Source organism: Chanodichthys erythropterus, chromosome 10 (assembly GCF_024489055.1).
Source record: "Chanodichthys erythropterus isolate Z2021 chromosome 10, ASM2448905v1, whole genome shotgun sequence".
Taxonomy (NCBI): domain Eukaryota; kingdom Metazoa; phylum Chordata; class Actinopteri; order Cypriniformes; family Xenocyprididae; genus Chanodichthys; species Chanodichthys erythropterus.
The window spans coordinates 22052067-22173962 of record NC_090230.1 but is presented as its reverse complement, the minus strand read 5'-3'; the positions used below and the strand labels follow the sequence as shown (position 1 = coordinate 22173962).

General features: G+C 36.7%; 7 protein-coding genes across 7 annotated transcripts; 4 read left to right on the top strand and 3 right to left on the bottom strand.

The window, feature by feature from the left end:
• Window positions 1-7779: 7779 nt before the first annotated feature.
• Window positions 7780-20216, bottom strand: LOC137029258 (carcinoembryonic antigen-related cell adhesion molecule 1-like). The gene is made up of 7 exons (XM_067398832.1): window positions 19896-20216; window positions 18568-18906; window positions 17977-18273; window positions 10834-11178; window positions 10430-10534; window positions 10272-10300; window positions 7780-9583 (listed from the first exon to the last, which is right to left on the bottom strand). Exons 1-7 carry the CDS (start codon window positions 19936-19938, stop codon window positions 9500-9502), a joined length of 1242 nt encoding a protein of 413 aa, XP_067254933.1. The 5' UTR covers window positions 19939-20216; the 3' UTR covers window positions 7780-9499.
• A 3439-nt stretch (window positions 20217-23655) lies between these two features.
• On the bottom strand, window positions 23656-30772 carry LOC137029257 (junctional adhesion molecule C-like). Its single transcript, XM_067398831.1, has 5 exons — window positions 30696-30772; window positions 29823-30152; window positions 26559-26915; window positions 26230-26301; window positions 23656-25164 (listed from the first exon to the last, which is right to left on the bottom strand). The coding sequence occupies exons 1-5, from the start codon at window positions 30736-30738 to the stop codon at window positions 25055-25057; spliced, it is 912 nt and encodes a 303-aa protein (XP_067254932.1). The 5' UTR covers window positions 30739-30772; the 3' UTR covers window positions 23656-25054.
• Window positions 30773-32965: 2193 nt separating this feature from the next.
• Window positions 32966-41446, top strand: LOC137028178 (CD48 antigen-like). Its single transcript, XM_067396948.1, has 8 exons — window positions 32966-32992; window positions 33308-33372; window positions 34519-34565; window positions 36392-36709; window positions 37396-37686; window positions 37762-37875; window positions 38003-38067; window positions 41335-41446. Exons 1-8 carry the CDS (start codon window positions 32966-32968, stop codon window positions 41380-41382), a joined length of 975 nt encoding a protein of 324 aa, XP_067253049.1. The 3' UTR covers window positions 41383-41446.
• Window positions 41447-45465: 4019 nt separating this feature from the next.
• Window positions 45466-52336, top strand: LOC137028177 (natural killer cell receptor 2B4-like). Its single transcript, XM_067396947.1, has 5 exons — window positions 45466-45484; window positions 46939-47265; window positions 47753-48046; window positions 48149-48253; window positions 52233-52336. Exons 1-5 carry the CDS (start codon window positions 45466-45468, stop codon window positions 52334-52336), a joined length of 849 nt encoding a protein of 282 aa, XP_067253048.1.
• Window positions 52337-54134: 1798 nt separating this feature from the next.
• Window positions 54135-63027, bottom strand: LOC137029256 (carcinoembryonic antigen-related cell adhesion molecule 3-like). The gene is made up of 8 exons (XM_067398829.1): window positions 62986-63027; window positions 59715-59751; window positions 59151-59474; window positions 58127-58462; window positions 57554-57874; window positions 56326-56466; window positions 56213-56241; window positions 54135-55705 (listed from the first exon to the last, which is right to left on the bottom strand). The coding sequence occupies exons 1-8, from the start codon at window positions 63016-63018 to the stop codon at window positions 55646-55648; spliced, it is 1281 nt and encodes a 426-aa protein (XP_067254930.1). The 5' UTR covers window positions 63019-63027; the 3' UTR covers window positions 54135-55645.
• A 5043-nt stretch (window positions 63028-68070) lies between these two features.
• On the top strand, window positions 68071-76977 carry LOC137027933 (nuclear factor 7, brain-like). Its single transcript, XM_067396565.1, has 6 exons — window positions 68071-68625; window positions 68714-68809; window positions 71246-71476; window positions 71619-71641; window positions 71740-71855; window positions 74903-76977. Exons 1-6 carry the CDS (start codon window positions 68230-68232, stop codon window positions 75418-75420), a joined length of 1380 nt encoding a protein of 459 aa, XP_067252666.1. The 5' UTR covers window positions 68071-68229; the 3' UTR covers window positions 75421-76977.
• A 28162-nt stretch (window positions 76978-105139) lies between these two features.
• On the top strand, window positions 105140-108839 carry LOC137028176 (uncharacterized). Its single transcript, XM_067396946.1, has 3 exons — window positions 105140-105822; window positions 106211-106294; window positions 106488-108839. Exons 1-3 carry the CDS (start codon window positions 105140-105142, stop codon window positions 108595-108597), a joined length of 2877 nt encoding a protein of 958 aa, XP_067253047.1. The 3' UTR covers window positions 108598-108839.
• The last annotated feature ends 13057 nt before the right edge of the window (window positions 108840-121896 follow it).

Here is a 121896-nt window from a genome sequence, read left to right as displayed (position 1 = left end):
TATTATTTGATTTTATTTTAACTTATTTATTATTAATAATATTTTAGTTTTACTTATTTAACTGTTCTGTTCTCATGTCATGTATGTGTATATGTATATACCAAGTGCTCCTGAAAAATACCACAACAAATACCTTGTGTGTTTGCACACACTTGGTGAATAAAGCTCATTCTGATTCTGATATGATTGTTGTGATGCCATTGCTTTTCTTTCTGTTTGTCAGACACAGTTTCTCATCATGGTTTATTGTTTCTGTAGATTAGAGACTCGTAGAGTCGTTTATAGCAGCAGGACAGGAAGAAGCTCTTCACCTCCACCTATAAACATGCACATAGCCATTCTCTCTCACAAACACGTTTGTCCACCCAACAGATCAAACCACGTCTCTGAAGAACACCAACCGCAGCATCTTTCAGTTTGACTCAGAAGATGAACCTCAGTAAACTGGTACTGTGAGATCAGACACGGTTTTAACTTTGTACTTTTTCCATACACTAAAAATGAGAGCTGAATAAATACACATCCATTTTAAACTCTTACACTCCATTTCACTGTACCATGTTCATCATATATTTTCATCCAATATTCACACATCATTCTTCTAATGATGATCATCATTCTCTCTAACTTTTAAATATTAAACATAATCAAGCAACTAAATTTCAAAGACAATCAAAATGTTCCACTACTAAAAACCTAGTTTTTTTTTTTTTTTTTTACATATAGTCTTAATAAGACTATGTAAAGCATATAAGATGTGTACAGAGCGGTTGTGCTTGTGCACTATAGGAGGGTCAAACTCTGTTGGGGGAGGATTCACATGCTAGATTAACAGTTCTGTTACATATGTTTGAATCAGTTTGATTATTATCCACGGATAGTATTTCACTGAACAACTGAAAATGTTTCTCATGCTTGTTTTGTTCTGTTTGGGCTGCTGCCGTCTAATTGGTAAGTTATTATATATTTGTGTGGTGTTATTTTTACTAAATTAGTCAAATTAGATTATTTTCATCTGCTGTAATTCTTTTGTTGTTTTAGATATATCAATTCCAATTATTAATCAACTACAAATGTCATGGAAATTCAATAATAAAAAGGTATTGACCATCAGCATAATTAAACCTGTACTCTCAAGCTGTATCATGTAACATTACACATTTATTTTGCTCTACAGAAGATCATTTTAAAACACACTTAAGATTGATTTATTTTTTGTTTTTACCTTTAATTTTGTTTAACATCTGTGCTGTTGTTCATTAGTTCACCTTTAAAGATTAAAAACGGATTTCAAGACATTAATGTGACAAAATATCTTCATGTTCTCCAGGTGTGTTTGGTGATTCAGTGTCAGTGATGGAGGGAGATTCTGTCACTTTATACACTGATCTTACTGAAATACATGAAGATGAAGATTTACTGTGGAAATATGGAGCTGAAAACTCTCTGATAGCTGAAATCAGTAGAGCTGCGGGAATCTTCTCCACATATAACGGTTCTGATGGGAGATTCAGAGACAGACTGAAGCTGGACGATCAAACTGGATCTCTGACCATCACAAACATCACAACTGAACATGCTGGAGATTATCAACTACTAATAAGTGGAGCGAAACGATCCTCAAAAACATTCAGTTTTTCTGTCTATGGTGAGTAGAGACGTCATTCATAATTTGTTATCTATTTATATATTGAAATGTTTAATCATGTCATAGTTTGAGATGACAGACACATTCACTGCTAGTTATCACACTTAACACTCACTAAACACATTGAACTGAAAATAAGATTATTTAGATTTAACCATATTTCTCTTCTTTCTTGATTTTCAGCTCGTCTGCCTGTTCCTGTCATCAGAAGAGACTGTTCATCATCATCATCATCATCATCATCAAATTGTTCATTGGTGTGTTCAGCTGTGAATGTGAGTCATGTGACTCTCTCCTGGTACAAAGGAAACAGTTTATTGTCCAGCATCAGTGTGTCTGATCTCAGCATCAGTCTCTCTCTACCTCTGGAGGTGGAATATCAGGATAAAAACACCTACAGCTGTGTGCTGAACAATCCCATCAGCAACCAGACTCAACATCTGGACATCACTCACCTCTGTCACACATGTGCAGGTGTGTTGGTGTTGATATTAACATTGATAAACTAAGTTGATCTATCAAGTTACATACAGTAGTGCTGATATTCACTCACAGTTATGGCTCATTTTGTCCATTACAGATCAGACCCTACCATTGTTTCACACAGTGTTGATCTCTGCTGGATCTCTGTTGATTGTAGCTGCCGTTGGGATGTACTGCGTCTGCAAGAAATGTAGAAAAATTGAAAGAGGAGGCAAGTGTTACAAAGAAGTATTATAACAATCAATTCTTTTAAAATATGCTCTAAATATTTTTGATCTATTGACAGCCATAATTATCATTTTATCAATTATTGTCATAGAATTATTCTCTTAATTCATTTTTATGAATTCTCATGGTTCATTTATTCAAAACAATAAAAAATCAACAATATTATTAATACAGTAATCAACAATAAAAATGTTTTCTCCATTATATGAACATAATCATACATGTGTAAAGATGCAGTTGGTGCTCAAATTAAAATCTCTATATGATGACCTGAATGTTAAATTCATTTTTTTGATGCCATTTTTTAAAAACTGCTCCTTTAAACATTTAACTAAATGTGTGCATTAATGTTTTAACTTTAACAGAACTGATAATTTTATGTTGTAAAGAAACAGATCAAGTTGAGTTTTGTTGTTTAATGCACCGATTGCTTTGATTGTTGAAACAGTTCAGACTCCTGCAGAAGAGATCACTTACGCTGAACCGGTGTTCTACAAAAGAAACGCACAGAAATTGGTAAGACAATTATTTAAGAGACACATCACAGACTACATTTAAGCAAGCAATTATTCATCTGAACCAGATTACATTTTAGCAACTGAGAAACACTGAAAGACTGCAGGATCTCTAAACTTTAAACTAATTTGTTCAATTAATGTAATTACACTGAGGAAAAAAACATTTCAACAGTTACAATAGTTTAGTACAGTAGTTTGTACAACAAGACTATAACAAGTGGATTTGAACAAATAATATTTTGTTAAAGTTAAATTAAAGTTTGTGTGTCAGATAACTATTAGCCAGCAACAGGGCTAAATATAATTACATTTATTATTAATTATTATTATTATTATTATTATTATTATTATTATGCTATAGCTGCCCACAACCTTTTATTTATTTTAACTAAAATGAAAAAAAATAAACTGAAAAAATGCAGGTAGATTTAGATTAAAATGCATGTTGTTCATCAAACCTTAAACTTCTGATAAAGCTCTTGAATCCTAAATTCAGGTTCACTTGACCTGTCATCTGTCAAAGCATGCAGCGCTCCTAGATAGGAGCATAATCTCTGTGAATACACTACTGTAGTCAGGCAAGCGACTGACCGCTGTTTTAATCAAAGGAACATGCACAAATGACCACTGGCAAAACCAGTCGAGAACCACTGATATAAAAGATGTCTGATGTTCTTTCCTGAAGCTGTTTTATGTTAGCTCGGCCGTAGGAGGGAGATTTATTTCATGCTGATTAATGTTATTAGAAAAAAGCTATAGGCCTCAATCAATCTTCAGATTGAACCTGTCACATTTTTTATTAATATATCTTTTAAGCTATTTATTTATTTATTTTTTTTACAGAAAGTGAAAGAGGAGGATCACATGAATTATGCGCCTCTCACCATGAGAAGATGATCAAACTTCAATATTTTTATAAGTACAAGAAAAAACTGTTTGATCACTTTCAGGAACCTCCTTTTATGTTTCAACTGAAAGTAAGGAGGCCCTAAAGGGACATGGTGATGGTTAAAAAAATTGAGCTGGGAGGGGGGAAAATTTGCTTCTGCGTTCTCTCTGAAAATGATTGCGTTTCCCAGAGAAACATTGTGTTTGCTTAGAAAACTATAATTTGTTTTTAAAACTATGTTTTTTCCTTGCATCTCATATTTTTTTTCTATCAACTTGTCTCTTTATGGGCTCTGTATTACCTTGTCTGTATTAAAGAGACCATGTATAAATCTCAAAGTACAAAACATAGATGTATCTAAAGGAGTGGAGACCCAGCTTTATTCATTTATTCACATCTAAACAGACATTATTTGCTCTGTTGGACATTGTTCATGAGAATGTATCTACTGCTGGAGGTTTGTGTTTGATGTCAGTTTGTTTGAGGTGTCAATAGTGTGTCTGTGTGAAGAGTGTGGTTGAAAGGTTTTTTCCATTGCTGTTCACATGAAACCGTTTGACTTCTGCTCTACAGAACAAAAACACTTTACTACAAAATACCGAGCTTGTGTTTCACAAAGATAATGTCTTAAATCAAACAGTGATATTACTGTGAAATATGAAAATATCATATACTTTGTTATATGCAACATGACCTTATACACTCGTGCATTGATCGTGTAGATAAGATCTGCTACTTTCAATCATTATTTCCAGCTTGAGAGGCAGAAGTTAGTTCTAAGAAGAACTATTCTTGGATCTCACACCTTTTTAAATAAAGATCATATCCTGTTTTTTGTTTTTTGTCAATGTCAAGTCACATTTATTTATATAGCGATTTTCACAATATCATTTCAAAGCAGCTTTACAGAGAATGCATGTCAGCTCCCAGGTGAAAAAAATACTAAATTTAAAGTAAATACTATAGTGTTTTTGAACCATAGTCACATACTTGAATTAATTTGTTGCGGTAATTCTATACTTGCTGTGGTAACAACTATAGTAATATAAACAAATTGCTTTACCCAATACGGTACTAAGTTTTCTACAACATTATACTACAATATACACTACAGTAAAGTAAAAACTAAAGTACTACAGTATTTATTAGTTTATCAGTTAACGATAGTTAATACTATATGCTGTATACTATAATACTATAATTAAATACTATAATATATACAGTATACTATATTTACTATAGTATGGTTCAAAACACTATAGTATTTACTATAGTATTTTTTCACCTGGGCTACAATTTAGAGTAATCTGTTATCAGATGTGACTGTTTCCAAATTATGTAATTTCAGAAATGTACATATAGAAATCCCTCATTTAAGCAACATATTAATTTAAGGCAGAATTATTTTAAGGAAATTATTCTAAGAATAAATCTAATGTATGATGTACTGTTGTAATATTTATGATAGCATGCCAGTGTTTGATGGATGTTGTAAGTTTTTTCATTTTCATTGGTTTTGTAGGGAAATTATCTAAAAGTAAGAAATTATGGCACAACAGTGCTGCTGTCCAAAAGAAAAACATAAATTGTCAAAATTTAGTTTAAATAAATTCAAATCAGTTTGATAAAAAAAAAAAAATTGAATTTTTCTGATTTCCAGTATTTGCATTGTTAATGTGTTTCCTTTCGAATGCGCTTGGGGCATATATGCCACCCAAAAATAAGGGGGCAAAAAAACATGCCCCTGCTCAATTTTACTAAATCTGTGGCTGTTGCAATTAAAATGAACTGTGGAAATGAAATGAAAAGTGATGATTGCAGCATTACATTTAGATCTGCTCAGGTTTCATCAGATTTCTTTTTGCATTAAGCATAAAAATGAATCACGAGCCAAGTCTTTGCATCTGTTGTTTGAAGTTTGAATCAGGTCTCCTCTGTTGGAGTAGAATTGGTGGTGCTGTCACAAAAACTAGAAATGCAGTCCTAGAACTGCTGCTGAACTATAGTGTAAAATTTTGTTGTCATTTATTTTTACAGTGGTGTCTGATATCACATTACCATAATTGTACTAATAATTCCAATTGTTAATGTTTGCTGGTTGTTTCCCATTTATTTGTTTGTTTGCAAGAACAGCATCCCGCACAATGTGTCCTTGTTATAAATTGTCTGATATTTTATACACTCACTGGCCACTTTATCAGGTACAGTACACCTGTTCAACTCTCGTTAACACAAATATCTAATCAGTCAATCACATGGCAGCAACTCAATGCATTCAGACATGTAGATCTGGTCAAGACGATCTGCTGAAGTTCAAACGGAGCATCAGAATGGGGAAGAAAGGTGATTTAAGTGACTTTGAACGTGGCATGGTTGATGGTGTTAGATGGGCTGGTTTGAGTTTTTTTCAGAAACTCTTGATCTCTGAACACAACACAACCAACCTTGAAGCAGATGATCTACAGCAGCAGAAGACACACTGGTGCCACTCCTGTCCACTAAGAACAACAATCTGAGGATACAATTCACACAGGATCACTCAGTCCAGGGAGGGAACAGATTCACATCATGGAGGATGTGCAGCTGACAAATCTGCAGCAACTGTGTGATATTATTATGTCAACATGGAGCAACATCTCTGAGGAATGATTCCAGCACCTTGTTAAATCTATGCCACAAAGAATTAAGGCAACACTGTATTAGAGCGTCATCTAGTGTCCTGACTAGGAATTCACCATTCAAAGAATCCAGTTATTATTAAAAGTGAAAATGTTTTTAAATGGCATTTATCATATAAACATACAAATATATTTCCAGTTAATTACCTTGTTTCATTGAGAAAATAGCGTTTACATAGGCTCAAATTCAATGCTGGCTGATGCAGTTAAAGAAAGACTATAAAAATACTCTGCTCATTAAAGGCATGCGATTTTTAATTATATCTCATATAAATGTAAACAACCATTATAAACATTTCATGTTTATGAAATGAAAACATCAATGTCCAGTTCTTAATTTACATAATGGTAAGATTTATTGTACAGGATTTTGTGCGGAGATTGGCAAAAGACAGTATTTTAGCTTTGACATGACAATATTTGCATTGGAATTGGACTAAGATTGTTGTCAAAAGCACTTGATAAACTCCTGTTTGCAGCTCTCCAAGGGAGAAACCAGACTGACCAATGTAAGGCCCGCCCAATCGGCCCAACGGCGGTTTCCCACAGGACGGGAAAGGTTTCTTGCGCGTTCTGTCTTTTCAGTGTGGCAAAGTAGTTTAATTCCAAGTAAACTTTTATCTGACTCCATTTTATTATGACCTCGAATTTAGTTTAGAATGTCTACTGATTATTGGTCATTTATAACAATTTAGCTATACATTTGACTATTCAATTTAATTCTTTAGTCTTATTGTACTCGTTCATTCGGATTCCTATAACGCTTTGAGTCTCGCACCGGCCGGGCATACGATCTCATACGCACAATCTCGTCAGTCTTGGTCATTAGACAGAGGCGATGACTAATATTCTAGAGGCCGTACCCACTTTGCTCATTCTAGAATACTTTTATTTAGTCCCCATAGATCTGAACACACCGAATTAAGGTAAGATTACTTTAACCAGGGGCCATGACCATTACCATGAATTCAGGCTGACCAATTTAGCTTCCTCTAGTGGCAACTTTACATAATCACGCAGTGGTTTACCCACAGACACCATAACCAGAGGTTGAGGCCCACCCTGTTTAGATTGATCTAACAATACTCTGTTGCTCTAAAAGGAAAAAAAACATTATTAGCCTACACAGTCTAAGTATACTTAACTAATGCCAATGTGTTAGTCGGAGCTCTAAAATATCAGCTGGTGTGCCCCACTGCTCCACCTAAACTGTACTTTAGTCCGTTACTAACCTGAGCGTAGATTTGAGGGGTTATGGATTTAACGTAATCTACTAGAGCCAATAATTTCAGAGTAAGTCAGAATAAAGTCAAATGTAACAATTTATTAGTCAGGTAAATGTGTCATGCCAATTACATAATCATCTCAAAGATGATCAATACAAACATCAAATGCTCAGAAACAGAGTAAAAGATGAATACCTGACATTGGAAAAATGTCCTTCAGACACTCAGCAATGTGGGCTCATCTGCACAGGATCGAGCCCTGAGCCTCCTGCAACATCTCTTTAAATACCTAGACCTAGACTGAAACTTCTTTCAAATGGAGACATGAGTTCTCAATGTGAATTTGCATTAATCAGGGTCCCAGACTGAGTAGTTTACACCTTTTGGGGACAGAAGGCCATTTGCATGAAAGGCCCTGTGAAGGTGGACACACCCACTACAGAGAGCAAAATATCTCTAAAATCTTCAAACCTCTATTACCTTCTGGTTTACTTCTATGGGATTGAGACCTTTGTACCAGTCACACTGAGACATTTCAAATGATACCAAACATGTATAATGTTGTATGATAACTGTTCACATTAAACCATATAGATTTGGGGTGAATTTCAGGTCATCTTTGCATGTAGAGAGAAGAAATGGGGGAGGGCAGTGAAGGAAAGGAAATGTAGATTAAGGCAATACTGAAGTGTGATTGACTCAATCTGATTGCGTCTCGAATGGGGATGCTAATTTGCAAGCGAGAGTTTGAATGTTAATTTCCTTTGTTTTCTCAACGAGTAGCCCTTTCTCAGTCCAGACAGTCCGGCATTAGTCTTACACCAAATAAAACATTAAAACTGAGGAGAATCATCTCTATCACACAGTGATAACATTCTATTATAATATTCTTCCTCCTCACATGAAATGCAAAAATTATTTACACAGCTAATACCACAAATACAATCTTAAGCAAGACATTGTAACTCTATTGTGATTCACTTAAAAATACAAATAAACAAGGTTTCATTTGTGCACATTTCAACAGTGTACAATGTTATAAACATCTGAAGATTATGATGAAAAAAAAATATTTTCAAATGTGCATGTCATTTGTTTCAGATTCAACAATATTTGTGAAGAGCACTTGTGTCTTACAGTACAATATCATCTGTGGCTATACTAGTAGTCTAATTCACTACTTGATTATGATGGCCATCTTGGAAAGGTAGAACAGTCAGTTACAAGAGTGTGTACACAGACGGGACAAAATAACCAATGTGTCAAAACAGATCAGTGCAAATGGGAAAAAAAAAGAAAAAAAAAAAAAAAAAAAACATTTCTCACTGTTCCTGTCTGTATCACTTCAGCAGCTTAAATAAATCTCTACAAACTGGAACGCATCAAACACCATCCCCCGGTTTCACAGACAAGGCTTAAGCTAGTCTCGGACTAAAATGCATGTTTCTGTTTTAACTGAAAGCATCTTGCACTGAAATATATCTTAAAATATGTCAGTGCAAATATGTTTTCATCTCGAGATGCACACCTGTTTTTTGTTTTGTTTTGTTTTTTTTACTAAAGGCACATTTATAAAAGTTGAATTAAGGTCTAATCCTGGCTTTATCCAAGCCCCGTCAATGAAACCAGGCCTTGCTGTTCTATTGCTGGTAAAGTGCTGCTTTTCTTAAAAACTTTATTGCTGGTTTAATGCTTAACTGCCTTTTTTGAAAATAATAAGGCTAACATGAGTGTTTCAGGCAGTTTGATCCTCCTCTCAGAACCCATCTTCTCTTCAGTGACCCATTAAATAAATGTAACAAAATAATAATAAATGTTACATTCATGTCTTAAAAGGCAATCTCATTCAAATTATGGGATGTTCTGTTAGCAGGATCCCCATTCTGACTAACAGGTGAGTATTCACCATTCTCCTGTAAGAGAGAACAGATTCACAGAAGGTAAAAGAAATGAACAGAATTGAAGATTCAGTCACACAAACAGAAAAAAAGGAATCTGTGCTTTCCTTTTCCTGAATATTTGACTTAATACTGTAGTACAATGTTTCAATGTCAGAATTTCTGATACTTTTTGATTAAAATAATTAAACTATTCATAAAGAATTTGAGTGTTTTATAAAATGACTGAAACAAAACGTTGAATGTGATTTCAAACAGTGAACTTTTGATTTTGCAAGGCAAAAACGTTCATCTTTCTTCCTCATCTAAAATGCTTTAACTATACTGACAAGACAAGACACTTGCTCTAAATAAAGTTTGCAATTTTTGTTTTTATAATGTTTTAATTTGTATTATTATTTTATTATAATTTAGTTTATTCAATTAGGGGTTTTTTTGCACTCACCAAACTGTTTTGGTGGTGATAATTTAAGGACAAAAATGAAACATTTATTTTAAACCCCTAAACCCTGACTCTAAAGCAGTAAAATAATTCACGTAAAAGAATATAAATGAATAGAATTACTTACGATCACAAAAATATATTCATGCCACTACTTTCAAAACACAAAAACACACACACACACACTCACACACTGAAAACACATTCAAACAAGACACACACTACTTTCAGATCTCACAAATCAGAATCGTTTAATTTTACCTGGATGTGATTTTCCGGCCCCCTGCTGCCTGTTTGAACAATAAAGACAAACTCAAATAAACACAGATGACTTTGGCCAATTACAACAAAAACTCATTTTCATATATTATATCTTCATGTTCATATCATATCTTTTGTAAAATCAGCTGTATACTCACTTCTACTTGGATCCTTGCGATAGTAAATCACACCAGCAGTTACAGCAGCAGCCACCAGAAGAACAACAACTATTCCTACTACATCAGCTGAAGACAGACCTGAACCTGAAGCAGATAAAGACAGACCGTTATATTAATTTTACTGATGGTTCTGACTGATATTTACACCTTTCTGTTTTGTTCATTAGCTGTGTGGTGCCAATTTAACTGATAAATGGTGGGTTTTTGAGGAACAGGAGCCAAAACAACATCAAACCACTTTGAGCTCAACAGGAAACATCAATGTTTAAGGAAAACTGATTTTGTGCACTGTGCAGGTTAATAACATTCATCAAAATGGTCAAAACTGTCCACAATTAAAGGCACTGTATTTAAAATGCCCTGACAGACTAAATGACACTCACCTGTAACAGAAACACTGAAGCTCTTAAACCTTCTAATACTGAAGCTGTTGCTGCTGATGATGATCTGTAGTTTATAGATTCCTTCATCTGTGATTCTGATGTTTGTGATGGTCAGAGAGCCAGTCTGATGATCCAGCTTCAGTCTGTCTCTGAATTTCTCGGTATCATCATTACACTGAACATCTGTACAGATCTTACTGAGATCTCCAGTGATTTCAGCGATGAGAGTGTCTTTAAAATACCATGAGATTACATAATTTGGGATTTTCATTACACCACGATCTAAAGTGACAGATTCTCCCTCCTTCACCGTCTTCACTTCATCTCGTTCAGCAGAAGAAGCACCTGAAACACAAACCAACAGCTGCTGGAGGATCTTTTTGCTGAAAACAAACTACAAACTACACATTATAAAATATGAAAATAAAATTTTATAACAAGTGTTCTTTGCTCATTTTCTGAATTCATACCATGGTCTGTCAGAATACACAAATGCACAGGTAGTTCCAGTCAGTTTAATCACCGTTATACATTAAAGGTGCTAAAGAGGATGTTTTGTTTTATACATTTTTGCAATATTGCTTGAAACTGTCTTTACTAACTGATAAAAGACTATTTATTAGGTGCACTGAAAGGAATAATATCAATATACATCATCTGTGCACGAGGTAGGGCCTTAAAAACATCAGCCAATCTCATAAACGATTGGCCCTCTGGCTTGTCAATCACTGCCGTGACGTTCCTTGTGAGAGACGTGCGTGGCTGCGCTCTCCAGTAACTTTCCACACTCCACAGGCGCTGCATGCAATGTTTTTGTCAGGAGACAGGAGTAACAACTGCAGATTATGAGTTACCTGCGGTGAATCCAAAAACACGACACAGCGAATGCCGGTGGTAAACACTCGTGTTCCAATACTCGTGCACGAGTTTTGGGAGGCGTTCCTTTGAAATGAGCTGTGAAGGAGGGGGGGTTGTTCTTATGCATGCGCTCATTTCTAAAACTCACTAACAGTCTTTGGTTTCTCAGTCGACGAAAAGATCCTCTTTAGCACCTTTAATGCACTGCCTTTATTGAAACAACCCATGGACTGGAAAAAAAAAAGAAAAAAAAAAAGACAGAGCATCTCTCCACTTCCTTTCACCGTAGAAAAATGAAGCCAAAACGTCCTAGTGACAGTCGTAGTTGATTACATCATTCGGAGGCTGAGTCTGTGCAGTAGTGATTCTGAGGCGGAGCCGCGGCATCAAGGTCTTGCCCAAATTCCCGCAGACTCAATCACAAGCACAGCTGTCAATCATGACAATACACCATGTTTTTATAGCATCAACTAACTAACTAAAACCAAACAAATTAGGAAAAAGAACACTTGAACATGATTAGAGCCAACTAAAATGACAAACCATCTTTGGAAAAAATTTATTTGAAGTGTAATTAGATTTTTTAGTTTGGCGCATGTGTCCCATTTGATTGCATGGGGAGGGCGGGGTTTATGACCTACACTGCAGCCAGCCACCACGGGTTGATGAAATTGCTTTGGCTTCACTTTTCAGGACTTTTGTGGCACACTTAAACCACAAAAGCACACACAGGATCAGAGATTGCACTATGCATACTAAAATTATTGATATTTCGATATGTATTGAAACTGAAATATCTGAAATGATTCTAATACTCCTTTCTGCAGTATTGATACTCCAATACTAGTTACACTTTCTTGCCCTCTTCTCTGACAGCGAGTTGACGTGTACCCACCTCCTTTCATTCAGTTGTCTCATGCACTCCGATTAAATAGTGTTTGTGTGAGTGGGTCTGAATTTCGGTGCCGGATTGTCCATAATTCTACTTCATTTCTTCTCGCATCCGAAGTGCTCACACATAATAAAGCCGCCTCTGACATACAAGTGCCAAAATTAGCTCTTTTTCACAGCTTATTAATGTTCAAATACACTCAAAAACAATGTCACAATGCCCATCGTGGTGAGTATTAATGTAAAACAGTCGTAAACTGTTCAGGAAGAATGTGTAACAGTATTTTGGATCAGTGCATGCTTCAGGTCTTAAAGGGACAGCAGCCTAATAAACAAACGCTAATAAATGCTCTCCATGTTATTAATGTTAATCAAACAACAAATGACAAAGAGAAAATCACGTATTGCTTTTGACTGATTATGTTGTGTAACTAATGGATTCATCTCTATTTAATTTTTACAATTAAGATTATCCAAAGTTATTTTAAATTTGATTACTTTGCTCTTTATTATTGATCTTACCTGAATACTACCGTTAGACCTATAATAAAGCAGTCCATTTCATTTTTATCTTTATTCTATTGTATTTATTTGTGCTATTGTTAGTAATTTGTTTATTTGGTCTTATTTTATTACAGTTTACTTGTAATTTTTTTAATTCAATTTACCATTTGCTTCCTTGTGAAATCAAGCTTCCTAGTGCTGTGTGATTGAAGCTATTGAAACAAAATTTCGTATCAAATTTAGAAATTCAGTATCGTGACAACACTAATGCACACAGACACAGAAACTTGTCAATGCTGCCCTGTGACTTTATCAATAAAACATCTTTGTTGCTGAGTTGCTACATTATATATTACTCAGCAATGAGGAGGAAACACTGCTGTTTTTAAAGTAAACTCTCAATCTCTCTCTCACTAATTACTTAAAATAAATGCTACAATTATTTCAAAATCAATTTAATTTTACTGCATTACTTTCTCTGTGTCTGATTGAAAGCTGGCAAAAAGCTAGATCTAATCAGCCATAACTGATAAAAAATAACCGTAATTTCTGTGTAACGCACACCTAGCCATTGATATCCAGTCCCTCCAGGATTCCGCGATCACAGAATTTACCGCAAACTCTGCAAAATTCGGAGGGGCTTGCAATCTTTCAATTTTTTTTTTTTTTTGGCGGATTGATTACCATTTGTATAACCATAGTTGCTATGGTACAAATACCATGGTTAAACGAGGGTTTATGTAATAAAACCATGGTTAATTTGTGGTTGTCATGGTTTACCAACACCAACCATGGTTTTTGCCCACTTCGAAGTAGACTACATGCGTTGAACTTGAAATAGGGTGACCATATGCGCCATTCTCCCAGGACGCGTCCTGTCCAGGATTTCTAAATGGCCTAAAATGGCTTGAGCCCTTGCCTCTTTAATTGTGAAAGTGGTCATATCGATGTGCTCCTGGAACGCGATTTCTACACGGAGGTCTGTGCAAGCCACTGTTCTTATTGACATTATTCATGCAATTCATTAAAATGTTGTCGTATTTGCAATGCTTTGACTGTTCTCTGTAGATCCAGCCTTCTTGCAAGCCACGATCGGTTGATTATGTATAGCCTAATGCATGCTATTGGTCAAATTATTTTTCAGTCGTTACCTTCCGCAAATATGAAAACAAAACCTAAACTGGGACATTTTATGCAACTTAGAAATCCTGGACAGGACGCGTCCTGGGAGAATGGCGCATATGGTCACCCCAACTTGAAATCGATCGATAAACAACTGTTTGTGGCATTGCTTCGGCTATGCATCTGTCAGTCAGTACCGCAACTACGCAGCTCCAGTTGTAAGCGCACATCTCTCACACACATAAGCACACACACGTGCGTGCATGCTCTGAATGACATCGTTTCCATCAACCGGTTCAGCTTATCAGCAGTGTCTGCATGTTGTATAATAGAAACTCTGTAAAAAGGCCCAAAATGGAACTGTGGTCAAGCCAGCCGCCACCCAGAAATAAGCGGTCAATCTAGCCGCCCCTATATTTCGTGGTCCGCGCATACACTTGGTAAGTCTGTGAACCGATCTGAACGTTATTTCACATTCATTCATTTATTCAGTCAGTCAGTCAATCTGTATGAATGAATAAAAATAACTAAAAAAAAAATATTTCACAGCTCAATTTCACCTGAAAATGATAGTAAACCTCAAAGCCTGACATTGTATGCTGCTGAATTCCAAAATTAAAGCCCTCCAACACTCATATGCTGTTTTGTCCATACATTGTGAAACTGAATACATTTCACAGACCTATTTTACCTCGTGTTTCCACAAACCAAATTCACCCCAGATGGACAGTACACCTTGTTACGGTGTCAACTACACCGTTTCAGGATATTCTGATGTTGCATTCCAAAATAAGAGCCCCCCAAACTTTATATCTATGTGCTGTTTTGACTATACATTCAGAAAATCATAAAAATAAAAGTTCTAGTTTCCACAAATCAATTGCACCTCAGCTGGAGAGTACACCTTCTCACAGTTTCAGCTACACTGTTTCAGGACATTCTGATGTTGCATTCCAAAATAAGAGCCCCCCAAACTTTATATCTATGTGCTGTTTTGACTATACATTCAGAAAATCATAAAAATAAAAGTTCTAGTTTCCACAAATCAATTGCACCTCAGCTGGAGAGGACACCTTCTCACAGTTTCAGCTACACTGTTTCAGGATATTCTGATGTTGCATTCCAAAATTAGAGCCCCCCAAACTTCATATCTATACAACATCAGAATGTACTGTAACGGTGCATTTGACACTGTGATAAGGTGTACAGCCCATCTGACATTAAATTGTTCTGTGGAAACTAGGACTTTTCTTTTAAATGATTTTCTGAATGTATAGACAAAGTGTATATATGAGATTTTGGGGGGCTCCTATTTTGGAATACAACATCAGAATGTCCTGAAACAGTGTAGCTGAAACTGTGAGAAGGTGTACTCTCCAGCTGAGGTGCAATTGATTTGTGGAAACTAGAACTTTTATTTTTATGATTTTCTGAATGTATAGTCAAAACAGCACATAGATATGAAGTTTGGGGGGCTCTTATTTTGGAATGCAACATCAGAATATCCTGAAACGGTGTAGTTGACACCGTAACAAGGTGTACTGTCCATCTGGGGTGAATTTGGTTTGTGGAAACACGAGGTAAAATAGGTCTGTGAAATGTATTCAGTTTCACAATGTATGGACAAAACAGCGTATGAGTGTTGGAGGGCTTTAATTTTGGAATTCAGCAGCATACAATGTCAGGCTTTGAGGTTTACTATCATTTTCAGGTGAAATTCAGCTGTGAAATATATATATATATATATTTTGTTATTTTTATTCAGGTGAAATTCAGCTGTGAAATATATATATATTTTTTGTTATTTTTATTCATTCATACAGATTGACTGACTGACTGAATAAATGAATGAATGTGAAATCACGTTCAGATCGGTTCACAGACAGTCTTACCGTAATACCAAGTGTATGCGCGGACCGCGAAATATAGGGGCGGCTAGATTGACCGCTCATTTCTGACTGGCGGCTGGCTTGACCGCAGTAAAATGGACGAGGAGCGAGACGGAACAAGTGAAGGAGACGCTGAATGAAAATGTATATTCGCTAATATTTCCAAAAAATAGCAGGCAACTACTTTACCTTTCTGACACCGCTTGTCTACTGATTGTTAACATTCGAACTATATAGTTATGTTCTTTTGCACTTTCATCTGTTTGAGACATTTGTTTGCTTTATACATTGTGTATTCTTCAAAAGTAGGCCATATTTAAGGTTCTTTTTTGTTGTATTATTGTTGTATTATTCAACACTCTAAAGCTTGAAATAATATAATAGTCAGAAAATATATATATATTTTTAACATAAGTTTTTTTTAACCTTTAGACAAAAAATAAAAGAAGTTTGCATGTGTTTTATGTTTTGTCATATTTTGATACACCAGGATTTTATGGCTCATAAAGTATGATATGGTGAGAGTATGGAGGGGGAAAACAGCTTAATTTTATTCAGAGGCCAAAACTGAGCAAAAATTGCAGTTTGCTGCAGTTGTTATTTATGTAAATCAATGAGATCTGTCTAACAGTACAGCAGACTACTTACATAAAATGCATATAAATATATTTTGTCACTCTATATTTCTTATAATATGTCTTGGTAAGAAGATATGCTTAGTATTATGATGAAAGCTCTATCATTTTTATTGTAGGGGGCAAAACACAATGCAATGCAAATGCATACAATGATGATTGATAGATGAACAAATGTTCCTCAAAGCTGTTGTATCATATTTGATACATAAAATATATAAAATCTTCTAAATGACAACCATGCTCCCATAGTTTCACAAAATCCTGTGGGAAACACTGCAATGTAACATTTTATATATATATATTTTTTGTTTGTTTGTTTTTGTGTTTGTTTGTTTTATTTGGTGTTACATATGAAATAAAATGTTGAAATTATATTTTAAGTTATTATCAGTGTCTCCTTTTTAAAATTACAGAGCCCAGTGGTTCTTGAGCTCAGAAAAGTAATACAAATGTTATAAGAATATTGACTCTGGTGTATTTTCACAAAAAAAATTACACAAGAAATGCCGCAAATATTGCCACAAATTTTGAGAATTGCCACAGCAAAATCAGTCATTTTAGGCTGCAGAAATCAGAAAAAAGTCCCGCGAAATCCTGGAGGGACTGATTATCTCTTACATAATCCATTTACAATTTGAAGAAACATTTTGTTTTTCATGGTTCTAAAGGCTGATTTATACTTCTGCGTCGGACCTACGCCGGAGCCTCTGCGTCTGTTTTCATTTATACTTCTGCGTCATTGTCCGCATTGACGTGCATGCAGACCACTAGTAGGCAGCGTCTGCGGTCATGATGAGTATCAAGTCAAAGGCCGAAGAAGAAGCAGCTCGTCATGTATGTTGTCAGAGAAGCTTACAAACAGAAACGGCAGAGAAGCAGCAAATAGGTAATGACTTTTGTTGCAGTATGACTGTATGTGTCCTCTGAAACAGTGTTTTTTCATTCATAGTGAAGTTGAAAGCGCTCGCTCTTCTCCGAGTGCTCCGCACTAGTTTTTTTACCTGAGCGAGCGGTTCTAGCAGACCAATCACAGCGCTTGCGGTCCGCATAGAATTGACGCGTTGTTACATTTTTGAAGAGGTGCACGTCAGGCTACGTCGTATGCTACGCGTGCTACACACAGCCACCGTAGTTACGGCGTACACTCGACGGAGAAGTATATAAGAGTCATTTATATTATAAACACAACAAATCCATGATATAAACATACATGACCTGCTTTTAAATGTTAAATGACTCACCATGAACAGCTACATTGAAGGTCTTTTCACTGTTGCGGCTGGTGATCTCTAGATGATAAACCGCAGCATCTGTGTTTGTGATGTTCATGATGGTCAGAGATCCAGTCTGATGATCCAGCTTCAGTCTGTCTCTGAATCTCTCTTCACACTGAACATCTGTACAGATCTTACTGAGATCTCCAATGAGTTGAGCAATACGAGTGTGATTGAAATACCACATAATTCTGTCTTGTTGGTTTGTTGTAACACCAGTGTGTAGAGTGACTGAATCTCCCTCCATCACTGATACTGAAGCTCCTGATGAAGAAATCAACAGATAATTATAAATCACTTTTGGGTAAAATTATTAAAATTATTAAATTATAGCAATTTTTTTATTTTTTTTTTATCTGTGAAATAACACTGATACTATAGCCATATAATTTTATTCACTATTCATTTGAAAATGTTAAAGTAATAGAGATGATCTAATTAATTTTTTAATATTAAGTTAAAGCTCACTTTTTCATTTTACTTTACGGATTTAAAATATTCAGCTGTATTTTAACACTCCTCAAAGAAAAATGCATTGAATGACTAAATTATACTCACCACTAACAGTAACACTGAAGATCTTAAGGCTGTCGGTATTGCTGATGCTGCTGGTTATCTGTAGTTCATATTCTCCAGAGTCTGTGTTTCTGGTGTTCATGATGGTCAGAGATCCAGTCTGATGATCCAGCTTCAGTCTGTCTCTGAATCTCTCAGTACCTTCATTACACTGAACATCTGTACAGATACTAATATCTCCAGTGATTTGAGCTATACGAGTGTTATTAAAAAACCATTTGATTCTGTCTCTTTGGTTTATTTTAACATCAGTGTTTAGAGTGACTGAATCTCCCTCATTCACAGACACTGACACTCTGTCTGTTTCAGCAGCAAAAACACCTGGAGGAGAAATTAACAGATAATCATAAATCATGTCTGGGATAGTGGGACAAAATTATACAACAGGAAAGTGCTGTGAAAATGTTATTCTACAGATAATACAGACTGTGAGAAATATGTCTGGATTCACAATGCAACACATGCAAACAAACAGAAGAAGATCATTGATTCACACATTCACTCAGACAAACATGAGTCTAATGGATGATTTGAACAAAATGATTACATTTGTGCATTCATACAAGTAAGGATCATTAAATATTTTCATAGACCTTGATGGATATTACATCTTTAAAAATGCCATCATATAACCTAATGTTATTTTTAAATAATACTATTACATACATTAATTCTAAATATTGCTTTCGTCTTAAAATCTACAGTTTATCTGCCCAAGTATTAAAGATATTAATGTCTTTGTTTTTCCATGAATTTAGCTGACCCATTCATGTCAATAGTTAGGCCCATTTTATAGCTATTCGAAATTAAATTTTAACTTTTATTCAGTTGTAGTAGTACACGCTTTTGTGACTTGGTAAAGTTGGTTTTATATTCGCACATTCGGACTTCTGATAAATTCAGACTTTCCAATAAATGTGCAATAAATTAATGTTTGCGAATTTTAAGCAGCGACATGATATTGACAACCAACGATTGTCAACTTACAACATTTTTCACAGTCGATCAAAATAGGCAAGTATTGTTTTAATGGCATATTTACTTGTGAATGTCCACTGAATGTCCAATGTAGTGTGATTAACAAGACTATTGAATACGGATGTGCGAATGTGCGAATATAAAACCAACTTTACCCAAGTACAAATAAAGGACTACTTGAAGCTGTACAAAAATATATGCACTGTTTAAAACTTGATTATATAATGGCCTATCTGTTAATGGCGACGCGATGTCACAGGAAATGGGTGTTTCCTTCTCAGCAGTCTCTTAATATACTATATTACAACATCTCTTATAAATAAATGGCTTACCATGCAGGAGCAAAACACACAGTACGAGAAAAATGCCGAGCATTATTTTCACCACTTTTCCTGAAGTCCAGATACTGCCCAATGTTTATGTCGGTACCATTTTTGTTTAATGAAATCGAAAGTAACCTAGTAGTACTGATTTGAAGAATCAGTCAAAAACATTAACAACGCTTGTGTCGTTTTTGCTAATGTGATGATCGACGCTGAAGCTGCAAAACGTGTGAAAAACAAACAGAAAAAAAAAAAAAAAACTGCGTTATTCTTGCTTTGCCTTGTCTAAAAGACACAAGTTCTGACATTTGCCAGTGGCGTGAGGAGTAAAGGAAGAGGAGCCGCCGGAAACGGGTAAAGACTACAGGGGATACAGCTACTGGACAGGCGCACATTAATATTGGGTTATTTAATTACTGTATTTGCATTATTGGTTTAGGGTTGGGGGAGGTGTAGTCGTTAATAAAACACAATCTATTAAGTAGCAAATTAATTTACTGTTATTTTATCGTGAAATTTTGCATCACTTCTGGAAAACGGAGCCGTGACTGCATTACCGCCACCAACTGAACTGGAGTGTAACAACGGGCTGCTCTTACTAAATTAGAAAATAATAATAGCCTATAATAATAACAATAATAATAATAATAATAATAATAATAAGTTAATTACTTAATTATATTCTCAAATATAATCTTGTTGCTTTATATATTGCAACACTTCATCCTGTATTTATAACAGATTTGCCTTGGATTTTCTTCCTGCAATTTTGTGAGCAACACTCATCTTTAATTTTCATACAATATAATATGAAATGTTCAACTGTCCATTCCACATTTCAATGACTGCACAACCCATTATGATGCTTTTTTTATTTTATATAGGTTACCAGTACTATTAATATTGTTGTGAGTCCTCTTCCTATACCCACATTTTCTTGAATACTATATAAATGTGTTCTCTTTTTTCCTCTATCCCACATTTCCTGCAATATATTATTTGTAGCTCTAATATTCTTGGTTATAATATTCTCTATAATATTATTGGTTTCAGATTTGCTCATGAGGATTAATTTCAACATTATTGCATTTTAATGAGTTTTTATTTATTTATTTGTGCTAGTATATCCACTATCTCATTTCCTTCTATTCTTACATGTGCAGGAATCCAAAGAAAGTTAATGTATTAAAGTTAATGTATCATATATTATATCCCATTTATATCAGGCTTTTTAGAGCTGCTAAAAGTCAGAGCATAACTACCTTGTCACAAGCTCAGCAGTAAACCATTAGATTATCTAAATTTCTCATTTTAATATCCACATGTTGTTTTGGAACATGTACTGCTGTTCCTAATTTTCCAGATTCTGGGTCTTTTGATCCATGTGTAAAAATATGTAAAATATCTGCATCTGCGTCATATCTTTAGTTGTGTATCACTTGCTGTTTCATCTACCATACAGCCATGATCAATTGCTGATCTTATAATTGAGCAATATACACCCATCAGACATAACATTATGAGCTGACAGGTGAAGTGAATAACACTGATCATCTCTTCATCACAGCACATGTTAGTGGGTGGGATATATTAAACAGCAAGTGAACATTTTGTCCTCAAAGTTGATGTGTTAGAAGCAGGAAAAATGGAGGATTTGTAAGGATTTGAGCAAGTTTGACAAGGGCCAAATTGTGATGGCTAGACGACTGGGTCAGAGCATCTCCAAAACTGCAGCTCTTGTGGGGTGTTCCTGGTCTGCAGTGGTCGGAATCTATCAAAAGTGGTCCAAGGAAGGAACAGTGATGAACTGGCAACAGGGTCATGGGCGGACATTGATGCACGTGGGAGTGAAGGCTGGCCCGTGTGGTCCGATTCAACAGACGAGCTACTGTAGCTCAAATTGCTCAAGAAGTTAATGCTGGTTCTGATAGAAAGGTGTCAGAATACACAGTGCATCACAGTTTGTTGTGTAAAGAAATCAAATAAATCAAGTAAAATCCCAATAAGACAGCATATTATTTTAATAAATATAATCAGGATACACAATGTTTTTATTGCATACAGTTTTAAAGGTGCCGAAGAACATGTTTTCAAAAGATGCAATATAAGTCTTAGGTGTCCCCTGAATGTGTCTGTGAAGTTTCAGCTCAAAATACCACATAGTTGTTTTTTTTTTAATTATTATTAGTTTTTTTTAACTGCCTATCATTATAAATGCACTGATTCAGGGTACACGGCCCCTTTAAATCTCGTGCTCCACGCCCCAAGAGCTCACGCTTGCCGTAAACAGCATAAACAAAGTTCACACAGCTAATATAACCCTCAAGATGGATCTTTACAAAGTGTTCGTCATGCAGCATGTCTAATCGCATAATTATAGTATTTATTTGGATGTTTACATTTGATTCTGAATGAGTTTGATAGTGACCGTGGCTAAAGCTAACATTACACACTGTTGGAGAGATTTATAAAGAATGAAGTTGTGTTTATTAATTATACAGACTGCAAGTGTTTAATAATGAAAATAGCGACAGCTCTCTTGTCTCCGTGAATACAGTAATAAACAATGGTAACTTTAACCACATTTAACAGTATATAACAACATGCTAACGAAACATTTAGAAAGACAATTTACAAATATCACTAAAAATATCATGATATCATGGATCATGTCAGTTATTATTGCTTATTATTAATCTATTTTTCACTATTGTTCTTGCTTGCTTACCTAGTCTGTTGATTCAGCTGTGCACAGATCCAGACGTTAATGCTGGCTGCCCTTGTGTAATGCCTTGAACATGGGCTGGCATATGCAAATATTGGGGGCGTACATATTAATGATCCCGACTGTTACGTAACAGTCGGTGTTATGTTGAGATTCGCCTGTTCTTCAGAGGTCTTTTAAACAAATGAGATTTATATAAGGAGGAGGAAACAATGGAGTTTGAGACTCACTGTATGTCATTTCCATGTACTGAACTCTTGTTATTCAACTATGCCGAGGTAAATTCAATTTTTGAATCTAGGGCACCTTTAAAATGCACTACAATACACTGGAGCAAATAGCATGTGAATGGAAAAGCATGTAAGTGTAGGACCTACACCTAACCCTAATTATATTGAACCTGCTGATCAGTAAAGCTGTCCTTGAAGGTCCAGGAAGTGAGCCATGATTATATATGGACTACACTTTGATTTGAAAGGCTATGTGTCTAGTATATATGCATATGCTATTCACTTTGGGCTTAACATTATGAGTTGCACGTCACGGTCGGTGTGCCATCCCGTCCAATCACTGCGAGGACACCACCTCGAATTTTAATTATAGGCCTGTTAAATACCCGTTAGTCACTTTATTTAGACTGGATCATCAGACTGGATCTCTGACCATCATGAACACATTTTATTAATTTATATTTTAAGTAGCTCTCAGCTGATAAGCCACAGCAATGTTCATGTTACCATACTAATTACAGGTTCAAGTAATTTTGTCTTGCTCAACCAGTCAATGGTGGGAGGAGCAATAGTGTAAATAACCTTTGCCAACAAAACTTGCACTTTGCAAAAAATTTTTACAGTAAATACTCTGTAAGCTACATAATGATAACATAAACGGATTTACTAAGAACTAAGTATTTTCAAAACAACATGACTAGCTGAAATATAGCTGCAGATGCATGATGTGCAATTTAGTGGACACATGGTTAATCAAAATTGACTATATATATTTAATATATACTTATATGGCTCTGTATATGAAATAGCCTACTTTAAAAATTAAAAAAAAAAATTCCTTTAAGTTATCATATTTTGATAAATGATTTTCCTGCCATGATCATCTTTTTTGACCAGCCATAATTTTTTTGTTTAAAGGAATTATATTTGCATTTACAACTTCTGTCCACTGGGTGGAAGCATACGGAGTGTCCTCTGTAGAGGCTCATATGCAGTTACACCACTGAAAACACTGCATTTAAAATAAAAAGACTATTGAATAGCTGTCCACAGTAGTGTCCACAATGCGCAATAGGGCTGGAATAACTCCCAGGGTTAAATCCAGGAAAATTTCACTAAGCTTCACAGTTTAGACTGAAGATCAAAAATATCCATGATGCACAAACATATTGCAAGTCAGCATTAGTCTCAGCCTCAGACATCATGCCCACAGACTGTTGGCTGAATGTCTGATGCATATGGTCAGGCTTGGGAGGGTTACTTTAAAAAATGTATTCCGTTACAGTTACAAATTACTTCATAAAAAAAGTATTCAGTAATGTAATCCAAGTGCCACAATATGAAAGTATTGTAATCTGACTACTTTTGGATTACTTCAAGGTCACATGTACAAAGAAAGAAAGAAAAGGGGTCAACTTCACTGTAAATAAATTGTATTTTTAAATTTAATTTTAATTATTTCTTTTCAAATTTTTGCTAGTTTTTAAATGTTACAAATGTCCATATTTTTGAATGGGTCTCAACAATAGAAATATTTACAAAATCTGATAAATTACCAATTGCAATATTATTATCATTGTTATTATTTAGAGCTTAAAAATAGGCCTATAAAAGTGACATGAGATCATAACCAAACTGAACAAGCTAGGATCAAACATTTCTGTTCATGTTTGTTCTGCTTTAATTTTAATATTTAGCATTTTTGTTACTTTTAAAACCTATTAAAACTAAGCAATCATGTCTCATTTCCACAACTTGGGAATACACAGCCCTGAATATACATATGTAAAGGGCTATTCAGACATCTAGTGGCTACAGTATGGTGTTAAAGATTATTTTTTAGTCCTTTGATAAAGAAAGTGTTTCCATAGCTGGAAGGCAGAGTTTGCACTGTTCAACCATGTCATTTGCATTTTCTTCTTTGAAAACAAAATAGCAGCGAAATTTCCAAGAATGAAAGCGTTTTCCCCGAGGGCAGCACTTTATGTGGTGTTATTATGGCAAAATAATGATTTATTTAGTTTTAATTGATTGCGTTACATGTCAGTCAAACATCCTCTTGGGCGGTCCTTGGCCCATGAAAGATGCGATACAGTCCAGACCTTCTGCCGTCAGTCTGAAGGTCTTGCTATGTGAGACTACACTGTCCTGAATGAAACGCTTACATCCCTTTACACTTAACACTGTTTAAAAGCTAAATGGTTGTGACAGAATTACACATACTGTAAATAAAACTCATCCTCTGTCCAACCAACAGGTGAGAGATTACTTAATGAGGGATGCAGGATGATGTTTTCATAGGTGCGTTTTCTACGCCATTCACCTGTAAGAAGAAAACAGATTCACATGATTGATGTTCATTTCACACACACAGTCACACTCACAAAATACTAAAATAATGAATCTACAATCTGATAAACTGAATCCCAGTGTCATCTACTGGACTACAAGCAGCATGTTTGAATGCAATATCTGATGCTTTGCGATTAACCTGTTAGCTTCCACTGTATCGCTGGCAATATACAGACCTTTCAAAAGAGACCAAAACCATGCATATACTCCAGATTTGCTCAAGAACAGCATCCAAAGCATACTTTGGGTGTGCCTTTTTTAGGCATTTTAGGCTAATTTTACAGGAATGCTACACTCTAAAAATGCTGGGTTAAAAACAACCCAAGTTGGGTTGAAAGTGGACAAACCCAGCGATTGGGTGGTTTTAACCCAGCGGTTGGGTTAAATGTTTGCCCAACCTGCTGGGTAGTTTTATTTAACTCAACTATTGTTTAAAAATTGCTATATGGCTAGCTTAAAATGAACCCAAAATAGTTGGGAAATTAAAACCAGATGCAATAATAATAGACAAAAGGTGAATGTTTATTAATAAGCTTTAATATTTTATTAATATAAATTTAATAGTTTAATAGTTTATTAATATAAATGTATTAATAAGCAATTTAATAAATGTTTATTGTTTAATAATTATTCATTGCACATTAATAAATGTTCATAATCAACATACTTTGGGTTAATTTTAATTAAGCAATACAGTAATTTTTACTATGCTACCCAACTACCCAGCAGGTTGGGCAAACATTTAACCCTGCCGCTGGGTTAAAACAACCCAATTGCTGGGTTTGTCCATTTTCAACCCAACTTGGATTGTTTCAATAAAATGACACACAAAATATAACTGTCATGTGATTTTTTTGCATGTGATTTGAAACAAAACTTCTAACTTTCAGTTTAAAATTCAGTCATCTTTTCTAAACAACTTCACATCTAAAAAGGCAGCACTATCTTTAGTCATTATACTGATGTTTGTGTAATGTTGACTGAATGAAACCACATCACACATTCACACACAGAAAACACAACCAGAAATTCTCACCAGTTACACCTGCAACCACCAGCAGAATACAGACAGCTACTCCTCCTATAGCAAGTAAATACACAATCCAATCTGTAATGAAAAAAAGAGTCATTATTAGCAGAGACTGATTTTATTCATTGTTCGTGTTGATTATTTTTGAATTGTGAACAACACACATTTGTTGATGTGCCACTTGACATGCATGTTACGATAATAGAGATGATCACAATTATATTTTAATATTGAGAGCTCTCTTTTTCAGTCAGGCCACAATGAAAACACAAACATTGAAGTATACTCTAGACCTGCTTAAGGGAAAATGAACTGAATGAGTGAATTATACTCACTATTGACAGTCTCACTACTCTTTTCACTGATAATGCTGATGCTGTGCTGCCGACAGATGCTGCTGCTGTTAGTGATGATCTTCAGTTCATAAAGTCCAGAGTCTGTGTTTCTGGTGTTCATGATGGTCAGAGATCCAGTCTGTTGATCCAGCTTCAGTCTGTCTCTGAATCTCTCTTCAGTATGAACATATGTACAGCTCTTACTCTGATTTCCAGTGATTTCAGCGACGCGTGTGTCATTGAAGTACCATGTCATCGAATCTTTGGGGGTTTTCATTACACCGGGATCTAAAGTGAGAGATTCTCCCTCTTTCACTGACTTTGTCTTCGTTCTATTCATCTCCGCACCAGGAACATCTGAAACACAAATAATTTGCAAAACACACACAAAAAAAATTGCACAAATAGTTGCATTTCACCCCCTAGTGGCAGTCGCATGGAACTTTCAAATTGGTTGTGAAATCATTAACTTCCATTATTATTCACCATGGTAAAATAAAGCAATAAGCCCCAAGAAGCTGTGGTTTACAGTAAATTTATAACAGCTAAGGGGCGTTGTTAGGCACAACATAGAGCGGAGCTGTTTTACATTCACTGTGAACCACAGCTTCACAGGGCTTATTGCTTTAATAAAACAGTTACCACACAATACAAATATTAAAGCAAAAAAAATGTTTCAAAATGATATGTATCAATGCAACTTACATGAAATAAAATCATTAAAAAGCTTCCTTCTACTGGAAAAAATAGTCCCTGACCGTGAACAGCAACAGAAGTTACATTTAATATGCCATTAGATGGCGGCAAAGATTGACTTTATGAACGAGTCACTCAGTCGCAGTCACTGTCAGTGTCGGGCACGGGAATACCCATTAAATGCCCACTGAATTGCCATGGAACATGCAGCAGGACAGCTCCGCCCCTTTTTTAAATAGCCAATAGCGTTTTGTTTATACCACAGCTCGGCCAGAGCCGTTGAACTCGGCAAAACCTCAGTTTCCTTCTAATTTTTAATCATTTCTCCTCCTAATGTCCTCTATATCACTTTAAAATACAGCATTCTGTGCAGAATTCAAATGGGTTGGATGCATTTTGTGGTCTACATTCAATGTAGTAAATATGTGAGCAAATGACTGATTTCAGCCGCAGCTTCAGCGTCTGTTTATAGTGTAGGAGGGGCGGGACTTCAGATTCTAGAGAGCATTTGATTGGACAGAAGATCTGATGAGAAGCTGAAGTGTAATGTGATGTCATGAAAATCCATGATCCATTTTAGCAGAAGTTAGTGACAAAGTTTTGAATGCTTATATCTCCTAAATATGAATTTTGTCATTGTTTTGGAACACCAGCTTATTCATAACCTTAAGGCTATATTCATACTAAAAGTTAAAAAACTTACATTTTGATTTCAGGGGGACTTTAAATGTTAAAAGGACAAGATCACAGTGGAAATTCAAACAGACTTCTTTTTTTTGTTGTTTTTTTTTTTTGAACATAGGAATGACCTGAAGGAAAATGCTAAATCTGAATGCAGGTAATTCACTCGATATATCTCTCACAACACTCTTCTAAATAATACAATAATCTTCAATGAACAATATTAATTGAGAACAAACATATGTTTACTTTGCTAAGAGTGGCTGCTAAGACAGACGCAGCAACATACACACTCAGTGGCGCAGCGATACTTATGTAGGCTGTATATAGCGCAGCAATATACAGCTAAAAACGGTCTACTATATACAGGTAGAAACAGTGTACTGGATGCGTCATCGGTGTAATTTGAAATCAAAAGCTTCCCTACTATATATAGCATACCCGAAATAGGATGCCAAATGATTTAGGCGAAAAGTCCCCGGATGACCTACTACTTCCGGCAAGATCCTGAAATGCACATTGGATGGACACCTTACTATCCTTTGAGGTCACGGGAGAGGATTTCTGAATGGCAGTGAAGCTACGCATCTGACACTGGTAGGTCACATGATAATGACAACATGGCAAATGTAGTATGTCACAATTTCATTCATACTACCATATATTTATACTATTTAGAATGTACTTTTTTAACGGTCACAAAGTAGTGATGGGCAGATCGAGGCTTTGTGAAACACTGAAGCAGTTGAAGCAAATGTGATGTAATGTGTCGAGGCTTTGAAACAATGACACCCGTCTCCACGGTGACCCCTAGTGGTCAGAACAATGTAAATGCAACAAAACTCAGGCCAAACATGCATTAAAACACCTTTTACAAATCATTATTGCAAAAGTTTTATTGAAAGTAAAATCTATCAAATGCAATTAACTAATTGTCTAATAAGATTAAATGTATAATATGTGTTCTTTTATCAATTTTCAGGGCTTGTTTTGTTTGTTCCATGGCTCAAGCTAAACAGGCCAATAAGAGATTAATAACTACCATTATTCATTTAAATCATTCTAATGTCTATTAGACAGTCAGCTAGTGGTGACAGCAGTGGCAATCCACCTGTCACTCAAGTTGCTGTGCCCTTAATTATGCAGAACTTTAAGGCTTAATATAATTTAAACAGATGAGTTATAAAACAAAATCACCCCCACAGTTGTCATGAAGGGCAAAATTAACAGTATAGACCAAAACCACAATTTGTATCAGCCTGTAAACATGTTTCTTTCTGCTGTAAAGTTGGGCATTTTAACATGGGGATCAAGGAGATTCTGCTCTCTTTTGGAGCCTGTCCCTAGCGGTCAGTCGATGAATTGCAGTTTAAGTCACTTGGCTTCAAGAGAAACAGAGGGATGTTGCTGCTTGATCTTACCCCAATGGTCTCACTTTATCGTTCACTTCAAATTAATAGTGTATTTACAGAGCCCCGGACATGACATGCAGGAAAAAAATCGTGTGCATTTTTACATTTTTTTTCTTGCATGTCATATGCAGGACTCTGTATGTATTACCCTTAAAAATAATTAATAATCTAATTGTGTGTCCAAAAACAACACATTCTCTTTCTAGACCTGAAAATATCCACATTTTGTGATTAAAAAACACATTTTTAATTTTTATTTTTACTTCTGCACTTTGGATTCCCAGTGAAATCGCTTTAGAGAAAAGCATCTGCTAAATGACTAAAATGAAATAAATATAAGTATTTTAACACAGAATAAAAGAAGGTCGTACAAGAGGGGTCCACAAATGTCTGGGATGCAGCTATACAGGTAAAGAGAAACAGCTCTGAAAGTAACTGATGTAATCAGATTGTGAATAAGCATTAAATGACTCACCATGGACAGTGATAATAAAGATCTTTTCACTGATGCTGTTGCTGCTGATGATCTGTAGTTTATAGAGTCCAGAGTCTGTGTCTGTGATGTTCATGATGGTCAGAGATCCAGTCTGATGATCCAGCTTCAGTCTGTCTCTGAATCTCTCAGTATCTTCATTACACTGAACATCTGTACAGATCTTACTGAGATCTCCATTGATTTTAGCGATGCGAATGTTATTAAAATACCATTTAATCTTCTCTTGTTGGTTTGTTTTAACATTTGTGTTCAGAGTGACTGAATCTCCCTCCATCACTGACACTCTCTCTGTATCGACACCAGACACACCTGAAGAAGAAAGGAAAACATAATCATAAATCACTTCTAGGACACATAACAAGCAGTGAATTTTGATTTTCTGCAAATTTCTTTCAAATAAAGTCACAAAATTTCTAGACCGAACACAGAAAGAGTCAGCCATGTACTATGTTTACAGAGTCAACTAGCCTATGTTTATTTGACATACTTTTGTGTGTATTTGACGGGCTCGGGTACGCGCAGTCGCGCACGCTGTCATTCTAAATTCTCAGCCTCTTAAAACAACAATTAATTATTAAAATAATAAATGATGGTTCAGTCAGTGAACAAAGCTCGGTTAAGGATTTAAAGAGTTTTACGGACAAGTGCTTTGCTGTGAAAAAAACAAAAACAAATCGCAAGATGACATAGAGAGGATAAATAAAACACCGATTACGGACAGGAGGACCGCGTCATGAAGAATATTATTTGCGTCGACGACAGCTGCGGATTAATAGAAAAGAAAGAAATCTGAATTTCAATCTTTACAGCGGTAGAATACCATGAATACGCGTCACAGAAACACATGCTTACCAGGCTGTAAAAACCATGGAATGAAAATAAAGAGACTCATCATCTCTACTCCGGAAAACTGATTCTGTGGAAACAAGTATTTTCTGTCTATGTTGACGCCTACCGAAAATGAAAGTAACCGGACATAGGGACTTTCTGATGACACCTCTATACACATTTCCAGTGTTTTGTAAAAGAAAGAAAAAAAGTCAATTTACTTTTTATTTTGACCATTATAAATGTGCTCAGTAACTATCTACACTGAGGGCAAATTCCAAAGGGAGCATCTATATGCCCTAAAGGAGGGCACCCTAGTGTAGACAGATAGCCTCAGCATATTTATAACGGTCAAAATAAAACGTAAGTTGTCTTTTTTTTTCTTTCTTGAAGTGGGGACTCTGGAGGGAGCAGGACACCTGCGTGCCATTATGTAGATGAACGCACTAAGGGAGCAATCAGGGTTGCCAGTTTTCACAACATAAGCCGCCCAATTGCTACTTAAAACTAGCCCAATAGCGTTTCGGGGGGCGGGGTCTCACGGTAAAAAATCGCGTTCCGGGGGTAAAATTTCGCGTATTTCACCTTGTCCTATGCGATACAATGTGACGCCGCAACAAGCATTAAAAGGTATCTTTTCCATGTTAATCTGAATTTTTGTCCTAACCAGCCACGATACGCAAATATTCTATTTTAGAAGCAGTTTCTATTTCTCTGCAACGTCGTGGCTGAAACAGCAACACAAAGTATGGCAATGATAATCTAAGGTACTGTTTATGTGCTTTATTTAATGTTAAAAGTATCTAACGTGAGTTTGAATTTCATTCTGTGTTCCCAGCTTTTTAGCTGTAATGAAAACAACACTAAGAACGTTCAAACTGTAAACTCAGTGCGAACAAACAAGTGTATTCTATGACAAATAATGGTTCTGTCACTCTGTATATACTTTAAATAATGTTTAAATAGTGTAATATTATGAATTTTACTATGTACTTGCCTATTTCATTGTGTCTGCTGTGCTCTTGCAGAGAGAGCCCGCCCACACTCTCTTCTAATTGGCTGTGGTTTTTGATTTGCTTTGATTGATGGGCTAAATATCATGTTATTTGGGGGTCGCTTCAATTTGTGGCAACAGTGTAAAAGTAGCCCAATTCCGCAGGAAAAATGGCGGACTTGGCAACACTGTGAGCAATTATTTTCACGTGGGATGTGCATGACAAAGCAGCATGGCGTCCATCAGCTGATTAGCTCAGACAGATTTTCTTATTATTGTTGTTAACATAACTGTTGCAAACAAAGATAGATTTTATATATGACTTTGTATGTTTGACTGAATTGTTTACTTTATTTCTTATTGTATAGCTTCTTATAGGCTACCTTTTACTTATACTTTTATAACGGCTATTATTAATGTTAAAATTGACATTTAACAAAAGGAGACAGGGTTGTGGTTTATGTTATAATTTTATTTTTATTACAGTGAAGATAATTAGAGTAGGCTATGCACATATTAGGCTACCAAACCACATATTAATATGTTAATTATTTTTAAAATGTAAACCCAAGGAGGGCTGTGTTTTATATATTGTTTGCAGTAAAGATAATCAAGAAACTCATTTGCCTGAACCACATTTGTGTGGCTATAAATATGTTTAAGACTTTTTAAATGAAAACAAAAAGAGGCAGATTGGTGTTTTATAATATTTTGTTTTATTGTTGCCTAAAATACACATACAGAGACAACCGGAGTAGCCAGAGTGAGCTGAACAAATAGTTGTATCTCGGCCAAATATTGTCCTATCCTACAAACCATACATTAATTGAAAGCTTATTTATTCAGCTTTCAGATGATGTATAAACCTCAATTTCAAAAAAATATAGCCTACCATTATGTGGTCTGGGGTCACATTTTTGGGTGAACTATCCCTTTAATGGAAAATTCATTGTACCACAATATATTTAACACAGAACTCAGCACAAGACACTGAAGTAAATTATTCCAAATAACCAATGACTTCAACACAATCTAAGATTTTTTTTAAATATGATTGTTTTTGATGTGTAAAACATTTTTTTAAGGATGAATTTTATTTCACTGTAAAGCTATTCTGTGTAGGAGGAAAGTCAGACTGTGACTGTGAGGTTTATAACTGCAGGACAGGAAGAAGCTCTACACCTATACATAGATGAAACAGTTACCACTTGCCTGCAAAGCTGTTTGTCCATCCAGCAGATCAAACCATGTTTCTGAAGAAAACCAACCGCAGCAGGTTTCAGTTTGACTCGAGCTCGAGATGTCGAGCTGCCAGTGTCTCACCTCAGTAAGAGTTTGTTGAAAAAAAATGAAAAAATGAAAATGATCATTTATGTCATTAATTACTCACCCTCATGTCGTTCCACACCCGCAAGAACTTTGTTCATCTTCAGAACACAAATTTAAATATTTTTTGATGAAATCCGAGAGGTATATGATTTGTCCATAGGTGAGGTGTGGTTTGCAGAACTTTACACACTGGATGAGAAGCGCCACGTTTTTAAATAATAAAACATTTCAGAATCCTCTATTATAATGCATTAATTGCCCCAAATCCTTGTTAATGTAAGCTACACTAAGACTTCATCATTTTACCTCCTAGTCGGGTGCTGGATCCAGGCCGTATCCAGATCAGATGGAGAACCTGTGTCTGGACCTGACTACAACGTAGCCCAGGAGACAATGGGCCTACAGATCCAGTTCTGGCTGCATCTATAATTCCGATTTTTAATCCCCGTATCCACTTACATATATTTATATATAATCTATTTTTAATCTCTATAATAAAAATGTATAATTCAGATTTTGATCTCCATATCCATTTACATATATTATATATATCTTCCAAGGGGTTTTTTCCCTCCTAGGACTTTTTTTCCCAGTGCTAGCACGCTGGGTTTTTCTCCTAGGGGGTTTTTTTCCACCCCTGGGAGTCAGCCGACATTGGCTTAATGTAGCACCATCTTGTATATGTTACATGTTACCACGCTTGTTTGTACAGCTTATTTTTAACCACTTCCCTTTTTTCTGTGCTTCTAATATGTAAAGCTGCTTTGAAACAATTACCAATTGTAAAAGCGCTATATATAAATAATTTTGTTTTTGACTAGTCTGACTGTATGACTGTACATTTTAATATCAGTGCTAATAGCCAATAAGTTAGATGCCATATTTTCTTTTAGGCTTAATTTATGACTCTGGATTATCTGTATTTTTTTAGAAATAGAGATCACGGTTCTACAGTGATTCTGAAAACAAAACATTAGGCAGCCAAACAAAATAATATGTAGCCTAATTTACTTAAGGTTCTGACAAAACGTTCTATTTAAAGTTATAAATGAGTATATTAAAAAAGAAAAAAAAAAATAAATGAGTAAAAGAAATGAATGAATGAAGACTTTTGTTCAGAGTTTTTCAACAGATTTTATCGAATACATTTTAACAGTCACTGGTCGCCTTCGACAGGCTTAACAGTGTAATACAATCTGTATCAAGCATAACATATATTTTTTAGGTCTCTTACGCATTTTGATTGCGATTGTCACAACATCAGTGTTTATATCCAGATTATAAACGTTTAATTCACAGTATTTTTTTTCCATAATTGAGCCTTGATATATATTTATTGAGGCTTATTTTACTGTTCCCCTGTCTTGGTTTTGTGTTTATGGACTGTATTTACTTCCTTGTTCAGTGCCTTATGCCACCCTGTTTGTTGCCATAGTTACCCTCATTAGTTGTCATAGTGATTAATCAGTTTCAGGTGTGCCTTGTTAACCTCTTGTTATGTGTATATATTCCCCTGTGTTTCAGAACCCATCCACATGGAGATGTATCGGTGTTTCCTAGAGATGGAGCTGGTGTTTTGGGAGCCTGAAAATGCTATTTTTTGAAACCGGGCAACAGAGTGGATAAATCTGAAAACAACACCCTTGACACCACTACAGAAACGTAACAGCAACTACAACAATAGCAGTCTACATGCTTGTGTTCGTTCTGCAGAAGCTACTGAGCCTGTTAGCTTTACTAAAGTAAAAATCAAGCATTCTGCGTTAGTTCAGGCAGGCCTCATAGTCAAGCTCCACTATCAGCTGATTCGCAAAGTCCAACCCCACCCATATCAGCTGATCTGATTTCTATGGACTCCACTGGCAACTCTCAAATAAGGTGCAATACTTAAATGCAGCTTCTGTCTCTCTGCTTGCTTGGCTGCTTCCACTGCACACTGCTTGTGACCCACCTCCTCCCCAGCTCCTCCTTAAACTTGTGTTTAACTTAATCAGTGTCATTCTGTTGTCATTGATGCAGGCTCTGTTCTTGATAGGGGGATTTTGTGCTGCTCTCCCAGTTAAAAATGGTAGGTTGTCCCCAGAAGCTGCCGCTGTTCTCGGTCTTGGCTTTCATGGAGCTCATGAAAACGACGGGGAATTTAGAACAGAGCCATAGCGCCAAATTGTAACTTTAGCAAAATATGCCAATAAAAAATTTGTTTGTCTCTTGTAATTTTTGACTTTAGTGGTGCTGACTGAACTTTATTTCTAAGCTTTACTAAAGTTTGTATACAGCGCGCAAGGTTTAAGCGCATGCTCCAGGTCTTATTCTCTGTTTTTAGTGTATCTCTGTGGCAGAATTACAGCTCCACTGGTCTGGCATGTATACTTTTGAGTCGGTTCCAGTGGTTTCGTTTGTACGCAGATATTTCTTGAGTTGATGCTGTGTTTACAGAATTTGTTTTTAGAACAAGGAAAAAAAAGATTGGATAGGGAAAGCTCTGGCTTTATGTGGATCTGGCCTCAGTCTCGGTTTGTCGGTTGTCTCTGCATGTAGGGTGAAGTTGCTGCGCTCTTGCTCTGTGAAGTTAATAGAGTTACCGTCTTAAAACACTCTACATAGCGCTCTTCTTGAATACATGCAGCAATTGTATCAGCTATGCACCGTTACAGTCAGAAACACACACACACACACACACACACACACACACACACACACACACACACACACACACACACACACACACACACACACACACACACACACACACACACACACACATTGTCTGGTTATTAAGACTTTATATAGGCCTATATAATAACATGCGCACAGTGTGTGTGTGTGTGTGTGTGTGTGTGTGTGAGAGAGTGAAACAGTAGGGTGATCAAACCCAGTGGGGGGAGGATATGCACCAAATAGGTTTATTAGATCAGTTTTCACTGAAACGCTGGAGATGTTCTGAAACATGATGCTTGTTTTGTTCAGTTTGTGTTGGTGGAGTCTGATTGGTAAGTTTTATATACAGCTATGGAAAAAATTAAGAGACCACTTAACATTGATTTCTGAACTTGGAGTGGTCTCTTAATTTTTTCCATAGCTGTATATTGATAGCCTAATTTCTTCCAGTTTTAGGCAAATAATTCTGCTGCTATTGTTTAAATTTGCATTTGCTGTTTTTATTTTTTTTAGGTCTTTTTGCAATGAGCCAAATATAAAAATGTGAAACTACTGAAAATGTCTAGATGAAATAAACTTATTCACTTGTCATGCAACTTCAAATGTTTATTTTGCTCTACATGCAGATAACTTTAAAACATAATAAAGATCAAATGTCACCTTTTATTTTGATTTTTATCTCTGCTGCTGCTATAATTATGAACTGATTTCAGTTTTGAACCTGTTTATTGTTCTCCAGGTGTGTTTGGTGATTCAGTGTCAGAGATGGAGGGAGATTCTGTCACTTTATACACTGATCTTACTAAAATACATGAAGATGAAGATTTACTGTGGAAATATGGAGCTAAAAACTCTCTGATAGCCGAAATCAGTAGAGCTGCGGGAATCTTCTCTACATATAACGGTACTGATGGGAGATTCAGAGACAGACTGAAGCTGGACGATCAAACTGGATCTCTGACCATCACAAACATCACAACTGAACATGCTGGAGTTTATCAACTACTAATAAGTGGAGCGAAACGATCCTCAAAAACATTCAGTGTTTCTGTCTATGGTGAGTAGAGACCATTTCTTTAGTTCTTTATATATTCTTGTTATTAGGAAACTGTTGATGAATATTGCTCAAGACAATTTAAACTTAATTGATAGCATAATATTGATTACCACACAAATTATTCTTAAAAAAAAAGAAAAGAAAAGAAAAGAAAAAAATTATTACGGCAAGAAAAGATAAAAGTTTACGGCAAGGCGCTTATAGGCGCTTATGAGGTCAAATTTTTAAAGATTTAAAAGGTGAAATGTGAAGCTAATTATTTAATAGAAACACAATAATTCTTCTCCTTAAACTTGAGTAGTATTTGAACTGTAAATCTATTTAAATCATAATTTTTTGGGGGTCATTTTAGGTGTTCTGTTGTCAGAGAGACAGAATTGTAAAATTAAACAAAGGTTAGCAAGTCATTTTTACTAAAATCACGTTAACATTAATGTCTTATGGCTGTACTATTGATTTTTGCTTTTCTGCAGGACAAATAGAAATAAACTGTAGTAATCAACATTACACCATAAATGCTGTTGATTGAGCTTAACTCTGAATGTTCCTTTAACTATTTACATATTGAAATATTTATTCATATATTTTGAGATGAAAAACACTCACTGACTGTCATCACAATACATCGAAATTAAGATCTGATGACTAGATTTACCCACATTTGTTTATTGTCTCATGTTTTACAGCTCCCCTGCCCACTCCTAACATTACCAGAGTCTCTTCACAATGTTCTTCATCATCATCAAATTGTTCATTAGTGTGTTCAGCTGTGAATGTGAGTCATGTGACTCTCTCCTGGTACAAAGGAAACAGTTTATTGTCCAGCATCAGTGTGTCTGATCTCAGCATCAGTCTCTCTCTACCTCTGGAGGTGGAATATCAGGATAAAAACACCTACAGCTGTGTGCTGAACAATCCCATCAGCAACCAGACTCAACATCTGGACAACATCACTCGACTATGTCACACATGTGCAGGTAGCGGTGATGTACTCTGTGTTTATTTAATGTGACAGATTCACTCACACTAATGATTTATTTCATCCATTACAGGTCAGAATCTACCTTTATTGTACATAGTGCTGATCTCTGCTGCTGCTGCTGGATCTCTGTTGATTGTAGCTGCAGTCGTGATATGCTGTACCTGCAGGAGATGCAGAAAAAAAGGTCAAGAGAGCAATTATTAATTTAAAATATTAATGAAGCAGAAACATTTATTTGTTACAGATTTACACATTTCTATGTAAAACTGCTAGCTTTGTTGTTTTAACAATATGTATTATTGTCAATGCAGTTCAAATCCAGGAGGAAGACGAAACTGATTCAGCATTGTGTAAACCAACAACACACACAAAAAAGGTAAGAAGTTACAGGAAATTGTTGCAGTCAGTTAGTGATTGAAGCCTGCTGATTGAAGTTTGCAGCAGCGGACGGTCAGTGAACAGGCGTGGGTGGTTTATCGAATCAACTGTCATTGTCACCGTCAGTAAGGAGCAGATCAAAAGGAGAGCAATTTATACTAAACATATGTACTGTTTGCACCTCTGTGTTAGTTTTTCCATTTTTCAGGGATAGGCCTATTATCATTTTGCAGATGTTAAAAAAAAGCTGGCACAAATCAGTTAATTGGCTTGATAGAAAATGTTTCTAAAATGGATCACATGTTTTTAGTAACAGTAATATATTATCATTGATTAATATTTATTATCATTGAATTATTAAATCTGACAGCTTCTGCTGTCGTCCCATTAGTGATGTTAATATTTGTGTATCTGAGTATTTCATTTATGTCAGTTGTGAAGCATTAAAAACCGAGGAGTGTTAAAAAAAAGAGCTAAAGTATAACCTCCTCCACAGCAAAACACTTGCTGGATGGTTGGATATTCTTAAAGGGATAGTTCACCCAAAAATGAGAATTCTGTCATCGTTTACTCAACTTCAAGTTGTTCCAAACCTGCATGAATTTCTTTCTTCTGCTGAACACAAAGGAAGATATTTTAAAGATTGTTTGTAACCAAACAGTTGCGGGGCCCCAGATAACAAGCAACCATCGAAACAACGTTAAATAAATGTTGAAAAAATGTTGACGGCTTCACAAACAGCATTACCAGCTTCACTTATTACTAACCAGATTAATTCTGTCATTTATCTACAGAATTAATGTTTGAGAATTAACAGAGGTTTAGATGTTGATGTTTTATTGAAAATGTTTGGTCACCACTAAGGTGGTCAGTGTTTCCTTTAGTTGGGCAGTTTGTCTCTCGGGTGTTTATGTGAATTTGTGGTCTTTGTAACAGTGTTTATCAAAACTCATATTTTGTGGCAAGGAAAGCCAGAGACAAAGATGACCAGGTGATATAGTTTTCAGCATCATAAAGAAGAATAATTAATAATATTGACATATTTCGTTGTTGCCTTATCAGCTTATTAAGCATAATCGGGTTAAAAATGTGCATGCAAACGCTAAGTGAAAGTGATTGTATTTTTTTTTTTTTTAACTTACTGGTCATACACAAGCCAAGTGAAATCTTTTACAACAGTATAGACATTTAAAAACCGTTTCTCAACCTGTAAATCTGTTTAAAGCGTGGGTACCATGGCATTTGACCTGGTACTTTTTGAACACATTAAGAATTAATTTGTAAACAATAGTGCAGATTGTCTTTTAACGCACGGAGTGCACGAATATAGCATGGAAAAGAGAACCACCAATAAAAAGCAATACATACGAATGAATTAGATTTGGTTACACATTTATTCGAATGAGAGCCACCAGGTTCCACCAAGTAACAGTAACCTTGATGTGTGTCGTCTGACTGAACAAGATCACTCCCGTTGTTGCATTAGTTTAGTTTATGGACAGCCCATTTCTGATTTTGATGTGCTGCTGTCTGCCTGAAAATATGAGTTTTTTTTTTTAATTTGCAAAGCTCATGAATTAAGTGTTATGACGTGTATTAGTTAGGCCTATGTAGGCTAAAAACATTTGACTATTACACCAAAACCAGCCTGTGGTCTGTGACTATGGCCTAATAATTTAAATAATCTTTTGTTTAAAATCATATACAAACAGTTATAATTATAGATGCGTGTGTTCGTTATTCTAAAATCAATTATATAAAATCATCTTTTATAGGACAGAGCGGTTTACCCATGTTACACTCAAAAAAATAACTTGTTGGTCTAACTTAATTCAATTATGACACCTATTTCCACACAGTTGAACTGATTTATTTGAACTTAAGCTAGGTTAATTGTACTAATGAGTGAAATTCATCCTAATTGAATGAGATCACACCAGTTTCATTTGACGTATTCTGTGTATGTTTCCTGAACATAATTCATTCTTGTTGATCCAACCAGTGCTTTTTTTTTTTGTTTTTTTGTTACCATCATGGTGAAGATGTGCGCTTGTGCTTAGGTTTTGAGTAGCTGTTGTTCACAGACATACATGTTTCATTACCATTGAGAGGGGAAAAGCTGATGACCATATGTAGACTGTGTAAAATTTGTGCTGGCCCTCCAAGTAATTTATTTATATTTCTATAAAAACTAAACTAAAATAACACTTATTCATATGCTAAGTAACATTTATAGCATGCAACTAATGATCAGATAAAGAACTTCTCATTACTGGCTTGAGCACAGTTAATGCTCGTTGAGAACAATATAAATTTGTTTTACATAGCCACCCATAGACTAACCACAAGGTCTACACTTCAGCATAATGGTAACCTCAAAAAATCGACATAACATAAACTCTTTTAAATGTCAAATATAACTGAACTTCAAACTTTAAAAGGTATTTCCCTTTACTAAAAAACACATTAAACAGCACTTAAGTTCAACATTTACTGTCCCAATCTTTCCCTATGCAAAGCATGCTGTGAACTAGAAATCCACTGCCCAGGTTCAATCAATGCAACATAAATGATTCATGTAGTCCCAACACAAATGGTTTAGGTTGACCTAACATTTTGCAAATTTAATTTCATTTAACATAATACAATTGAGTGCGAATGCCAATTAAGTAAAAAACTAAAGATTTGTGTTGGTTCAGCTTATTTTATTTAAATAAACTGAACAAGCAGCTAGAATCATTTTTTTGAGTGTAGCTGTGCTGAAGTCTGTCCTCGAGCTGCAGTGTCTCTGCGGTTCATGATTATCTGAGGTTAAATGCAGCTTTAGCGGCCATCGGTTGCTGCGTAGATGTGCTGCAATAAGTGTCTTTGCTGTTGCTTTTGTGTGAAAGACATTCATACTCCATGCAGAAGCTGTCATGACAAAACCTTCAGAACTTAATCTGTTTGATTTAATGGTTTAAAAAGCCATGAATGAGATGTTTGATGTCATTTCCTCCTGCTGCTCCATGTTAGAATCTATTCAGTAGTAGTTAAAAAAAACTTGTCTGCATTTGTAGATTTGCATATTAAAAATAAAAGCAGCATACAAGATCAAACCTTGGAGTAAAAATGGTAGAAAATTGTGTTCAGATCCACTGATCTATCTAGGGTTTAAAAGGTTTTATTAAGAGAACAACAAGATTATTCAAAGAGAAATCTCGGTCTGTCGTTAATTTTCTTGTCGCTTCAGCAGGTTCCTGATTGAGTTTGGGTTTTCTTGCAGAAATCAAAGACGGAGTCTGTGTATGAAAATGTCCCCAAAAGACGATGATCTTTATCTGCCAGAACTGATGTCAGAGCTCTCACTGGACCTTGTCTCACACCTTTTGGTTTTGCTCACATTTATTCCTTGTTCTGTGTGTGTGTGTGTGTGTGTGTGTGTGTGTGTGTGTGTGTGTGTGTGTGTGTGTGTGTGTGTGTGTGTGTGATGTCTGAAATTTTAGTTTAATTTAGTTTGTACCCATAGCATATCATCCATAAACTCAACTAAAATGTTATATTTTTAGTTTATCATATAGAAATGTACATAACTTTCATTAGTAAATATTGATTCCACCCTTTACTGTGCTTCTATGACTGTCATTTACTGTTCTTGTTTAATTAGTTTTAAAAAAATGAATTGGATATTAACTGCATTGCATAGTGCTTTACAGTATCACACATAAAATGTGATCTGCTAGATATTTTGGCTGCTATATCACAAGCACATTATCGCTCTCTAGTTTACAAAGCAGAAATCACTGTTGTTGTTTTTTTGATGAAGCACATTTCTACTGCCTCAAGTGCAAGTGCTGTACAAAACAACCACATAATAGTCTAATAACAGCACTACTTTTCACCGATAGAGTGCGCTATTTAAAAGATCCTGCTGTTATAGAGGATCCGCTGAAGAACATAAGATATCTTACATTAAAAATGCACTGCTCTCTTATGCCTCTTTGAATGATAACAATGTCAGTTAAGCATAGATTAATGCTTATGATGTCATATTTCCATCTTATAAAATCAGCTTTATGTGACTCTCCAGTGATTTGTTTTTTGTTTTTGCTGTGGTCATCAGTCGTTTGATATTAATTGAACTGATAAATGGTGGATGTTTGAGCAAAAGCAGCTAAAACAGCATCACGGCACTGAGATCAATGGGAAACAGTGGTGTTCACAGTCAGGCTAATATTATGCAAGTAAAATTCATAACGCAAGAGCCTACTCCATGTAATGTGAAAACTGTCACAGACACCCTACACTACATAACCATGATCACAATATGTGAAATTGAAGTTGATCAAGATGATCTCTCAACTATATTTTAATATTCAGTTATAGCTCACTTTTTCATTTATTTGGTTGATATAAAAAAAATAACTCTAAACTCTAAACTGTATTTTAACATTCCTCAAAGGAAAATGCATTGAATGATTAAATTATAATCACCAGTGACAATAACACTTACATTTCTTAGAGCGGCTGGAGCCTCCAGAGTCTGAAGTTCTGATGATTGTGATGGTGAGATATACCAAAGTCCCTTTAAGACAAGTCATTTCACTCGGCGGCCATCTTTGAAACGCCTCTCGGGCATCGTGGGCATCATGCAGCTCCTATCTCTTTGAATGGGGAAACATCAAATTCTCAAAAACTGTTCGCCAACCTTACGATTAAATTTCATATTTGAAATCGCCAATGAAATCTAACAACAACCGGCTCATAAATTTAGTTTCTAAACGCTCGAATCATGACAAAAAAACTGTATTTTTTAGGCTGGATCAAGCTAATGCGCATGCGCAGACCTAAATGCGCGTCTCTTTGGAGGCGCGAGTCTGACTGTTTCTATAGAAACCGGTGATTGTAACGGCAGGTGAAGTGACGCGATGACTTTACCAGTCGGCGATTGGCTCTTATTTAGAAGGCGGGACTTATTCCGCCATATTGCGTGTTACACTTTCTCCCATTCAAAACAATACGAGTGACACGTCTTGTGTTATTCTATAGTCTTTGGATATACACATTAACTCATCAGACAAACTGACATTGTCTCTCGCTGTCACAGTCACTCTCAGGCACCAGCTCAGTCACTCTCTCCGCACTACATTTCCCAGCCTCCACACCTGCACTCAGTCAACAATTACCTGAACACTGATTCCCAGCACCTAGACTTCCTCGTTTACTCACCATTTATCTGCCACCGTTCCCTTCACATCCTGGTCTGGTCTCGTCAAGGTCAAGGACAAGCACCACTGACCCTAGACTGGGAGATATCTACCAGTTCAACTTACCTGAGAACCTGCCTCATCTGATCCGTCTTCTGTCTGTCATCATCTGTTTCCCTTCATCGTCTTTCTGGTTCCTCCACTCAGCCAGCACCACCACCTCATCACCTGCGCAAAAGACACAGCATTACCACCAGTTATGTCTACAATCAACATTCATCAAGTCATATATTTATGTTGCCTGTTGCATTCCTACTCTGCTCTCCCTTTACCTACAAATAAAGACTTTGCAGCGGTGGCTCAAAATAGATGCAATCTGTTCAAATTCACTCAAAAATTCTGTCATCTCGTCAACACAAGTGAGTCCTTTGAGCGGTGAAGTCATCAAGTCACTGTACTAGACTTAAGTCAATTATGTTGATTCACGAGAACTCCCTGATCGTGCCGGATTGGACTGGAGAGAGGCCATCTACAGATGTCTGGAGTGCTTTGTTCCCCCATATGTATCACAGCCAGCCAGAGATTCATCTCCTCATGGTCGCCATTCCAGAGTATCATCCCGTCATGGCCGCTATTCCAGAGTATCATCCCGTCATGGCCGCTATTCCAGAGTATCATCCCGTCATGGCCGCTATTCCAGAGTTGCGTCCTGTCATGGCCGCCGAGTCTGAGCCCTCAGCCAAAATGGCCGCCGCACCTGAGCCCCCAGCCAAGATGAAGTCCTCCTTCTTCCCTGAACTTTAAACATTGTTACTTTGGCACCAAAACCCAGGAGGAAGGAGGAGGCGGGAACAGGAAAATGCTCAACGTAACTTTAATCACCAAATAAACAATCAACAAAATGAAAGTAAAGCAGCAGCCCCTCATGGACAACTTCTGCATAAAAACATTATAAAACAACAACATAAAGTCCAGGGTCTCCCTCTTGTGGGTCTTGCTCGGTAGAAATCACGAGAGGAGAAATGGGCGCGACCGCAAAGGCCCCTTCGGCCCCTTCAGCAAGATTCCTGATTGAGTTTGTGTTTTCTTGCAGAAAGCAAAGAATGGAGGTTGTGTATAAAATTGTCCCTAAAACAACTATAATCAAATACTGTTATCAATCAGAACTGATGTTAGAGCTCAAAAGAACCACCAGGCTAATGTACAAAATAAGATGCCTTACCTGATCATAGCACTGCCTCCAATTGCTTGTCTGATCAATAACAAACTTATTTAGACATATAGGTTACTTAAAAATATCATATTTCCATCTCATTAAATCAGCTGTATACGCATGCATTCTGTCAAGTTTGTGTTACTGCAGTGATAGTAAATCACACAAGCAAGACAACACCACCATAGATTCCTGCTATAGAGCCTAAATCTGTAAAGATAAAGAAAGGTTTTATAGATTGCTGGTCTGAAATGCTTCATATAGTGGTGGGGACAATATCGACCCAGGCAAAAAGTGGTAGGACATGCCCCACCCGCAAATTATGCCGGTGATAATTCAGTTTTCTCTCCTTATACTGATTTAAATGATAAATGGCGCCATCTAGTGGGTATCTGAGAAACAGCAGCTAAAGCTTCATCAGTACTGTGAGCTCAACAGGAAACAGACAGATGGCAGCACCTCAAGAATAGAACGTGAGATGCCATAACATTGCTTGAGTATATGTCTTGCTTTTGTCTTCACCGTACGCATCCGGTGAAGACAAAAGCAAGACATATACTCAAGCAATGTTCTGGCATCTCACGTTTGTTTGTTTGTTTGTTTGTTTGTTTGTTTGTTTGTTTGTTTGTTTGTTTTGCACAGTGGGTGGAAACTTCACAGAGTCTTTAATTTACAACAGATGAGAGTTCACTAACAACATTTCTCATAATACTATAGTATTAAAGCATTTTACAATAAAATCTGTGGGGTGGGGGCAATTGTTTTGTTTTTTTGTCGTTTCTTTCCCTCTGTGACAAACAGTTGATCATCTTGTTTGTTGTTGTTGTTTTTGTAGATTAAAGATTTTCAAGCTGCACATGTAACAGGACAGGAAGAAGCCCTTCACCTACAAGTTAAACACATCTGCTCTGAATACCCATTCACACCTTTGTCCATCCAACAGATCACACCACGTCTCTGAAAATAGACCACAGCTGCTTTCAGTTTGACTTAGAAGATGAAGCTCAGTGAAACTGGTACTGTGAGATGCCAGACGGTTTTAACGCTGTATTTTGGTTTTGCACAAACTATAATTGAATATTGAATAAAAATATACAACCATTTTAAAAGGGTTAGTCTCTATGACGTTACTCTGATATTCAGCTTTATTCTTTTAATTTTAGCCATTTATCAGTTTGAGAAGTACCTTTCAAGTATGTTAACTGATAAAACCATATTTCCATCCATTAAAAAACATAATCAGAATCCCCCGGTTTCACAGACAAGACTTAAGATAGTTCCAGTGTAAAATGCATGTTTGAGCTGTTTTAACTGAAAGTAACTTGCCCTGACAGATTTTAAATAAGTCAGTGACATTGTTTTGCCTCAAGATGATTTTTTTTTCTAGGGTGTGTTTATAAAAGCTACTTAAATGTCCTAATTGATCTAAGACCTAATCCTGGCTTAGTCCAAGCCCTGTCTGTAAAACAAGAACTGATGAACTATAACATTATGAAATATGTAAATACAGCATGCGTTATAGGAGGGTTAAAGTCTGCCGTGGGAGGATTCACAGAGCTCAAGTGTTTTGGCGGACAGTGTCATTAGATGGAACATTGAACGTTTAAAGACAATGTTCCACATGTGTGTTTTGTGCTGGTGGAGTCTGACTGGTAAGTTATAAAATCATTTTACATTTTTACATTTCTTTCCATTTTGGAGTAATAAAGCTACTGCAATTGTTCAAATTCAAAAAGATCATTTTTATCTGCTGCTGTATGTACCAGATTAATAATTAGATCTACTAACTTTGAAGGTCTCTGTTCGTAATTTTAAATTTAAATGAAAGTAAAATTTTAAAAGTCATGGCACATAATGGTCATTTCTACAGTGAATGTAAATGTGTCAGGTTATGCACTGCATGAAGACTCAGAAAGCCAAAACCAGTGAGCTGCTTTCAAATATTAGGACTTTTTTTTTTTTTATCATTTTAAAAAACAATTATATTATTATATATAATTGATTTACTTTTTTAATACTTCTGCAGTAATCATAAACAGCTACAAACGTCATGGAAATTCATTTGTCAAAATGCGCATCAACCCTGAGAGCAATAGAGAGAGAAAATTTCAGAGATCCTGTTTCATACCGACACAAATATCCCATTTATTTAAAAAAAAAAAAATGTTTTGAAAATATCCAGCATAATTAAACTTGTACTTTCATGCTGAAGTTATCATTTATTTTCAATATACTATGTAATTTTATACATAATATTACACATTCTGATTTTGTTCCACTGCAGATAACTTTAAAACAACAATTGGTTCTCACACATCTGTCTGTTTATTCCAGCTTTCATCTTGTGTTGTGTCTCTGCTGCTGCTGTGAATGTTTTTCAGTTCATATGTACATGACAAAAACTACAGCTGATTTCAGGAATTGTAAACCAACGGGAGTCTCAATCTGTTTAAATGTTTCTGTTCTCCAGGTGTGTTTGGTGCTGATGAAGTGAAGTCAGTGTCAGTGATGGAGGGAGATTCTGTCACTTTACACACTGATGTTACTGAAATACACGAAGACGATGACATACTGTGGAAATTTGCAGCTAAAGACATAGCTAAAATCAGCATTGAGAAACAAATCTTCTCCACATATGGTGATGTTCCTGATGGGAGATTCAGAGACAGACTGAAGCTGGACGATCAAACTGGATCTCTGACCATCACAAACACCAGAATTGAACATACTGGACTTTATGAACTAGATATAACTGGAGTGAAATTGTCATCAAAAACATTCAGTGTTTCTGTCTATGGTGAGTAGAGATCATTTATTCTGTCCCTCACATATTTTCATTTTTACAAACTGTTTGCATATTGAATTTTTTGATCAGATTATAGATTGAGATGACGGACTGTATAAAGACTCACTCAACACAGTGAACTGAAAATGAGCTTATAGATTTATTGGTAACACTTTACAAGGTTTATTAGTTAAACATTAATTAATGTATTAACTAACATGAATTAATCATGAGCAATATATTTGTTACTGTATTATTTACTAATCTTTGTTAACATTAGTTAATGAAGATATACTTGTTCATTGTTTGTTCATGTTAATTCACAGTGCATTAACTAATGTTAAGATTTTAATAATGTATTAGTAAATGTTGAAATTAACATTGATTAATAAATGATGTATAAGTGCAGTTCATTATTAGTTCATAATGTAGTAATGTTAACTAATGAACCTTATTGTAAAGTGTTACCGATTGAAAATATTTCTCTGATGTTTTTCAGCTCGTCTGTCTGTTCCTGTCATCAGCAGTAACTCTTCACAATGTTCATCATCATCTTCATCATCAAATTGTTCACTGGTGTGTTCAGCTGTGAATGTGAGTCATGTGACTCTCTCCTGGTACAAAGGAAACAGTTTATTGTCCAGCATCAGTGTGTCTGATCTCAGCATCAGTCTCTCTCTACCTCTGGAGGTGGAATATCAGGATAAAAACACCTACAGCTGTGTGCTGAACAATCCCATCAGCAACCAGACTCAACATCTGGACATCACTCACCTCTGTCACACATGTGCAGGTACGACAGAGATGATATATGTGTGTGTGTGTGTGTGTGTGTGTGTGTGTGTGTTATTGTCTCTCTTTATCATTACAATTCACTCTCTTTTACATCCTCCAGTCTCAGTCTCTCTGATAGTGTTGATCTCTGTTGGATCTCTGTTAATTGTTGCTGCCGTTGGGATCTTCTTCATCTGCAGGAAACACAGAAAAACTAATAGAGAAGGCAAGTGTTACATACTGCTTTTAAGAAATAATATAACAAATAATACTAATAAATATTTTAATTGTTTATATATAAGTATGCAAGTATATAAAACAAACTAAATGTGCAGTTATTTTGTTTCACAATTTCTGAACACGGCTCTTTATTAAAAACTGATTCTGCATTTCTCAGACTGCATCAAAAAACACTGGAAATGCAAACAAATAAATAAATGCAAATCTACATTATTTCAATAATAAAACAACTTTTGTGTAAAGATGCAGCACTCTGCTGCTGCACAAATAATGCTGTTTCACTTCTTGAGTTTTTTTATTCAACCCTAATATCACACACATCACAAAGAAACCGATCTAGTTAAGATTGAGTTTTGTTGTTTAAATGCATGTTTTTGTTGTTGCTAAAACAGTTCAGCCTCGTGAACAAGAGATAACATATGCTGATCCTACATTCCTCAAAAGAAAAGTACATAAATCGGTGAGATAATTTATTTCTAATTTATGTTCTGTATTAATTCATCAGTGAGTAAGATTTAGATGAGTGTGACTGTGTTTTTGTATAATGGTCGATCACACACAACAGCAGCATATATGATATTTATAAAAGCCATAAGATCATCATTCAGTGCCAGAAACACACACACACACACACACACACACACACACACACACACACACACACACACAAATATGCTCTGCTTAGGAACATGGTTCCCAAAATGTTTATTTCCCCACATTTTTAAAGCAACTATAAGCACTGAAAGAGCACAGGAACTTTTAACTTCACCATCAACACTACAGACTTAACTTTCATCATGAAAACTCTTCTGTCAGAAAATATCATATATAATCAAAAAATAATTTGTGCTTATTTTATCAGAATAAAACATTTCCAGAATGAATTCAGGTTATACAACAGAAACATGTCCAGGTTTGTGCATCAGCTAGCAGTGTCAAACTCAACACAGAAACTCTTTTATATCTCCAACTTAAGTGATCATTAATTACTGATCCACTGCCCAGTTATGGCAAAAAATAATGGTTCATGTAGTCCCAATAATAAAAAATAAAAAAATTAAGTTGCATTTGACAAATTTAAGTGGATTGAACATTGTATGGTTCTAGCAGAAACTCACTATGTTAAACGGTTTGACAGGAAATTAAGCCTTCAGGAAATGAAAGTCACGACGATGCACATATTTCTGTTTTTTTGCATGACAGTTCAAGAGCAAATGCATTTTATATCAGTCAAATCTGCTTTATAACACTATGGCTGCATTTACATTGTCCATTATTTTGTAGACTTCTGGCAGATTGGATCTTGTTACAGCAAAATCGCATATCAGATCATATATTTAGTGTCCAGTTTGGCATTACTTTATAAAGTACGTGTGGATTACATGCGGACCAGATGAGGGCCGGATGTGGGCCGACACTATATTGCTTTCAGGGGTACATTTGTGAATCATTGAAGTCAGAATGTCACATTTTACATCACAACCAAAAGAAATCTGTCTGCTCTTAGGGTCACACTTCTGATTTATTTATTTTTTGTATTATCATCTCTTGTGTGATGTTTTTTACAGAACATTAAAGAGGAAGATCATGTTGAGTATGCGCCTGTTGCCATGAGATGATGATCAAACTTCAATTCTTCTCTAAGCGCCGACAACCTCAGGGATTGATTAATCACCACATGTTGCTTCAGAAAATTGCAGCAGACATGCAGTAAGATCATTCGGAGGGGTTTGAAGTGTGGTACTTAAATCTGGATTCATGAAATGATCTCCTAAAAACTTCTAAAGAGTTTGCTTTGTAATAGGACTTTTTAACAGATTATCTAAATCATATGGCACATTGGAGCATTTTCATGTTTGACTCTTAAAGTTTTAAAGAGACTATGTGTGTAAATCTCTCTCTCTCTCTCTCTCTCTCTTTTTTTTTTTTTTTTTTGCAAAACGTAGATGCAAAATAATCACCAAAAGGAGTCTAGACCCTGCTGTGGTCTCATTTCTTCACATCTGTACAGAAATGTTTGACCTGTTGGGCAAACAGTTATGCATGAGCTTGCAACTGCTAGATGTGTGTGTTTAATGTCAGTGTGTGAGAGTGTGTTTGAGGTGTCAGTAATGTGTGGTTGAAGGGCTTTTTTCCATTCCTACTCACATGAAACTGTGTGACTTCTGCTTTAGACAAAACAGTTTTACTACAAAATACTTTATCTGAAATAAACAATTCTGTGTGAATGAGAAATATATTTAATTAATTTACCTATATTTTTGATTTCCAGTATTTTTCCCATTGTTAGTGTGTTTTGGGTTTTTTATGCTTGTAACATCGAAGTCATAACTGATCACTCTATATTAAAACTCCTTCCAGGTACTAAGACCCAATGATAAACACTTTGATGACAATTCGATGACACCACTTATGGTTTTATTTGAGGTATGCACATATGGGACGTCCCCTATAAGAAGTCACTAAGTCTGTATATTATATCAGGCTATGAGTTGACTTCAACATTTAAAGGGTTAGTACACCCAAAAATAAAATTTGTCATTAATTACTCACCCTCATGTCGTTCCACACCGTAAGACCTTTGTTCATCTTCAGAACACAAATTAAGATATTTTTGATGAAACAAGCAACATAATTACCTCATTCAAGGTCCAGAAAAAGTAGTTAAGACACTGTTAAAATAGTCAATGTGACTGCAGTGGTTAAACCTTAATGTTGTTAAGCGACGAGAATGCATAACCTGGGGCCTGTACCATGAAGCTGGATTAGCTGGCTAGCCAGGTAAGTTTCAGATTAGTTTGCACCAATCCTGAGTTTTAGGTACCATGAAAGTAACTTGACTTTTAGCGGTGTTCATCACCATGGTAACTTACACTCCACGGCTAACCTGCTCCGGGGCAGGTTATGTTCTGGGTTAGAGATCTCAAACTAAAAATTGGACCAATCAGACATATTGACACTGACACACCCAACGTAATAAAGTCACTCCCCCAGTTTCTCTTCCTCCAAATTAAAGACACTATATAGTAAAAACAAATTTTTAATGATGAAATTTTCTGGTTTTAATAATACAATTTATATATGATTTGTATAATTATATGATCTATATTTTTATTAACCCATTACACACATGCATATTTAGTTTAACAGTTGTTGTTAAGCATTTAGTTTCAATGAATATTAATATATACAGATCATATGTGTCATGATTACTGTCTGTTCCTGTCAGTTCCCGGACTACATTTCCCATAATCCTCCCTGCCAGTCACATGCACACACTCCACTCCAATCATCATCTGCCACATACACCTGAAGCTTTTTATCTGGACTATAAAGGACTCACACACACACCACCTTATTGCGAAGTCTTGTTTTCCCTGTGATACAATTCTGAGCGTTTATTATCCTGTCTGTTACTGTTCCTGCCTGTTACCCATTATTGACCCATTGCTGCCTGTCCTGACCATTGCCTTGTCTGCTGTTCTGTGAGTGATATCTGCCTGTCCTGATCTTTGCCTGTATCCTAACTACGACTCTGCCTGCCCCTTGCTGTTCCTGTTTTGACCCTGCCTGTACGACCACGCTCACTTTTAATAAAAGCTTTGCATTTGGATCCCTGCCTGAGTCCAGCTTCGTTACAATATGTAATATAAATAATAAATAATATGACTACATGTGACCTTGTATGTTTGAGTCTATATTGCTATATGTTATCAACTATATAAACTAACTTTACAACTTTCACTTGCACTGATCATCTTGCAAAGATCATTTCTTTTATTTGTCCTCTTTCAAGAACTAGTATTTTCCATTAGTGTAAATGCGTTTAAATTCTTCATTTTCAGCAAAAGAGTTTTGAATCGCGGTGGCTCCCTCGCGAGAAGTGAATCACATGTTGCAAGGCATGTGATTGGTTGTTTGTCACTGATGTCACATATTCATGTGCACACGCTCCACAAACTCAGGATCAAAGCCTGAGTTGACAGAGAAAGTTGATGATCAGCATCATGGTACCAACAAAGCCGGATTGGAGTGGTTTGGTTTTGTCAACTCAAAGCTAATCCCATAACCCTGAGTTTGTTCAACTACCATCATGGTACAGGCCTCTGATATTGCTGAGTTCAACATGTTCCTGGGTCAATATTTTTGTTGATCCTGGAACAACATTCAAATCAACCAATCAGACTTGAGGGACAAGTTTACAAATTATGTCAAGTTTAGGCTTAAAATGATGAATTGGTGCTTCTACATCAGTGTTATTCATCTGTCATTTCCCTCTGATTTTTGGGATAACTTATGGGTAGGGTTAGGTTTCGGGGTAGGAATAGGGTTAAGACTAAATTTTAAGACTGGAATGTTGTTCCAAGATCAACAAAATAAGTTGACCCAGGAACGCATCTAACTCAGCAAAATCAGGGCATGCTGACGAGAATACTTTTTGTGCTCAACAAACAAAATAAAAATAACTTTATTCAACAATCTCTTCTGTCCCATCATTCTCCTACACTGTTTACATTGTACAGACACTGCAGCCTTCCGCGTACTACGTCAGAACGCTGTCTCATTATGGCTGGTTACTGTGTCAGCATCACACGCATGCGTTCACAAGAACAGCATCGGAAAATACTGTGTTCTGACATAGAACCCAGAAGTGATGAACAAAACATGCTTCGGACAGGAATGGGGGACGAAAAGAACTACTTTTTGGTAGTTCTTTTTGGCTTACTGGGTAATATTCCCACATCACATGGCTGTTCTGAATGTAGCTAGAAGCAAGAAATCTAGCTTTCTGTGGAATCTCGAACCTGTTCACCAAACTTACACACTCCCAGAACCAATGTTTATTGGAAAAAAACAGAACCCATTCAATCTATTGGAAATATTTGCACCATCACTGATACTTCAATGTAAAAAAAAGTTGCTTTAAAGGTGCTACAGAGGATGTTTTGTTTTATACATTTTTGCAATATTACTTGAAACTATTACTTGTCTTTACTAACTGATAAAAGACTATTTATTAGGTGCACTGAAATGAATAATATTAATATACATCATCTGTGCACGAGGTAGGGCCTTGAGATTGGCCCTCTGGCTTGTCAATCACTGCCGTGACGTTCCTTGTGAGAGACGAGTGCGGCTGCGCGCTCCAGTAACTTTCCACACTCCACAGGCGCCGCATGCAATGTTTTTGTCAGGAGACAGGAGTAACAACTGCAGATTATGAGTTACCTGCGGTGAGTCCGACATAATGAATCCACTAACACGATACAGCGAATGCCGGTGGTAAACACTCATGTTCCAATACTCGTGCATGAGTTTTGGGAGGCGTTCCCTCGAAATGAGCTGTGAAGGAGGGGGGTTGTTCTTACGAATGCGCTCATTTCAAAAACTCACTAACAGTCTTTGGATTCTCAGTCGACGAAAAGATTCTCTTTAGCACCTTTAATCTGGGATCGTCTTCACAATTATGTATACTTTACTAGAGCACCATCTAGTGTCCTAACCAGGAATTCACCTTCCCAAGATTAGCCTTAGCCTTTACCCTCATCCACTATAAACACACTAGATAAAAGGCTTTTAAAATAACAGTTGATTAGACTATATTGCCAAGGATTAAGCTGAACAGCTTGGATGAATGTCAGAGGATGACATTACTGACCTAAAATGTTTAAGGTGAAAGTTCATTCTATGTTGTGTTAAAATCACATTCCAGAATGTTAAGAGACACATAACGATTAGTTTATTTATTTCTGATAACAAACTAAACAAAAAATAATTGCAAACAAAGATCCTTAAAGTTAATTTCTATTGTAAGAAAATAGTTTCTATATGTGCTCAACTTTACAGGTTTTTACCAAGTTAAAAAGAGCTTTCTGAATAAGTGAGTTTGGGATCTCATAATCCACATCAGACAGGATAACTGATAAATTTGAATTCTTTACTGAAATTCAGTAATACCAATAATAAACGTCTTTTCCCATTGTTCTGTCACAATGGGTTGCAGAAAACTCACGATGATAGAGTAGCAAACAAAAACGATCTTTAATAATTAATCCAAACAATGACACACAGAAGATAAAACACAAACAACACTGAACAAAAAAATGAGAGCACAAAAGGCTTAAATACACTGGGAGTAATCAATGAAACAGAGAAAAGGTGTTGAACTCAAAACAGTAACAAGGTAACTAACAATGACAGGAAACATGAGCAAACAGGAACAGAACAAAATCAAACAAACACAAATGAACTAAGAGAACTAAATATGACCCTGACATGTTCAGACAAACAGATTATGTTTAAAAAAAAAACTGGGGGCAAACATACTTCATTTTCATTATTTCCTGTTCATTTCCTGTCATACCATGTGGTGGAAGAGACCAGACTAAGCATACAGAAAATTCAAGTGAAGGTGATCATTTTCATCACACAGTGATGATTTTCTAGAATGCAAACACATAAAAACATAATAATTACATGATATAACAAGCACTTTGAACAAACACAATACAGTCAAACATGCTTGATGAACAGAACTGAAATAGATGGAGGTGGTCAAAACAAACATCTATAATGGACAGATGATGTGAAGTACTCCATCTTTACCTTGAACACCCCACAGGTCTCCATCTTATTCCTCACATCAAATTGGCAGGAACTAAACTGATAAATATGCTTAAATGCTTTAAAAGGTAAGAATGTTAAAATTTAAAACACAAACATGTTAAAACAACATACAAAGAAATACAATTTTTGCACAATTTAACATCTGAAAACTATTTTAGAAAAAGGATATTCCTGTTTTATTAGTAAACACATTTATAAAATGTGAAATGCTGCAGTAGCCTTTGCTGGATTTGAACCTTTAACCATAACCACAAAGTTATGACACCCCAAACAAACAAATCCAAAACCCAAAGCATCAGCTATGTTGTTAGCTGGTCATAAGCTGGTCCTTAGTTGGTCATGAGCTGGTTTATGCTGGTCCAGCTCATGAAGGGCCTTTAGAATTTATCTGTTTTTTTCTGGTTAAAACAGATGTAGGGCCACTAGCATCCAAAAGTCAACAAACTGTCAAGATGCCAATCCTAAAATTGTGAAGATGTAACATTAACAGTATCTGTAGCACAGACTCAATTCAAGACCTGTGTGTTGTTTAACAGACAGTTGCCTTGTGGCATTTGCACACATGTCTGGGAACACTTGCATCTTGCAACATGATTATGAATCTGATCAAAATAGACCAGTGCGTTATACCTTGAAGAACAATTTTTGCTGCTAATGGTTAAAGAAAGCAACACTGCAATCAATACTGGCAAGATAGAGATAATCCTGTGCTTTATCCGTATATACTGGAAAAACTACCAATGTCCCATTATCAGCAGTGATTAGAGGAATCCCATTCTGATAAGGGAACTGAGTCGTCCACACCATTCTTCTGAAAGAAAACACACATTCACAGATGGTAAGACAAATGTGTTTTTTCCTTTGATATTTGATGTTGAATGCTCTTTATTCTAAAGTAAAACAGCACAATATAAATTATTGATGTTTAAATATATTGATTTCTGAATGAAGAAACATACAGAAAACTTAAACCTCTCTCAGACTGTCAGTCCAAATCCAGTGTGTTTGTTTTTTGTTTTTTTTTAATCAGTTTTGAGCTACATTCATATGTGGTTTGAAATCATGTCTGGAAATGTACATGTCAGACATGTTATAGCAAACATTTTGAAAGTCGTTTGTTGCAAGGTTGTGTTGTTGTAATGTGTGGACAGTCAATAATTAAGATCAGATTCCAGTCGGAAAATGATCAGATTTTGGACTGGCAGTGTGAACGTAGCCTTGCATTTGTGAGACTTGCAGATCTCACAGATCAGAATCTGTCATCTTTTTTTTTTTTTTTTTTTGCAGACAGACAGATTGAATGAATGTAGTATCTCACCTCTTCATGATTGTTCTGCATCATGGTGCCTGTTTAAACAACAAAATCAATGCTTAATTGCACAATAAATCTCATATTTCCATCTTGTCAAATCAGCAGCATGTAATACTTGCCATTTTGGTCTGCTTTCCTGTTGCGATTGTAAATCACACCAGCTGTTAGAGCTGCAGCCGCCAGCAGAACAACAACAACAACAACAGCAGCAGCATATTTTCCTCCTTTAGCACTTGAAGACACACCTGAATCTGGAACAGCTAAAGACAGACAGTCATTTTTACTAGAGGTCAACTGATAATCAACTTTATAGGGTTGGTTCACCCAAAAATGAAGTTTCTGTCATTAAGTACTCCTCCTCGTGTCGTTCCAAATCATTAACCCTAATTAATGGAGTGTGTAGCTTTTCATTTCTTATACAACCATGTAGGAAGACACGTCGTGGCCATATTCCAGGATGACAGTGTCAAGATTCATCAGGCTCAAATTGTGAAAGAATGGTTTAGTTGGAGCATGAAGAATCATTTTCACACATGAATTTGCACCTCTGAATCCAGACTTTACATTTATTGAAAGTCTTTGGGATGTTCTGGAGTAGACTTTACAGAGTGCTCACCTCTTGCACTGTCAATACAAGATCTTCACCAAAAATGTATACACCTCTTGTAATAACATCACTACATTTATTTCCATCAAGAAGTGCATCAATTTTTGGTCAATATCTTGTATTCACAATGTAAGAGTCTGGACTCAGATATGCCGATTCATGTGTGAAAATGATTCTTCATGCTCCCTACCAACCATTTTTTCACAATTTGAGCCTGATAAATCTTGGCTTTGTCATCCTGGAATATGGCCATGATGCATCTTCATACATGCACAGCAAAAACTCCAGTGTTAAATTAACTCTCCTGTGAGTTTAGTTGACTCCACACTCAAGAGTGTTAAATGAACACTGAAGCAGTGTCAGAGTTAATGAGATAATTAAGTGATTAATTGAGTGATGATTGAGCATTATTGAAGACACCTGATGATAACAAGCAGAATCACCAAAGGAGAAATCACTATTTTAAGTCACCGTCATTGAGATCAGGGTTTGCTTTAGTTGAGCTCTTGACCCTTGACTTTTTAATATTAGATTTTGTTTGGCAGTTGTAACCTGAGTTGTAACAGCCAGATGAGCAAAGGGAAATGTGACCAGGTGGTGTTGGTTATGTTTCACAATCATTATTTGATTTCTTAAAAGTTTTTTTTTTTTTTTTTTTTTTTTTGGCAATGTATATTTCATTTTCTTAAACGAATGTGCACTCCAAAGGAAAGTGCACTGAATGACTAAATGATACTTACTTGTGACATTTACACTGAAGCTCCTAATGATGCTGATTCTGCTGATGATGATCTGTAGTTTATAGAGTCCATCATCTGTGTTTGTGATGTTTGTGATGGTCAGAGATCCAGTCTGATGATCCAGCTTCAGTCTGTCTCTGAATGTCTCTTCACACTGATTAACTGTGCAGATCTTATTGAGATCTCTGGTGATTTCAGCAATGACAGTGTCATTAAAATACCATGTCATTGAATCATTTGAATTTTTTATTACATAAGTATCTAAAGTGACAGATCCTCCTTCCTTCATTGACTTTCTCTTTATTCCATCAACAGGAAAATCTGAAACACAAACCAAACACAAACCACTTTTTTAGGGGAAACACTAAAAAGCAATATTCATACACATTTTATTATTATTATAAAGCAGCTATTATTAAGCATACGTTTCATCAAATCCACTGCACTTTGGATTCCTGGTGATGAACTAGAAAATACCATGTATGATATAATAAATGGATTTAAACAAAGCTAAACCATCATCTTCATCAGAACAAAACTGTACGTGACGTGCTCTTAAACACAGTGACTCACCGTATACAGCAATGATGAAGTTCTTTGTACTGATGGTGCTTCTGGTGATGATCCGTAGTTGATAAACCCCAGAGTCTGTGTTTCTGATGTTTGTGATGGTCAGAGATCCAGTCTGATGATCCAGCTTCAGTCTGTCTCTGAATCTCTCAGTACCTTCATTACACTGAACATCTGTACAGACTTTACTGAGATCTCCAGTGATTTCAGCGATGCGAATGCCATTAAAATACCATCTAACCTTTTCTTGTTGGTTTGTTTTAACATCAGTGTTTAAAGTGACTGAATCTCCTGCCATCACAAAAGCGGACTCTTCATCTGTATGAACGTTGAAAAAACCTGGAGAAGAAATAAACAGATACATATAAGCCAAACAAAATTAAACAACAGGAAAGTTTACTGTAAAAAAATGCAGAATTATTTATCTTGAAAGTTGTTTTCACAGGTGATCAGTTCGTTTCAATAGATAAACATACCTGAATCTGTAACAGCTAAAAAAAATTATTATTGATGATAATCGATCTTACCAATATCTGATTTACACCAGAACATAAAGGCATTTTCAAGCTTTTTATGAACCAAAACTAACTGCTGAGACTAAAAACAAATCAGTTTTAAATCATACTGTACTAACTTAAAGCAATAAGCCCATTAGGCCATTGTTTACAGTCCATCAGCCAAGTGTCGTTGTTGAGCACAACACAGAATACAGTGAAAACTTTACAGGGCTTATTGCTTTTATAAAACAGTTACTACATATATCTGGCAAGTTTTCATAAAACAAGAAAATGTTAATTTAATAATGAATTTAAAACAATAACAAATAATTCCTTTGCCAAGCAACATACAATAGTTCTTCAGGATTGTTTAGCAGAATAGCTGCCAAATAACAAATTTGCAGCAACATTTTTGAATTCTATATTTATGTACTGAATGTGAATTAGAATGCAGGTAAAGAGAAAAACACATTGTCACTTAAAAACATGAATAAACACATTAAAGATGATGTGATTACACAATGACTCACTGTGAACAGTAAGAATGAAGATCTTTGTGCTGAATCTGCTGCTGTTGATCTTTATCTTATAAACTCCAGAGTCTGTGGGTCTGGTGTCTTTGATGGTCAGAGATCCAGTCTGATGATCCAGCTTCAGTCTGTCTCTGAATTTCTCTTTACACTGTTGATCTGTGCAGATCTTACTCTGATCTCCAGTGGTTTCAGCGATGAGAATATCATTCTCCAATGTCAAATACCACCTTATATTTTCTTGTTTTTTTTCAACACCAGCATTTAGAGTGATTGATTCTCCCTCATTCACAGACAATCTCTCTGTATCAACACCAGACACACCTGGAGAAGAAATTAACAGTTATTTAAAGTCAAACTAAACTAAACAACAGCAAAGTGCTGTGAAAATGTTTTTTCTACAGATCATACAGGGTAAAGAAATCTGTCTGGATTCACAATGTATCACATGCAAACAAACAGCAGAAGAACATCATTGATTCACACATTTACTCATCAGACGATATTTAACAACTTAAAGGGTTAGTTCACCCAAAAATGATAATTCTGTCATTAATTACTCACCCTCATGTTGTTCTACACCCATAAGACCTTCGTTCATCTACGGAACACAAATTAAGATATTTAGATAAAGATAAAATGATCTTCCTGGCAAAAGAGGCCTCACTGAGCCAACGGATTTCATCAAAAATATCTTAATTTGTGTTCTGAAGAGGAACGAAGGTCTTACAGATGAGGAACGACATGAGGGTGAGTAATAAATGACAGAATTTTCATTTTTGGGTGAACTAACCCTTTAATGAACATTATAGGGGAGAGAGGGGCACAACCTAACACTTTTTACTTTCTCAGTTTGTGTAAATCCACATGGAGATCAGAGTGTATTTTTTCACATTAATTTCACACGCCTAGTACAAAAATGTGGTTTTCATAATTATAATGTATTAACTGTCTTTATTTACCGAAAGAATGTGAAATGTGACAACATGCCGCATTGGTGGGTCACATTGTAACATCTGTGGGTCACGTTGTAACATGACAACATGTCCAGTGTTGGGGGTAACGGATTACAAGTAACTTGAGTTACATAATCAGATTACTTTTTTTCAAGTAACTAGTAAAGTAAGTCATTGCTTTTAAATTTACTACAAAATATCTAAGTTTCTTTTTCAAATAAAATAACTGTTTTCCCATTTATTGACTAACGGCATCCCAGATGAACCGGGATGCTTTACATTTCTTGAAGAAGTAATTTCTGAACATTGCACATTTACTCTCAGTCTTTATTCACCTGTTTCTCATGATTTCATAAAAGTTGTTCATGTGAATTATATCACTAACATCATAGAACAGCACTGTTCTAATAGCGTCTTTTAATGCAGTTTTATTTATTTATTTTAGAGCATTACCATCTGTGCAACTGGAATTTAAACCTGTTCAGTGTCTTAGCAGACTTAACTTGATTTAAAATAAACACTAAAAACTGAGATGAAAAATGTACTTTTGCTATGGTTAAATGATCAGCGATATCTTCCAAAGATATACTGAATTTTGGCACAACATGCAAGCCAAATTCTAAACAGTGTTTTTGCACCCTTGAAGGGCACTTTGAGAATGGGACGCCATTTGTAGGGGTGTTCCAAACAAAAGTGAACTGAATCCTTTCATGAAGGCCGTTAGGGAAGGGTACATGTGATGGTCACTTGGAGGAAGCAATTTTATAATTTATGGTGACCCAGCGAATACTTGTGATTCATTCATTTTAAAGCTAGATGGTGGGAGAGTTCACATTAACAAACATAGCAATTCAAGTTGTTTTATCTGTGATGGACAGCATGCTGCGTTGATATGGGAACATGACAGGTGAAGATAATAAAGAAATGACGTTGCTCCCTTCTCCAAGTGCATTCCAAACGGCTACATAATAGCACACAAGTGCGCTGCTCTCTCCAAGGAGGGCTCTGTCCTATGAAGGGAGCAGGGCACAGGGATGCTCCCTTCCGTTAGGAATTTGCTCACATTATTTATGCTAGCCTGTATGGAAATGTTTTCAGAAGCTGCATAAGATATTTACATTTATATTTCTTTGAAGACAAATAAATTGTAAATTCATTTGTATTGTGGTCTGTAGGTAAACATGCCATCTTAAATAGATTATTTTATCAGAATCTGAATGAAGGAGAGGATCCAGAAGCAGAATGAGAGACAATTTATTGAATGATACAATAACACAAAAGAAGAGGTGCAAGATCCAAGACAAAGTCCATCCAGATAGCAAGCAACTATTAGTGATGATGAGTGAATATTAATCACATTATAATTGCATAATCGAATTAACATTTCTAAATCACTTTTGCACCCGCAATTAATGTTGAAACCAGGTAGAGATTTCAACAAAAATCAATGAAAATGTCATTGAATTAACGCTATAAAGTGATGTTAGCTCAACATCACTTTCACACCCACAATCAATTTTGAAACAATGGTGATATTTCAAAAAAATAAAAAAAACAATGGTAATAATGGCATTGAATCCGCACTATGAAGTGATGATTATTTAATGTCACTTTGCTATCTGGGCAGTACTGCATATCATTCCACAGGGAGAGAGAGAGGGAGATACAGAAGCTGGCCAACTGGCAAGGGCTGGACTAGGAAGAGAGGAGAGACAAGGATGAGTCCAGAGGCAAACAGGACAGGACCAGACAGGAAGACTTGATGAGGACAAGACCCTTAGGGGGAAAAAGGTTAATTGGCTTAAAAGGTAAATATAGCCATATAACACGAACTTTGTGCACATATCCTAGTCGCCACAACATGTCTCTTTATATTATCATAACAGATTAATGTTGGGTAACTAAAATTGGTAGTTTAAGTAGCCAATTTGTCTACGATTGTACATAAATAAGTCACCAGTCCCCGGTGATTATGGGAACTGCCCGTGTTTTTCGCTATTTGAAGCGTCCTCCTAACGTGATAAAGGCCTGGTAAATAAACAATATAAACGCTGTAAACTGGCTAATGATCCGATCTGCTTGATCAGATCACGGTGATCGCATGTTAATGCCAAATAAACGCAGCCAGCACAACCCGTAAAGACACTTCTGTCGAATATAAAGCAAAACAACTCAGGACACTTCCGCTTTGTCATGAGAGCCGAAGAGAAACATACAGGTCTAAATGTCTTACCACAGTCACGTAAACACCAAAGCAATGAGGGCAAAATAATGAAAAGCATTTTCACTGCTTTTCCTAAAAATAAAATGTTGCTAGTTTTTTTAACGCAAATTTTAATCCATTAAAGTGTTCCGTCGCCACTAAAAAACAAAAAACTGAAAGTAACAGAGCGCATTTAGGCCACGCCCACACTAAAGTCAGTGGAGACTGTTGGATTGTTTCCCCCTGGTGGGCGTGGTTTTCTATGCTTAACCAATGGGAGACACTGTAAGCATTGAAAGATTAGAAGCCAATAAAACGTGATCAATTGTACAATTCTGTTATTGTATGGTGTTAGAATGTATATTAAATTACTTGTTCACAACTCACAGTGTGGATTTTAGTATTCAAAAAAAATAAAAAATAAATAAATAATAAAAAATGAAAGGCTAGTTAAGATCTGGATGAATTTAAATATTAAACTATTAAGCTTTCAGAGACACAAACAAGACACAATACAGTAATAAATCCAAAATAAAGAGTTCTAAGTGTACAGAGTCAATAACATGTTTACATAAGCACAACAAAGGCTATTTACATAATATATTAGCAGCATCAATAATATCAGAAACAGATTGTGCAATTCACGAAATACAGAATATGGAATATATAAACATACCGAAAGTGCCTTTAAATCAACTATAATCGCCATGACCTCATGCTTTTCCCTCTGCCGAAACTAAGCTGAGGCTCACATTTATGATGTCATCAGATAAAGACTTAAACAACATTAAAAGCAATAACAGAAGGGAGCAGAAGGGGTCACTTTGTTACAACTTGTATTCATAACTTAAATGAGCACATTGTTACTTTCTGCCTTAAATTAACACATTGTTGCGATTAGTGATTTGTACACGTACATTTATGAAATAAGAAAATTGAAAGCAGGCACTTTCTGCATTTTGTGTAAAACTGAAATATGTATTGTGAAAAGCACTATACAAATACATGTAAAGTACAGACAGGTGAGTTTATATGAGGGTTGAAGCTAAACTCTGCAGGACAGCAGCCCTCCAAGACCGACATTGCTGATCCGCAACCTCAGAGTAGACTATGAGAAACACTCACACACTTGTTGACCCCTTCCTTCAAGTGTGTTACACAATGTGAGGCTTTTTTGTTTTGTTTTTACATTCACAGTAGTTGATAAATTGATTATTCAATTGAATGATACAACTATTTTGAAATAGATAAGTTCTTTTTACCATGAAAGTCAAGGGAATTTACACAAAATTCTTTTACTTTTATAGTCTATATTTAATACAGTCAGACAAGTACCTTTCAAACGTTCTTTATGCTTTTAATTATCTTTATCTTAAGTTAAATTGATGCATATAATAGGATTATCAACAACTATTTCTCACTCCTAGCATGATGACCTGTGGTGAGATAGGCACCCTCTCCTTCTGCTCAACTGACATCTTGATTGAGGTCGGCTGAAAATTAGGGACGTAACGATGCATCCGGAACTGGTTGAAAATGGACTAAAACACAATTCAAGTCGGTTGAGATGATAAATGAATCGCAATACATTTGGGGGCGGGGGTTTATATGAATGTATAGCTGAGAGGAACACTTGCCGTGTTCAGAAAAGTTTAGATGGTATTTTCTTTTCATCTTACTTCCGTACAATGCATTTTAAAGTAGTTTTAGTGTGCAGCGCTGCTTTGTTTACATCTGGTGTCATGACCAGTGTTGGGGGTAACGCATTACAAGTAACTTGAGTTACGTAATCAGATTACTTTTTCAAGTAACTAGTAAAGTAACGCATTACTTTTTCAATTTACAACAAAATATCTAAGTTACTTTTTCAAATAAGTAACTCAAGTTACTTTTTCACATTTATTGACTGACAGCTCTCCTGTCCCCATGTTGAGAGAAATAAAGTGCAGAGGGTGTTGTGTGCACTGTGTGAACATGATGGTTGTTGTAGTTTTAGACTAAATGTGATCATGCATTTACTTATCTCACTTGCGTGAAAACATTCAGTATTCCTCAAAATGAATAAAAACTCAATCTCAGAATTTTTGCAAACCTGTAATAATTAACTATATTAAATTACACAAATATGCTTTATGTATTTAATCTCAATTATTAACCAGTGTCTTTGCTGCTGATCTTCAATATATCTAATTCAACCATACTAATAAGCAAAAAATACTTTAGATTAGAAAGGTTTGTTTGAGCTGCGCCCTCTACTGTACAGGTGTAAATATGCTTTTCCTATAGCCTGAGGCTTATTCATTTCACTTTTGGTGTGAAAGGGCCTTTTTGCCAAAAATAGAACTTTTTTGTTGTTATTAAAAACAAACAAGCCCAGTCCCATTGAGAAAAAGGAACGCAAAAGTAATGTAACGCATTACTTTTCATAAAAAGTGACAAAGTAACGCAATTAGTTACTTTTTTAGGGAGTAACGCAATATTGTAATGACCCGGATGGGAGTGGGGTTTAGGGGGGTGAGTGTAACGGATGTAGGCCGGTAAGAGCTGTCCGTGTAAACTTCACTCCCCTGATCTCAAGAGGTGCGCTACACTGCGGTCTTTAGCCTCCTTGTTAGAGCACCCGACTCCCATGCTGTTGGACAAGGGTTCGAGTCCAGGAGGGGTTACAAACACTGGCCATCTCATGGTATGGTCCTCCATCCCTGAAGCCAAATTCATTCATCAATGAATTCAGCTGCTGATGGATTTAATTGCTGTCAAGGAGAAACAATTGAAGGATTGAAGAAATCTCACCTGAGAATTTATTTTCCTCCCAGCTAACAAAAATATGTTCTAAGAATGTTTTGCTAACGTTCTCATTAATTTTGACATTATTTCTGAATGTTCTCAAAACATTCAAAATGTCCAGTTTATGTTTTATGAAACATTAATGGAACATTCCATTTTATCATTCTTCAAACATTACTGGAATGTTACTTTTGAATGAACATTTAAAAATTTTAAAAGTTCCATGAACTACGTATAGATGTTTTGGGCTAACGTTTTGAGAACATTATTGAAGACCAGATAACTTTCTTTTAACATTACTGGAAGAATGTTTTCTCATAATTTTGCCACAATATTAGCTACATTCGGAGAATGTTTCCTGTTAGCTGGGATATAGTACATGACCAGAATTAGATATGAATCTGTGCTTATTTTAAAGTATTCCAGTACCCACAACAACCTGGACAGATGAACCTGCATATCAAGAGCCCTTTCCAGGAAACTTTGTGTCTTTGCCCTTGGCAATGATGGTCTGTTTGTCTACGTATCCCACTGTTCACAACAGAGATGAGACATCAGCTGAAAAGGTGACTGGCACTTTGTAAGCAGCTCTGGTCCATCTGGTGAAATTGTGCATTTAATCCAATTTCTGCAGAGGTCTGAATTCATGTGTGAAAGCTGAAATGAGATGCACCCATTACACATACATCGAGGTCCGCTGATACAAACGTGGAGAGCATGCAGAAATGGCCTTTTGACAAGGTGCAATTAATATATGGGAACATTTTTTTTTTAATATTTATTCTTTCAAAGATTACATTTGGATAAGACATTTTGTTTTTAGTTTTCCAAAGGGCCACTGAATGTCAGCATATGCTTTGTCACTAACAAATGAATTATTGTCAATATTTACTCACAAATATGTAATTTCAAACCCATAATAACAATAAATAATGATGTATTATTTATAAAGTACATTTCCCAAGCTCAAGGTCGCTGTACAAAGTAGCAATAATATAGACGCATAATACAAAAAAGCAAAACAAAACAAATGGCAACAATAAAAAAAAAACAGAAAACTAATGAAAAGTAGGATGAAAATACTGTGAAAAACTGAGAATTGGTGGAGTTATGAAGATTCAATGGAAGTGAGTTCCATCATTTTGGAGATCTACTTTTTTCTTTTAAAAAACATAAAATAATCTTTATGGATTTCGAACCAAATCAATCATTTCTGGACAATCTATTCCTCTAACAAAGAAGAATCAAGGTGAAAAATAAACATCCTTTTAATGCAAAAATTCCATGTGCTCCCTAAAGCATCCCAGATCATTTTACCTGTGACTGAAAGCTCTTCCAGTGATTGGCTGAGTTCGGACAGAGGTTTTGTCAATACTGATGTAAGGACGGTTTGAGAGAAAGAGAGAGTGTGTGTGTAAAAGAGAAGAGCAAAACTGACATGGATAATATTGGGGAACAAACAATGTAGAGTCTTTGATGCAGCATTGCATCCCACATGGATCGAGCGCCGCAGACAGTGCAGGAGAACCCTGGGAGATGAGCGCACATATCAGAATGCAGACAGAAATGCAGACACTCCTATCTGTCTTTTACTCTTGCTTATGTCTCTCTTCATCTCTCTTTTTTTTCCTGTGCATTTATTAAAAGAAAAGTTCACAGAAAAAAGAAAATTACGTAATTATTTACTCACCCTCATGTCATTCCAAACCTGTGTGCTGTTATGTTTTCCTGTGGGACACAAAAGGAGGAATTTTTGCTTGGTTATTTCAGGTCAAAGTCTCTGTAAAATCCAAAAAGGATGACAATGCACTATTGAACTTGTGCTATATATTGTAAAACAACACGGTTTAGAAGAGTAAATGAGGACAGTTTGCTTTTTTTAAATGAGAACTAACCTTTTAATCGTACGATCATTTGTTCAAACGGCAGCTGCAGGACCCCACTGTGATTAATAAATGCCATGCAAAGAACTGCACTATGTAGCTGTAGGACTCTTAGTCACCATATGCTGGAGAAAAACAAGATAATGAAATAAAAGGAAACACACAAATGAATGCAAACTTTTTTTCTGCATGCCAGCAGGAAAGTGTGCAGTTGTTTGGGAAATACTTTTCTGATTTTTTTCTTTTAAAGAAAATCTAATGTGAAATGTCCAGTAATGTCCTAAATTACATGGATGCATACTGCCATCTAGTGAAAATTTTATACAACTTTTTCTCCTACTCTGAAGTCACTGCAGCCCCTGCTGACAGAAACTCTCGGGATGTTTATCTAGTCGTATCATAGTTCATGGACACTAATGAATTACTAAATATTGGTGCACTGCACTATTAAACTTAGTTTAAATGAATGTAATCAATGTGAGAGGCATCAATAGTCATTTTCACTTGGGCATGCCAGGTTTCTACCAAAATAAATGTGAAACTTTCAGAATTTTGTATTAGTATTTGATTATTGCTCCAGGTCTTAGTTAAAACAATGTTCCTAAATTGTGAAAAAATAAAATATGTTCCTAAATTAAAAAAAAAAGAAAAAAAAACTATTTCCTCTATTTCAGTAATTTACCATTTGTTTTTCTTGTTTATATACACTACCAGACAACCGACCTCTTTTTGAAAGAAGTTTCTTATGCTCTCCAAGCTGTATTTATTTGATCGGAAATACCGTAAAATTGTAATATTGTGAAATACAATGTAAAACAACTGTCCACTGTTAATGGAAAGAAATAATTTGTTGTTGACAGCCAGGCAATCAACTTTACTTCTATTTACAAATTAATACTTTATAGAAATCTTGCCTTAAGAGAATATAGTCAACAAAATTAAGCAAACAAGTTAGTTACAAATCAACTAGTTACTAATTAACTAATGTAAATGGTATGTCTCAAGTTTTGCTGAGTAGGTGACCATCCCATGTGATCATTTCCTGGTTGCTATTCTTGGTAATGTGTATTTTGGAGGGAGGAGTTGTTTACTAATGTTTCTACTGAAATGAAACTCGATGAAACATAAGGGTATGGTCAAGTGTAGAGAATTAAAGCGGGTTTCATAATATCTTAACCAGGAGAACAGAAAAGTAAAGTACATTTATTGGGCTATTATCAGTCGAGTGTCTCTGGGGATTGTTTACAGTCATGTCAGACGCTTCGTCCTTCCTGGAGGAGGATTTGACATGCCTCATCTGTTGTGATATTTTCACTGATCCCGTCACTTTGAAATGTAGCCACAGTTTGTGCTCTGAATGCCTCCAGCATTTCTGGACGACTCAAGAAGTGCCACAGTGTCCGGTCTGCCGTAAGGAATGCTCACACGACGAGCCCACCAAGAGCCTGGCATTCAAAGCTCTCTGTGAATCCTTCAAGTCGGGAAAACTCAGAGCTGTTTCAGGAGACGTTTGTCCACTGCATAAGGAGACACTCAAACTCTTCTGCTATGATGACAAGCAGCCCATCTGTGTGGTCTGTTACACTTCAAAGAAGCATGAAAATCACAAGTGTTCTCCTGTCGAGGAGGCTGTTGAGGATTTAAAGGTAGGAGAAGTTTGGAATCTAAATCTGACTGAGTTTTGGTATCTTCAAGCTCATTATTAAGAGTTTAATTAAGAGTCTGTGATTCCAGGAGAGTGTCAAGGAACAAATGGACAAAATGCAAGTGATCCTAGATGATCACAAGAAAGCCCATAAGAGCTGCGTGGAAAAGGCTGAGCTAATTAAGGTATGTGGTTAGTGTGTTACCCTGCTGAAAAATCCAGCATAAACCAGCATGAATTCAATGCTGGTTTGAAGCTAGTCCACCAGCATGGTCAAAACAAAACATTTAGAGTTATTAAATCAAATAAAAATGACGAATAACAGCATAATCATCAGCAGTTCAGTAACATGGGTTATGAGAAGAGCTCTTTCAATGGGACTGTTAATAACAACTTGAAAATGGAAGTTGAAAAGTTACTATTTTAAAGACTTTAATGGTCATTTGGGAACTCGTGTGTGGAGATCCAGCTGTCAGTCACTGATTACAAAATGTGCAGGGTGGGGCACAACCTAACACAGAGTTATGGTTTAAATACTTCCACACACGCTAGCATGATGAGTGTATTTACTAGTTGCCATATCGACAATAGAGAGAAAAATTGCACCAAAATTCAGAAATCTTTGGAAGATATCACTGAAAATGTATTCAACATTTATATTTTTTATTTAAAATTAGACAAAACTGATATTATTTTAATCTCCTCTCTGATATTTAGCAGTTTGAGTAGTTCTTTAGTGCTTGACTGACTAGCAGCAGACACTAACTAGGTTTAAATTTCAATTGCGCAGATAAGGTTCATTGCAAATGAATTACAATTACAATGTGCCCCGCTATTATTCTGCTATTCTCAGGGCTTAAAGTTTTCCAGCACTGTGCCCGCGTGCGGCATTTGGCTGCAGAAAAAAATACAGTCCTACATTTGTCTTGACTTCCTATTGTGCTTCATTTCATTCATACAGTTTGTACTCATTAATTGATCATATTGTACAATGTTTTAAAGTGTGTATGATATAGTGTTTTAGTTGATAGCAGCCTACTTTTGACAAAGCTGATTTCTGAGAGAAGCAAGAGAAATGCGGCTATTTGATTTACGAACGCGCTGCTCATTTCATTTTCACCCATTTGCGTTTCATATCATGAATTTGCCATGTACTTATCCTTATAGGCCCCAAATTAATCAATATTGAATTAAAGGTAAATCATATCATATATATATATATATATATAAAATATATATTTTTTTTTTACTTAAATCAAATGTTGTTGTTTTTTTCATTTATTTTCTTGTCAGAGTGCACCAAAATGCTTCGTTTAAATGTTAAAATCACAGACCCCCCAAACAATGTAGTTTGTACACGTCACCTTTTTAACCTCTTTTGAGTTTGAGGTTGAGTAACCTCTTTATAGCGCTTTTCACGATACATATCATTTCAAAGCAGCTTTACAAAAAATGGATGTCAACATTACAATTTAAAGAATGTATTTAGCAAATAATATAATTTAGGTGATTAATTTGTAGTTAGTTAGTTTGAAGGAAAATCACTTTCAGATAACTTTTTTTTTGGGGCCAAAAAAAACCCTACATATGTGAAAAAAAAAAGTGAAAAAAGTGAAAAAAGTTCAGGCTCAGGATTTTTTTTTTTTTTTGGGCTTTAACCCCTGTATTCTTTACAGTTACCAATATAACTGACAATTAAACTTTATGAACACTTGTACTGACTTGTCTATCTCCTGTTCTGTAAGTGGAGGGAAGGGAGTGTTTTGTTCAGCTCTGTTTTTTCTGAATGTCTGAATGTGTTTCTTTATCTGTTTGCCTGTATTGTTTTGACTTAGGCTGTATAGCTTTGCAGTGTGTTAGATGTCAAACTACAAAATTATTTAAATTTGAATTTTTCATTTTACATGAAAACGTTGCGTTCATTACTATATCAACATTGGAAACCCAGCATGTTTTCTTTCAGAATCATCGTAAGGAAAATTCTTCATATAAAGAGAACAAAGAGGGCTTTTCTTACTATTCGGTGAAGAAAAGTTAGTTTACAGTTAGTTGGGAAAGTATTAGCATTAGTACGTTTAATGTACCTTTAATAATGTTGTGTAGCCTTTAACACTATCCTCCACTAGTTAACTATATATGAACTAGGCCTAACAATACTTTTAAAGCCCTTTTAAAGTTTTGGTTTATGTAAATTTCCACAAATGCCTATTTTTATAGGCTATTAAAATAAAGTTATGCAGCATCATTAAGAACTAACATTAACAATGGACAAACGGTTGTTTTTTGCCCTTACACTCTGATCTCCTGAAAGCCGCTGTGTAATTCTTACCCTGACTAAGACACATTGAGGGAAGCATTTCAATAACCCAGATGAATGCATATTAAAATACAGAATCAAATTTTGTGTGAATTGTGAATTGTCTCGTATGGAATCGTTCTGAATTTTCAAAAATCGTTCTTCAAATCGAACACCTATGAATCGTGAATTGAATTGCTGTCTACCCAAAGATTCACAGCCCTACTGAGCAGTGTTCTGGTGACCAGAAATGCTGGAATTTTCAGCAGGGTAATCAGAACAATTATGTGAATAGAAAGGATTAAACCTTCTTAACTCATTTCAGAAACACACCAGTGTGGAAGAAAACAAGATCAAGAAGGAATTTGAGAAGCTCCATCAGTTTCTTAGAGATGAGGAGGAGAAACGGATCAGAGCATTGCATAAAGAAATGGAACATCGAGATCAGAAACTCATGACCAGAATGGAGGGTCTGTCCACACAGATATCAGACCTGTCTGAGAGGATGGCAGCTCTCTGGCAGCAATTGGAGGCTGAAAACATCACATTTCTCCAGGTTCAGATAAGATACACATAACACCAGAAACCAAAGTCGAACAGAGAACTGTAATCTGAAGCAAACGTGTCTGATAATCAACGTTCATGATGTTTGTGCACACATATGACTGAGCACTAACTGTTTTTTTTCTTTCTTTCAGAATTACAGTGAGGCATTAAAAAAGTGAGTCTTTTCCCAATTAGCATTTGCTGCAATCCCATACCCAAAATATCTTAAATATTAAAATATGCACCGAAATATCTCGCTGTTTATGTACACAGACTCGAACATCCATCAGTACCAAACACGACCCCTGAAATGGAGGAATATCAACACTATCCCATTCAGACAATGATCGTCACCACCTGGGCCAAAATGCGGAACATTGTAGAACAGCGTAAGTAATAACGTCTCGTTATAGACTTTGATTGTTTACGTAATTTACTAACTCAAATGTTGTTCCAAATCGGAATGTTGCTCCACTGAGTGGTACAGTACAGTACACAATTATTTCTGTTTTGATTGTGAATAGTAATGTAGTGAATCATCACTCTGGCTGGGATCCATTTGCATGCTTTATTAACAGAGAGTGGTCGTACAGGCAAGGTCAAACGGGAACCGACTGGTATAACAGAGGCAGGGTGAATCGTGGTCAGGATAATAGGCAAACAGGTCAGGACAGGCAGATATCACTCACAGAACGTGGTCACAGGCAAGGGTCAATAGGCAGGCAGCAATAGATCAGTAACGGGAATAAACAAGGTCAGCAACAGATAATCAAACAGAGAAATAACGCTCGGAATTGTTCACCAGGGCAAAACAAGACTTCGCGATAAGTGGACATGATAGAGAGTCTTTTATAGTCCAGGTGATGGGTATCAGCTGGTGCAGTAATCAGTCCAAGGTATGGGTTTCTGGGAAATGTAGTGTGTGAATGCGTCAGTATTCAGGTGACGGCTCCCTCCGATGGCCAGAGGAGGGAACCACGGAGTTCGTCTCTGTGACACCAAAATACCAAAATGTAGCACTTTTTGGGACCCTTCCATTGGGGAATGAGGGAAGCAGAAGAGGAATATTTTCTGAGGAATTTTATACAGGGCTCAATGCTAAGGATTTTTTCTACTGGCCCGGTGGGGCTCCACCACAAAAAAGTAATAACGTAAAATAGGCTTAGTTAGTGTTTTTAACCATTAACCTTAAATAAGGTTTTCAGGTAAAGAAATTGAATAGTGAAATGTAAAATAACACTGCATTGTCTTCACTATATAAATTAAATGTAGATTAATCCTTATTAAATGTACAAAACTTATTCAGTCAAGAGCAGTGAGTGATTTTTTGTCCTTTGATCTTTGATTAACATTAAAAACAGATAGCAGCAGGAATAATAGGCTGCTGTCACTTTAAGAACTGCACGGATCCAATAAACTTTTACACATGCGTCGTCTTTTTCAACTGTTTACGTTCACTTAAGACAGAAGGCCCTATTTTAATGATCTGAATGCAAAGTGTAAAGCGCACGGCGCAGGTGCACTCAGGGCGTGTCCAAATCCACTTTTGCTATTTTAACGACAGAAAAACGATCCGTGCAGCGGGGCGCATTTTTGAAATGGGTTGTCCCTATTCTCTTAATGAGTAATGGCCGTAACGTTCAATAAACCAATCAGAGTGTCATCTCCCCTTCCCTTTAAGAGCGAGATGCGCTCGCGCCATGGCGGATTGCTATTTACATGGCGGAATTTGTTGGCGGAAAAGCTAAACAATTTCAAGCGAAGAAACCGATCTGCTCGTTCGCGAAGTTAAAGCGGGCTTGCAAATGCAGGCTTTCAAATAGCTCAGCGCGATGAGTCAGTTAATATATATGTGTGTGTATTGGCACGATTGTTCAATTAATTAGCCAATTTCGTTCATCATTATAAGTAGTAATAAGCTGAACTGAAAATAGGTATCCTAATTCTAATACACCCAATGACTATTCATCATTACATTTTTATATATAGCCTACACAATAATATTCTTTTACACTGTAATCCTTTTGTTTTTAATATTTGGCATGTTTGTGTGATGCGCATCCCTGTGTGTAATAAGCAAAGTCAACGCACACTGTGGACGCGCCCAGAGGCGCAGTTTCTACCAACGCGCTCTAACAAAAAAATATTGCGCCATTGACTTTAGACCAGGTTTGAGTTGGTCTATGGCGCAGTCTATTTTCAGCTCCTTAAAATAGAAATGAGCCGGCAATGCACCTGAACACACCTCTTTTTTAGAACATGGGCGCACTAACTGGCGCAAATGCATTTACTAATTTAAGGACGTGGCGCTGAACGGGAAAACGCGAACGGCGCCGGACGCAAACTATCAAACACACTTGCGCTGCGCCTTGCGTCGCATTGCGCCGGGTGTATTATAGGGCCCATAATGTTTGCGAGGATATGCATCAATACAGGCATTTTGACAATTTTGTGTGAACATGTCCATTCAAGACATGAAAGCCGTTCATGAGATTAATATGTCATGAATATGTCATTAATGTGACATGAATATGTCCATTCAAGACAGCATTCACACACTGTCTGAGAGGCGGCTTTCTGGGCGTGCTCTTCAGATGCGTGTGCACACAAAACTTCTCACACAGTGCACAAATACTGAATTGAGTTCTCTTTCGCATCTTCTTGCGCTTAAATATTTAAATTTACAGGTTTTAAAACACATACAAATGATACAAAAGCACTGGTGACACAAGTGACAGTTCGGCATGCCTATCAAGTGACATTGACCGCTACTTTCCAGCATAAACCACACCTATCAATAAGGGTACTGTTGGCAGTGGAAATGCAAGCTGGATTAGGCTTTACCATCCAGAATCGTACTGTACTGTACTGTATTGTACTAAACTACTCAGTGGAAACAAGCTATTAATGGAATGTAACATCAGCTGAAGTCATCTTCCTTTCTTTAGTGGCATGATGGAAGTACCATATAAGAAGGTTTGTCTTTTTGGACCAAGCCTCTGGTCACCATCCACTTTTATTGTGTGGACCAGAAAAACTAAGAACACAAACACATATATAGTGGTACTGCACCAAAATTCAGAAATGTTTGGAAGATATCACTGAAAATGTATTCAACAATAGCAAAAATTAATTTTTCATCTATATTTTTTATTGAAAATTAGACAAATCTGATATTCTTTCAATCTCCTATCTGTTATTTAGCAGTTTGAGTAGTTCTTTAATGCTTGACTAACTAGCAGCAGACACTAACTAGGTTTAAATTTCAATTGCGCAGATAGGGTTCATTGCAACACTGTTACAATGTGCCCCGCTATTATTATGCTATTCTATACAGTTACCAATATAACTGACAACTGACAATAACACATTGGCAGTGGTACACTGGTACTGACCGATGAAAGGTGCTGTAGTTTACTCTCATCTGTGTTTACAGCTTCTGTGACGCTTGACCCCGACACAGCCTCAGATAAACTGATGGTGTCACAGGATCGCACCAGTGTTCAGTATGCGGAAAAGAAAATGGATGTGTCTGATATCCCAAAGAGGCTGTTTGTGGGAGTGCTGGCCTCACAGGGCTTCAGCTCGGGTCTGCACTGCTGGGACGTAGAGGTGGGAGACAACGACAACTGGACGTTGGGAGTGATGGGGGAAACAGTGAACCGCAAAAAACTAATCAAAATGGATCCAAAGAGTCAATTTTGGTGTTTTCGTTACGTGAATGGGAAATATAAAAAAGGTACTAAACTTGTCCAAGATGACAATGATGACGGCAATGAGAGGCCAAATATCATCCGACTGCAGCTGGACTTTTATGAAGGAGAGCTGAGATTCATTGAACCCTTCAGGAACAGAATTCTGTGCACCTTTACGGGTGGATTTCCAGAGACGGTGTTCCCATATTTCTGTACTGGAGATTTGAGCAAGCCACTTAATGTCTTTTTCGGCAAATAAACAACAGCTGTAAAACACAACTACCATTTTTTACAGGTTGTGTTTTGTGCATGTACCATCTTTCGTTAAAGGTGCCCTAGAATCAAAAATTTAATATATCTCGGCATAGTTAAATAACAAGAGTTCAGTACATGGAAATGACATACAGTGAGTCTCAAACTCCATTCTTTACTCCTTCTTATATAAATCTCATTTGTTTAAAAGACCTCCGAAGAACAGGTGAATCTCAACATAACACCGACTGTTACGTAACAGATGGAATGGCAGATGGAGCAATACTAACTGACATGATCCATGATAACATGATATTTTTAGTGATATTTGTAAATTGTCTTTCTAAATGTTTCGTTAGCATGTTGCTAATGTACTGTTAAATGTGATTAAAGTTACCATTGTTTATTACTGTATTCATGGAGACAAGAGAGCTGTCGCTATTTTCATTTTTAAACACTTGCAGTCTGTATAATTCATAAACACAACTTCATTCTTTATAAATCTCTCCAACAGTGTGTAATGTTAGCTTTAGCCACGGTCACTATCAAACTCATTCAGAATCAAACGTAAACATCCAAATAAATACTATACTCACATGATCCGACGCATGCATGCATTATGCATGACGAACATCTTGTAAAAATCCATTTGAGGGTTATATTAGCTGTGTGAACTTTCTTTATGCACTGTATTATAGTTGCGAGCTCAGGGGGGCAGGGAGTGCGAGATGTAAAGGGGCCGCAGCCTGAATCAGTGCATAGTTAATGATGCCCCCAAAATAGGCAGTTAAAAAAATGAATTAAAAAAATCTTTGGGGTATTTTGAGATGAAACTTCACAGACACATTCAGGGGACACCTTAGACTTATATTACATCTTGTAAAAACTGGTTCTAGGGCACCTTTAAAACAAATGCCATTTGGTTTGATAATCTTATCAAATGCAATGACCTTCATGTATTTCTAAGTCTGTAAGTATAATAATTTTTGGGGTCACTCTATGTCAAGGCTTGAGATTATTTAATCATGCAATATTTTAGTACATTAATAATTAGTAGAGCTGTGCGGATGTAGTGGCCAGCGATATTTCTTGGCCGATTTTTGATCAGTTTAAAAACATAGGCATTTCGGCTATAGCGTAAAAAATGACCAATATAACAAGCCAATAGTTAATTAATTAACTGTGTGAAGGCACTGAGTTGTATAATGTCTTTTAGTGGGGAAAAAGCAGTCAATATTTCTGTGAAGGAGCAAAATTAATAATTGATCCTTAAAGCAACAGCACTGGAATTATGCATCATGTTCAGTCAAAATGATTTGATAATGATGCAATAAACTAACCAGTATACCTTAATGCATGAGTTTTTGAACTTAAATTCGAATTTAAAGCACGATCAAAACAGTAATATATTGTAATCTAAGTGACAAATACTGGTATCTGAATTGGCCAATGGTTGTTTATTAAAATCGGTATCCTATTGTTTTCCAAACAAATCATATTGTGCATCCCTAATAATTAGTCAGTGCAAGTGATGTAACTGATATCTGCTCCCAAATGATTTATATGGAAAGCAATAAAGACCTTTTTGGTGTACCAGTTTGATATTACTTCAGTATGGTGATCACATCTGACTGGTCCAGGGTAAAGGACTCGACCTCAGGTGCTGCTGGGTTTCTGTGGCATTTTCTCCTTTCCGATACTGTGGAAAATAACATAAGAACTGCTCTGATTAAACTCTCATGTCATGAAGACAAGTAAACCATGAGCTGTCAGAAATATTCCTACCTGAGGGTGTATGTCAACATAATTAGCTTCATATTCTCCAAGGGCTGCAAAAACTGTGCGCATTTATCCAAGGGAATCGTGATAGTGTATTAATCTATTTAACTAGCAATAGTTTCACCTGGCAGTAAACACTCGTGAACAGAAATCGTTTGCCTGAGGCAGCCATAGCAACCCGAGTAGATTTCCCTTCGTCATGTTATTATTGGACAGAATATTGACAATACCTAAATAATGTCCGTGTTTATCACATTTTATATGTAAATAAATTTTAAAATGTAATTCGCACACTTCATAATCTCCTAATCATCTCATAATATTATAGTTGATATTTCAAATCTTTCAGAAAACGTTAAATAATTATATTATCTATGATATAATTAATTGTCGTCAGGTTAAAGTGACTCATCTCAGAAAACTTAAGGCGACATTTACCTCAGACTTATGCGCACGCGCCTCTCCTGTCAGTACGCATGCGCAATCTCAGACGCGCGAAATAAATTATGCCAGTTTTTTAAAAAGGAAACTGACATTTGATTTGAATTGCTCTAATTATCTTATTAAATGATTAATAAAGCCACTGATTTTACATAGTGTTTACCAGATTAGAGTGAAGGTTAATATACTGTGGCATAATTTCACAAAGCTAAAGTCTGAACATTGGGTCTCATTCATGAAACAAGAGCAGAACGAATTTTTGTGTAAATCGTGTGTAAAGTGGTTCTGGCGTAAATTTTTGGATTCATTAAAATGTTCGTATTTTCCAAATGTTAGTATACGAAAGAAATCTACACCTGCTCCCAGTCACGCGTAAATAGTGCGTTAAACATCCGAACGTTTTGCTCATTAATAAGGCTGTATTTTAATTCACCTTAATAAGGTACATATTTACAGCATTTTGAAAAAATATTATATATAGTAATTACATACGTTTTTTCTTTTTACTTTTGTTGTGAGAGCCAGTAATAAGCTGCGTTCACGTCACCTTGTATTTACCGCTATCTTGAAATTACGTTATATTCGGAGCTGTTCACGTCCTTTTGGTCCTTGGACTGGAAATTATGCGTTTCCACGGCACCACTATCAACGCCTAATAAATCAATCTACAGCGGTCAGGTGGTATAGTGGCCACATGTTACATGTGGGAGCTTTCAGAAAACTCCCAGCTTACAACCTGTAATTACAAACTCTACGAGGACGTGAACGCTTTTTACAAGCTAGAATCTTGTAACTACAGGAATTACGAGGCCGCGTGAACGCACCTATAGCATCTGCAAACGGAGCACTTTAATCAAATAATGAATTGATTTCAATAGGGCTGGGCAAACTATGGAAATTGTTTCCTATAAAATAGCCAAAATCCTTCATTTGGTGTCATAATATGATGCCCATATATAGTTGTCAGTCGGATTTAATGGGCAGGATTTCTGATAATTGAGAATGAACGTGCACGCGCGTCCCATTTACGACTGATTGGAATTCATTAACACACACACATTTCACTATCACTTCTGACGTTTACGAAGTATTTGTGAATCAGGAGGAGAGTTTTCGGGAAAGTCTGTTTACGCGCAAATCACTCACATATTTACTCGTATATTTACGAATGTTTCATGAATGAGACCCAATGCATTTTAAAGTAGTTTTAGTGCGCAGCGCTGCTTTGTTTACAGCGGTAACCATGAAGCGCTGTATTGTTCCATAAGCACTACCTGCTGTCAAGACGTTCTCATGCAGCCCGTCTGCTGTTATGAAGTTTTATGTAGCATAATTTCACAAAGCTAAAGTCTGAACATTGTATTTTTGCTTCAAAGTTAAAAATAATATAATATAATAATTTAAATTAAAAACTGCTCATGCTGCATGCATGTAGACTAGCATCCTTGTTGGGATCGTGATTTGCCTCTAATTTTAAATGACTAGTTCAGCCTGTAGTAAAGCAAATAAACATGTTCATGTACTCATGAAGAGACTTCTTTATAGGTATTATTTATTTATTCATTTATTTGGTTTTGTTATAAAGATATTTCAATTTCACAAAGAAATATGCAGCATTGTGTTGGAGAAATGATAAAAAGACACTTTCTCATTTAAATCTCATTTTGTAAAAAAAAAAAAAAAAATCATGAGAAAATCGAATCTTAAACCAGTATCGTGAATCTTATCGAATCATGAGTTGAGTGAATCGTTATATGCCTACTGAAAATAAATACATTAATAAATAATTTATCTCTCAGATATTGCAAATAATTAAATGCTTGCACCTGTACATACTTGCATGCGCTTAATTTTTAGTTCAGGTTTTGCCTGTTGGCTTTGTGATGAAAAATGTGCTTCAGGTTTAGCTTTGTCCGTTTCTCCGTCTGTTCCTCAGTCTCTTTTTTTCTGGTCACTGGCTGTATATGATCTGCATATACAATCACAACAAAATAACAAATGAATGCCAACTAAGCAGAAATGTAGACAGTTGTTTTATTGTTGAAGTATATGTTATGCATTACAAGATGTTAATCACAATGCATCTGATAAGTTAGTCAAAGCCAAAGTTTTGGTTTTTTTTTATTTGAAGAGTGATTACTGCAAGTAGTATGCATACTGTACTGGAGAGCAATCTAGTGCCCTAAGAATTCAAATATCCAAGAACAGCCTTTTCTTTCCTCCAATATAAGTACACAAAATAAAAACTTTTTAAAATCACAGTTCATGGACACTGTGTTCATATGGCTAAAGATGGAGTTTAGCAGTTAGTTAGCTTTAGTAAAGGTCAAAGGTTGAATGCTAAAATGTTACTGGTGAACATTTAGTACATCAGTAAGTAATGTATACGGAGACAGTCATTCTATAAATGATTAGTTCAGTTCAGTTATTTTCTGGAAACAAACTCACAGATTCCAGCTGTTATGAGTGAAATGAATCATATCTGTTTTTATGTCATTTCAAGTCAAGTCAAAGTAAAAAATGTTTCCGTTTTACTGAAAATAAAATAGTATTTTTATGGGCTAACATTTTAAAGCACATTTTCATTGGCTGTTGTAAAGTTAAAGAAAACAATCAAAAAAGGTCTAAAAAATCCACTTAAAGTCAGAGGTGTATAGTTTAGGGGTCAGAAAGTAAAAGTCCTGCCATATTTTTCATTCCACCCACTGAAGCGGTGTTAAAGTTAATGAGATAATTAAGTGATTGAAGACACCTGATGATAACAAGCAGAATCACCAAAGGAGAAAATCACAATTTTTAAGAAACCATCGTGGAGATGAGGGTTTGCTTTAGTTGAGCTCTTGATCCTTGACTCTTAATATTAGATTTGTTTGAGCTGTTAACTAAGTTAAACAAAGAGAAAAGAGAAAAGATGATCAGGTGTTGGTTATGTTTTCACATAATTGGACCTGAACTAATTTAGAGCCCAATCTCTGAGTTAGATTTACATTATTGATTACAGCAGCACTGTGATTCTACAGCACAAGATCAGCTTTATCAAAATAGTCTGAGGGATTTTGCAAAAGGTGTTCTGATCAAATAAATCACTTTCATTTAGAGACACAGAGATCAAGAATCATCCTGTGAATCTCAACAGTGGTGGCCATCATAAAGCATGTTGCAGTGCATTCTGGGTGCCACCAATCAAAATTCATCCATGGCTCCCATCATGCATTGCTTCATGAATAAATTATGAGCTTAATTGTCTTAGTATTTTCCTTTATTCTCACTATTTTATTTTTTCAGTTTTTATGTGTCCTTTTAGTAGGTCAGTTAACAGCGCAAACAAATCTAATATTAAAAAGTCAAGGATCAAGAGCTCAACTAAAGCAAACACTCATCTCCACGATGGTGGCTTAAAAATTGTGATTTTCTCCTTTGGTGATTCTGCTTGTTATCATCAGGTGTCTTCAATAATGCTCAATCATCACTTAATTAATCACTTCATTATCGCATAAACTTTAACACTGCTTCAGTGTGGAATGAAAAATATGGCAGGACTTCTACTTTCTGACCCCTGGACTATAAACCTCTGCTTAAAGTGCAAGGCATCCAAGTTTTGTCTTTTAGTGAGGTTGTGGCACAGGTTTTTCTGAGGCCTATATGGTACTTTAATGACACTGAAATGACCTTTCTGAGAACATGTACAATAAAGTGCACATGATGCACTTTTAAATCTTGATGTTTATTTGGGAACCCCAAATCTCAGAGTTCAGTGAGATCTGATCATGTTCTGTAGGCAGACAATAAGCTCTTTGAACGAGAAAATCTAACAGGACACACTTAAGAAACAGATTTGCACAATTGCAAGTCTTTTTTGTTCAAGTGTATTCAAATGAAGTGCTTAAAACATCATTCAGATGCTTAATACCTGTAATAAGGCTTGTGCAGCAGCAGTAACAGTTATCGAACATAAAAAACAACAATATATTAAAAATTAAATACAGTATTTAAAAAAACAAAAAAACATATTTGGCATTTTGTTGCCACTTTTCTCCACAGTGTCTTTCAGTACACTTATTACATGTTCAGTTCCTGAGATTCAGAGTTTGATCAAGGACACAGTGGTGATATTTCATGGATCATCTCTTGCATGATTTTAACCTGCTTTAACTTTAACCACAAAGCTATGGCATTACAAACCAACCAGAAAATACACAAAGTGCTTCATAGACAAATATATGTATATAATAACATAAATGTTAGAGGCAATATCATGGTGTTTTCATCTATAGTGTTGTCAATTGACAATAGTAAAACTGTAAAGATTATCAGTAGTGCAGACTCAATTCAGTACCTGAGAGTTTGACTGACAGCTGCTCTGTGAAGAGCTTGTCTTGAGTATGACATTACTTGATCAAAATGTCCATCATGATTCATGTTCAGTTATTAATGAAATGTCTCACTATTCCTATCTGGATCACTTTATCTGCTTCAATAAACCTTCTATTTAATGAAAGAAATCAGCATTCTTTGTTTTATTGCTGCTAATGTGTTTCTTTGTTTCTTATTGTTAATTAACTGTTTGTTTTTCTGAAGCAACGTTTACATAAAAAACATTTTGACTACATGTTATGTACTATTTAAATTATTTACAAACTGAATTATAGCAAATTAGTTTGAATTTGAATGAGTTGAAACTGGTTTTGAGGTGAAATTCCAGTACTGTAATCTTGGTATAATGACACTATTATGTTCTTTTTCACTGAAAGACTCTAAATAATAAACTACAGACAAACTTTGAGGTTGGCTTGAGAAAACCTAACGTATATGAAAGATATGACTGCACACAAACTTGCAAAAAGTTTTATTCACCAACGTTTTGGCACAAAGTCTTTGTCAAGGTGTAATTTCGCTCAGCGAAAACTACGGCTTTGTGCCGAAACGTTGGTGAATAAAACTTTTTGCAAGTGTTTTATGTTAATCCGAATCACCAAATCAGCCGTGATGAGAAACCGCTATATCACAGTCAGAGGTGGACATTCCAGGGGTCAGAAAGTAAAAGTCCTGCCATATTTTTATTCCACCCACTGAAGCATTAATGAGATAAATAGGTGATTAATTGAGTGATGATTGACCATTATTGAAGACACCTGATGATAACAAGCAGAATCACCAAAGGAGAAAATCACTATTTTTAAGTTACCATCATCGAGGTCAGGGTTTGTTTTAGTTGAGCTCTTGACCCTTGACTTTTTAGTATTAGATTTTGTTTGGGCAGTTTTAACTGCATTAAAACCAACCAAACAAGAAAAGTTAAAAGATGATCAGGTGGTGTTGGTTAAATAATCATTATTTGATCTGAATCACTGAGCTCATTTAGAGCTCGATCTCTGAATTAGATTTACATTATTGGTTACAGCAGAACTGTGATTTTGCAGAAGATCAGCTTAAACAAGACAGAATTAAAAAAAAAAAAAAAAAAAATTGTATAAGCTGATCTTCTGCTGTAGAATCACAGTGCTGCTGTAATCAATAATGTAAATCCAACTCAGAGATTGGGCTCTAGATGAGTTCAGTGATTCAGGTCAAATAATGTTTATGTAAAAACTTTTAACTTTGCTTGTCTGGTTGGTTTTAATGCAGTTAAAACTGCCCAAACAAAATCTAATATTAAAAACTGATGGGTCAAGAGCTCAACTAAAACAAACCCTGACCTCGATGATGGTAACTTAAATATTGTGATTTTCTCCTTTGGCGATTCTGCTTGTTATCATCAGGTGTCTTCAATAATGCTCAATCATCACTCAATTAATCACTTATTTATCTCATTAATGCTTCAGTGGGTGGAATAAAAATATGGCAGGACTTTTACTTTCTGACCCCTGGAATGTCCACCTCTGGTAATAAGTGAAGCTAATGTTGTTTGTGGAGATGTTTAATCAGATCTTGAGAGATGTAATGTATTTTATCTTCAGTTGATTTCATCCAAGGCTGTGGCTGGAAGTAGTTCTTGTGTTTCTCTTTCCTTCAGTGATTCTGCTTGTTAACAGCAGGTGTTCTTCACTAATACAAAATCATTATTCAATCACTTAATTATCTCATTACCTCCAACACTGATTAAGTGTTACATTAAACAGCCTGTAGTGTGCACACTAAGCAGTGTTCATTTCATCTGGGCAAATCCATGTGGGGCCTACATGGAACACTGGGTGCAAAACTGGCTGGGTCCCAGTTAGATAGCCCAGGTCAAACCCATTTGGGCCCCACATGACTCTGCTGGCTGGGTAGTTTTCAAGCTATTTTTTCCTGAAGTTTAAAACACAACTATCATCATATTTTGCCATGCAGGACAGCAAATGTGAGTATATTCAATGTCATGTTTGCAAATTAGCATTTATCTTGAGCAACACTGTTAATGTAAATAACAGGCACAATAATGCCGGTATAACTATAGATGTCTATGGGTACAATATGCGTCACATGACTAAACAAGCGTCATCATTTTCAAATACCCCCGTTTTCTCCATCCACAATATGAAAATAATGTAGTAGATCAGAATTTTGGATTACTCAAGCCAGTATAATAATGTTACTGTGGTGTTTCATTGGCAGCCTCAGACACAGACGGATTAGGGGACATCACATTCGGCGACTGAGAGTTACTCTGATTAAGGAGTGAGCGATCTGCATCATTCTCCTGTAATAAAACAGATAAGAGAAGATAAAAGACCTGAACAGGACTGATGATTCAGTTACACAAACACAAAAATACTAAAGACTTGAAATGCTTTTTTCTCATGATAATTGAGGAATGCATAGTTGTCTCTTTTACAAAAAACGAACAACATGTCTTAAATGTGGGGTGCTTCTCTTAAAAGGGTCATGACGTGAGCAATCAAAATTTCTTTGATCTGTTATCAATAAAACATATTCTAAGTTTCAGAACTCAAACATTCCTCCACACAGCAAAAAAATAGCTTTATTTGAAACAATCTTTCTAAACAGTCTGCACATCTAAAATGCTTAAACTATCACACTGGTAAATGTGAATAAGACAGTATTGGTCCTCTAACACGCTCTCTTATTAAAGTTTCGCTTTTTGTTTTCATATTGTTTGTCATTTGTTTTATTACTTGTTATTTAGTTTATTTGTGAGAAACATTTGTTACACCCTGATCCTAGACTAGTGTTGTCCCATGGTAAATAAATAAATAATAATAATATAAGGATAGCAATACAAATTATTATAACTTTATAATATCATAAAATGTATTGTATAGTAAAACTGTAAGAGAGCAGCACTGTCTTGAAGATTCAGTTATTACTGGTGTTTCTACACAATGACTGAAACCACATAAAACACTCAAACATGTTTCACACTGATCTGAATTAGTTTTTCAGCAGGCAGATTCAGTTCACATGGTATCTTACCTTAAGGACGTGCTCCCTACTGCTCCCTGTTTGAACAACAACAAACTCAATTAAACACAGTGCTTTGGTTAATTAGAATAAAAATAAAATTGTTCACATCTTTTAAAGATTATTTTCACACAATAAATATCATATTTCAATCTTGTTACATCAGCTGTATGCAATTCTCACCATTCCTTCTTGCTTGGTGTGTGCGATAGTAAGTTAAACCAGCTGCAACTAGGACACTAACACCAATAACAGCAGCACCAACACCAACAGCAGCATATATTCCTGCTACAGCAGGGGCATGAGCACCTGTTCATTTAGAAGTGAAACAATGACATTTTTGAGTGAAACAGCTGTAAATTTGAGATTTTACCAGCAAATCTTTAGTCATCCACTAGAGGGGGCAATTTGACTAAAACAACTACCAGTGAAAACAAAATGGACTAGTGGCTTATAGAAATCAAGAATATCAGAGATGATAAACCAAGGTTAAACTGAATGAAAAACAAGCCTAGCTGTCACTCCAATGTCGGTAAGCTATTTATATATTTAATGTTTCAGTTTTTACTGCTGCCTTCCTGTGCTCTCGGAATTATCGCAATACAAGTTTCCTTGATAGAAATTGCACATGAACGCCCTTCCATTTCGAAACTTGAATGCCATGAGCTCATAATCACGACTTCAGAAGTGGGAATTACCAAATTTCCATTTTTTTTTTTTTTTTTACAGTCTATGATTTAAACGCATCAAGTAGTAAATGAATGATGTTCGCGTTGGTTGGTAGATTGGGAAGGAATGAGTGAAAGATAAACGTGCCCCAGAGTGACTGATTCAGACAACTTTACAATTATCCGCGTCTGTTACTTGTACTACTTTGGTTATCAGTTGTATGAAATTGATTTAAGTGAAAAATGGCGCCATCCAGTGGGATTTAGAAGAACAGCATCTAAAGCAGCATCAGAACTGTGAGCTGAAAAGGAAACAGCAGCACAGGAAAACTGATTCATTTCATGTATTTTTCATGTTAATAACAAAACACTTTTAACAGCACATGCTAGTTGTTGTGTGTAACTTGATGTGCGGTCACTTTTTCAAACAGCCCACAATGAAAACATTTACTTTATTTCAAAATGTATTTAAAAACTGTTCGTAGGAAAATGTACTGAGTGACTAAATGAAACTCACCAATGACAGAAACACTGAAGCTCTTTATGATGCTGAATCTGATGTTGTTGATCAGAAGTTTATATTCTCCAGAGTCTGTGGTTCTGGTGTTTGTGATGGTCAGAGATCCAGTCTGATGATCCAGCTTCAGTCTGTCTCTGAATCTCTCATCACACTGAACATCTGTACAGATCTTACTCTGATCTCCAGTGATTTTGGTGATGAGAGTGTCATTAAAATACCATCTCATTGAATCATTTGTTGTTTTTATTTTGCCAGGATCTAAAGTAACAGATTCTCCCTCCTTCACTGATTTTCTCTTCATTTTATCTTGTTCTGCAGCAGAAACACGTGAAACACAAATGAGCAGCTGACTGAAGGATCTATTTAATTTGTTATTTATTTATTTACATTAAATCCATTGAAATGCAGTTTGGATTCCTAATGAACATAACAATAACAGATGCATTTAGAGGTGCAGTAAGCAATTTCTGAGAAACATATTTGAAATAAAAAAAAACTACTGCTGATTGCCTACAAGTGGATTGTGCTGCTCTTTCTGATCCACTTTCAACAGCATTTCTTAGAAATGGCTTACTGTACCTTTAAACAGATGATAACAAAATGTGATAACTGATAAAACTACCAACAACTTAATAATGAAAAAAAAAAAAAGTTTTAAAATCATACTGAAATAAATTTGTGGTTAAAGGTGGGGTATCCATTTTTTCAACAACACTGTTGGACATAGTTAATATTTGAAATCAACCCAAACCCTCCCCGTCTTCATTGCTCCGCCTCAAACGCACACTCCAATCCTATCCACCCTGCTCTGAGTCGGTCTCGAACCGCGGCAAGGCGAGTGCATTAATAATGTCACTAAACACCTCGTTCTCTAGCAGCCGTCAGTGTGCAGTTATTTACCTGCACAACTCTCGCTATCTGGCCACTGTTACACACACAATACGAGAATGGATGTCTGTCACAACTGATGCACAACAAAATGCTTCATGGAAAATAAAGCACAATTGATGAACAAATGACAAGAAAGCACAAAAAATGAATGTACAGTACACAATACAAAGCGTTCGTTGTTAGTCACAAACAACACCCTGACCTGAAAAATTGTGATTTTCTCCTTTGGTGATTCTGCTTGTTATCATCAGGTGTCTTCAATAATGCTCAATCATCACTCAATTTATCACTTATTTATCTCATTAATGCTTCAGTGGATGAGATAAAAATATGGCAGGACTTTTACTCTTTGACCCCTGGATTACCCAACTCTGCACAAAGAGTTAGGCCCTGCTTATGGCTGGTGATGGACTATTAGCACAGATCCCTCCTTTAAAGTGGGCGGCACACAGTCCGCCATGTTTATATCCTTGCTGGAGCAGCTAGTGGTAACACAGCAAAAGAGTAAAAAGTAAAAAGAAAACCATACTTGAAAAAAAGTCTAAAAATCAGATTTTAACAGTACTTAAGTATTTTACTCATACTGAATGTATTTTCAAAGATGCTCTATAGTCCTCGACACCTAACGCTGTAGCCATGCTCGGGGGCTCCAGTGCATCATCGAACCCCCGTTTTAGCTCCGATCAAAAAAAATCCTGAACAGAGAATTGGTGAAAAACTGCACAATTCAGCACTACATAATAGTACATTACAATAGCACTATGTGGGATTACAAATTTGTTCTATGTTATATCTAGGATCCAATGTAATAGTATATGAACTGAAAACTTTATGTATATTGTGTCAAGGCAGGCAGCCCAGGTGTCTGAGACACTAACCCTTTGTTAGTGCACTTCCTGACCATGTGGCATGACCAGCTCAAGATACAGCTGTGCTTTTGTCTCTATGATAATGTAAAGGTATAGGTGATACTGCCAGACTGATTGGATTAGCACCTATGCATTTGAATGACACAGTTATGCTGATTAGATCATGGCTGGGAAATGTAGGGGATGATCTGATTCCTGTATTGCATTTGCATCCTTTGTACCCCTACTCTATGTATCCCTCCCCCTTGAATGTATATGAACTGCCAAGTACAATGCCTTAGTCAGACTTGGATGACTGCAGCGACACAACAGCACGTTTCTCAAAAAACAGTAACTTCTGTTGAAAGATATCCCAACGTCTCCTGGTCTCTGCTTCAACGAGGGAAAAAGTTTCCAACAACTACATAAAGACTGTGATCTTTATAATGTGTTTCAGCAATACATTTGTAACATTTATAGCGTGTTTAGAAACAATTATCAGAATTGACTTTACAGTGACTTAGTATAATTAAATAGACAAAGTCTTCTTGCTCTGGATGTGCTGGTTTCAGCTTCATCACTGGCTGCAGTCACTTGACATTTGACTTGACATTTGATATTCATCAGTGCTTTGATCTGCCTGCATTGACACTATTCTTTAAGAGCTGATGTGCAGCCAAAATAATGTACGAGTTATCAATGTAAAGCTGCTTTGACACAATCTGCATTGTAAAAAGCGCTATATAAATAAAGGTGACTTGACTGCAGTCATGACCTCACCTCATAAATCAAACACCTGCGATTCAGAAATTACCTGCTAATGGACTCGCATTCATGTAAAGTAACCTCGTTGACAAGTGAGGGTGAGTAACGGTAAAACGCACAAGATATAGTACCTTCAATGCCCTTAGATGGCGATATCGCTTCTTTATAACAGAAATAAACTGCTGCAGAATAAGTTAGGTGCCATGAAAAATGTAATGTGTAACTACATTACTCATCACAAATGTATTGGACTAAAAAATTACATTTACTTATTTGAAAATGTAGTCAAGTAAAGAGTAAAATTTGGTAATATCTTTGATACTAAGTAAAACAACAAAGTAGCCAAAAAATACTTAAATACAGTAACTCATTACATTTACTCAAATACTTTACACCACTGTAACACAATTTCTCAGATATGTGGAAAATGGTCTAAATGTTACATAAATTTATCAACTAAAGGCTGATTTATACTTCTGCATCGAGTGTATGTATTTTTCAAATGAAATCACCAGTAAATTGTATGGCTCCTACAGTAAATGTTGTATGTCTTATATATGTTTTATTTTAATAGTGGTGGAATCCAACCATTCAACTATCTGAGGTAACGTAGTTAGCCTACTTTATTGAGTATTTCCATTTTATGCAACTTTACACATTTATTAATAGCAAATTAATAATTAAAAAATTTAAGATCATCATGTTTGCAGCAAACAATATATTTCAGACCTAGTGGAGTAAAAGTAATAATAGTATCACTCCACTAGATCTGAATTTAAATATATATGTACGTTTTAATCAGGGACGTGCACAGGAATTTTGAGGGGCAGTTGCTCTGACCTAAAAAAGGACACTCCCCTACCAACCGCGACAACCTTCTACACCAGGGGTCCCCAAACTTGTTCCTGGAGGGTCGGTGTCCTGCAGAGTTTAGCTCCAACTTGCATCAGCACGCCTTCCTGGAAGTTTCTAGTATGCTTAGTAGGACCTTAATTAGCTGCTTCAGGTGTGTATGATTAGGGTTGGAGCTAAACTCTGCAGAGACACCGGCCCTTCAGGAGCAGGAATGGTGACCCCTGTTCTACACTGTAAAAAAAATCCCGTTGTTTCTACGGAAAAATACCGGCAGCTGTGGTTACCAGAACAATACTGTAAAAATGACATCAAACCGTAAACATACTTACGGAGTTACATGTGAATTTGACATTTTAAATATGTATATTTAACATTGGATTTCAGTAAAACAAAATCCCAGTAAAATAGCATATTTCATTAACTGATATAATGTTAATTTACCAACCTAATGAAGTACTAATATCTGTTTTGTACCTTTATAATACACTGACAGTCACCAAACACAGTGGTGATAAGAGTCACATGATGAATCAAAGTTCATCACAAGCAGCTTTTCCACAAGCTGAGGAGGACAAAACTAATATATAGAAGGTGCACACAGTGTCATTCACACACACACTAAACACCATCATGGTAACATGTATGAAATTTTAAAAATGCAATAAACATTAATTTAACAACATTAGATGTAACATAAAACCCTAATGTACATAACTGATTAGAGAAAAATGAGAAAAACTAAGAAGAAATAGAGTTATTTCAACAAAAATATATCAAATGTGAAGTGTCATGCAGGGCATTGTGGGAATGTCAATTTACGGTTTTTCACTGTAAATTTTACAATGAATTGTTATTTTTCACTTTCAAAAACTGTGAATTTAACGGTATTTTACCGTAAAATTACATTAAATGTACCGTTAGATCTATTACAGTTATTCACCCTATATAGTACGGAAACTTTCTGTAAACCAATTAACAGTTTTTCACCGCAGCATTTTTACAGTCTTTTACTGTTAAAATCACAGTATTTTTTTACAGTGTAGTGCTGCTCATGCAGGCTCAGCTCAGGTGCCGGTCGCGTGCAGCGCTGCAGCCACGTAAACAGAGTTTGCCCTTCCCCTACTGACTTTCACTTTCGGACGGGTGCCCGAATATGGAAGTGAATGAGGCTTTGCAAATTTTTTTTTTTTTTATCTAGGCCTACGTGAAATTCTGCATCCATTGTACGATTTTTTTTATTAATTTTTTTTCCACCTCGGAAGGGCAACATGAGTCGAGAAGGGCATATGGGCAGTTGCCCGGGCAACCTGAGCAACTCCCCTGTGCACATCCCTGGTTTTAATGGATCACGCTACAAGCATAACGATCTTATAATACATGATGCATTGCTGTGTCCATTATCGCATAATTCAGACTTTTGGACACTTTTGCTTCAACAGACAGATAAAACTGCAAAATCAAGCTGTTATATTCATATAATTATTGTCCAACATTCCCAATTTTTCTGATGCATGTCCTTAATTTAATTTCATATTTTGTTAATAATTCAGTGTTTATAAGCCGTTTAAAGAATTTGAACCCAAACTGACTGGGTTTCTAGAGAGCAAAGGTTTTGTGAAAAAGTGGAAGACGTAAACACAAGGTGCAAAATAAACTGTAAAAAGGATTTGATGATCACTAGTGATAGTATTTTATTCTGTGTTGCATTCATTCAGGTTGGATTTCAGCTTTAATGTAAGTTTTTTTTTTTTAACAAAGCAGCTGATATCGCCATAGAAACTAGTGAACTGCCGACTCGCTTTCACCCCAAAATGGCGGAAACGCAGGGCTGCTGCTGGGCACCGGTGTTACAATGGAATGTTCTATTGACTGTCGCTTCTTGTTAGTGTATATTCTTTGGCTTCTTTGACAATGTACATTACAAGCTGCTACATCTTCAGCTTTTTGCCTTGATCCTCAACATGACCATGGACACTGCCTCCTAGTGGTCTGCATGCCCGGCGACACGGACAATGACGCAGAAATATAAATGAAAACAGAGGCTCCGCCGTAGGTCCGACGCTGAAGTATAAATCAGCTTTTACTCTTGTAAAAAGGGGCATAATATGTCCCCTTTAACAGCAAATGTGAATAGATATTAATTAATTTGCACGTAAAATAAAAAAAACAAAAATGTCACTAAATACATTATTGATGTGACTTAAATGCACAAGACTTGTATTTAAAAACGTAGCCACTCACCATTAACAAAAATACGGAATCTTTTCATGATGCTGATCCTGCTGCTGATGATCTCCAGTTGATAAAGTCCAGAGTCTGTGTTTCTGGTGTTTGTGATGGTCAGAGATCCAGTCTGATGATCCAGCTTCAGTCTGTCTCTGAATCTCTCAGTACCTTTATTACACTGAACATCTGTACAGACTTTACTGAGATCTCCAATGATTTGAGCGATACGAGTGTCACTAAAATACCATTTAATCTTCTCTTGTTGGTTTGTTTTAACACCAGTGTGTAGAGTGACTGAATCTCCCTCATTCACATTCACTGGCACTTCATCTGTACCAAAACCAGATGCACCTGAAGAAGAAATTAACAGTTCATTATTCACCAAAAAAATACACAAAAGGAAAGTACTGTAATAATGTTTTTTTTTTTTTCTACAGATCATACAGACGGTGGGTAGAGAAATATGTCTGGAATGATAATGTAACACATGCAAACAAACAGCATAATAACATCATTGATTTACACTTTCAGACAAACATACACTCAGTATCATGACTGATCTTATAATTTATGACTTCTCTGACTTCTTATAGTGGATCAACCTACAAGATCAAAGATGTATATATTTAATGAGTATCAACACTATTAAACTCACTAGCGACAGTAGCACTGAATCTCTTCATGATGCTGGTTCTGCTGTTGATCATCTGTAGTTTATAAAGTCCAGCATCTGATGTCCTGAGGTTCATGATGGTCAGAGATCCAGTCTGTTTGTCTAGCTTCAATCTGTCTCTGAATCTCTCAGTTCCTTTATTACACTGAACATCTGTACAGATCTTACTCTGGTCTACAGTGATTTGAGCTATACGAATGTGATTAAAATACCATTTAATCTTCTCTTGTTGGTTTGTTTGAACACCAGTGTGTAGAGTGACTGAATCTCCCTCCATCAATGACACTTCATCTTTATCAACACCAGACACACCTGAAGAAGAAAAGAGCAGTTTCTTTTGAGCAAAACAAAATTATACAAAATGATGACTGAATTTTTATTTTTGGGTGAACTATCCCTTTAATTCAGTCCCTTCCAGTGGAAATCCTTGAGAAGCAATTTCTTAATTAAAATAAATTAATATTTAATGTCACTCCAAAAATATAATATTAATGATGTCACTTAAATGTAGGCCTACATGAATTTCTTTTATATGTAGTACTCCTGAGAAAGTAAAGAAGTAATGAAAGAAGGAAAAGAGACAGCGAGAGTTCACCATGAATAAGCGCATATCGAACATTCTCTCAAGTGTGCGCGCAGAGCCGCAGACGCGAGCATGACTAATCATCACAGACGATTAAAACTATCATTACTTAAACTCAAAACAACTGATTACTAATAATTTGATAATATAACAGGAAATTAATGATGAATCTTCTCTTTTTGCAACAAAATTACATATATAAAAAGAATAGAAAATATAGCTGCGAGCAGCGATGGCGGGCCCAAGCCCGGTGGCACCGCCACCCCGGTGGCTTCAGGGCAACTATGCACAGCGGGCAATAGGCACTTAAAACGGTTAAACATCAAAGGACTATGTCAAATTCACTCCACATTTACTGCACTACAAGGTGCCGCTATAGAGCCCCTCCTCCCTGCCCATTTTCAAAGGATTACATGTGCCAAGTTTTAACATTATTCTGATGAATTTTGAAGCAAATCAGGTAAAAATAAGAGGGTGATCTCAATGTATGCTGAAAGTGACACATTTTCTGCTTCCAGTTGGTGGCGCTATGACTTTGAATCACAATAGTCAAATCCATGTGATCAGCCTTGTACAACGAAGACTAAGCCAAAGTTTCATCAAAATCAATTAATGTATGCAGAAGTTATAACACTTTGTTTCCCTTTTCTTGCCATAAATTCGTTGCCTCGCCACGGCCAAACCGTTTGAGATATCCAAAATCCGTTTGCAATTAAACAACTTCAATGTGTTAGCAACAAGTTAAAAAAAGCTTGGTGTAAATTGGATAAACCCTGTAGGAGTAGTAGTATAAAATTCATAGCCTGTTTTTTCAAAAAATTAACATTCAAACCAAAATAGCTGACTTCCTGTTGGTCGGAGCTAATGAATGTAAATTAGAAAATTGTCCGGCTTGATGAGAATAATATGTGTACCGAGTTTGGTGACTGTAGGAAAAACTAACCCCCACTTTTGTCAAAAGGTGGCGCTACTGAGCCCCTCCACCACGCCCATTTCTATGGCTTTGTCCATGTCTACTGGTTGACAATATTGATGTGTGTGTCGAGTTTCATGCAATTTGAAGCATGTTAAGAGCCTCAAAAACACTCAAGAATATTATTACAGTTTGACCTGTTGCCATGGCAACAATATTTCAAATATCAAAAATCCTGTCATAGGTCTACATCTGCTGTGTATTGACATTACACTGATGAAGTTTGAAGCAAATCAGGTAAAAATAAGAGGGTGATCTCAAAACATTTCAAAAAGTGATACACTTCCTGCTGCCAGTTGGTGGCGCTATAACTTTGACTCACAATAGTCACATCCATGTGATCAGACTCCTATAACGAACACACTCGTGAAGTTTCATAAAGATCAATATATGTATTAAGACGTTATAACACATTTCCTGTTTCCTTTTTCTCACCATAAATTCGTTGCCTCGCCACGGCCAAACCGTTCGAGATATCAAAAATCCCCTGGCAATTTTTAATCATCAGTGTCTTGACTTCATGCTGACCGAGTTTGGTGGCGATCGGATTAATTGTCTAGGAGGAGTATATCAAATTCCAGAGCATGCGTTTTTCAAACAACCCTTAATAGCTGACTTCCTGTTGGCGTGGCGATTAACTTAGAGCGCGAAAGTTGTTCGGCCCGAAGAGGTCTATATGTGTACCGAGTTTCATACTAATACGTGCAAGCATGTTTAATATATGGACCAAATTTTCAGACTTTTTTCAAGGGGGCGCTGTCGAGCCCCCCTGCCACGCCCGGGTACCAGCCTCTCCGGCGTCCTAATGGCCGCGGATTCCAATGTGTGTGCCAATTTTCAAGAGTTTTTGAGCATGTTAAGGCCCCCAAAAAGCCCCGGAAGACGAAAAAAAAAAAAAAAAAAAAAAAAACGAGCAGCGATGGCGGGCCCAAGCCCGGTGGCACCGCCACCCCGGTGGCTTCAGGGCAACTGTGCACAGCGGGCAATAGGCACTTAAAACGGTTAAACATCAAAGGACTATGTCAAATTCACTCCACATTTACTGCACTACAAGGTGCCGTTATAGAGCCCCTCCTCCCTGCCCATTTTCAAAGGATTACATGTGCCAAGTTTTAACATTATTCTGATGAATTTTGAAGCAAATCAGGTAAAAATAAGAGGGTGATCTCAATGTATGCTGAAAGTGACACATTTTCTGCTTCCAGTTGGTGGCGCTATGACTTTGAATCACAATAGTCAAATCCATGTGATCAGCCTTGTACAACGAAGACTAAGCCAAAGTTTCATCAAAATCAATTAATGTATGCAGAAGTTATAACACTTTGTTTCCCTTTTCTTGCCATAAATTCGTTGCCTCGCCACGGCCAAACCGTTTGAGATATCCAAAATCCGTTTGCAATTAAACAACTTCAATGTGTTAGCAACAAGTTAAAAAAAGCTTGGTGTAAATTGGATAAACCCTGTAGGAGTAGTAGTATAAAATTCATAGCCTGTTTTTTCAAAAAATTAACATTCAAACCAAAATAGCTGACTTCCTGTTGGTCGGAGCTAATGAATGTAAATTAGAAAATTGTCCGGCTTGATGAGAATAATATGTGTACCGAGTTTGGTGTCTGTAGGAAAAACTAACCCCCACTTTTGTCAAAAGGTGGCGCTACTGAGCCCCTCCACCACGCCCATTTCTATGGCTTTGTCCATGTCTACTGGTTGACAATATTGATGTGTGTGTCGAGTTTCATGCAATTTGAAGCATGTTAAGAGCCTCAAAAACACTCAAGAATATTATTACAGTTTGACCTGTTGCCATGGCAACAATATTTCAAATATCAAAAATCCTGTCATAGGTCTACATCTGCTGTGTATTGACATTACACTGATGAAGTTTGAAGCAAATCAGGTAAAAATAAGAGGGTGATCTCAAAGCATTTTAAAAGTGATACACTTCTTGCTGCCATTTGGTGGCGCTATAACTTTGACTCACAATAGTTACATCCATGTGATCAGAATACTACAACCAACACACTCCTGAAGTTTCATAAACATCAATCAATGTATGCAGAAGTTATAACACATTTCCTGTTTCCTTTTTCTCGCCATAAATTCGTTGCCTCGCCACGGCCAAACCGTTTGAGATATCCAAAATCCGTTTGCAATTAAACAACTTCAATGTGTTCGCAACAAGTTAAAAAAAGCTTGGTGTAAATTGGATAAACCCTGTAGGAGTAGTAGTATAAAATTCATAGCCTGTTTTTTCAAAAAATTAACATTCAAACCAAAATAGCTGACTTCCTGTTGGTCGGAGCTAATGAATGTAAATTAGAAAATTGTCCGGCTTGATGAGAATAATATGTGTACCGAGTTTGGTGACTGTAGGAAAAACTAACCCCCACTTTTGTCAAAAGGTGGCGCTACTGAGCCCCTCCACCACGCCCATTTCTATGGCTTTGTCCATGTCTACTGGTTGACAATATTGATGTGTGTGTCGAGTTTCATGCAATTTGAAGCATGTTAAGAGCCTCAAAAACACTCAAGAATATTATTACAGTTTGACCTGTTGCCATGGCAACAATATTTCAAATATCAAAAATCCTGTCATAGGTCTACATCTGCTGTGTATTGACATTACACTGATGAAGTTTGAAGCAAATCAGGTAAAAATAAGAGGGTGATCTCAAAACATTTCAAAAAGTGATACACTTCCTGCTGCCAGTTGGTGGCGCTATAACTTTGACTCACAATAGTCACATCCATGTGATCAGACTCCTATAACGAACACACTCGTGAAGTTTCATAAAGATCAATATATGTATTAAGACGTTATAACACATTTCCTGTTTCCTTTTTCTCGCCATAAATTCGTTGCCTCGCCACGGCCAAACCGTTCGAGATATCAAAAATCCCCTGGCAATTTTTAATCATCAGTGTCTTGACTTCATGCTGACCGAGTTTGGTGGCGATCGGATTAATCGTCTAGGAGGAGTATATCAAATTCCAGAGCATGCGTTTTTCAAACAACCCTTAATAGCTGACTTCCTGTTGGCGTGGCGATTAACTTAGAGCGCGAAAGTTGTTCGGCCCGATGAGGTCTATATGTGTACCGAGTTTCATACTAATACGTGCAAGCATGTTTAATATATGGACCAAATTTTCAGACTTTTTTCAAGGGGGCGCTGTCGAGCCCCCCTGCCACGCCCGGGTACCAGCCTCTCCGGCGTCCTAATGGCCGCGGATTCCAATGTGTGTGCCAATTTTCAAGAGTTTTTGAGCATGTTAAGGCCCCCAAAAAGCCCCGGAACACGGAAAAAAAAAAAAAAAAAAAAAAAAAAATAATAATAATCCTTAGAAGAACAAGAGGGCCCTGCGCGAATTTTCGCTTGGGCTCTAATAATAATCCTTAGAAGAACAAGAGGGCCCTGCGCGAATTTTCGCTTGGGCCCTAAATATCTGGTAATAGGGTAGCCTACATAAATCACATTTTCAGTATATCACATATAGGCGTACATAATGATGACTTACCATGAACAACAACAGAGTAGGATCCTCCATCGCCACTTTTTTTTCTGGATATCCATATATCATAAAGTCCAGAGTCTGTGTTTCTGGTGTTCATGATGGTCAGAGATCCAGTCTGATCCAGCGTCAGTCTGTCTCTGAATCTCTCACACTGAACATCTGTACAGATCTTACTCTGATCTCCAGTGATTTCAGCGATGCTAATGTTATTAAAATACCACATAATTTCTTCTTCTTGTTTATTTTTCAAAGGATATTTTAGAGTGACTGAATCTCCCTCCATCACAGACACTGACTCTTTAACTGCACCAGCACCTGAAAAAAATGACAGTCGAGTCAAACAACACTATTGCGTCACGTTTGTTTTCATGATTGTCCCAAAGAGACAAGAGAGATTATAACCTAAAAATGTCTTACCGCACACGAGTAAATACATGCTCAGCGAGAGCAAATTTGAGACAAGCTTCATTTTCAGTTTCTGCCTAAAATGACTGCAGATTGTGTGAAGCAGTTCTTCTGTTTTCACCAGTTAAACTTAAAGTATATTAATATACGCAGTGCGATGACGTAATGATGCTCTTTAATCTGCACACAAAACAAAAATCTTTTTCAGTTTCTGTTTGTAGTGATGATAAGACACCAAACGCCAAAGGCGGATATCGCGTGATTCATGCTCATGCGCAGTGTTGCTAAAAAAACTGAATGTAATTTAAGTTCAAAAAATATTATGATGAACAAGATACTTGCTATTTAATTTGTTCGAAAGACGTGTTTTCCATTCATTTTTACTTTAATGCAGACATTTTTTTTTCTTTTAGAATATGACCACAATCACATAAAACAGAGATTTAGCACTGTCAGAGAATTTGTTTGAATAAAAAAAAAAAAAACTGATGTAGATGATTTTTTAATCATGAAAGCTGAAGAGGAGAATCACATCAAGTGTGTGCCTGTCAGCATGAGAAGATGATTAAACAATTTGATATTCAAGGCAATATGAATAAATATTCATGACCTTTTAGACCCATACTTTGATGCTCAGTGCTAGTTTCAGTAGTTATTTCCAGCAAGAGCAGCAGAACTATAGATTTTTTTTTTCAATATCCTGATTTTGTCCGTCAATCTCAGTCATTTTAAAAATAAATGCAGTGTATGATTCATTGTTGTAATATTTATAGTATTATGCAGATGTTCAATAGTTATCAGCATAAAACGGAAGATGCAATCGTCTTTTCTTCCCCATTGTGATGCATATCAAATGAAACGCTTCTGGTTGCTATCTCACTGTTTATTTTCAGCAACCTGTCAGTCAAAAGTAGAGCTGAAATCAAAATGGACTATTCTTATTTATTTTACTCTTTTATGATCAGAGGTGGACATTCCAGGGGTCAGAAAGTAAAAGTCCTGCCATATTTTTATTCCACCCACTGAAGCATTAATGAGATAATTAAGTGATTAATTGAGTGATGATTGACCATTATTGAAGACACCTGATGATAACAAGCAGAATCACCAAAGGAGAAAATCACAATTTTTAAGTTTCCATCATCGAGGTCAGGGTTTGTTTTAGTTGAGCTCTTGACCCTTGCCTTTTTAATATTATATTTTGATTGGGCAGTTTTAAGAAACTGCCAGAAGTTGGGTGTGGCTATGGAAGAGTTACATTATTTCATGGAAAGATAAACTGTTTCTCTGAAAATAATAAGGTGGAGAACATTGAACACGAAGCTCTGTGGGATGCTGATCTTCTGGAACGCCAAAGGTTCCTAAAATCTGGAACACACAGATGAGACCCTGGTGTAGGTGCAGAAGGTCCTTAACAATCTGGAACATGCAGACCATGGTACTTTGAGGTGAAGATGAGCTTAACTTTGTTGCAAGTGTCTCCTCTGCCTCTCTGGGCCAGACACCAAGAACCTGGTCAATTCACTTTTGTCTCTGTAGTCGTTACTGTCTCACTGGACAGAAGCTCTCAATGTAATGTTTGTTAATGTCTCTTTCCTCACAGGCTGGAGGCTCAGAATGTGGTCGTGTCTGTTTCTGCCTCACTAGAGAACCAGAGTCTCAGAACTTTGTATACTGTATCTGTTATGTCTCACCCGATGGGAGACTCAGAACAGCATATCTGTTATGTCTCACTGGATGAACCCGAGACTCAGAACTTGTTGATCTGTTTTTGTCTCAGCTTCGCAGACTAGAAACTCAGAATTGTGTTGTATCTGTTAGTGTCTCAGCTTCGCAAGCCGGGACTCAGAACAAGGAGTGTCTGTTGAAAGGGTACCTTTATCCCTTTCCGATGAGGAGGAGATTGCAATTTGGTGCTTCTCCTTTCGAGTGCTGTGATTGGCTGCTGGCATCAGAGGGGACACACACAGTGTGGCCCACCCTTCTTTGGATTATTGTAATAATAAATAACAATACATTTTATTTTAGGCGCCTGTCAAATCACTCAAGGTCACCATACATCAAGAAGAAATGGAAACAAGAACAATACTAAAATAAGAAATAACAGTAAATAACAATGCCAATAACCATAAATAAGTAGAAAGCAACAATTGCAAACATGACAGGTATAAGAATGACAAAAAACAAAAGTGCTGAGTGCACACAATAATCATGAAGGATAAGCTATTCTTAATAAATGAGTTTTGAGTTTAACTTTAAATTGAGATAACAAGTCTGAATCATGGATGTTGGCTGGGAGAGAATTCCAAAGGCGTAGAGAACAGAGGTGGGTAATCCAGGGGTCAGAAAGTAAAAGTCCTGCCATATTTTTATCTCATCCACTGAAGCATTAATAAGATAATTAAGTGATAAATTGAGTGATGATTGAGCATTATTGAAGACACCTGATGATAACAAGCAGAATCACCAAAGGAGAAAATCACAATTTTTAAGTTACCATCATCGAGGTCAGGGTTTGTTTTAGTTGAGCTCTTGACCCTTGCCTTTTTAGTCTTAGAGTTTGTTTGGGCAGTTTTAACTGCATTAAAACCAACCAGGCAAACAAAGTTAAAAGATGATCAGGTGTTGTTGGTTATGTTTTTACATAAACATTATTTGAACTGAATCACTGAACTCATTTAGAGCTCAATCTATGAGTTAGATTTACATTACAGCTTTTACAATACAGAATTTTTTTTTTAAAAAAAGTTGTCCTTATCACAAAAAAAATAAAAATTTTAGGCACACACAGACATCAAGTATCAGCCTGTGAATCTCAACAACGGTGACAAGCAACATATTCTGATCAACAGATCAACTCTGAACATTAGAAAACAAGCTACTAAAAAGTCACAGAAAAACAGCAAAATTTTAATAGTGAGAATAAATGAAATTACTAAGACAATTTAGCTCATAATTTATTCATGCAGCAATGCATGATGGGAGCCATGGATGAATTTTGATTGGTGGCTCCCAGAATGCACTGCAACATGCTTTATGATGGTCACCACTGTTGAGATTCACAGGATGATTCTTGATGTCTGTGTGTTTAAATGAGCACTGCTTTTCTAAAAAAATCAGAACTCTAAAGAAAAAAATTGTATTGTAAAAGCTGATCTTGTGCTGTAGAATCACAGTGCTGCTGTAATCAATAATGTAAATCAAACTCAGAGATTGAGCTCTAAATGAGTTCAGTGATTTAGATCAAATATGTAAAAACATAACCATCACCTGATCATCTTTTAACTTTGCTTGTCTGGTTGGTTTTAATGCAGTTAAAACTGCCCAAACAAAATCTAAGATTAAACAGTCAAGGATCAAGAGCTCAACTAAAGCAAACCCTGACCTCGATGATGGTAACTTTAAAAATTGTGATTTTCTCCTTTGGTGATTCTGCTTGTTATCATCAGGTGTCTTCAATAATGCTCAATCATCACTCAATTAATCACTTATTTATCTCATTAATGCTTCAGTGGGTGGAATAAAAATATGGCAGGACTTTTACTATTTGACCCCTGGAATGTCCACCTCTGTACATCATAAAGTCCAGAGTCAGTGTTTCTGGTGTTCATGATGGTCAGAGATCCAGTCTGATCCAGCTTCAGTCTGTCTCTGAATCTCTCACACTGAACATCTGTACAGATCTTACTCTGATCTTCAGTGATTTCAGCGATGAGAATCTCATTAAAATACCATATAATTTCTTCTTCTTGTGTTTTTTTTAAAAGATATTTTAGAGTGACTGAATCTCCCTCCATCACAGACACTGACTCTTCATCTGCACCAACACCGAAAACACCTGAAGAAGAAATGACAGTCGAAACAACAAAATTGAGTCACGTTTGTTTTCTTCGTTGTCCTAAAGAGACAAGAGAGATTATAACCGAAAAATGTCTTACCGAACACAAGTAAATACATGCTCAGTGAGAAATTTGAAACAAGCTTAATTTTCAGTTTCTGCCTAAAATGACTGCAGATTGTGTGAAGTAGTTCTTCTGTTTTCACCAGTTAAACTGAAAGTAAGTAACCTAATATACACAGTGCGATGACATAATGATGTTCTTTAATCAGCATAGAAAACAAAAAATGTTCAGTTATTGATGGGATGAATCAGCTTCTGTTTGCTCTTTTGAGATGAGTTTCACCTCGCCCTGCAGTGAAGAGAGGAGTGGGAAAAAAGTACAGCCGAGACGGACAGATCTCTCTCGTAGTGATGGATGACACATCAAAGGTGGGTGTCGCGATCATGCGCAGTGTTGCTAATAAAGTTTCTGTTGCTTTTATGTAAAAAATAATTATGATGAACAAGACAGCCAAAGCACTGGCTATTTTTGTTTATTTATTTTTTATTTTTTGTCAAACCTGAAATAAATTCAATGTATGATTCATTGTTGTAATATTTATGGTATTATGCAGATGTTCAATCATTGTCGGCATAAAACGGAAGATGCGATAGTCTTTTCTTCCCCATTGTGATGCATATCAAATGAAACGCTTCTGGAACAAGAACAAATGTAGGGCGGGGATTGATTTTGTCCATGAGGAAATTGATTGGATGGTTGTGGCTTGCTATTGGTGGATCTCATGTGAGTGACAGGTTGTCTCACCCTTGTGCCAGTAAACACATCATCATAAAAGAGTAAAATAAATAAGAATAATCAATTCTGATTTCATGATTTCAGCTCTACTTTTGACTGACAGGTTGCTATATCACACAGTGCAGCCATAGGGTAATACTAAACACTTGTAAATCAATGACACACCACTGACCTTTCTCAATTCTTTAAGGTTTATGTAATTTTTGACTATACTAAAGCATAAAAAACATCACAATACAATTGCATAATAAACATGCAAAGTTCAACTCATTTCTCATTTTCACATAAACATTATTTGATCTGAATCACTGAACTCATTTAGAGCCCAATCTCTGAGTTAGATTTACATTATTGATTACAGCAGCACTGTGATTCTACAGCACAAGATGAGCTTTTTCCTTTTCTTTTTTAGTAATGTTTCAGAATCGTAGTTATTAATCAATTTATGGGTTAGATATATGAATATGCTAAATCATAAATCTTTATGATTCATGATGATGCATATATCGACCCAAGGGGGAATTAAACATATATTGTGAATCAATTACAACGAATTATAATTAATTACATATATGATTAGTTCAGGTTCAATAATTATTTAGAGAAACTACCAGCTCGTCCAGCAAACCGCTGCTTCTCATAGAATATTATGAACGGAGTTATTCTCTGGCCATGAGAATAAATTCCTATTATAGCATCAAAGCATAAAACGATCGAAAAACGTTAAAGTGACTTGGCCTTCAGTTGAAAGAACAAACAGAACAATCAAGCATGAATAAGTGTTTAATATATGCAAACTGCGACTTCAGAGATTATACGTCTAAAATATATAAAGAAGTACACATATATACAAGAGTGAAAATGAAGAAAAGACAGGAAAGGAAAGATGATCAAAGAATGGCAAATTACACAGTTAAACCCTTTTGAGAGAGCCAGCACAGAAATCAGTCTAAACAACTTTCAGAGGCATTATAATACTTGCTTATTGGTTCAAGTCCGTGAGTAGCAGTTTCAATGCGCCTGGCTGGGTTGGTCCTTTCCGAGAGGGTTTCTCCGGCGGGGTTTTCAAACGAGGTTTAAACTTAAGTAACTTAATCGAAGAGAAAGAGAGAGAGAGGCGCGTGGTCAAGGGCGTAGATTTGGTTTCAACATTGGGGGGGTTGAGCGTTGCTATGCTGCCTTTTTTTTTAATGTGTATAGCATTTTTGGATAATTTATTTCTTATCTATCTATCTATCTATCTATCTATCTATCTATCTATCTATCTATCATAACTTTATGGAATTTATCTATAACCATTCATCAAATTCTAACATAATGGAGCGATTCTAAAAAGAAAGAAATTAAGTTAAATATTGAAACCGCCAGTAGGTGGCAGCGATTTGACGTTTTAATGAGTGAGCTACTTAAATCGTTCATTCAAGCAAATTCGTTCAAAATCAGATTAATTAAGGAAGAAAACAAACACCGTTGTGAATACTTTTGACATTGATAAGATACTATTGAAAAATGAAGTAACAAAACAGACAGCTGTTTTAGTAACTGGTTACAGTTGCACTGATAGTTATGGCTTAATTGCAATGGATTAGCTCGTTAAAATATATGTGGAGTGTACTTAGCTATTACAATGTTTTCATACCTCCTTCTCAGTACATGCTTTATTCTTTTTAACGTCCCTCTTTGAAAAGAAGTTTAATATAGTCGGTTGGGCAACGGTTCTCTTCATTTTTTGGTGCTACCCGCGCTCTCTCATTCAAACATTAGAGCTCCACTCGCGTTGTTTTGGTGAAAATGCGACGCGCATTGGTTGGGCGTTACCAATCGGTTCAATGGAAGGGGGGTATTTTTTTTTTTTTGACTAATTTATTGTGACAAACTCATATTCGATTAGAAACAAAATTATTGTTACAAAATAAATGAATTATACATATGTTAGTATAGATCTACTGTGATTTTCATTGCGAAATATTGGGGGGTTGTAACTGATGGATTTGAATATGGTCACCGGAGACGTCCGGGAGAGACGTGCACGAGGTGCTCGTGAGACAATCGGGAGACAAAGGAGAAGGCCATCTAACAAAAAAAGGTCCCCAGAACGTCCCCTGAATGGCCTCTGCGAACGTCCCCCGAACGTCCATGTGTAGGGTCCTCTGGCTGTCCCGGGGACGTCCGCAAAGACGTCCGGACGTTCACGGGGACGTTCACAGGACGATCAGCGGCCATTCGGGACGTTTAGGGGACTTTCGACTTTAAAGTTATTGTTTTTTATTTTACTTCTAGGTTAACAAAAGAACACAAACACGTTGTAAGGAGAAAAATACATTTATTTATTTATAATAAATTATGTTTCATTAACGTAGTTCAGGAGGAACAAGTCAAATAACCTACCCAATCATTACGTCATCTTAATGATTACGTCATCTCAACCAGCTGTCAACAATCCGTAATCAACGTATCTACCCAATCAGCATGAGTTCAGGCCTGTATATAATCACAGTCAAAACTCACCCAAGGATCCTCGACAGTTTCCAGAATAGGTTCGCCTAAAATGTCGGAAATCGAACTCTTCCCGTCTGATGATGAGTCTCTATATTCACAGACTCTTTCGCCGAACCGCACCATCCCAAGGAGCAGCCATGCGCCGCCAGGTGCCGTTGCTGAGTCTCCGACTCCATTGCGCGGCCGTCAGCCTATCCGCTCCACTATCCATAGTCCAAGGCGGCTAGACCAGCCCTCTCCTCCACCGGTGAGACACACACCTTCTTCCTCATCGTCATCATCATCATCATCATCATCCGCCTACTCTATGGCTCAACCAACCATTCCTGCAATCGAGAAATGGACAGTGCTGGGATTAAGGCAAGCTCTGATCAGCGCGGATGTCCATTTCTCGAGACGGATGAATAAATCCGAGTTATATAAATTATATTCAAGCCTGCAGTCAACTTGCGCTCCCTTTAAACCCCTTTCTCCCTCTAAGAAAACGACTTCAAGCAGCAAAGGTAAAAAACCACGTACCTCTCAAACTCAGTCTTCCTCTACAGCAAGACCAGTTCAACGCCGATCGTCTGGTAAGGGCAGCGGGCCTTCAGCGAGCCTGGGCCGAGCCCCAGATTCCGCCGCTGCTACGCCGCACCCTCCTCCTTCTACTCAGCCTCTTTCCGCGGGTTTCTCCAGCACCGCCCCCGTACGGAATTACCCGCCTCTACCAGTGGTTGTCTTCCCCCTAGCGTGAGGCTGCCTCCGCTAGCGGGGCAGGCTCAACCTGTACTGCTCACTGTCTCGAATTCTCCTCAACGTTCGTGGCCTGCGGCTCCTGACGTGAGGTTGCCTCCGCAAGAATCGCAAGCCCGAACAACTTTTCCTTCTTCTTCCCCTCTCGCTAACCCTTTTCCCCAGCTGTGGCCTACAGCAGCCCCTAGCGTGAGGATGCCTCCGTTAGCGGCACAGGCCCAGCCGCTTTATTCTTTACCTCAACCTTCTCTCTCCTTCCCCGTCGCTTCCCAAGGTCCAGGTGCCATCTCAAGCGCGAGGCTGCCTCCGTTTTCAGTGTCGGCCCCGGATTTTCTCCCTCAAAACATTCTCCCTCAAGCAAAATCACAATTTTCTTTGTTCACAGCTACACCGATGCCCATTCCTCCAAACGCCATCGCTTTGGAACCGCCCCCTGTCGCCGGCAATATCAGAGCGCAGATTCTATCAGGTGCAGACATCGATCTATCATCACTCCTTTCCCTGCTTCCCCCATCTGATTCTAATCGCCAGATTGATTGTGGTGACTTTTCAGTAACTTTAAAAAATCCAAATAATTCCTCATCCCGAATCCTTTCATTTTCTGAATTTTGCATCGCATTCAGTAGATTCACCGAAATCATTTGTGCTGTTTTCCCCCATAGGAGACGCGAGCTGAATGACTATCTCGCGATAGTGGCAGAGCTCGCGTTATCCTATGGGGGATCTCATTTTTACACTTACCACAAGCTGTTTTCAGCAAAATGTGCCGTTCGTATCGCTCAGTGGAATCAGTGCCCCTACTGGGGTGCGCTGGACACTGATCTCCACAATAAAATCTTCCTGGGCGTTCGAAATATTTCCTGCGCAGTCTGTAGGTCGCTCGCCCATTCCACTATGACTTGTCCCCAAGTAAACCCGTCAATTCCTCCTATTCCAGTCCCCAACCGAGAGAAATCAACGAGTTACGTTCCACGGCCAGCTACAAACTCCGACTCATTCGGAAGAGGCGCAGCTTTTTCCTCCAGACGTCAGGTCTGCAACCACTTCAATACAGGCGGCTGCCTAAGAAATCGCTGTCGTTTTTTGCATATTTGCAATTACTGTGGCGGCGCCCACGCCCGCACTGTATGCCCTGTACAAAAATCTACCAATAAAAATTCCAAAAATTACTTGTCGACTCCTGTGAATATTTTACGTCTGTCATCTGAATTGTCTCAGCACCCCGATCCCGAATTTACCAAATATTTGCTGTCTGGTCTCGAACATGGTTTTGAACCAGGTATAGAAAGCATTCCCTCACAAAATATGATTTGTGATAATCTTCAATCTGCTCTTACAGAACCCGACACAGTGGACGAATTGATCAATAAGGAAGTTAATTCTGGCTTCATGATCGGACCTTTTGATATTCCTCCTTTCGAACACTTTCGCATCAGCCCTATTGGAGTGGCTACAAGGAAATTCTCCGGTAAAAAACGTTTAATAATCGACCTCTCAGCCCCGCACAATTCTCCGTTTCCAAGCATAAACAGCCTCATTTCACTCGAAGAATTTTCTCTTCAGTACCATGATATTGACCAAGCAATACTGTTAATCAAAAACGCCGGTCGTGGTTCTTGGCTCGCCAAAGTCGACATTACTTCAGCATTTAAAGTGATGCCCATCCACCCAGACTCCTGGCATTTATTTGGCGTCCGTTGGCATGAAAAATATTATTTCGCCGTCCGCCTAACCTTCGGCTGCAAAAGCAGCCCCAAGATTTTTGACATGCTGTCAGAAGCAATTTGCTGGATTCTTTCCAACAACTACGCAATTCCTTACCTTATTCACCTGCTCGACGACTTCTTAATAATTGCGCCTCCTGATGCCATCCCAGCAGCGCATCTCACTACAGTCCAAAAGGTTTTTTCCGAGCTGGGAGTTCCGATCGCCCAGGACAAAACCAGTGGCCCAGCCACGTCCATCGAATTCCTGGGCATCAATCTAGACACCGTCAAATTCCAGGCCTCTCTACCGAAAGAGAAAATCGACAGAATAATTCTGGTCTCTTCCACGTTGCTAGACAGCCCAAGTTGCTCAAAGCGCGAACTTCTGTCTCTGCTCGGCCACCTAAACTTCGCTATGCGTATAATCCCGCAAGGCCGCCCTTTCATCTCGCATCTTCTCTCTCTCGCATCCTCCGTCGCTGCGTTAGAAGACCAAATCTCCCTAACTAATCCATGCCGTGACGAACTAAAATTATGGATAACCTTCCTTAAACAGTGGAACGGATTATCTTTTTTCTATAATACGTTGGTGTCCCTTCCAATCGATATTCAGCTATACACCGACGCAGCTCCCTCCATTGGCTTTGGGGGATTTTATCAAGGCCGTTGGTTCGCATCTACTTGGCCACCTCAGCTCTTAGATGCGACGCATTTCCCAGCCTCTTCAGCGTTGTTTGAACTTTATCCTCTCGTCGTCGCTGCTTTTCTATGGGGGAAAGAATGGTCCACAAACAACATAATCGTCTACTGCGACAATGAAGCAACGGTGCATTGCATTAATAAAACCCGCTCGCATGCACCAGCTATGATGCCACTCCTAAGACGCCTTATTTGGATAGCAGCTTGCGATCAATTTATCATAACAGCTAAGCACGTACCCGGGTCAAAAAATGAAATTGCTGACTCTCTCTCACGCTTTGCTTTCCAGAAATTCAGACAGCTGGCTCCAGAAGCGGACCCCAACCCGACGCCAGTACCTCACTATTCAGAATTAATCTTCCCATAAACCACTCTATGAGACCACTGCTTGACGCTTCTCTCAATTCGATCTTTGAAGCTTTTTCCCCACGAACCCTCCAATCATATTTAACAGCTTGGAGATGTTTTAAAACTTTTCATCTAATTTTTAACTTGCCGTTCCCAGATTTCTCTCTGCTCACCATTACGTCTTTCATCTCTTACCTCAACACAGCCAAGAGCCTCCAGGTTGGTTCCATTAAAGGCTATTTAAGTGGAATCCAGTTTTTTCACAAATTAATTTTCGGCTCACCCTCCCGTGAAATAACAAACTCGCAGACATCACTGCTTATTAAAGGCATCCAAAAAACCCATCCTACCCGCCCAGATGTTAGACAACCTCTAACATTAGACTTACTCACCAGATGTATCCGTACTCTCCGTCTAGGATACCATTCTATTAACACCGCTCGCACTTTGGATGCCATGTTCATTTTGGCTTTTTTCGGTTTCCTCAGATGCTCTGAACTCGCCATTACCTCCAATTTTAATCCTAAAATTCACCCCACCATTTCAGATCTATGCTTGTTAGACAATGAAACCTTCTCCTACTTTATCAAACAGAGTAAAACTGACCAGACCAAAAAAGGCCATTTCATTTACATCTTCAACCTCCAATCACCCATACAACCATACCAAACCCTCCAGTCCTACCTCCATTTCAAGAATTCACAAACCAAATCCCCTTCAGATCCACTCTTTACAGATGATTCAAACCACCCAGTCACACGTTTTTGGTTTCAAAAACATCTCAAATTGATCTTGATCCAATCTGGCATCCCAGCGGAACACTTTTCAAGCCACTCTTTTCGCATAGGAGCGGCGACCACAGCTGCCCAAAAAGGTCTCTCCCAGCAACAGATTCAAGCTCTCGGTCGTTGGTCATCCGAAGCCTTCAAAAGCTACATCAGATCTAACCGCTTCCACATCAAAAAAGCACACCAAACCCTCATCAGTTAAACCAACTCGCTAAAACCTTCTCGTGGGGCTTACCCGTCCGATCGCAGCGAGTATTGAACTCCCGTCGGACACCGCAAAAGCCCCCAATCTAACACTACTAAACGTCCCCCCACGGTCAGCGGGGGCTTACCCGTCCGATCGCAGTGAGTATTGAACTCCCGTCGGACGCCGCAAAAGCCCCCAATCTAACACTACTAAACGTCCCCCCACGGTCAGCGGGGGCTTACCCGTCCGATCGCAGTGAGTATTGAACTCCCGTCGGACGCCGCAAAAGCCCCCAATCTAACACTACTAAACGTCCCCCACGGTCAGCGGGGGCTTACCCGTCCGATCGCAGTGAGTATTGAACTCCCGTCGGACGCCGCAAAAGCCCCCAATCTAACACTACTAAACGTCCCCCCCACGGTCAGCGGGGGCTTACCCGTCCGATCGCAGTGAGTATTGAACTCCCGTCGGACGCCGCAAAAGCCCCCAATCTAACACTACTAAACGTCCACCCACCATCAGCAGGGCTTACCCGTCCGATCGCAGTGAGTATTGAACTCCCGTCGGACGCCGCAAAAGCCCCCAATCTAACACTACTAAACGTCCCCCCCACGGTCAGCGGGGGCTTACCCGTCCGATCGCAGTGAGTGAACTCCCGTCGGACGCCGCAAAAGCCCCCAATCTAACACTACTAAACGTCCCCCCCACGGTCAGCGGGGGCTTACCCGACCGATCGCAGTGAGTGAACTCCCGTCGGACGCCGCAAAAGCCCCCAATCTAACACTACTAAACGTCCACCCACCATCAGCAGGGGTTAACCGTCCGATCGCAGTGAGTATTGAACTCCCGTCGGATGCTGCAAGAGCCCCAATCTAAAATTTCTAAACGTCCACCCACCATCAGCAGGGGTTAACCGTCCGATCGCAGTGAGTATTGAACTCCCGTCGGATGCCGCAAGAGCCCCAATCCAAAAATTCTAAACGTCCACCCACCATCAGCAGGGGTTAACCGTCCGATCGCAGTGAGTATTGAACTCCCGTCGGATGCCGCAAGAGCCCCAATCCAAAAATTCTAAACGTCCACCCACCATCAGCAGGGGCTAACCGTCCGATCGCAGTGAGTATTGAACTCCCGTCGGATGCCGCAAGAGCCCCAATCTAAAATTTCTAAACATCCACCCACCATCAGCAGGGGTTAACCGTCCGATTGCTGCGAGTATTGAACTCCCGTCGGATGCTGCAGGCGCCACCAGCCAAAACATTTAAACCTTATCTTAGTTTACCGGTCGAAGAGGTTATTCATCGGTTCGCTGTGAGTATTGAACTCCCGTCAGATAGAACCTTCCCGATCACGCAGACAGCTTTCTCCTTGCAGACATCAGCCTTATTTCCATATTTTTTTGGGGGGGTCAGTTTCAGTTCCCGGCTGCTGTCCGTAGTTAACTCTTGCTTTTTGGGGGGTACTCTGTGTTCGGGCCGATTACCGAGCTCGGAGCCCTCTCCCCGGACAGCACGCCAAATACGTTTACCAATTTATTTACCTGACCTATTTGTAAGTGTGAACTCGTGAAATTATGTTTCATTAACGTAGTTCAGGAGGAACAAGTCAAATAACCTACCCAATCATTACGTCATCTTAATGATTACGTCATCTCAACCAGCTGTCAACAATCCGTAATCAACGTATCTACCCAATCAGCATGAGTTCAGGCCTGTATATAATCACAGTCAAAACTCACCCAAGGATCCTCGACAGTTTCCAGAATCCCTCCACCACCCCGTCTCCTCACACTCTCTGGGTTACTTCATATAATCAAAAAGGGGGGGGGGGTACTCTGTGTTCGGGCCGATTACCGAGCTCGGAGCCCTCTCCCCGGACAGCACGCCAAATACGTTTACCAATTTATTTACCTGACCTATTTGTAAGTGTGAACTCGTGAAATGAGCAGTTTCATAATTGTTGTGCTCTTTCCGTGTGTGTGTGTGTGTGTGTGTGTGTGTGTGTGTTACGCAGTTGTGCACGCGCGTCTCTCGTTGTCAGCTGTGGTAGTCCGATGGCAGTTTTTTCGATGGCTTCTAACCTAAAACGACAAAATGAACACATTCAATAATGTTTCAGGTATCGTTTGTCTATTAAGAAACATTTGTTACTGACAATTTGGATTCGTGAGACCAAGATTAGCGTACATTTGAAGATAGGCCGTAACGGTCAGCCGCGACGGACAACAACTTCAGCAAACGTTTGTAAATGTAATCTTGTCATATAATTTAAACTTTACAAGATAAACAGTGGTTATAGTTTGCTAATGTCTGCTAAACTAAAATTTAACATACCTTTTCGACCGACGAAAGAGAAAACTCAAGGCCTCATCTGAGAAAATCACCGGCAGGACCGTTAACTGTCGACGCAGCCGAGCGTTGCCATGGATACATGCTCGTAACCTAAAGAATGACGTCACTCGATCGTCACTTGCTTGTATCGCACAGTGTGGCTATATTACACTTTTTGCCACATGCTATACCTTTCTTATGTGTAAAAATTAAAGTAATTTTTTAAAATAACTTTTCTTTAATAAAACCATGTTTGACAGGTAGGCTATTTATGGGTATAGGAATTGTCTTACCTGTGTTATTTTCCAATTTCTTTGCCAGCAAAGTGCTTTTCCATTCTTCATCTTTTCTTTGGCTGCATTCATCAGTTGAAGTCAATAACATTATTTTAGCGCTCCAGTTCAGGGTGATTGGGACACTTTTTACCATTGAGATGACTTGGATAAAATGTCCCATTCTTATATTATCCCACATCTTATATTCAGTAGCCTACTATTGGGGGGCATCATGATTTTGATGTTTAAAATGATAACTGCTGAAAGCACAGATGATCTGATGACATCTTTAATTAGTTAGTAGCTTGAAGTTACTCCATTATTTTTTCCCATAGGCTAACATGAAAGTTGTTCATTTTTAATATTTACTTCATTTTACAATGAATGGGTCATTCTACAGAAAAGTCAACTTTTCTGTCCCTTTACAGAAATATTACACTTGAAAACACTTTTTTTATATTGAAAACATTTTTTTTAATATATTTTAATATGAAACAATATTTGAACAATTAAACCTTCTTGCGCATCAATGTGGCAGTATTTGTTTTTTAATTATGAAAATTCCAAACAGCACAGAAGTGCTTGTCCCCATGTGGGAAAGTGCTTTATTTTGAGCTCAGAAACAGGGTTTAAATACAATAATGTATGCATAACTGTCAAATATATTCTGTAAATGACATAAAAAAACAAAAACAAATGCTGAATAAATATTATAATATATATATATATATATATATATATATATATAAAAAAAACCCTGGTGTTGTGTCACTGGTGTTACCTTTAACAAAAATCTCTTATTTTGAAATAAAAATCACACTGATGACATCAATTGACTACCTTCTTCCTATTTCCTGAAGATCCATGAAGAAAGACACATGGAAAGTCCACTATCTCTTTTCAGTTATCAGAAATTTTAATTAGAAAATCATAATTTCATATAAAGCTTTTAGTTGAAGTCACTGGTGTGACCTACTTTATTATTAGGGAATTTTAAAAAACTAGAATACAAATGGATTAAACTACTTAATTTAGTGAATATACCATGATTGACAACATGTGAATTGATACCTTGCAGCAGCCATAAAATGCATTTTTCATGAAAAATGTCACTGGTGTTACTGTCACTGGTGTTGTTTATAGAAAAAAAAAAACTTTATTCAAAGCTATTTATTTAGTTATTTTGCATAAAATAGCACTAAATGTGATTCTAACTTTTTTTCCTATTGTTAATCCTCCTTTGGTCAGATATGGCTAAATTGAGGGTATTTGGCTAAACTGAGAAGCTGAGAAGCAGCGACTTTACGGACAGCGTATTTTATAGACATTTTTAAAATGTTGTTTATGATCTTTTACTGACTGCTTTCACTAAGTGTCAATGAAAAGTCTTTGATTGTATAAAAAATGTAAAAAATTTAGTCTCCTCTCCTTGATTATAGTTGAAGAATAAGTAGGCTATCTTTGGTCGTATCTGTCACTGGTGATTCATTGTGTCACTGTTGTTACTGTTTTTTGTCTGTCTCATTAAATAAAATGTGTCATATGTGACATGATAATACTTTTACATTCATTGAATTCTGCTAAACTCAAGAATTAAGATGTAAAGGATTGCATTACTTGTTTATAACTGTTTTTCAAATATTTCCATTGTTATAGCAAATACATGCATAATTAAATTAGCATAATTCAATCACTTTTAACTAACCTGATTGAAAAAAAAAAAAACATAATCTCCTTATTTTTTTCATTATCTTTTTTTCTGTAACTCTGAACTCTGTAACTCTAAAAAATTTAATTTCATAAAAATGTTTAAAATGCCAGAGAAGTATGGTAACACCAGTGACAAAAAAATGGTACATGCTGTCTTTAAATGCACAAAATAATAATAATAATAATAATAATAATAATAATAATAAATCATAAAGCTGTCATTTGTATTCATAAAGTCAATGTGTAATATAATAATGTCGTCTAAGTTTAAACGTTAGAAAAAGAAATACATTTTAAGACATTTTGTCATACCAAAAGTGGACTTTTCTGTAGAATTACCCGAATTCAACTACTATTTTTACTTGAAGTAAAACCATATCAACCTGCACAACAAAACAATCATGGTTTCTGTAAATCCATTATCATGTTTAAAGGGATTTTTAAGGAACACAACCTCCTTTAAATCCAGTAGGTTTAGTTTCATTTGCCCTTTGTCTGAGTTTCAAGGTGTAAGGTCTGTTGATAAAAGGCAACGCTGTTTTTTTTTACAAGTGTTGTTATGGAAATACCAGATGAGGGACGTCAGTAGGACTTTCGCAAACTGGCAAGGACTTGAATGTCCTCCGAACGTCCGCCAGCGAACGTTACAAAGCGGACCAAACGCGGACCTTAACGGACGTTCACAACGTCCGGGGGACGTTCACAACGTCCGGGGGACGTCCCTTGTTCGCTGGGAGGTGTGTGTCGTTGTTTTTATGGAAACCCAAGCTAACACACCTCCTGAATTGTAGCGGCCAATAGATGCGCAGCACTATTTGGCGGGCCAAGTTCCTTTGTTTGGTCTCCTAGATGAATTTGCATACTTAATGGCTATCAGATGACGGATTTCGAGATGGAGTACGTTCTTCACAGTATCATTAAACACATAGAAAAATGCATTTGTCAGCTGTGTGACATATCTTAGTGAATAGCTCGAGTCCGGAGCTTTACGGAGAGATCAAACTCGACGGATCAGAAAGGCATAAAAAAGAAGTTATGGTTTACAGACAAAATTCCATCATTAAAATGCACACTAGCACAAATACACTCATTTAAACACTAGGAAACATGCATACGCTTCAAAATACAGGATGGGTATATTTTGGCATAGTTGTATTTTACATATACAGTTAAAAATATATGTTTGTGTGTTTCTGTATGTGTCTGTGTGTGTGTTTTTGTGTGTGCCTGTGTGTGTGTGTGGGTGTTGGAATGTGGATCTGGCCCGTAGTCCACAGGAGGGGCCCCTTGATGTCCTAAGAGCAAGGAAATTGGGCCTCCTGGTTTACCTCGGAGGGTAACAAAGGTGTCAAGTGGGCTCATCTTTGGCAGACCGGTCGGAGCCGAGATGAGACTTACAACCCCGTCCAGCATGCTAAAAGCGTTCTGAACATTCCAAAGTTTATTGATTATCCTGATATGTGTGCATATGCTACACAAGACTGACATTGATTTATAGGCCTGCAACTTGTACATGAACTTCTGTGTCATTGCTGGTTTACTCATGGCAATAAGGTAAATAGACCACAAGGTGGGAGTGTTTCCTTCGATTCCTTCATTCCTTCAAGAGATTCTTTTAAAATTATGGCACACGTTGCACCAGACTTAAAATTATGGCACACGTTGCACCAGGTGCTACAGAGGATGTTTTGTTTTATACATTTTTGTATAAGTCTTTACTAACTGATAAAAGTCTATTTATTAGGTGCACTGAAAGGAATAATATTAATATACATCATCTGTGCACGAGGTAGGGCCTTAAAAACATCAGCCAATCGTTTACGCGATCATGCACGGCTGCGCGCTCCAGTAACTTTCCACACTCCACAGGCGCCGCATGCAATGTTTTTGTCAGGAGACAGGAGTAACAACTGCAGATTATGAGTTACCTGCGGTGAGTCCGACATAATGAATCCACGAACACGACACAGCGAATGCCGGTGGTAAACAAACACTCGGGTTCCAATAGAGTGCCTCAGGGATGATGTGTTTTTGTAGGCGAACAAAGATCCTTTTGTCAACGAAAAGATCCTCTGTATCACCTTTAAGACCTACAAATCAATATTTGACGTACAAAGCAACACGTTAAATAAATACTGTAGTAATGTAGGGTTTGTGCTGATTTTATACGTGTTCATTTGGGAATTAAGGCTAATGCAATTTAGCATGCACATCTCAACACTTATAGAAAGGGGAGTGCGGGTACATCCTGAGACCTCTGCATACCATGCATGTCCCAGCTACATTTTTATTTTCATACTTTGACTTAAAGCAGTTTTAAATTATCCAGACAAACAGGAATGTCATGGTCGTTGTTGGGAAGAGGAGACGTTTGGATCAAATTGCAGTTTTGTTCAAACTTAAGCACATACCCACGGCAAAAATTCATTTTTGAAAATGTGCAATTTTAATAAGTTACTACCCAGTTAACAGAATTTTGTTATTAGAACGTTCTCTAAATATTCAGTGTTGGTTCTGGGAACATTAAAAACGTCCAGTTTTCTTGACGTTAGAGGAACGTTTTTATAAGGTATGATGTTCCTCAAACATTCTTTCAACTTAATTTTGATTTAAAATTCAACATTGTAGGAAAGTTGATTTGTAACATTCCAAGAACATGAAAATACCCAGTTTCCTTAATGTTAGTAGAATGTTATTTAAAGGTTAGTATGATGTTCCTGAAACACTCTTTCAATCATTCAAACATCATCATTCAAACATTCAATCATTCAAAATCATTCCTGCTGTGAACAAACACTGAAAGAAAGAGAAATAAGAACACAAACTACAACTTTCTTCAGCCACAGCCTTAGATGAACTGAAGATAAAAGACATTAAATCTCTGAAGATCTGATTAAACAACTCCACAAACAGCATTACCAGCTTCACTTATTACTAACCAGACTGACTTTATTTCTGACATACATCTACAGAAGCTCTTATTGAGAATTACCAGAGGTTTAGACATTCAGTTTAAATGTTGATCTCCATCATAGAGATCGGCGTTTGCTTTAGTTGAGCTCTTGACTTGACCTTTGACTTCAACTCTTGACTTTTGTTGAATATATGCAGCTGAATCAATATTAAATTATACAGCAGATCTTACATATGCACACACAGATACATTGCACATTCAAGGAAAAGGAAAACATTAAAAAGCATCAAATGACCCCATAAAGTCGTTTAAAATTGAATTCTGATTGTTTTGGATTTACACTGTTTTCTTTGAAGCATGCAATATTTATACCAAACCTGTCACAGAACAGATCATAGCCTCAAGTACATTTTGACAAAATGTGTAGTTACTGCATTTTGCCTTTGGACAGCAGCACTGTTATGCTGCTGAAGAAATCATTGCTAATGAATCAATTACTTCCCAAAACAGATGAAAACTAAAGAAATTATTTACTTTCAGACATGTGCATGAAATCATAAATAATACAACATTAAACCACACATTGTATTTATTCTTAAAGTCCCCCTGTGGTGAAAATCAAGTTTTAAATGTTGTTTTTATGTCTATGTGGTATTTTTAATATGCTTTAAGACAAACCATTTGCAAACTCATAAGTCAACAAAATTGCTGAGTGTTTTCTCCTTAAAACTGCAGTGAGCCAAAGACAGTCTCAAAAATGTGGTTTGAAATCACTGGTGTTTCTGACATCACAGTCACAAACTACCTTGTAACCAATCACGACAATGTGTGATCATCAAGGAGTGGATCTCTAAACTGGTGTGAGTGGGCTAATTTGCATAGTCATAGAACCACGCAATGTGATGCAAGGATGAGGCAAGGGTGAAGAGTTACATTCAACCTATTTTAAGGCATGATTTTTTTCCAGGAAAAAAATAATAATAATTATGTCATTTTGGTGATCAAAGACAGGAGGTAAGTGATAAAATTGTTGACCACAGGGGGACTTTAAAAAAACTCTCAGACACTGACAAACAGAAATAGGATATATTTATAAAAAAAGGGTGAGATCAAGAATAGTTCTTCTCAGAAATAACCTGCTAACTATGATAGAAATGACTGAAACTGCTCCTCTGCAGGCACATTTAAGGTGATGGATATACAGTATATATGAGATGCATAATGTCTTTGAATAGAAATCTTAATATTTCACCGACACATAGTATATGATATTTTTACTGTGATTTGAGAGAATCTTTTATCTGTCAGACATCATTGATTGATTCAGTACTTTATTTCACAATAAAGCTGCTTTAGTGTGGGGCAGAGGTTAAACTGTCAGCTTCATATGAGCAGAAATGGAAAAAAAGCCCTTTAACCACATGCTATTCACATAAACACACCACAAACAGACGAACATCTACATGCTCATGTTTGTCCAGGCCACAGCAGGGTTCACTTTGACTCCTTTTGATGAGTATTTTGCATCTAATTAGAGATTTAAACACAGTCTCAATTTGTTGAGACTTTAAAGCAATAGTTCACCCTAAAATGAAAATGAAGTCATCATTTACTCACCCTGGTGTTTTTCTAATGCTGTACGGCCTTCTTTCTTTTATGGACCACAAAAGGAGAATTTACTAAAAATGGTTGCACTCATCCATATAATGGTGGTGAATAACGACCAGTAGCAAGCTTAAAAAACACGCTAAAGTATTACAGAACAATCACCCAAAGTGTATACGACTTGGGTGAAAAACAAACATAAATTTAATGTATTATTTAATAAAATTCTTGGCCATTAGTCTTGTGCAGGGCTGCATGATGTGTATGTTTGTAAGACTTTTTTAGTGCTGCAGTTTACTCTGTCCCAGAAAAGGTGCACAAGTTGTGAGAGATCAAGATTAACAAAGACATGACATGAAACCTCTAGAAATCCCACAAGAATACCCGTGTACTTTCTTGACTCAAATATCACTGAACCAGAAATCCATTTGTCTTTGACAGATAGTTAACAGATGTGAACGTGACAACTTATTACGACAAACACAAAAGATATATTCATCTCAGAGAATGGTACATTTTTGTTAATCTTGATTTCTCTCAACTCGTGTACTTTTTCTGGGCGAGATGGAGTGAACAGTGCAGTCTCACGAACATGCACATTGTGCACAGAAGACCATGGGCCAAGGTCAATAATTTTCTTAAATAACACATCAAATTTTGCTTTGTTTTTACCAAAACCTATCATATACCCCCAGAACGTGTCACATGGGATCATTATTATACTTTTGTGTCTTTTTAAAAAAGTTGATGCTGGTTGCTATTCACTGTCATTGTATGGATGAGTTTGAATGGGATATTTTTTTTTTAAAAAAATGTGTGGTTCATGAAAGAAAGAAAGGGCATATGTCATTAGGACAACAATGGGGTGAGTAAATGATGAATTAATTTTCATTTTAGCGTAAACTAACCCTTTAACAGTCAAACATGAAAATGCTCCAATGGGCCACAATATTTAGATAATTTGTTAAAAGTCCTTGTATAAAAAAGCTCATTTCATTAGTCAATTTCTTCAAACCTCTAAGAATGTCTGCTGGGATTTCTTGATCATACTCAGGGTGAAACTAGAGCAAAACTGAAAAATATCCTGCAAAAAAAAAAAAAAAAAGTGTCCACACTAAAAGTAAAAGTAACTAAAAGTAACACTGAAGCAGTGTTAAAGTTATTGAGATAAGTGATTAATTAAGTGATGATTGACAATTAGTGGTGACACCTGATGCTAATAAACTATCATTGAAGGAAAGAGAAACAATAAGAAGAAAAAAAAAAGAGACATCTGACTTTCAGTCATTAAACATTATTATACTTATTACTAATCTGTTTTGTAAATTTCTGTCATACATCAACACAAGTTCTTATTGAGAATTAAAAGATGTTTAGATGTTAATGTTTTAATGAAAGTTTTGTGTCAGGTCACCATGATGGTGATCAGTGGGGCTCTTGACCCTTTACTTTTTAATATGAATTTTTCTCTGGCTGCTTCAACTTTGTGTTTGTAGAGCACATTGGTTATGGCCAGAGAAACTATGATCTGGCTTGCATTTCTTTAACGCATCATAAGCATAAGTTGATGATCAACTGCTTTGGGAAATGCAGGCCAGATCATGATGGTTGTATTTTGATGATGAAATTATCATCATATAATAGCCTGATTCACTGGTCACTTCCAGCTTTAACTGGTTATAAAGATGTTTTATTAATTTTCCATTGCAGTAAATCTCTGATGTTACCGCTTGAGATCCAGCGGAGCTTTTATAATTTGAAGGGTTTTTTTGAAACACACACAGACATCAAGAATCAGCATATGACCCTCAACAATGGTGACAATCAAACAAAGTGCTTCATGTTGCAGTGCATGATGGGAGCCACCAATCAAAACTCATCCATGGCTCCCATCATGCATTGCTGCATGAATAAATTATGCAGCTGAATTGTCCTGTAATTTTCATAGATTGTTCATGTTTGCTTTTATTTTTCTGTTGTTTTGTTGTGACAGTAGCTTGTTTTGTGATGTTCAGAGTTGATTTGTCAGTATTTTGTATTTATGTGTTGTCACCGTTCTTGGGAATCAATTGCTGATTCTTGGTGTCTGTGTGTCTGAACACAGATGGTTCTCTGCGTAATGTATTTTTTGAAATTAATCAAATTGTTGTTGGATTAGGGATGGGCGATACCACATTTTTTTCATGCGATACGATACCGATACTTTTTGTTACAATTTTAACGATACCGATACCGATACTGCTTATAATTTTAATTGTGTATGTGTTTTTTCAAAATAATGTTAATTTTAAGGCATTTTTTTTTTTTAATTTAAAGGCTAATTTAAAGGCAAATTACATACACATTCTGGCCATTAATAACTCATTTATTAGAAAAGCAAATTTAACAACAAATAAATAAAAATGTTTAAACAGCCTTCTTATAAAAATAATGATTAAATAACATAAATCTTAATAAAACAAAAATACCAACAACATAAATTGCATATTTTTACTTATTTCTTATTTTTAAACTGGCAGTTTTTTTCTTATTCTTCAAAATTCTATTGTACTATTTTTTTAATATATATAAAATTTAATATATATAAAATACACACACACACACACACACAGTATACATATAAACACATACTGGTATTCCTACCATTAAGGGGACATTCCATACTGATTTTTATACTGTACAAACATATTCCTCTAAATCTACGTGACTGAAAACACTAACATTTTCAAAAAACATATTATTGATTATGATTGTGGTAACGTTTTGTCCCCCATAACGTAAGGAATACCAGGACACCCCACACAAATAGCCTACGCACTTTATATTTGTTCTTCTTATTCGTCTAATGGTTACGACAGAGACAGTGAGTTATAATAACATAACGCTACGTTTTCTGCTCTCTGCCATCATGCCATTTTTCGTGAGACCTTGCGTGTTGAGACCACTGCACTGTGCGCAGCCGCAGACCGATCGGTGTGTAACGTCATACCACCGCGTCCGCGAGAGCTTTTCCTTTTTATTATATATATATATATATATATATATATATATATATATATATATATATATATTGTAGCAAATTAGCTCAAAAATAAATAGGAATAATTAATCATAACTAGTTATAATTAATTATTAATATTTTAATCAGTTAATAAAATTAACTTAATGTAATAAAATTAATATTACAATCAATTAACCTGTTGTTCAATGAACACACAGTGTTAATTGTTTATTAACTAAGAAATGTTCATTTCCAGGTTATGGGAAATAACAATCTTATTCTACTAAAAGCCTGTAGTCAGGACCGACATGAATAGGGACTCCAGTACATGAGCGCAAAACACGGACAACCTTACGTGTGACATGAACAAGACTTTATTAACTAGACTAAACACTTAAACTACTCTAACATTCACACACATACATGCATACAGTTTACCAAGAGAGAGAGAGAGCTAACGCAGAGTACAGGAAGCAAGAGGTTACAGCATTGTTGGACATTCAGCAGA

Excerpts from the sequence above, each read along its gene's own strand:
- LOC137029258 (XM_067398832.1), bottom strand. The coding sequence starts at position 19,938 with ATGCTCGGCATTTTTCTCGTACTGTGTGTTTTGCTCCTGCATG. Across the intron at positions 18,907-19,895 it reads GTGTGTTTTGCTCCTGCATG|GTGTTTTTGCTGCTGAAACA; the intron begins GTAAGCCATTTA and ends TTTCTCCTCCAG. Across the intron at positions 18,274-18,567 it reads CTTCAGTGTTACTGTTAGTG|GAGCTTCAGTATCAGTGATG; the intron begins GTGAGTATAATT and ends TTTCTTCATCAG.
- LOC137029257 (XM_067398831.1), bottom strand. The coding sequence starts at position 30,738 with ATGATGAGTCTCTTTATTTTCATTCCATGGTTTTTACAGCCTG. Across the intron at positions 30,153-30,695 it reads TCCATGGTTTTTACAGCCTG|GTGTGTCTGGTGTCGATACA; the intron begins GTAAGCATGTGT and ends TTTCTTCTTCAG. Across the intron at positions 26,916-29,822 it reads CTTTATTATCACTGTCCATG|ATGTTCCTGGTGCGGAGATG; the intron begins GTGAGTCATTTA and ends TTTGTGTTTCAG.
- LOC137028178 (XM_067396948.1), top strand. The coding sequence starts at position 32,966 with ATGTCGAGCTGCCAGTGTCTCACCTCA. Across the intron at positions 34,566-36,391 it reads GTTTCCTAGAGATGGAGCTG|GTGTGTTTGGTGATTCAGTG; the intron begins GTGTTTTGGGAG and ends ATTGTTCTCCAG. Across the intron at positions 37,876-38,002 it reads CAGGAGATGCAGAAAAAAAG|TTCAAATCCAGGAGGAAGAC; the intron begins GTCAAGAGAGCA and ends TTGTCAATGCAG.
- LOC137028177 (XM_067396947.1), top strand. Across the intron at positions 47,266-47,752 it reads ATTCAGTGTTTCTGTCTATG|CTCGTCTGTCTGTTCCTGTC; the intron begins GTGAGTAGAGAT and ends GATGTTTTTCAG. Across the intron at positions 48,254-52,232 it reads CAGAAAAACTAATAGAGAAG|GATCAAAGCCTGAGTTGACA; the intron begins GCAAGTGTTACA and ends CCACAAACTCAG.
- LOC137029256 (XM_067398829.1), bottom strand. The coding sequence starts at position 63,018 with ATGGCGATTATAGTTGATTTAAAGGCACTTTCG. Across the intron at positions 59,475-59,714 it reads GGGTGTAGAACAACATGAGG|GTGTGTCTGGTGTTGATACA; the intron begins GTGAGTAATTAA and ends TTTCTTCTCCAG. Across the intron at positions 55,706-56,212 it reads TGCAGAACAATCATGAAGAG|AAGAATGGTGTGGACGACTC; the intron begins GTGAGATACTAC and ends GTTTTCTTTCAG.
- LOC137027933 (XM_067396565.1), top strand. The coding sequence starts at position 68,230 with ATGTCAGACGCTTCGTCCTTCCTGGAGGAGGATTTGACATGCCTCATC. Across the intron at positions 68,626-68,713 it reads AGGCTGTTGAGGATTTAAAG|GAGAGTGTCAAGGAACAAAT; the intron begins GTAGGAGAAGTT and ends CTGTGATTCCAG. Across the intron at positions 71,856-74,902 it reads GCGGAACATTGTAGAACAGC|CTTCTGTGACGCTTGACCCC; the intron begins GTAAGTAATAAC and ends CTGTGTTTACAG.
- LOC137028176 (XM_067396946.1), top strand. The coding sequence starts at position 105,140 with ATGTCGGAAATCGAACTCTTCCCGTCTGATGATGAGTCTCTATATTCA. Across the intron at positions 105,823-106,210 it reads GTGGTTGTCTTCCCCCTAGC|CTACACCGATGCCCATTCCT; the intron begins GTGAGGCTGCCT and ends CTTTGTTCACAG. Across the intron at positions 106,295-106,487 it reads CAGAGCGCAGATTCTATCAG|GAGACGCGAGCTGAATGACT; the intron begins GTGCAGACATCG and ends TTTCCCCCATAG.